This window comes from Spinacia oleracea, chromosome 1 (genome assembly GCF_020520425.1).
Source record: "Spinacia oleracea cultivar Varoflay chromosome 1, BTI_SOV_V1, whole genome shotgun sequence".
NCBI classification, from domain to species: Eukaryota; Viridiplantae; Streptophyta; class Magnoliopsida; order Caryophyllales; family Amaranthaceae; genus Spinacia; species Spinacia oleracea.
This window is the reverse complement of record NC_079487.1, coordinates 92044779-92162553: the sequence shown is the minus strand read 5'-3', so window position 1 is coordinate 92162553 and position 117775 is coordinate 92044779. Positions and strand designations below refer to the sequence as shown.

Sequence of the window (117775 nt, the reverse complement as noted above, 5' to 3'; positions counted from 1 at the left end):
AAGCACAGGCACTCGAAGACTTCTTGGCCGAATGTTCATATCAAGAGGTGCTAGATGACACCAAGAGAACATGGGAGGTCTACACTGACGGATCTTCCACAGTGAACGGCTCGGGAGCCGGAGTAGTATTGATTCCCCCAGTGGGAAAAAGCATAGAGTACGCCCTAAAGTTCGGTTTCAAAGCAACCAACAATGAGGCTGAATACGAGGCAGCAATCGCAGGGGTAGAGCTATGCTTATCTCTTGAAGCCGAACATGTTTGTCTCAAGACTGATTCTCAGCTCGTGGCCAACCAGATCCGAGGGGAGTACGAGGCCAAATGGCCAAGCATGACAGCTTACCTAGCAAAAATCAAATCCTTAACGTCAAAGTTGAGATCCTTCGAAGTCATACTCATTCCCCGAGGTCAAAACGCACAAGCAGATGCGCTGTCCAAACTTGCAAGCTCAACGCTCTCCGACCTAAACAGGTCAGTCCATGTGGAAGTACACCAAGAAAGGAGCATCGACATGCCACCCCCTACAGTTTGCAATGTACGTCTCGAGCCGAGTTGGATGGACGCAGTCATTGCATACAAAGAGAGGGGAGAACTTCCCGAAGACAAGCTGCAAGCAAGGAAGTTGAAAAGGTTCAACCGGTGGTTCATCATTGACGCCAACGGAGAGCTCATGAGAAGGTCATTCTCAGCCCCACTGCTGAAATGTGTAGGCCCAACCGATGCTAATTATATCCTAAGGGAAATCCACCTCGGCATATGTGGAAATCATATTGGAGGCAGGGCACTGGCGCACAAGGCACTCAGGGCCGGATTTTGGTGGCCCACCATGGTTTCCGAAGCAAAGGCGCTGACAAGAAAATGCGAGAAGTGCCAAAAGTTCACGCCTGCAATCCACCAGCCAGCTCAAACCTTGCAAGCAACACTATACCCCTTACCGTTTGCACAATGGGGTTTGGATATCATTGGTCCATTCCCTTCGGCTGTGAATCAGAAGAAGTGGCTGATTGTGGGGGTGGACTACTTCAGTAAGTGGATTGAGGCCGAAGCAGTCTCCTCCATCACGGAGCAGCAGGTCCGCAAATTCATTTGGCAAAATATCATCACAAGGTTCGGAATACCGAGGCTACTGGTCTTCGACCATAGGAAGCAATTTGACAACACACCACTGCAAAGATGGTGCAAACAGTTCGGTATCCACCTCGCCTACTCAGCAGTGTGCCATCCTCAGAGCAACGGCCAAGCCGAAGCCGCAAACAAGCTCATCCTCAATGCACTCAAGAAGAGAGTCGAGGACGAAAAAAGCAAGTGGCTAGAAGAGCTCCCAGGAACACTTTGGTCCCTTCGGACCACCGATAAGGAAGCCACAGGACAAACACCCTTCCACCTGGTCTACGGTTCCGAGGTTGTCATCCCTGTAGAGATCGGAACAGAAATCTTAAGGGTCCAGGCATACAACAGGTATGATGGAGTCCATGGTCAAAGCAACGACCAACTTCTGTCCGAATCATTGGATCTACTAGATGAAGCTCGGGACGAGGCCAGAACTCTGAACGCAACGTATCAGCAAAGAGTCAGCAAGCACTACAACCGAAGAGTCAATGCCAGGCCTCTAAAGGTCGGCGACCTAGTGCTCAGAAACGCCGCTGCAGTTCAGAAGGGAAGGATCCATGGGAAACTCTCGGCAACATGGGAAGGACCATACATCATCCACTCTGAAAAGAGGACTGGCACCTTTATGCTTAAACAGTTAGATGGAACAATCTAGAAGAACCATTGGAATGCCGATGTTCTCAAGAAATATTTTGTATGATCTAACTTCCTTCCTTTTGTAATCCAAGTAAGTCGTTTAATGAAAAGAGGAAAGCCACTGGCACCATGTGTTTCATTAAACATATCCTTGTGTCTTCTTATTCTATCACCATGCATGCAACTTCGGATCTGATCAATCACTACTACAAATCACGTTGTTTCTCGACTCTATCACCTCGACGCTGCGTTGGACCGCTGGGCGTGAAAATTAGGCTCCGTAGTTTCTCGACAGCGGAATTAGTCGAGCTTATTTCTCAACAACTAAAAGCGTCGATAATATAGCAACGTGCCATGCACGTGATTTAAATTTCAACATCCTGCGATTTCAAACTTTAGCCAAATTATTTGGAAACCGCCCTTCCCACGTACAAAAGAAATACCCAAAAAAAACCCTAAAAAAAACCCAATTCAATCAGTTCTCGGAGGCAGTCTTCTCAATTACCAAGCTTCAAATTCGATCTTCGTTCCATCTCAGATTTCGTTTCATCTCACCACTCTAGGATTTTCGTTCCATCTCATCAAGAGATCAAGAAATTGTGTGCGGAAAAGACAAGCTTAATTTCTGAGTTATTTTCATCAGATATGTGGTATTTACCTTTTTTTCATCGGATTTTTTATATATATGGTGTCCTAGTTTAATTGATATGTATTTTTTATATTTTGATTGGAAATTGGTAAAAAAATTAACAGAAAGAGGTTATAATTTGATGAGAATTGGGGTTAAGTTGGGTTTGAATATGAATTTTGAGGATGAATAAGGTCAAAGAGGTATTAATTACTTCGGATTATCAGAATTTTATGCTATAGGTACATCGAATTTTATGTATAATTTCTTTACTCCTAAACTATATTGTCCTCTTTTGCGATATGAATAATGTGGTGTGTTCGAGTTATAATAGGGTTTGAGAATCGAAACCTATAATGTTCCCTCTTAATTTGCATACTTATGTGAAGGTTTTATCTCAACCAGGGGGCTGGAAGTGTCTGGGATTTTCTTCAATATTTAAGAACTTGTCTTTGGTCCTTTGCTTTCAAGAATAACTATTTTTCATACTGGACTGGACTTTGTAAAATGAAGAGTATATAACTGAACAGATTATTGCAAGGTTAGGGGATGATCGGTCTGAAGGCAGGAGTTGCAGGGGCTGATGGGTTAGATATGGGTTGTAAGGCCAGGTTCAATTTTGGATTGTAGAGTTAGGGTCAGGGTTGGGGTTGGGGTGCTGGTCTGGTCTGAAGTCTTGGTCACGTATGATGGGTCCGAAGGCAGGGGTTACAGGGGCTGAAATATCTTCAGTGTATGTAGCTTTGTTGATTATTAACTTTCTTTATTTTGCTTCCAAGTAATTTGCAATTGTTAGGTGTTTTGAGGTTGTTTTTTTTGTGTGCTAGGCTGTTGATAGTCTTTTCAAGTTTGCTATTGGTGCCCTTTTCAGCAGCAGAGTTTGACTGCAGGCCTCACTCAGGTAGGCCTCACTCAGGTAGGCAACTGGTTGCATCTTTCTTTACTAATTATTTGGTCACACATAGTCCTTCACAGTTCCATATGTACAAGCTCTGGCAATCTTTGTGTAATCTTCGATAGAGTCTTATATTTGTGTGGTAATTTTGTTTTGTTTCGTTATTATAGAATTGCAGCCTTGGGCCTTCTGCTAGCTGCTAGTCTGCTACTGAATGATCAAATAGTAAGAAATTCTTCTCATCACTTATTCATTGTGCAAAAATGGAAATTTTAGCAGAATTGGTGCTTTATACGTGCTTGTAAACGTATTTTTGAATATTTTGAAAGTCCCCACCCTCCTCTCACTTTGAAATTTGAAGTTTTGTTTTTAGCAGTTACCTTTGTATTTGGAGTTTGGATGTCTGAATGCCTTTAGACTCCTACTTTGTTATCTACTGACTACCTTTTTTCGTTCATTTTTGTGATGACCTCCCCTTTCTTCCCCTTCTTTTATTCGGTAGAAGAGGATGATGGTTGGAAAATTGTTGTTGTTGGCCCAGTAACTTGTTAACATTGTGCTATTCATCAATGTTGGGGAGAAAGGGAACTTTAGGGAGTAGCATTACTTTTTATTAGTGGCTTTTAGAATAAGATAGCTAGTTAGCTCTATAAATAAATAGTTAGCTCTATAAATAAAGCAGATGAGTTGTTGTTTGGGAAAGTGCCATTGCTCTCGAAGGGTTGGCTAGTCCAAATAAGCTAAAAGAGTTTGCAGAACATGGGAATTGGGAAATATCATGTTTCATGTATGACGAAAGAAATGTAGAATCTTTGGTAAATTACAGGACCAGCTAGCATCGAATGACCCCAAATCATATAAGATCCAGCAGAATCCCGGCTTGGTGAACAAACAGCAACAAACATCTACAAGATAATAAACCGAAATCAATCATCCTCGGTCACTACCACCGATTAGATACAGAGAAGAAAAATAGCTAGGCAGGGTTGAAGATAGAGTAATGCTACCTGGTTATCAATAGCTCTGAAAAGGTAAAAGTCATAGAACAAACCAAAATGCATAGAGTTTAGGAGCTAGACATAGATCAAAATGTTGAACTTCTCAAACTTTAGATAAGAAATATAATGCAGATGATTAACTTCCAACACTAATAGATACTGATGGCGATTAGCTGAGTGTTCTTAATGTGCAAACATACATTGATCTACAAGTACTTCCCTTGCTTTGTTTCCAGTTCCCAGAGTGCTATTCCAGTGCTCATATTGAATGCACCAGGATATATAATTAGGTCATCCCCTGGCGTTGCAATAATATATATTTTTAGAAACATATTCACTTACTACAAAAGACGTGGATTCTCGACGATATTGCCTCGACGCCGTGGATTATTGTCAGCTTGGAAAATGATCCGCGTTATTTCTCGACGGGTTTCAACGTCTATTTAATTCCTCGACTGATTACAGCGTCGAGATATCACGGGTCCAGCACGTGATTCAATTTTTGGAGGAAAATAGGAAAAACCGCTTCAGGTAAACCCTAGCGCTCATTTCAGTTTTCAACTTTTCACTTCACCACCGCCTTCAGGCTCCATCTCCTTCATTTACCTGTACTGCTAAGAAATTCTGCCATTTCTCAATGGAGATGCAAGTTTCATCACCTGCTAATTTGTTTTCCCTTGTTGTTTGTGTCACTCTTACTCTATCTCGCTACCCCTCTCTCCTCTCCAATGTTATAACACATGTAACTTCTCTCAGATTGCAGACCTTGTTCGACCATCTGGGTGGATTTTGTATCTTCTATTTTGCAATTTTATGTCTTGTGGAAGGTAAGGTAATATTAATTCATCCGTCAAAAATCTTTTGTTTGAAATTCGTTCGTTTGAAATTCGTTCGTTCATATTTTGGGTTTAAATTTGAACAATTAGGGATAGAGATTCTTATTGTATGCAAAGTACATGATACTTAGAAGATAGAGATTCTTATTGTAGAATATCTTATATTAGTATCTCAATCCTCTAGTTTACACAAACTATTTAAATAAAAAGTATTCGCAAATTTCTGGTTTTTGCAGATTTGAGTATGAAAATTATTTATTGTCTGATGTATGAGGTTCATTGCATTGAGTTTTTCTTTTGTATTTCATAGTTTAGAGCATCAATTGTTATATCTCTGAGTAATACCGTAATATAAGTGTTGTATACAAATTCTTTATTCTGGTGTTTTTTTTTCTAATTTATTTAATAATTTTGGACACTTTCGTCACATATTGTTGAGATGACACTATGACAGAGGATACTGAATATAAGTGGAGTGTAGTAGCAGTATTTACATGGTGATAATACTTCTTTTGTAGAGGATACTGCTTTGTGTTGAGGATACTTTCAGTCAGATGACAATAGAATATTCATTCAATATATCGTGTTTATTCTAAGAATCAGTTTACCTCGTTTCTCACTCAGACTTTATAGTTTGAAGCATCTAGTGCCGTGTAATCACATGTTATATAATAGTCTAACTTGTGTTACTCTTCTTGAGCTACATATTATGTATTAAAGCTCTGCCATTCTACCTTGTTCTATTTTTTTTATCTGACGGGAAATTTATCAATCTTTGGACTTTAAATTCATTACCTAACTGCTGTTTACAATAGATTAATAGCTTAGAAAACAATCTTTTCTATCATTTTGAGTCTAAAAAGAAGTAAACAAGATTTTCTATCAATTTGAGTCTAAAAGGAAGTAAACAAGCTTGTTAATTCATTCAGTTTTAAAGTTCATGTTTCTTTTTCCTGCCACCTACTTTCCTGTCTTTCAGTTAGATCCCATGTTCCAAATTCTTTGAGTTTTGTACTAGACTTGTTTCCAATTCACTAATCTTAGTTGCCGATGACTACATGAGCTTAAGAGAGCTTAGTTAGTTAAACTCTTTCCTGTTGGTATACTGTAAACTTAAGATAGCTCTGTTAGTTAAATGTCATGATTCATGGATAAGCTGCTGAAAAATATTGAGATATGTATCTATTTGTTTGATAGTATTCTTTTATTATTTCTTGATATATGAACTATGAAACTACTATCACAAATTTCTCTTGGCTCACATGCATGTCTTACTTTCTGTTTACTTTTTGTGCATATGCAGGTTATCGGTGTCAAGTCAAACATCTCCCAAGTTGGTTTTGACATTGACTCAATCCGTGAGATGATAAATGGACTGGTAAAGCGATCCTTCTTTAGTTGATAAACCTGGTCACCAAAATCTATCTTGACATTAGAAACTGCTGTTAAATAAGCTGTCTCTGTAGATTCTTTTTGGGTAATAGTGGGAAGTAGAGGTTAACGTTCTTTAGTTTCAAAAGCTTCATTGCGCAAAATTTAATGGTTTTATTTGTGTAGAATGGGCTTTGTGTGCCATCGTCTATTGTCAAGTTCAAATAAGTAGGGAAACTGAAGGGTTACGGTCTGGAGTTTAAATGGGACTGAATATGCTAAATTAGTAAATTGGATGCGACATGATGAAGTAATAACTCCTAATTAGCTATAATTTAGAGGTATAAAGCATGTGAAGATATAGGCTAACCTTTGTGGTTATGTAAATGTCATAGGTAGATTCCATTTATGGGTAATAAATAAAATATAGCTTTATGTCCGTGAGGAGTTTGTATCAGAATAAAGAGAAAAGGTTAGTGATATTATCTGTTTGATTAAAGCTTGTGATAAATTATGGCTCATTAAATTATTAGGTAAATATGTCTTAAATTTTCTAATTGTACTTCTAAAATCCTACCTTCAAAAAATTTCGTTTGAAATATGAAGTGGTGTACTGTACAAACAAGAATTATTGTAATTGTCAAGTTCAGTTGTATGAGTGCCTAATAATGTTGTCTGCAGGGGTTCCCTAATAGTCTCCCCAGTTTACCTCTTTTAGGAAGGATTCTCTTTTTGGAGTACACTTCCTGATACTGTATGAACTGTCAAACCTTACATTTTTTCCAAATAATTTATTGTCGTTCTATATTTGCTTAATATTTTTAATCAATTCTCCAGGAATTTAGCGAGTTTGTTTTGTCTGATAATTTTATCCTTTACTTTATAACTCTATTTAAGACGCTTAAACATTCATAGTTTTTCTCGAACAAGACTAAGGCCGCAGCAACTGATGTGCTTGGGGTAAGTGGTTGAGTTGGGTTCTGATCTTTAGATTAACTTGTATATGCATCTTCTAATGATATGCTAGTGTAGTTATCATCAGTTCTTGTTCGTGTACTAACTGTGTTAAGGCTGCTAGAACATTCTTTACGGGACTTCTAATGATCTGCTAGAACATTATATTCTTTACCGTGGACTTCTCTTAATTTATTTTTACACTGTAGGAGAAACTATTACTTACCGTTTTTCTTCTTTATTTAAGGTGGCCATTTGAAGATTATGGTGGTGGAAGAAAAGAATCAAGGGATGCATGCATAGCTCCTTCAACTATGAAGCTCATATTCTTGAAGTTATAGGCTTTGAGTGACCTTCCTTTGTTTTGAAGATGACATTTTAGAATAATAAGTTGGAATTATCTAACAGACGTGATGTTTTGGTATTAAATTTTTGTTTTGGAGATACTAGCTAATAAATAGTTTCGATAATGTGTAAATTTAATTCGATGATATATTTAAAGTGAGTACGTATTATTATATAAATTAATATAATTAGCATCGCTTTCGTTATCATCATCTTGTCATTTCAAGGTGAAGGTGTTTGTGCTATACAGCTATAGTGGTGTTTGATTTTAGGTTTCAGGTTGATTTCGCTTGGTGCCAACAAAAAGAGAAAAGAAAGCCTACATTCTCGACGCTTATGAGTGTCAAAATTATTTCCCGCAAAATTTTACTGATAAACCGCAAAAATAATCCTTACGCTAAATGGCGTCTAGAATAATTATAGCTACTACATACAGCGTCGCCAAAACGCGCCAAAAACAATGTAAGACACCAAAAGTCGTCGAGATTGTCGACGCTTAACAGCGTCGAGAATTTCTCTATGCCCAAATTCTTGACGGTCTGTTTGAGCGTCGAGAAAAATATTTTCGACGCCCTTTGGCGTCGAAAAATAGCCAGAAAAGCGTCGAGAAACAACGCGTTTTGTAGTAGTGAATCCGAAGCTAAAATCAACCCGAAGTAGCCATTCCTTGGGTTCCAAAGGCCCAAGAAATAACTAACTCAAAAAACGACCCGCAAGGTACCGTCCAGAACCTTCGGATTCGCGGTACCCAGGGATACTCCGTTCGCAACAAAGTCTCTCGAATACAGTTATAGCAAGTACAGCTCAAATCCACGGATTCCCGAAGCTAATAACTAAGAGAAGACTTGCGATTTCTTGCCCAGGTTTCCGAACCACAAGAACTCAGAAGAACGGAAGTAGACACTAAAAGAGCTCAAAAGTAGACTCAACAGATCCACGGATCTGTTGAGCTCAAAAGAAGACTCTATACTTGTCTACAAACATCAAAAGAGCTCAAAAGTAGACTCAACAGATCCTCGGATCTGATGAGCTCAAAAGGAGACTCTAATGCCTACAAACATCAAAAGAGCTCAAAAGTAGACTCAACAGATCCACGGATCTGATGAGCTCAAAAGCAGACTCTAGACATGACTACAAACGACATACGAAGCTCAAAAGCAGACTCAGATTCATTGATCTGATAAGCTCAAAAGTAGACTAAGCATACCCAACATTGGGAAATGGCTCGGAAGCAAACCAAGTCCTTCAACAAATCTACAGATTTGAAAGAATAAGGGAGATTCGCGGACGAAAACAGAATCCAAAGACCCCAAAACAAAAGTTAAATACCTCGGAAATGCAAGAAAAGATGGAACGAAACAGCGAAGTCATTTTATTTCAACATTTGGGGAGCAAACACGATTACACCAACTAAAACTCGGATCAAACCGAGGAATCCACAAAAATTGAAAGACAAATGACTTAAAAAGCTAAATCGGCAGCCATCAACAGACAAAACGTCGGCCTACCGAAGTACTAAGAAAGCAAAAAATGAAATTATTGAAGTACAACGCAGTGCTGAGGCAAAAGGGGGGAAAATCAAGCGCAAGTTCAGGGGTCCTCAACTGAAACCAACCGACTCTGAGGAAGACGACTGCCCAAGTCCCTAGGGGACGTCACCATCACGTCCCTGAGGAGCGGCTTGCGAAGAAGTACCAACAGTGGTGTCCTCTTCCGAGGCGACCTTCCGAGCCTGCTGTCCCTTAGCAGCTCCTTCGCGCTCCCTGGCCGCATCATCCCTATCATCCTGGCACTCCTCCTGGTTGTCTTCAGCCTCGAGCCATTTAGGCACATGCTCAGCCCACCTAAAGTCAGGCATGTTCTTGGAAAACATCCTGCGGGCGCCGAGGATACCCTCCCAGTACATATCCTGGCACTGCTCGAGGCTATACATCCGAGCCTTCTGCTGCTCGAGGTCACGAACCTGTTCCTTTAGACGCTTAATGTCATCCTCAAGAACAGGAATCCGGTCAACCTCGGCCTGAAGCTTCATATTGCTCTCCCGAAGGTCGACAATCGTGGTGTCTTTACCTTGGAGCTTGACCTCCAGGTCAACCTTCTCACCAGTGTGCCTCTTCTTCTCCGCCTCGTACTTTTCGGCATCCTCCCCCGCGTGAAAAGCAAGAATGCCAACCTCCTTCCCAATCCGAACCAAGGCATCCCCCCCTTCCTTGGTAAACTCAGCCACCTCCTCCCTTGCCTTCGCAAGCTCGGAAACGACCAAGCTGAAATTTCTATCAATGTTGGGGATGTCCCGAGCATAGATTGCCTCAAACTTTTGGAGCCTCCTCTCATCATGAGACTGGCACGCAACAGACAGAGAGCTCCAATAGGCAACCTAAATAAAAAAATGAGAGGCGAGCTTAGCTAACGAAAGAAGAAAGGAAAGCCACGACCAAAACAAAACATGTACCCATTACCTCGTTCAGATGGTACTGAGCCATCTTGGTAGGATGGTTCACCACCTCCCCAGGAACGCGGAACTGAGGGATCCCAAGAAGCAAATTCTCATGGGCAGCTTCAGGACCGACCAAAGAGCCCACATGGGACAAAGGATCCTCACCCAGCACGGCGGGACGAGCATAGCGAGCCATGGTCTCCCGAACCTCCAACGGAATCCTCTTCAAAGGAACGTTCGCGCAAGGGTCACCATGGATCAACCCTTCCAGCATGGAGGTAGAAGTTGAGCCCAGGGTCTCACGAACCCTCTTAACTCCACGACCCTCAGAAGCTCCACCTTCAGCGAGCTGGAAAGGCGAAGGTTGCTCAGCACCTTCAGCAGCCGAGGTCAAGTTCTCAGCAGCCTCCGTATCAGAGATCTCCACCACTACCTTCGGTGGAGTCTCGGGATCCCCCTCCATGTCGCCAATGGCGAACTCATTCGTTGCGGGGTCCTCGACGGCGAACGTAGGAATATCTGCCTCAGCTTTCTCCACCTCATGGGTGATATCCTCAACGAACACTTCCGTTGGAGTCAAAGGCTTCAACGGAGAAGGAACATCGGCCTCCTGAGCCAAAGGTTGGTCGACAAGCTCGTTTGATACCAGCACCGCGACACTCTTCAACTTCTGGCCAGGTTTCGGGATAAAGCGGCGCAAGTGCGGTGGAGGCCCCATTTCCTTCTGCTGACGAGCAAGGTAGAGTTTTCCTGCTTCAGCAAGGCTCGGATCCTCAGCAACAACCTGCTGAATCCTCTCCTCAGTCAGAAAAGGCCGACGACCCAAGAACTCAAGAACCTCGGGTGAAGGGGTTACCTCGGTCGAAGACGAAGACTTCTTCTTCTTCTTCTTTGGAGACCTCTCCTTAGCAACCGACTTTCCCTTCCGAGAAAGTTCGTCCTCCGAAAACTTCCGTTTCTGCAACCTCCGCGATTCCTGTAAGACGCAGGAAAATAAGAATACAAGTAGAAACCTCCAGAAAACACGAGAAAATAAAGGACACTGACCTCGGGAGTAGCGAAAGAGGGAGGAGATGAAGCAGACGAGGTAACCGGTACAACAACCGTCACTTCAGGACCCTATACAAAAGCAAAGTAAGATGAGCCCCACATCAGAAAACGCTAAGCACTTCGCATCCGAACAAGCAGAACAAGGGGGTTACCGGATCAGAATTAGTTACCAGTTCAGGCAGAACACTCTGTCTGGGAACCGCTTCTCCGGGATTATCAGCAGACCAAGGATCAGCTCGGATATCGCCGATATGAGCCAAAGCGTGGGCGGAGAATCGATGATTCTCTAGCCTCGGCTGCCGAGGGTTGGAAGACTTAAAGTCGTAAGGAGGACAGCTTTCGAGAATCCTACTACCCTCCAATTTATATCCCAACACCTCAGGGTCAATAGCAGCCTCACCGAACGCTGCACAAGGAAAAGTAAATGGATTAGATACAAACAAAGCTAGAGGCGAGCACCTCAGCCGAAGTGCGATCTCAGCACAAGAAATCTCACCCCTATCATGAATCCTACTGAGACCGGCAGCAGCGAGGAGAGCCTCTTGAGTGATATAGTGGAAATTAGGAAGCCAGTACAAAGGCTCCCTAATCGATTTCGCTCGGAACCACTCAAGCAGAGCATCATGGTCCGAATTGCTCGGATCAACAGGGCCAACCCTAGACATCTCCGGATCCACCCTCACGAACCACTTCGGCGGTGCATAGTAGTGTGGATGCTTCGGATCGACAGGCACCCGCACTAGGAGCCACTGCTTCTTCCAATTATGGACCGAAGAAACATAAGGAAACGCAGTCAAATACTGCGATTTGCCCTTCCGAAGACGTTTGTTGGTGATGGTCCACCAACCATGTTGGGCATTCTGGTTCCTCCCGAGCTCGTGCATCTCCTTGAAAACTTCTAGCGACGGGGGGTAACCGAGGAAATCACACGTCCAACGGTAGGAGATTATGTGACGCATAGACTTCGGCGTCAGTTGGGCCAAAGAAATATTGTACTCCTCCAACACGCGAGAAACGAACGGATCCAAGGGAAACCGAAGCCCATAGTCAAAATGGTGAAGGTATGCAGCAATAAAGCTAGGAGGAGGCCTCGTCACCCGAGCATGCCTCTGAAGCGGAAGCTCACACCAATAACCCAAGGCATACTGAATGCCATAAAGATCCTCGGCGAGACGATGGTAACGACCACGGCGAGCTTCAACTAACCACTCCCCCTCGACGGCCGTGCCGTCAGGACCAGCGATCTCGCTCGGATCATTGGAGAGAGCCGCAAGTCTACCTTCAGGGTCCGCTTCCTCCCACCGCCTCGGGAAGAAAGGGCGAATAGGAAAGCGGCCAGTAACACCGGTTCCGGGACTTGGCCCGGCATAAGCTCCACTCCCCGAACGCTCTGCCTCGGGGGAAGTTTTCGTTGGTCTGTCTTCGGAACCACTAGACGAAGACACCACACCAGATTTCTTTTTCCATCTCCCCCCAGCCATGGCAAAACTCCAAAGAAAATAGAGTGCCGAAGTGCTAAGAACTGAAAGACAAAAGAAGAAAACGAGAAACAAATTACCTTGCTCGAAGCGGAAATCGCCGGCGAATCAAAGGGAGCCAAGATCCGAGGCTAATTCTCTACGAATTCACGAAGATCTGAAGAAAACTCACAAAGAAATCGGCGGAATTCTGGGAAAAGTTCGAGAATTTTGGAGAATAAAGTTTTGAATGATCGTTTGGGTCGGGTATTTATAAGCCTTGGCTCGAGAAACCGCCCAACTCCCACTTCATCCTAAGCCGTTCGATCAACGCCACTCGCACAACATCCATGTGACACCTGCCCCACTGATGCATGGTTCCAACGCCCTTTTTGAAAAAAAGAGGGAAAACTTTCCAACTTCTGACACATGAAAGCCCGCCCATTTATTCCTAAATGGACCGGGTCTGGGGGGCATGTTGTTTGGGCTCCCAATTGACCATCAATTGGGCCACTAAGTCCAAAGCCCAAGGGCTCAATATAGCAACATCAAACCCACAAGCACTACAGTCCAAAAGGCTATTCAGCCACCAATCAAGGCCCAAGGCCCACTTGCAATAAATGACCTAAGGGCAATCATTGCACGAACACTATAAATAAGTCGTCATGGCTCACATACCAAGGTACGTCCATTTTCACGCCTTAAGACTACTCTTCTGGGGAATTTCTCTCTAGAATCTGAGCATTGTTCTTACTTAGGCATCGGAGGGGCTTTCCTCGGAAACACCCCCGAGGCTAGTAACTTGTTTACTGTGCAGGTTGATTTGGACACAATACATTCGAGCTAGCAAGATCTTCAACACATACAAAAGGGCCTTCATTCGAAGCCCATTGTTTCATCCACTTCAATACCGGAACATTAATTGATGTCTTCAACCAGAGGAATTCCAAGTTTGAAATGTTGCTAATCCTCCCATGCTCTATTAGAGGTTACTCTAGAAAAATCTAGATGAGTAATGAAAAATCAAGTGATGATGTATCTAGAAGTATCTTATGTATGTGATGTGGAATTATGTAATAGGGTAGAAAAATCTAGAAACTAGGATATAGCAAATATAAATATGTTGTATGCATAAGTTGAGAGGTGAGCTAATCAAGAGAGCTCCCACAAAATATGAGAGGTAGAAACAAGGTTCTACCAAAAAGATAAGTGAGAGATATGGGCTCTCACAAATTTTGTTGTACAATTCTTATTAATGTAATAAATGTTAAAAATACAATTTTGTTATATAATTGAGGTCTATCAAAACTTCCGCGTGCGTCCTCAAATTTCTATCATGCTCTAGTGATGTATACGGATATTGAGGCAGCAAAAGGTATGTTGCATTGTGTTACAGACTTACAGTGATCAAATTCATAAAGCTTCTTGGCATAAAAATCAGATATCCGGATCTTTTCCATTCACACCCCATATATATGATGGATGTCTTTGATCATTTATCGAGACTCTTAGTCTTGACTGCCTAATGCAACCAATTTGTGAGATGACCACCGCACTAATTTCCATGGCGGATGATGGGATATTGCTGCATTGTATTATACGTAGTAGTTATCAAATGTTTCTGGGCAGATAAATCAGATGTAATTTTAACTCCATTAACGTACAGTGTACAGGGTAGCCCAATGGCAATAGGGGCGGGTCACTTATTAAAGGATCTTGGGGCTTTTATTTTTTAATGGACAGGGTTGTTATTGGGCTTAATGATATAGAGTCATTATAGGACTTTAATGGCAGCCCTATAGCAGTAGAGTGTAGCGTGATAACCACTGTAGTCCTTTATTTCTTTTTCTACTCTGCTTTTGCTGCCATGAAAATTCGAAGTCTTGAACTTCCATGAACGTAATTCGTTGCAAATTACACCCTTTTTTTTTTTATTCAATTCCGATATTTGAATTTTAATTTCTATTTAAATAAGTTTAATTGGGTAAAATACATGCATCAATCTTTGTACTTTGTATAAACCCTTACTTCCATGTCTCATACTTTTCTTTTCTTGTAAGTCTTTTTTTACTGGACAACAAATTCTACACTTAATAAAAAAATCAAACTTTTGTAGTTTCCTCATATATCATTTAAGTTTTTCCTTACCAGAGGAGAGTGAAAAACGTAAATCTGTTTTTTTTTTGCAATTATCAATTATATAAACTTCGTTATTACGAGCACGGATCTAGTAGTACATTATGTTTACAAAGCCCAATAATGACCCTTATATTCCTAGCCCATGACCCTAACCCGCCCCTAACCCGCATGACCCTAACCCTGACCCTGACCACAAATGACTTTAAGTGGCCCACAATTGACCCGGCCCGTTATTGACCCTTACCGATCCGCCCATACCCGCCCAATAACCAGGCCTAACGTACACCCACTTAAGGAAGCGCGCAGAATTCACACAATCACAGCATTACCAAATAACAAGGTTTGGGGTAACAACAAATTTGCGCATTGACAGTATTATCATACCACTCCATGCATCAAGATTCACTACTAAAGCTTGGAGTTAAACTTAAAAGACTTGTCAAAAATCAATCCCACAAACAGCAACTACATTTCAGTTGGAGTATTTTTAAGTGAGAGACCAATGTGCTTAAACCATGCTCAAATCCAAGAAACAAGGCTCTAAGCCCATAAATATTTGGGCTCTAAGCCCAAGTATTTTAAACACCAATCCCACAAACGCCAACTACATTTCAGTTTGGAGTATTTTTAAGCTAACTAAGTGAAACTAAGGCTCTAAGTGACAACCGACTACATTTCAGTTGGATAATTCGTCCAACAGTTTGTGTGCATCTCTAATCCATCTGTTTGACTCGAACATCCAACGGCTTACAATAAACCATGTTTGATCAATACAATGGATACAATAAAATTAGTGAACTCTGAAATTGAGCAACACCCAGATAGTGAAATCGGAGGGATTGATGTTAAATTTTTGTCATGATTTACAAGAGGTTAAGAAAGAAGACCCCTTTGAATGAAGAATCTTTTGCGTAAAGATAACTTCTTCCTTTGTTTGCTAGATTTTTCTTATTGAAAGAGATAGGCATCTAATTAAGCAATGCTATTGCTGACCCTACTTGCTGAAATTTCCATTACCAACTCTCTAATATCAATGGATTTAATTGGGCCACACTGCTCATCTTGAATTTTAAGTTCCAATTTGCTTGGAAAGTAAGACTTTGTCTAACTACCTACTGAAAAGGGAGCTGATACAGTTACACTGGGTGTAACTGGGGCCCAGGTACACTGCAAGCTTGTTGGTCCAAGTAGGCAAAGAGGAATTCAGTTTTAGGGGGAAAAGCAATTGGTTTTAGGGGGAAAATTTTTCACTGATTGCGCCATTTAGGGATGCTAAGCGGGAAATAATGCGCCCTTTGCTTCCCCTAATTTTATCCCGCCCATATATCAAAGTAATTAAAAAAAAAAAAAAACCATAATATACCAATTTCAAAAACCCAACGGTAAGATTTTAATACCCTAAATCACTCTTAAAAAAAATTAGGCAAAGCTGGACTCATGTTATCTAGCTTGCCACAAATAAAAACACAAAGGAGAGTTTTTAGCAGAACTGTAGAACTGCTACATGGTGATTCAGCTTCGAAATTCAGCTTCGAGATCCCGCATCGAAGATAATGTAAGTTTTTAGTTCAAGTGATTTTGTCAAATCTAGCTCATAAATTCCTGAAAAAAACAATGGTATATGAATGTGTTTTTAATGGTAATTAAATTTGTTTGAATTGATGATAAGTTGTAGTTGCTTGATATTGATGAATCATACTTTGTTGTTGGTGAGAACGTAGATCTGAACGACGGAGATAACTAGGCGTTTTTCTTTGATAATTTCAACAAATTCTATATTTACGTAGTATTAAGAACGTTATAAGTTGTATGCTACCCCATATGGTTAAACAATAAATTGTTAGTTTATTATAAATTTCCTTGTATATATTATGTTTGTATGTTTTATATATAAATACCGTGCCAGATAATTCGGTGTATGGCAGCATTGTATAAAACCCTAAACGTTTTTCGTATTTTGTACAACAGTGATATACGTGGGAGTTCTGTATGGCTTGGGTAGACCTAAACGAAAGTGTCCCTGATCTGAATGAAAATGTTCCTGAAAGCTCACAATATAGATTAATAACTGATGGACAAGAAGTTATCGTTAACCCTCCTAGTGTAGGGATGTGTTTTACAACGGGCCATGAGTTTTTCGAATTTTGTCAGTTGTATGCCTTCAAAGAAGGATTTGAGATGTTTATCAAAAGTAATAAGCTGAAAAAAGAGTACAAAGAAAAGGGAGTATCTAAGTCTGGTGTGGGACAGTATGAGGCAAAGCCTCATATGATGGAACTTATTAGATTAAAATGCAAGAAGGGAGGGGTGAAAAAAGGTGTTGGGTCTAATGTGACCGGTTGTAAGATGAATATTTACGGTGTAAGTAGAGATGGGCTATTTACTATATTGACTTGTGACTTGCAACACAATCATCCTTTAAATCCTGACTGTAGTAGACTGATGGTTAATTATAGATGTATAGACGGTACTACATTTAAGAGGGCGATGATCAATGACATGGGTGGTGTTAGCATAAGTAAGAACTTTGGTACGCATCTAATTGAAAAGGGAGGTTATGAAAATATTACATTTAATAATAGAGACTTGAGGAACGCAATCAACGTCGAACGTCGTTCATCAAGATTTAGTGCTGCGGATGCCGCAGGACTCGATGCTTACTTTAAGGCACAACGTGATTTGCATCCCGAGTTTTATAGCTCAATACAAGTAGATGATGATGGTGTTTTTACGAATGCATTTTGGTCGGATGCACGTAGTAGGGGTACATGCAAATATTTTGGGGATGTTATTACTTTTGATACTACTTTCGCATGCAACCGGTACGTGTTTTAATTAAGTTTTTATTGATTAAAATTCTTTGTAATTGTACTTTGGTCCATTTGTTTGAAAAAGTAATATCCAATACATTTATATTTTTTTAGGTATCGGATTCCATTTGCTCCATTCATTGGTGTAAACCATCATGGCAAATCAATTATATTTGCTGCGGCCTTAATTTCCCATGAAAATACTCCCTCATTTGTTTGGGTATTTGAAGAATTCCTGAAGTGTATGGGGAAGGCACCACTAGGCATCTTAACCGACCAAGACAAAGCAATTTGTAGAGCAATTGAGCTAGTCTTCCCGGGCGTCCGTCACAGACTATGTTTGTGGCACATGCTCCAGAATGCTAGTAAGAACCTAGGTAGTCTCAGTGATTGGAAGAAAATAGACACCCTGATCAGAACTGCAATACATGATCTGATTGATCCAGATGAGTTCGATGAAGCTTGGTGTCATGTGATGGATGAGTACGGTTTAAGGGGTCCTGGGTGGATGAAGGACGCGTATGATAACAGGCGTCAGTGGGCTCCGGCATATAATAGAGGAAAGTTTTGGGCAGGTATGTCTTCTACACAAAGGAGTGAGGGTATGAATAGATTTTTTAAAACTCACGTGAACTTAGATTGTGGTTTAGTTTTGTTCATTCATAATTATGAATATTGTATGAGGATAAAAGCTGAGGAAGAGAAACAGGATAATTTTGATAACATTGATAAGCCTGCTAAGATTGATGTTGATAAGAGTGTTTTAGTTGAGTATGTATTGGTTAAGACGTACACTAGTGAGAAGTTTGCTGAGGTTGTTAAAGAGCGTAGAGGATTGACACACACAAATGTCACGAAAACCTCATGTCATGGATCAGTGGTGTTGTATAGAGCTGATGAAAAACTAACCTCACCGTTTTGGCGGAAAAGGTTTAAAAGTTATGATGTTAGGGTGGATAAGGAAAATGGTGATTTACATTGCTCTTGTAACTTGTTTGAATTTACGGGAATACTTTGTAGACATATAATGCGTGCAATGGATGTAGAGGATTTTCAATTTGTTCCAGAAAAGTACATACTACAACGGTGGATGAAGTGTGTTAGGTCGTACGAGAGCATTCGAGTATCTTACTTCGACCCTCTTGAATCTATCAGATTGGGCAAAGCCAAAGAGCTTTCACAACGGCATAATTACTTGTCTGAATTAGCTATGCGTAATGATGATGCACTTCGGTTGTACAAGGAGGCTATGGATGTTGTGCGGCTAAAAATGGAGGATGTAGTCGGAATACGAAAGACTGGGGAAAAAGGGGACGACCTTATATGTTGGTGGGACCCAGATGCGAGAAATGTATTTGGTCGTCGAAGGCTACGTCCACGAGAATTTGGTGAGAGAGCCAGATTAAGGGATGTAGAACCGGTCGTGGACGAGAACAGGATCAAAACACCGGTTGACAAACGGCATACTGGTAGGGCAAAGACAAAAAGGAATGCTCCTTTTGGTGGAAAGGCCGGTGGGAATTCTAAGAACAAAAAAGTGGTTACTGAAGAGGAAGTTATTGCTAATGAGGTAAAATTTATATTTTATTTGTTTGGTGATTCGTATCGTATATGCAAGTCCTCATTAGGAAATATAACTTTACTTTTCTACTTAAATGTTGTTTGTGCAATGTAGGAACTTATTTGCAACGCATTTGGAAATCTTCCAAGTTACCGTGCTAGGCAACAACACGCGAATCACGTTGGGGGTACATATGCGGAGAACGTCCCACAAAGTTCTAATGTACATCCTTCTCAAAGTTCTCAAGCACACCCGTCCCAATTACATTTGTCTCAGGATTATTCACAGTCATTTGAATTTGATATTAACGATTGGCGCACCAGATTGTAAATGTTTTGTGTAAATGTAATTTAATTTGATTTCTTCAAAGATATATTTTCGTTTAAACGGTATTTTAAGAATTGAATTTTTTAATCCAATCCTCCCTTTTTGCTATGTACTTTACGTTATGTCCATATATGTAATTGATGTAACCTCAATTACTTTGTCAGTGTAAAAAAAAAATACAAAATGAGTTGTATTAGGCGTCGAACCCACAACCAACGGGTAGACAATATGGGAAATGAGGAGGAAAGAGTAACCATTGTGACAGTGAGGCTAAGCCAGTGCTATTTGTGGGCAACAATACTATTTATTGTATACTTTATATTACTTAATAATGTACATACAACGAATCTATTACACTGGGAAACAATTATTAAAACAACGACTTCATTATACTAGTCTTACCAAATGTAAACATGATGTGTTTGGTCATTGTAGTCAAAATATGCATTCCCATGTCATGCTAAACTCAGCCCCTTATTTTTTGTAATATATGAATATTATTTATTGGAAACAACATGATCCATCAATGACATGTTAGAACTAGGTGAATATAAGGGTGTGTTCAATCCCTCCATTTCAAAGTAAAAGTAATTATAAGAGATTACTACATCACAAAGAATGGCTACTAGTGTAAACAAAATCACAACGAGATGCAGTGAAATCGATTCGATGTTGAGTGGGGGAATAACAATCGGTGAAGTGACTGAGGTGTGTGGCGAAAATGCATCAGGTAAGACTCAATTTTGCCTTCAAATTAGTCTCTCTTGTCAATTGCCGCCTTCAAGGGGTGGTATTTGTTCCTCGGCTATATATATCCATTCACTTGGTCCCTTTCCCATACGTCGTTTAAGTAGATTAGTTCCATATGTTTTAGGGGACCTTGAAACATTAAATGGAAATCCTTTGGATTACATAACTACAAAGCAAGTTGACACTCCTCATGAAATACCGGATGTGCTAGAATGGACTGTAAAACTTATTAAAATGTCTCAAAATTCATCAATGCCAATCCGCGTTGTTGTTATTGATTCAATAGGTAGTATGTTCACTGGTCATTTTGAAAACAATGTTGTTGGCTCAACCGAAAGAAAGGATCTTATACAAGCTATTGGTTATGGGTTACGTACAATTGCCGCATCCAATCATGTTGCCGTTGTTGTGGCTAACAATGTGATTGACGTATTTCCATCTGATCACGATACAACGCAAAATTTCATTATATCGTCCGGGAGAAAGGTCCGTCCGGCTTTGGGCGCCTCATGGACACGCAATGTACGCACTCGTCTAATGTTGTCCAAAAGATTTAATTCGTTTACCCAACAAATTGACAGATTTATAAACATTGCATTTTCACCATCATTAGAGGTAGATGCATGTATGTTCAACATCACTGAAGAGGGGATTGTCGGTGTTTGTAGTTAAAAGATACTAAGAAATTGTGCCAATAAGACCAATGAACATTAGAAAATGTTTAACATGTTTAAAAGACGCAGTTATGCTGCGAGTAATACGCTACTAAATTTTTTGTTAATGAAATCCTACCATACAACCAAATCAATAACCATCATTGTCCGTCAGTCAATTTCCTTATTAGCTCGTCCACTTTGATTTCATTGTGTGGGTTTGTAACTAGCCGTCCGAGCATGTAATTCCGGACGTCCCTCACCTCCTCTACGTAGCCCTAGTCATAATTAATGAACACACGGTTAGTGTAGTGATTAATAAAAAAAATTAAAACAACTTATTTCCACATGTAAATTAAATAGTCTTACCTCCAACCACTCTGCCACGTTCTCAACGGATGACAAGAGGTAGATCATACACAGTACACCCCCGTCCTGGCGACATTTCTCTTTTGGTCCATTTGACCATAGATCAAAAGAGGCAGTATTTAAGGTCAATTCATCATTTTTTAATCCCAAGTGCGATTGAAAACCCAAAAACATACGTTCCTGTTACAATTGGGTTATATCGAATTAATACGAGATTAAGGCGGAAGTATGTTTCCCGAAAATAGCAGTACGTACCAGTTTGTATACGAATTTATCCGTAGCATTTAAACCCATAACCTTTTGCCTTGGTGCAAAAATAGTCATTTTCAACATATTTGAGTTAAGATCCTCCTTATGCGCAACACGGTCCACTTTAACAACCACCCACCGTCCTCGGCGTTTAATCGGGACATAAAGCTGATTGCACAACATAGAGTTAATAGCCGTAAACCACCATTTCTGTGCGAAAATAAGACTACTTACCTTTTGTATTGCACCCAAATCAATCTGGTAGTAGTTGATGTCCTCAAGTAGTTGCTTTGATTTCATTAACAAAGCTTCTGTGTAGTTCTCACTTGATTCTTCAAGGTCTAACAATTCACCCTACGTTTTAAACATCCATAGCATTACTTCGTATATAAGGTTAATGGGTGTCTACTACTATGTATTTGCATAATAAGCTTACCATGAGATCTGGCATAAGCACGTAAGACCTTATGCCAACTCCGGAGGTCGTATCAGCATTCAAACACGCGCACCATGCAGACATCACCTAACCAATAAGACAATGTTAGTATGAGAAAACTAATCCAGAGACCTATTAACTAATTACAAAATGCAACCCCCATACATTATCATGTACTTCGCCTTTGGACTTAAAGGACGTTTGAAGCATGATCCGATCAATCGTGATATCACCAGCTTTAAACACCATTTGGTTTGGAAACTTGTTCACGGTCAAAATCATAGTTGAAATCTTTAACGTTCTTGGTTCAATGACAGTTTTATGCTGTAAAGCATCTGGCATGGAAAGTCCATCATCGCTGCCAGTTGTGTAATCATCAACAACTCCAACACTGTCAATGTCATCACCCGTGTTGTTTTGAGGTTCCTCAACACCATCATCCTCATTCAGGTTTCTGTTTTCAGGCCCCGTAGCGTATTCCTCGTCCTGATGAGGACCATCAAGGTCATCAATGTTTTTATTGGCAGCTCTATAACTTCGTCCACGCCTTGTATCATAAGCATTTTGTTGTACGGAGCCTTCAAGTGTGGCCTGTGTAGTTTAGTGATAATTATCACGGTGAAGTAGGTTGTAACAAAAACCAGTTACAACAAACAATAATATAATAAAGACTCGTACCTTCCTCTTCCTCTTGCCCCGGCATCTATAATCCACGTTCCTTGATCGACTATCCGCTTTGGTTGACGCTTTAGAGGGTAACATTGGTGTACCAGTCCTCTTACTAAGAAGTGTTCGTTCAGCAAGGGCATCCCATGGGGTCCGCTCTAACGGCTTGCCAATGGGGTATGGTTTCCCATACTCAACATTCAGTACAACCTAAATAGGCGTATAAATGATCACTACTGAATAACATATATTGTTCAATACAACAAAAAAGTTAGATATTGGTTTTTACCTCTGCATGGCCATATTCGCCATCCGGTCCCAAATCTTGTGCAATAGCGTTTGTGACATCATCTTGTAGCCATGCCCCTAATCTAGGTGTATCAGTTTTCCAAGCCAACGGAGTAACACCATACTTTAACCTGTCCAGGTAAGCAATCTGCCAAAAGATGGAGTAGTTATCATTCGCGGGGAGGAATAACTAATTACAAAAAAAAAAAAAAAACACGGACGATGCGCACAACGTCTATCCTCACTAACCATTAAAATAATCGAAGATGGTCTTCCCTTCTCCTTCTCATGACCTGCAATCCAGTCGTAAAGAAACCCACACCAATTCCAGTCTCGGGGTGTTGTAAAGTATGTTGATTTCAGTAGTGCCAATAATTTGATGGATATGAAGTTGTATTTGGTCATGCAAAACAAGCAACCAAATGACAGTAGTATGAAATCGCGAAGAAAAACCATCTCATCCTGAACCTCCCATAAACACTTGTTATACAACCAGACATAGTCTATTCCTCCATCCTTTTCCCTGACGTACTCCTTAAACAATTTTCCAAGTTCCTTATCGGTCTTATTTAAAAAGGGGATTCTATAAACCCCTACAGGAATTCCAGTGATCCAAGAAACCATTCTCTCATCAATCACTATCTCATAATCATCGCGTATGCGAAGCACTCGTCTTTTCCAATCCCACCTACTCTCTAACCAGGTAATGAAATATCTATCTACCTTACTTATTTTTAGGTTCAAAATAGACCCAAAACCAGCAGCTATGACCCAATCCTTCCTTATAGGACACAACTCGGTTAGGATGTCACAAACAAGGCCAGGGTACGTCCGTAGGGCAGTGTGCTGAAATATTTCAAAAATTACAACACAATGTCAATCAAAATAGTTTAAATGAGTTAGGATAATGTCAATCAAAAATTTACACAAAGTACAGATAATGTTGTACGACCAATACCTTAGTTCGTGGCCCCTGTTCCTTTGGTGGTCTACCTGGTCCGCCCTTTACCCATTTACCACCCGTTTTTTTTTTTTGAACTGTTGCTGTTTTAACCGTTCGTGGACGACCATGCTTGTTTTGAACCTTACCCTCTTCAACCGGCAGATCATTGTTTACTCCAGAAGCAGCATTACCCGCATTGGGTAATATTGGATCGCTTTCAATTGTATTATTAGTTTGTTGACCCTCGATATCCTACAACAAAAAGTTTGGTTAAAGATAATCATCTTTGTACCCACAAACAATGGCAACGAATATATGAAAAGTTGCCTACCCCTCTGTTCGTGCCCGTGGGAGCCTCATAAGGTATGTCACATTGGTTGTCAGGATTGGAATAGTTAATGTCGTTCCATATGTTGTCCTACAAAACATAAAATGTGTTGTCAAGCGGTGTTGTGATTATTTCTTAATAAGTGATTTAAATATTTCGTATGGATAAATCAAACCAAATCAATATAGGGATGCAGTCATTACCTGTGAGAAATCTTCGAAAGTTAAATTATCATCAAAATTGAAATTTAATGGTTGACTATTGTTCACCGCAAATGCGGGGTTTTCAAATTCACCGCGAACATCAGTGACACTATTAATTGTGTTTGACTCCTATAACAGAAAAAAACAAGAGTTTTTTTTTTTGGTAAAGAAGGTATAACTATACAACGAAAAACAAAAGTTAACCAATAAATAATTTTTAGTCACCAGTTCAACACAATCTTACCCCCAACAAGGGCTGCATACAAATTGGTTCATTGCTAGTGAAATCATCACCGGACTTGTTAATTCCACTACTTTTCTGGGTGTTCTTATCAATGAAATTAGAATCCTACAAATTAAAATCAATCCACATAGTGAATAAAAAAATTCAAAAAAGATAAACATGTAATTCATACTCAAGGCTCACTGGTTTTACAAACAATACCTCAGTTTCATTGCCCACGAACTGTCCAATTGGATCGACAGTTTCTTGTTCGAGCTAACAAAGGTTTTTATAGGAACACTAATTAGAGAAGCGCTACTAACAATAATTAGTTACGATAAATCTAAAATTACAAGTTAAGTGATACTGTACCTCTGAGAGTTGAGAAGGTTGGGTGGATTGGGACTTGTGCGGCTGGCCGGAGTTAGAGTCATCGTCGTCGGAGTCATCCCTGTAGCACGCCGCTAGTTTAAGAATGCAATCGTAGTGCGTATGCGCCGGATCTGCCTCCCTGGGGGTTTTATTACACACAATTCAAACATTAACAACGGAGCAACACAAACAAATCAATAAATTCCGGGTTTTTAATGTGGAATAGCTACATGCAACACTCAAACATAGCTTCAACACTTCACTTTTTGGCGAATTTAATACTTCGGTTACACAATTATGTAATGGTTGAAACAAATTAAGAACTTACATTTCAATTGGCTCAAAGAAACTCTTGACGAATTTTCCTATGTTTCCGGCGAACGAATATCGGATGTTCACCTTGTTGGGGTGGGTTTTGGAGTGTGAACAGAGATGAGAAGATTGAGTGCTTCTTTTTTTTTTTGGCAGATTTTCAAAACGGAGACACTTTTTGCAATGAATGGCACGCGTTTGATTCTTCCTATACACAAAAGAAAAGCAAAATGTAGTTTTGTTGACATTAATTACACTATTATCTTTCCCTTTTTTTATTTAACTTTAATTCAAATTTATTTAATTTTTGTCGGTCTTAATGTTTTTTATTGTATTATAAATACACATAGCTAAGGACACCGTTAACTTTAAATTGTATGTATACGTTTAATTTCACTTGCCAAGACATATTTTAGGTGAGTATTAGGCCCGATTAGAAATTATGTGTAAATTTCTAACTAAAAGTCCATTATCGTTCACTAAGGGTTAAATAGGTAAAACAATAAACACTTCACTCACTTAAATCGAATCACTAGACGGTTTGTTTCAATACGGGGTGATTAGGTTTAGTTGGCCATTTGGTCCGATCAAAGTAGAACCAATTGTATCGACGGATTAGGAACAAACAAGAGTTACAAGTGTTAATCTGGTCTTGAATACTCGAATCAAATCTCATTAAATGGTGTCGTTCCACACAGGGTGATTAGGTTTAGGTGAACATTCGTTCCGATCAAAGGTCAACCAATTGAACAAAACAATAAACACTTCACTCACTTAAATCGAATCACTAGACGGTTTGTTTCAATACGGGGTGATTAGGTTTAGTTGGCCATTTGGTCCGATCAAAGTAGAACCAATCGTATCGACGGATTAGGAACAAACAAGAGTTACAAGTGTTAATCTGGTCTTGAATACTCGAATCAAATCTCATTAAATGGTGTCGTTCCACACAGGGTGATTAGGTTTAGGTGAACATTCGTTCCGATCAAAGGTCAACCACTTGAACAAAACAATTAACACTTCACTCACTTAAATCGAATCACTAGACGGTTTGTTTCAATACGGGGTGATTAGGTTTAGTTGGCCATTTGGTCCGATCAAAGTAGAACCAATTGTATCGACGGATTAGGAACAAACAAGAGTTACAAGTGTTAATCTGGTCTTGAATACTCGAATCAAATCTCATTAAATGGTGTCGTTCCACACAGGGTGATTAGGTTTAGGTGAACATTCGTTCCGATCAAAGGTCAACCACTTGAACAAAACAATAAACACTTCACTCACTTAAATCGAATCACTAGACGGTTTGTTTCAATACGGGGTGATTAGGTTTAGTTGGCCATTTGGTCCGATCAAAGTAGAACCAATTGTATCGACGGATTAGGAACAAACAAGAGTTACAAGTGTTAATCTGGTCTTGAATACTCGAATCAAATCTCATTCTGATCTTGGTTACCAAGGTTGTCTAGGTTAATTTGACTCTTGAACCCAATCAAATCATGTTAAAGTGACGAAGACTTTAGACATTCATTTCACTTTAGTTAAATACAAAATAAAGATCTGATGTTATACAAATTAAATCTTTAACCCATTATAGTCATACATAATATTATACAACTTAAACCTTTAACCCATTAAACTTCACTTATGCAAAGTATCGAAGCTAGTGCTATATAGCACATTTTACAATGCAACCACTTTTCAGCTTTTGGGACTACCAATGCAAATGTCTGGCGGGAAAACTACGCTATTCAATATATAACGAAACTACTTTACATACAACCATGTTTGTCTACGATTATCTACGTAATTAACAACAAAACTATTAATTTGGTCTGAAAAATTCATAACGACGTGATAAACAACACACTAAATTACGCCTAATTAGTTCTACTTTTCCCGCCAGAAAACACATGTGCTCCAAATCCATATATGGTGCATTGGTGCATATATATACATAAGACATACAAAATGAAATAGCAATTCAACAACTACAAACAAACCACGAATACAATTTGTTGAACATTTAAGTACATCAAGAACTATTGTGGGAATGGCACCGGTGAATCGAAGAGGTAAGCTAACTCATGGCGTCACAAGTTCGTCAAGAATGAAGGAAATATCAAAAATTCGAGTATGTGGAAAAGGTAAGCTAACTCCTACTAAAACGGCGTTTTAATATTATTAGCGAGTTACACTTAAAATAGCCTAATATAACATGGATTTCGGACATGTTTGTTGTAGATGTACCATCTACACCCCGTTGGTGTAAGTACTTGGCGGTGGAACTTCAACAGGAGCAATTCAAAATTGATTGGAGGAGATTTATGCGGTTCATTATCAAGCGTTTAGGACCTTCTGAAACTTCCAAGATAGTAAGCGATCTACGATGCGCTCCTAATGTAAGTGAAGTATTTATGGAAGAACGTGACTATTACTTAGTTGAGAATTGGTCTTTTGAAAAAATTAAACCAAACCAGAAGGGAGATCGACTAATTGCGGTAGCAAAAGCGGATGATCGACTACTAAAGCGAGAACCTTTAGAAGAGGACGAATTTTTGCTCAAGGAAGGGAAACAGAAAAAGATAGTGTTCGTTGATTTAACACAAGAAGACTAGGGAATTTTGTTGTAGAAGTGGTTACATGCAACGTTTATCGTATGCACTTTCTTAAATATTACGTTGTACGGCTTGAAAAAGTTTTTATATTAAAATCAATGACGTCTTTGTTTATTTCGTATTGAAATATAATTTTTTTTTATATTCGTCGTATTGCTTTTGCTTTTGCTTTTGCATATACTATTTCGACATTTACGGGAATTGTGGGGAATACTTTGTAAATATCACCAGCAACCACACTTAGTTTACCGGAAACCAAAATCTCCTTTCTTCAAATTAATCTACACAACCAGATCTGAGTTCAAATTTTTTGGCAGATAATGAATAATCAAAGAGGACTGTCGCTATTAAGGTATGTTAATCGATTACCTTTATCTGGGTTTGTTTTTGTTTTTTAATTTGTTGAATATTTTGTAATTGAATCGTTTTATCGCAGAGAACCAATAACACAGACCGCCAAAATATGGCTTGTAGTTTGGCGTGAGGGGAAAATTGTTTTCCATCCACGCCGCCAATATAGAAAAGGGTCGTCAAAATTGTATATGATAGCAACGACCATATTAAACTTCAACTATCTGCATAATATAATTAGATCTATGGGATACTATGACTACAAGATCTGGTATGTCGCCGACATTAAAAAATTTCACAGCGAAGGGAGGTTACTTTCAAATTCAGAAGACTTTCAGGCAATGGTGGATTTGGGTCTGAAGAAAAGATTGGTTAACATCATTATCCAACACACTAACTATGCGGCAACTCATCCAACTGGGAAAAAAAAGAAAAATGTTACAAATCTAAGTCCAATTAAAAAGGTATGTTTATGCCGATTAAGGTATTTAGATTTTTAAAGTTTGTCTTATTATAGTAACTTAAATTCATTTTTGTTGTATAGCCGAATATCAATGCACAACAGCATACGGAGGCTAATGAAGGGGAACATAACGACTATGGTCAATGTTCGACAACGGTTAGTGACATTTTATGAGTTACATATGTAATATTATTTAAATATGATCGACGTTTTTAGAAATAGGGATTGTATAATTAGAAATGTATGGATTTTTTTTTAATTAAAATGTTTATAGTTTTAAATAAATCACTAAATTCATGTACTGTATTGTTTTTTTTTTTGGTCAGATTCCTGGAATGGGTTGTGGTATAAGTCAATTTGCACAAATGCTTGCAAAATTAACAGAACCACAAAAAAAATGGGTGGTGGAAATGGGTTTCGAGGAACTATTGTATATAAGGGTCAATCATATTGACGCAACATTTGGTTATTGGATCATGTCTAGGTTTGACCCGGACAACTTAGAGCTGAAGATACGGGACAATTACTACGTTAAAATAGACGAGGAAACAATTAGTTGGGTTTTAGGTTTAAATTCGGGGAAGCACCTTTTGCTACCAAATAATTCTTCAAAACTTGTAGATATTCACACAAAGAGGCAGTATAAACAAAACACATCTTATGGTGCGGTTACAGAATCTGAGGTTTATTCAAAAATAATCGACTGTCATATAGACAAGAATAGTTTCAAAAAACATTTCTTACTATATGCTTTAGGAACTCTCCTTTGTCCTACACAAAAATGTGGTTGGATAAGCCCGATACATATCACCGTCTTAGACAAAGCTTCAGAGGCAACAAAGTATAATTGGGCAGCATATGTGTTGGATTGGCTTGTCAAATACGGGGAAAAATTCAAAAATTCAATTCAGGGCTATGGTGGATGCACACTTCTACTGCTTGTAAGTTATAACAACATTAATAACAAACACTCGTTTGTTTATGAAAACCATAGGTATACATGTACCTAACAACAATTATTTCCCTTAAAAATAACAGATCATATATATCGATAGGCTAGCATCGTCCAGAGCTGATCTGAACATGGCACCCGACGCCTGCCGCGTACGAGTATGGGACCAACAGGACATTGACAGGACATTAAAAGCAGATCAAGGACCAAATGGTGATTACGGATTTGGACCCGTCATTGAAGAATTTGTGTATGGGAATATTTAATAATTGTCGTCGACTTTGTTTGCAAACAATTTTCAAGTATGTGTCCAAATAACTTTCCTATAGTTTTATTAATTTGTTGTATTCATTTTAGTTATCCTATCTCCCACGATTAGATTTTTTAATTTTTTATTATTTAACTAGGTTAGGTTTTCGTTGTATTGTTATTAGATTATTATTTTTTTATTCAAGTTACATTGCAACGGTAACAATCTGGACTTCTATATAATGACCGTTTCTGTGGGATATCTACTTACATTACGTGCCAAAAAAAAAAAAAAACAAAAATTAACATTTAGTAAGAATATATATGGCTATTGAGCAAGGAACACCCAATTCGGCAAATTCTTCGCGAGGCAGTTCTTGTAAGGCACAGCAAGTTCAATGTTACCATGGTTACAAGGCCAAGCTACAAACATGCAAACACACAAAAAACAAGGGCCAACAATTTTACTCTTGCCCGGTATGGAAGGTAATATAATCGATTCATTAGGTAGATTTAAATCACTTTTTCCCAACATTTTGGTTTTCAGAATGATGATCGGTTTTTTTACAGGATGATACTTGTGGTTTTTTCTTTTGGGAAAGTGAGGTAAACGGTAACATTCTAGATGAGCTACAAGATGAGAATTGTAATCTCAAGCAAGAAACTGTGCGCTTGAAATTCCAAGTTGAAAAGATATTTCTAGAAAATAAAATGCTGTTGGAAAAAGTTGCATATTTGGAGGCAAGGAATGAGGATATCATGCTACGCTTTTATGAATCAAAATCAAATGAAAAACTAAGTTTTAGAATGTGCGTTATTTTGACATTCTTTGTATTATTTTTTTCTCTAAATACTTGGAGAGTGTAACAGTAGATAATAAAGTAGGGGTTTCTTTGGACGCAATATATTTCTTTATTATTTTTTTGGTTACAGGTTTTTATTCTAGTTTTATTGTTAATTACCGAATAATGGAATGTATTGATTTAAATTATAAATTCGGTTCAAAAAAATAAAATAATAAAATACACATCATTTTTATAAGACATACAAATGTATAACATAATAGGGGAGGTATCATCATACATTATATAAAAACGTACAACACAATGATGGGGAGTCAAAATTGATCTACAACGTAAAATTAATTACTCAGTAACGTTTAGAACTACAAGGAGTGCTTAACTAGAAATTTGCATGACAATTGCCAATGGCTTTGCCTCACTGTCACAATGGTTACTAGCATTATCAATAGCTCTTTCATTCATCCACGCTGAGGTACAGGGTTCGAGCCTTGAGAACCTCTATTTTTCAATTTTTTTTTGGGCACCTTTTAAAACTGAATATTTACATTACGAAGGGTTTTACACTGCTCGAGTTGCCCTAATACACGAGCCATGCAGTGATAATTTAAGCCTCACAGCAAATGTAACTTAGTCCTATTAATCTTCTCAGCTAACAAAATATAAATAGGATACTGTGCTACCTTTTAATTTGGATATGTTTTTATGTTTTACAATATTTTTAAATAATATTTAATTTATTCATATGATCATTTAAATTCGATATTGGTAATTTAAGGCGTGTTTGTTAAACGCTCGTTTATTAAGGCACGTTTGGTAATACCTCGGCTAGGCTCGAGCTTGAACTTAAACAAGCTACTCGTGACCTAAGCTAAAACAACGGAAAAATGAAAGCTCATTTAAGCTCCGCTCGAGCTCGAGATCGGAAATTTCTCATCAAGCCTAATCCTAGGTCGAACACCGAAATACTCGGTTGAGCTCGGCTCGTTGACATAACATGCAAAAAGATCTGATAACAATATTAGATAGATATATTATAAATTATATACTTATTTAAATCAATAAATTTTTCATTACCACTCTTTAAAATATGAGTTTTTTACGATAATTTACATTGTTATATCTATCTAATATTGTTAATGTCGTTATAAAACTAACATGCGAAATAAAACAATATTTATACCAACTTATCTGATTTTTTCTTTTACTAGTAAATAAACCAAATGAATTTTACACAATTGTGAAAAAATTTACCAAAATTGTTTACGAATTTTTTCAGAAAATACATAAAAATGAACCCACTTTTATTGCATTATTGCGCTGGCTTCCTCTAATTTATTACATGCACCACGCGTCTCACTTATATCAATAAAGCTGATTTACTTTTTCGTTTTTCAACGAAAGTAAATTTGTTCAAAATCATATACAACAAAACTGTAAATAGCAACAATTAATTGTTCACAGCTGGGGAATGCTCTAACATCTCAATACAACTTAACTCATTTGGCAGTGTGAAAATAAAATCCGAAAGTTCAAAAGTTTCTCGTATTACAATAACAATTCAAGCCTCACATTATAGTTTACATTGCCCTAAAACACTTACTTGGAAACACATTATAAATAGGATCTTCAAGTTCACTTGAAAAATCCTACTTCACCTTTCTTCCACCCAACACTCTCCAAAACCCTCAAGTTTCCACCAAAAACCACTCAACAATGGAGGAGATCAAGGTAATTAAACATTTTCTTTTTTTTAGTTACTCAAATGGGAGGTTGTAAGATCATGATTTCGATTTTTTTTAGTAATAGTCATTTTTTGGTAATTTTGGCAAGTTTTTTTCGTAACAAATTTACCACTAAACTTAGGGTTATTTTTGTTAATTTTACTTCAATTCTATTTAGGGTCAATTAGGCTTAATGAGTGTTAATTTTAGTTAAATTATATTGTTAATTTTGACTTGAAAATAATATTTTGTACAAAATTTAAGGTGAAAATATTAGTTACTTTCTATTCTTATTTTTGGTTTTGGTACATAATTTAGGTGAGAAGTTTTAATTATGTTTGTTAGTGTTATTATTCCGAAATTTTGAAAATTATGTTTTGGTCTTTATTTTGATTTTAATTTAGGTTGCGTAATGTTAGTTTTAGTTAAACAACAATTCCTAACTAAAATGTTCAATGTTGTAGGCGCATGATGTGTTTTATAACGAACTCATTTTAGCTCTTCATATTTTCCCGATTTTTTCGGCCCGTCAAGGGAAAATAATTCGAGCTGTTTGCAAGGAATGGAAACGTATTTGGGACGACGACGATTACGGGGAGTCGTTGCGTAGGTTGTTCGCTGAGGAATAGGTTTTCGGCAATAGACTAATATGTAACATTTTGTTTATCGTTACTTATTAGTGTCTAATTTAAGTAGTAAAAACGGTACTTAATACTGTTTCGGAGGGGTTTAGGACTTTGGTATGACACTTTTGAATTTGTGTACGGTACTATGATGTAACATTTGTGTACGCAATTAGTATATAACAACGTACGACTGTGGACTAAAGGATATATATTATAAGTTGTTATTTTGATGTACTATTTGTTTAACAAGAAATTTTAATTATTGAATATTCTTATAACTTGCAATTATAGTTTATTAATGAAATGATTGATTTAAATTATAACTTCGGTTCAAAAAAATAAAATAATAAAATACAAAATAAATTTGGGCATCATTTTTATAAGACATACAAATGTATAACATAATAGGGGAGGTATCATCATACATTATATAAAAACGTACAACACAATGATGGGGAGTCAATATTGATATACAACGTAAAATTAATTACTCATTAACGTTTAGAACTACAAGGAGTGCTTAACTAGAAATTTGCATGACAATTGCCAATGGCTTTGCCTCACTGTCACAATGGTTACTAGCATTATCAATAACTCTTTCATTCATCCACGCTGCGGTACGGGGTTCGAGCCTTGACAACCACTATTTTTCAATTTTTTTTTTGGGCGCTTTTTAAAACAGATATTTACTTTGGAAACTCCGCAGTCATCTTCTCCGATTGATTCTTATCAAATCTGAAATGCAGAATTTTTTTTTCACAAATTAAACATTAATCAATTCGACAATATTGATTTCGTGCCCATAACAGCTCTTAATTCGAACAAAATAATCCAAAAACACGACGGAAATTGCAATCTACAACACAGCTCTTAATTCGAACAAAATAATCCAAAAACACGACGGAAATTGCAATCTACAGCGATATTAACATGGTGACCTTAATTAAAATGGTGTATCGCCTTTCATCACCTACCATTGACAGAGATGAGATGAAATGGAAAAAAAAAAAATCCTTCTAACTTTGGTATCATCGACAGAAAATAAAGGGAAAAAAAAACCTCAGCCATTTGAATTTCAAATTCAAAGTGAAGCTGAAATTTCAAATTGAAATTGGGGGATGATGTGGCGATGCTGAGGTGGATTGAACCAATATATGGCCAGGGTACACAGGGACCACTTACCCTCTGTGTATCCATAGCCTTTGCGTACTGAAAAACAGTTGAAAACTGATTTAGGAAAAAGAATTACCACCCCCAATCCTATTCTTTAAGACCGGAAAAATAAAATTCTCATATATTCATAGGACAACTAAACAAGCACTCAATTTTATGAATAATCAAATATGAATCTCGGGCAACATCTTTGCACTTGCAAATGAAGATATATATCTTTCACGTGTACTCTTATCTTAAACATAAATAAAGTGACACAAATAAAGAATAACTATTTCAAGAACCTACTTATGGTACATTTGACGTAAAATCTGGCTTACCAGTATTCTTATGGTACATTTACCTAATTAAGTTTAAAAAATTACAAAGTTAACTAAAAGCAATTTGGTAAAACAATTAAAAGTAACTTACCGGTATAAGGCGCCAAAGTGGCAACAATGAAATTTGATTTCACACGTTTAATATGTGTTGCTCGTATCAACTTGGGTCGGGGGTCCAGATGTCCAGTGCATAATGCAAACGACTTGTCTTCATTTTCTCTCTCCTCATTATTTATAATCGGAGCTTCCTATATCATCGGAAGCTAAGATTCTTCACTAAATCCTCTCTCACAATTTCTAATCTTTATGAAATTTGAAGTTTTCTGATTTAGGTGAGTTCAATTCAGCTTTTCTTTTTTTTTTCCAGCAAATGAAGTATTTAAGTAGTTTGGCGATTTGTTTAATCAATTTTTTTCGTCTTATTTAATTTCTTGATTTGTTTGTTTGGATTCTGTGGATTATTATTTTTATTCGATCAAACGGATTATCTGAATTTTGTTTATTACTCTGATTATTTTATTATGTGTTCAATTTTCTTTCAAATTAGTGCAAATTGTATTAGAATAATGTCAAATTGTGCTAAGTTTAGGGAGTGGAGTTACAGTTTTCAATTGGAGTGAGAGAAATCATTGATTTGAAGGAACTTTGGCATTTGGTTGTCGGTACCTAGGGTTTTGGAAGATTAAAAGAAGGATACTTGTGAGTTTTTGGTGGATTTAGCATAATTCTAGGGTTTCTGATATACAGATTCACTACTGAAATTAAATTTATAGTGTTAGATGTTTGTAGGGAGGTTTATATTTGGGAATTGGGAGTCATCCTCTCGTTCTTACATGCTTTTCGGGAATGGGATCAATATCGGCAGCATGACATGTAAGCATCAGTGATTTTGAGTTGGGAAATGAGGAATTTCTGAAACTTATTGGATAAACATATTCAAGATAGAAGTTGTCCGTCTTAAAGTCTTAGTAGTGATTGCTTCTGTGAGCAGTGATATGTATACTTTGATTTGGGGTTGGGTAACTAGAGAATATGACATCTGAGATGTCCTTTTTTTCTTTTGCTGCAGTATTTTTTGTCAAATGTTAGTATAGGCGTTCAATAGTTGGGTACTGAAAGGTTTGGAATTGTACAGAAAACTATGAATCGGCCAAGTCCAACTTTATACCATTCCACATCAAAGTACGATGTTCGAACTGAGATCATAGTTTTATCGTGAAGTAAGAGAGGGATGTGGGAAAGTAGAATCTATTTCTCATTGATTAATTGTAGGATATCACTTCAGTACTAGTGTTGGGGGGAGAATTTAGTACCGCCGCTATAAGAAGTTTAGTGCAATGCTATTGATGGTCATAGACTTATAGTAAAACTTGTTTGATTTTCTTCTCGTATGTTTCTTTACAAGATTACTATTAGATATGCATATTGGTTATTTCCTTCTCCCTTCCAAGTGTTCCCTTGAGATAAATTTGTGTGACAACCTTTTTTCTCATTGAATTTGCGTTATGGTTCTGTTGTGCAGAAAACGTTTTTCCTTTTCACATGGAAGTTCTTCTGTACCATTCAGCACCTTCTCACCTACAGTTACAGCTGGTGGAGAAAAAAACGTGTTTACAAGGATTACATCCTTTGGTAGGGGAAAAGACACAAGGTGTGTGTACCCCAAGGAAGCATTATTTAGTGAAAAACCTCTATCACCATGAAGCTTCTGGTTCACTCAACACCAGTAAAAGTCGTCACATTGTGCCCAAAGCCTTCAATGAAAGTTACAGCGGGACTGTGGTTGGTGGGGAACAAAGTTTGAAAGATATATCAGATACTGCAGATTCAGTGTCAAAGGTTTTGATCCCAGGGTTGCCAGATGAAGCATTAGGTGAAACTAGTGCTTCTATAAGTAGTTGTTATTGGGAATGGAAGCCAAAGTTTAACGTGCATTATGAAAAAGCTGGATGTGGGAATGTTAATTCCCCACCACTTCTCTTCCTTCCTGGATTTGGTGTTGGCAGCTTTCACTATGAGAAGCAGCTGAAGGAATTAGGGCGTGATTTTAGAGTGTGGGCGCTAGATTTTCTTGGCCAAGGAAAGTCATTGCCCTTTGAAGATCCTGCTCCTTTGTTGAAGAAAGTTAACCTCTCTCAACAAGAGGATAAGACATGGGGCTTTGGAGAGAAAGCTGAACCATGGGCCGAAGAACTTGTTTATTCTGTTGATCTATGGAGGGATCAAGTACAATATTTCATTGAGCAGGTAACCTTTTTAATGCTCTAAGACTGCTTGATAAAGCCTTTTCTTACTGTGATTTATTGATGATACTATACCCAATTGGCTCTTTAGATGATGAATATCTCAGATGTTGGTGCATACCATTGCTCTGAGGGCTTGGGTAACATAACTATAGGCTGTTATTTCTAGACCACAAAAACTTGATACTAGTACAATTATTTTCTGAGGTTTTCAAAAGAAAAATCCCCTTTCTCTATTTGGCTTGGAGCAAAAGCAGCTATTTGCTGTACCAATGTTCTATGGAACTGACGTATGCTCCAGCCTAAAACATGCCGTTTCTGCTGCTTGTCACCTTTGTGTGGATACCATATATAATCCGAAACTAACCTATTCAATTTGTTACTGACATTTGTGGCACTTCCTCCCTGATTCTTGCATACCATCTCATTATTAGCATGTTTTAATAGACCCTGCTGATTTGCAGGTCATTGGTGAACCAGTTTATGTTGTTGGGAATTCACTTGGAGGATATGTTGCAACCTATTTTGCAGCATGTAACCCTGAGTTGGTGAAGGGTGTTACCCTACTCAATGCAACACCTTTTTGGGGTTTTCTTCCAAATCCCACAAAATCTCCTTTACTATCTAGGATGTTTCCTCCGGCTGGAACTTTTCCTCTACCTGCTAATGTAACTAAGATTATGGACATAGTGTAAGTTTCATATCCCATCACACTTGGTTTTTATGCAACCCCGTCTTTTTTCATTGCATGTTATGTTTAATTGCTTGACTGCAAGCCTTAAAAGAGGTCATCTTTTGTTATTGTAGTTGGCAGAAAATGAGTGATCCGGAAACCATAGCGGAGTTGCTCAGGCAAGTTTACGCGGACCATTCAACAGATGTTGATAAAGTCTTTTCTCAGATAGTTGAGACAACAGAACATCCTGCTGCTGCAGCAGCATTTGCCTCAATAATGTGTGCACCCACCGGTCAGCTATCTTTTAACGAGTCTCTATCAAGGTGATTACAACAATATTATCCTGCTTTTTATATACTTCGTGTCCATTTTGATTTCCTGGCTCCAAACCTCGGGACCTCAAATTTGTTCAATGTGCAGATGTAAAGAAAGCAATGTTCCTGTTTGTCTCGTGTATGGGAAAGAGGATCCATGGGTAAAGCCCATGTGGGGCCAACAGGTGAAGAAGCAACTTCCGAAAGCTTCATACTATGAAATTAGCCCTGCAGGTCATTGTCCTCATGATGAAGTTCCTGAGGTATGCTTAATTGCTCATTAATACTGGAAACTCGTATGCTTTAATTCATTTTTCAGTTTTTGTAAAATTTAGAAAATGTATTCATTATATCTGTAGGTGGTAAACTATTTACTGCGTGGTTGGATCAAAAGTCAAGAATCGGAGGGTTCTGTCACATTGCCTCTGCTGGATGATCCAGAGGAGGTCCAATATGATCTAACCAAGGACGTGGAATTTGTCAGAGACGGATCTAAAAAGTTAGTAAGAGTACGCTTCCTTGGTTCAGAGTTTTCACTCTGGAAGCAAATACAATCTCAGATCAAAGGCCGATTAAGGAATATAAGAATGAAAACTCAATGACGAAGCCATGCATGTAATATGCAGTGTTGTAGTCTTGTAGATATGTAAATCCACCTTATTCTTGTAATTGTGTATTATTGATAATTAGTGATTGTTGCCTGTAAAAATCGTGTAGTTGCATGTGCAGATTAAATCTGCTTAGTTCAAGGGATCAGGGAAATCATATATTTGTAATCCTCCCATTAATAGTTGAGTGATTTGTTAGGATCTGATGCTTTCCAATTGCAGGGGAGTCGTAAGAATCACATGCGCGAAACCTACATGTTTTGAGATTAGAAATCCCAGTCCGAACTCTGAAAGCACAACTAAACTCGAAACAACTTAGGGTATCCTACCTTGTTATTTCTGTTTACTCAACGTCATTAGAGTTTTCTTTTACCAAAGTGCACAACTAACACTTGTTTGGGCATATCATCATTATTCATTAGAGTTTTATTTAACATAGTGAGTTCCCAATTAATTATTAATGTTGTACCATTACAGCCTTACAGGGGAGTCGCATGAATCACGTGCAGCCAAATTCACCAACATGATTGAGGCATTTCCCTCCACTAAATAGGTCTATAATAACAGCAAAGTCTCTGAGAAAAGTCGCAATCCGAATCTTAATGGTAGGGTAAAATGGATCCCAATTTTGATATGGGCTTGTAATTCTTTAGTTTATTCAGGCAAGAAAGAAGGGAAAAAAAAAGGTAAACACTATACAGCAAAGCAACATAAGTCATAACCGGAAAAATTTGGAAATGTCAGAGTCTGACAGTCAGACAGACAAAAAAAAAAAAAAAAAACCCTAATCTTCTTTTGATTGTAAAATTTATGCGTTTATCAGAAAATATCTATCTCATTTGGTATTGCCGTATTGGTATGTAAGATTTTTTTTTTTCCCTTTGGAATTAATAGATTTTGGATTCGTGGCATGGTGGAGTAAGGACAATAATGTAAATTGAATTCAATCTCTATAATATCTTTTATTTATAGAATTGTTAGATATTTTTGTGGATTGGCAGCCGTAAAATTGGTTAATCTTTGTAGATTATGTGTTAGCTTAGAGTTATTAAGACAATTCATGATGTGATTAAAATTTCACCAGTGGTCTTTGGTAGTACCTCCCTAAGTATTTAACCAACTAAACTACGGAGTATTTATTATCCACTCTAGGTGGTCTGGTGGGTTAGTAAGTACTCGTAGTAACTTAAATGTGATACTCCGTAATTAGTGAAGAAAATTCTTACTTTTTCTCTACAATGTTAATGTGATGCTAATCACTTTTAAGAATGGTGTTTAAACAATTAAACAAATAGGTATCCTTGGGATTAGTGCTTACTGCTATTATCATTAAAAAAACCAATCCTATTCTTAGGCTTACTAGCTAGGCTCAGCTTTCCCCCCACACATTTTAACTTTATACACATACAAAGAACTAAATAATACACGTACTTATCACGTAATCCAAAAGTTGATAGTTATGGTCAAAAGATCGATCCTCCAGTGCATTCAAGCTTTGAAAATTCATATCAGTAAAGGATATTATGAGATTGGAACTCCTCTTATATCGACCTGACTCAAGTTAGCAGATTAGACACTTTAATAATGGTTATTTTCATGAAATGTCTATGGTGAGATTAAATTTCAACCCATAAAGTTGGAAAGTGCTTCTCGATCTTTTCGTCATGGCTAGTTTTAGTTTGATAGTGCCACCACCACGTCTCTTTTATTAGATGATTTTACATCACACTGTATTAGTCGGGAGATTAAAAAATAGAAAGTTTAAACTAAAGAAGTATAGTGGTGCACTAGTGCTACGTAGTAGTTAGAATTCAGCATTCGCATGAAAATCAGATTCAAATATGAAAAGCATACAACACGTTAGTCAAATATTAGCAATATCAATTAAAGAAATAATCCATTAATTTGTCAAGGATTTGAATAACATTTTAAACCAATTAAGCTTGTTTAATTCTTTTCGGAGAAGAGTTCAACAAGCAAAAAGCAAAAGGCTAAACCACTCCCTATAGGCTAAAGGTGAAATTGAGATCTTTTTGACATTTTCTTGTTGATTTTTAACCCTAACTAAAATACTAAATTGTTTATTCCATCAATCATGCAAATGTTGCCCCTTCTAATTGTAGCATTTTCTTTTTATGATTGGGTTTATTACATCGAGAAAGAATATCAAGCTTAGCTTTTATTTTATTTTTATTGAACACTAAAATAAATTGCTTTTTTTAGATCCTTTTTTCACTTTTCCTTGCTCTTTTTCATTATTTCGGGTCATGGGAAACTCTCTTTTGTCACATCAACTTCTTTCAATTGATGAATTAGTTGATGAACCAATAATGTACTGAACTAGTGATTAAACATGTATAGGTTTAATTTGTATACAATGGATCACATGTTCGAATTGTTTAAATTGTCCTTGTGACTACCGAAAAAAAACAATCAGTTGATGTAGCTACGCAAACTGAAAACGAAATACAAATTTCATACTGATTTAGATCGAGTATTGTGGATAAACTGTAAATGTGGTAGTGGAAGGTCAAAACTTGTACTCGTAGTCTCACGTAGTCGAAATTCAATAGTACACCCGTTGCATATTAGACCTGATAGAGAGTATAAACTAAACCGATCATATTTAAAAGTAGATCCATCATAAGGGGAAAAGCAAAACATTGACCCATAATATGAGTGCATCTCACACAATGACACAACATAACTTGAAAGCTCTAACACAAATCCACAAGGAGAAGCACGTGAGTAATAGGAGATAAGTTAGCTGTAAAGCCTTGATTAGAGGGGGTTCTATGCTACTACTATAATCTCTTCACATAACGCTCCTTGCTACAGACATAATTATAACTAAAGTAATTTACTTCCTGTTCCATAATTACAACCAAGTGAAGAGTTTAGACAAAGGGAACAAAAACATACAATATTCTACCCAAAAACAATAAAGATTGTGAAGTAACTGAAGTGATTTTGACGCACTTATTGTGAGAGTTAAGGAAACTCAACTGTGTACTACTTACGTAGAGATGTGCTTACAAATGAGGTCTTAGCCTAGTAGTTAATCAACTCTCAAGTTCGAATCCTTTTCCCATTACTGCCATTGTGGCACATTTGCACCAGAAAAGAAAATTAAAAAAATAAGATAAGGGTATGCCAAAATCAGTTTCCATCAACTTTCAAAATCATTGAGATGTTTCCAAGTTGATTTCTACAAATAAAGGAGAAAATTATACAAACTGAGTACATGCTACAAAACAGTGATTACAACAGTCACAGCCTACATCAGTCATCATCTAGCCGATGTTCAATTCAAAGGAACAAAGTGTAATAGACTATACAACAGCTCAACAATGGATACTCATATGGGACATTTTCCACATTGTATCCCAAAAACTAAATATTGAGCTAAATCTATCAACATCTTTAATGAACAGGCAAACAATAATCAATTAACAGAATACACAACAACAAACAAGTAATCTACAAAGACAAACATACAATACAAGAATACAAGCTTACACTCTCGAGTTTCAGTCCAAGCAATTAAGCCTTGAGAGTGGATGAATGACATCCGAGTTAGATGTACTTCATCCTCTGATTCTGTCTCTATAATTTGGCAGATAAACAGGACCAGTTTATGATCTTTTAGGGTCCCATATACTCCTCCGCAACTGAGAAAGACTTCCACCATCGTTGTAACGAACAAGAGAAGAAGTCCGAACCTTTTCACTATATCTTTCACTTCCAAATCTTAAACTTGAACTATGTTTATTATGTTTAGGTGTCTTCTGTTTATGCTCAATCGTTTCATCTCCTCCATATTCAGAATCCAAATCAGGTTCAGCCATTAAATCCATCAAATTGTTCCTAAACCCCAAATCTGAATAAACCCTCCTAGGATTCTTCATTGGCTTTGCAAATCTACCATCCACATCAACCAAATTCCCACATTCCAAACCTCTAAACCTTGAACTCAAATTTCCATTAGTCAATCCAATAGGCTGACCTACATTCTCAACCATTAAGCAAGGGTTAACCAACCCGTTCCATGAATGCAGAGGTACCAACTTACTCAGCCTATCAAGAGCATCAACAACCTCCTTCATAGATGGTCTTCTCTCCTTATTAGACCTCACACATTTCGCCGCAATTACAGCCAATTGCTTCCTAACCATCTCATCTTTTGGTGGAAGGATCTTAGGATCATAAATAGCTAAAAGCTTCCCTTTTCTAACCAAAGGAATAGCCCAATCAACTACTGAAGGTGGTGAATGTCCAATATCAATAGCTTTTCTACCACTTATGATCTCCAACAACAAAATACCAAAACTAAACACATCTGTTTTAGTACTCAGATTATCTGGAGTCACATAACATGGATCCAAATACCCAATTGTCCCGGCTGGGGGCGTGGACCGGAGTCGAAAATCATCTACATTACAGCTCAAGGCAAGCCCAAAATCCCCCAACCTAGCATTATAATTTCTATCAAGTAATACATTTGCAGACTTAATATCTCTATGAATAACAGCTGGGAATTGTGAATGAAGAATTTCAACAGCTTTAGCAGTTTGTAATGCTAATTTAATCCTACGACCCCAATTCGGTGGCTTTGAATTCTTGTGCAAATAATCATATAAAGTTCCATTACACATAAATTCAACAACAAGCAACCTATCATTTCTGGAGACTTCATCAGAGTTATTATTCTTATTATTAATTGAAGAAGTAAAACCCACTAAATTGACAAACCTTGGATTTTGAAGATTTGATAAAATGCTGATTTCATTCTCAAATTCATCATTATTATTACAAGATGATGAAGATGATGATTGATGTTGTTTTCTAGAAGGTTTCTTGACAGCTAGAAGACGACCAGAAGGAAGAAGAGCTTTGTAAACAAGGCCATGGCTTCCTCTACCCAGAAGTTTCTGGTCAGAGAAATTGTTTGTAGCTGCCTCGAGATCAGTATAGCTAAAATGTTGGATTTTTTTTATGGGTTTGTTGTCATGGGAATTTTTATCTGGGTTTTGTTGTTTTTGTCTGTTGGAAGATGGGTTTTTCTGGGAATTTGTAACTTCAATGGATGATTCAGCTTTGCAAGAGAGATAACCCATCAAGAACCAATCTTTCTAGAGAGAGAAAGAGAGGTGGAGAGAGAAAATATGGATTGAAGAACTGGGTTTTATTCAAGGATTCATGGGGATTTATTTTATTATTTTATAATTTATGTGACAGTGAAAAAAATGTATATATTTTTTTAAATCTACTTTCTCTCTGGTTTGGGTGCAGAGAGAAAGGGAGGTGACTTTAATTTGCTCAGCTGGTGCCTTTAGGAAGGGGAGGGTGAAGAAGGTGGGGTGCCCTATTTAGTATTTACCAAATTTAATTTAAACTTTCAAAAATTTGCTGGTGGTTGGAGGAGTAATTAAGCACATATCCTCTATTTGATTTTAAAATAGAGAGGGGTGTTCCTGTTACGATTATTTGGTGTTTCCGGGTACTAGATATATCTAACTTGTGGTGGATTTTGTATGTAGTTTGTAGATTAGTACTCCCTCCATTCTTTCTGTTTCTATAAATGTCGTTCCTATTTGATCTTCATGTTTCTATTTTTGAATATTACTTTTTACTATAAATTTCTCCACCATCCCTTATTTAATTCATTCACATTTTCCCATTCACCCACCCAACCCCATTTTTTTGATTTTTTTATTACTTTAATAAAAATATCTTCTCTCTCTTTCCTTTCTTTATTACTTTTCTTCATTTATTTATTATTTTCTCTTACAACCAATCATTACAAAATTTCATTTTCTTATTTTCCACCCCAAACACCAAATAGAAAGATCATTTAGGAATGGGGGAGTAGTATCCAAGAAAACAATCAAACCCTTGTTAAAAAAATAAAAATAATAACAATAATAATAATAATTGCTTGACTTGTGAATTAGGCAATTGTTTACCATGTCATAGTTTAAATTCGGAGTATGATAAAAATTGACAGATAAGTCCCATATAATGGAATCGAACTATTCCACTAAGTTGTATCAAAACAAAACCCATAAAAGAAATACGGAGTGATGTATAAAGAAAAAAACAAAATTTGTTATCATTGACCCAAAGTTGATATTGACGAATTTTCCATAAAATTAAATTGTACTTTGTAAGTAGAGTTGAATATAACCTGATCCCGAATTGAGATAAACCAAATCAAATGACATAATACAAAAACATGACTTGAATAGCAATAAGTACATCTAAACGACTCATTTTTCATCTAAAACTAAAGTATAAAGTACAAAATGAACCATTAGCTGGTGTAATAAGTATTGAAATACGGTATTTGGTGAATTTCTTGAAAATTTATAGACAATTTATGAAAAAGCCGCTAATTTAATAAAGATGGATCTTTTATTTTATCTTTTAGTTAAAATTTTCATAAAATTTTCGTACACCATTTGACACTCACATGAGTTCCTCCGAATCGGGAATATTCTTCCCATATATTTTTGGACAAACACTAGTTGTATTTACGCGGTAGAAAAACAGGTTGGACTTGACAAGAAAATTAAGGACAAGAATGTTTACTTGAAATAACAACTTTGAGTTTGGTGTTTATAGTAATAGTCAGACATGCGTAAAAATAAACAAGTCGTCAAAAGAATATGAGCAGTTTCACACTTGGATCTTTCTACCAAATAAAGCATAAGTTGCCATTATCTTCCCATTCAATTTCTAAATATACAACCACCTTTCACATTTCATATTCCTGTTTTCAGAAATCGGGACCATTGATCCTTTGCAGCTAATTTTCTCTTCATTAACTTGCATTTTGTTTTCAATTCCGTTTGCATGGACCCGGTCCACCATAAGGTTACCATGGACCAGGGTAATTAGGTAATTTGCGGCGCATATACCGTTAGGAAATCACGTGATCCAAAAAAACAGAACGCGCGACCCAACTAAACCCTAAAATCACTATTCTCCAGCAGCTTCTCTCTCCTCCAGCAGCTTCTCTCTCCTCCAACAGCTTCTCTCTCTTCGAGCTTCAACAATGGACGACGATTTAATCGATTTGAATATCGATTTAAATCGCGCAATAGAAGAAAAATTGTATAATTATGACGGTAATATTCGAATCCTAATAACTAACTACGAAGAATTATAGTAACTTTCATACTCATTGAGTAATTATTATTATTTTAGAAAATTTAGAGAATCATAGAGAAGTATATGACGTTGAAGATGAAGATGAAGGCACATCTCAGCAAGTTATGGTTGCAAATCAATGTATTGAAGAAGGTATGATATAGTATCTCTTAATATATATATAGTAACTGTTATGTTGATATAGTTAACATATTATAATTGCAGTAGTGTAACTAACATATAAAGAGGAATTATATTTAACGTAGAGTAACTATAACATACAAAGAGAAACTATGTTTAATGTAGAGTAACTATCTCATATAGACAGGACTTAAGAGTAACTATAAACTATAGAGACTAACTGTATAACATGAAAAGTAACTATAACATATAAAGAGTAACTATATGAACTGTAAAGTAACTATAACAATTAATAGATCTTAAATAACAATGTTAAATATAGAGTAACTATAACATATAAAAAGTAACTATATAAAATGAAGAGTAACTATCACATATAAAGAGGAACTATATACTGTAGAGTAACTATCACATATAAAAAGGAGTTATATTAACTGTGAGTAACTATAATATATAAACAGTAACTGTATAAAATGAAGAGTAACTATCACATATAATGATAACTATATTTAAAATAAAGTAACTATAATTTATGAAAGGTAACTATATTAATTATAAAGTAACTTCACATAACGAAGTAATCTATATAAGAAATAAACTACATTTAACTTATAGTAACTATAAGATATAAAGAATAACTATAGTAACTGTAGAGTAACTATAACAAATAATAGATCCTAAGTAAGTACGAAGTATGTTAACTATAGAGTAACTATAACATATAAAGAGTAACTTTATGAACTGTAGAGTAATTATAACAATCAATAGATCTTAAGTAACAATGTTAAATATAGAGTAACTATAACATATAAAAAGTAACTATATAAAATGAAGAGTAACTATCACATATAAAGAGGAACTATATACTGTAGAGGAACTATATACTGTAGAGTAACTATCACATATAAAAAGGAGTTATATTAACAGTGAGTAACTATAATATATAAACAGTAACTGTATAAAATGAAGAGTAACTATCACATATAATGATAACTATATTTAAAATAAAGTAACTATAATTTAAGAAAGGTAACTATATTAATTATAAAGTAACTTCACATAACGAAATAATCTATATAAGAAATAAACTACATTTAACTTATAGTAACTATAACATGTAAAGAATAACTATAGTAACTGTAGAGTAACTATAACAAATAATAGATCCTAAGTAAGTATGTTAAATATATAGAGTAACTATAACATATAGAGAGTAACTATATGAACTGTAGAGTAACTATAACAATCAATAGGTCTTAAGTAACCATGTTAAATATATAATAAGTATAACATATAAAGAATAACTATATAAAAATGAAGAGTAACTATCACATTTAATGATAACTATATTTGTATTTGTACAGGTTCAATAATACATTCAATTGATACAAACCACAGCATCTTTGAAAATCCAAATAATGAGCAGGGAGAAAACATTGATAAAGAATTAGATGGCAGTTTAATTGGAGAAGCAAGGAAAACAACCGATGAGATTTATGATCTATATTGCAAACATGCTGCTATTATTGGTTTTAGTGTACGAAAAGGGAAGAATAGATATAAAGAAGGAACTACAATTGTTAATGGAAAATACTTCTACTGTTCTGCTGCTGGAATAAGAGACCCTCCTAAAAACAAAGAACTCAAAAATGAAGATGATCAATCAGATGCAAAGAAGAAAGAAAGGAGAAAGAGGGTTATGATAACAAGAACAAAATGTGAAGCTCAAATATTTGCAAAGAAGAATGAAAATGGAGATTTTGAAATAGAAAAGCATGTAGTGGTACATAATCACCCATTGACAAGAAAAATAAGTAATTATCTCCACCGATCGGAACGACAAATGACAGAACCTAAAAAAGAAGCTATTGAGGCAATGTCAGAATGTGGTCTAAGACCAATGGAGTCATATAGGTATATGTCAACAGAAACTGGCGGAGACGACTGTGTTGGTCATACGATGATTGATCATCTAAACTACTTCTACAAGTTAAAAATGAAGCAAATTGATGGCAAGGATTCACAAACACTAGTGAACAAACTGTATGACATACAATCAATAGATCCCGAGTTCTTTTTCAGAGTAAGACTCAATGCTGAAGGAAAAGTTGAGTGCCTATTTTGGAGGGATTCTATGATGAGAGAAGATTACAAAATATATGGAGATGTTCTAGTTTTTGATACTACATTTAAAACCAATAAGTACAATCTCATATGTGCTCCATTTGTTGGTATAAATAACCATTGGAAAAACACAATGTTTGCTTGTGCTTTCATTGGGGATGAAACCACAGAATCTTTTGTTTGGGTGTTTGAAACTTTTCTGAAGGCTATGGGAGGAAAGCACCCTATATCAATTTTCACTGATCAAGATGCAGCTATTGCTGCTGGAATAGAACAGGTACCTCTTCATATATTATAGTTACTATGTTGACAATATAGTAACTCTTTGTAAAAAAAAGTTACTATTTTGACAATATAGTAACTCTTTATAAAATATAGTTACTATTTTTACAATATAGTAATTCTTTATAAAATATAGTTACTATTTTGACAATATAGTAACTCTTTATAAAATATTGTTACTATATTGTTAACATAGTAACTCTTTATAAATTATAGTTACTATTTTGACAATATAGTAACTTTTAATACAATATAGTTACTATTCTGAAATTATAGTAACACTTTATAAAGTATAGTTACTATTTTGACAATATAGTAACTCTTTATAAAATATAGTTACTCTGTTGCCAATATAGAAACTCTTAATACAATATAGTTACTATTTTGACAATATAGTAATTCTTTATAAAATATAGTAACTCTTCATAAAATATAGTTACTATTTTGTGGAACTATATATATTCATTATTGTTTTTCAGGTTTTTCCTTCTTCAAGACACAGGTTATGCTTGTGGCACTTGAGTAAAAATGCAAACAGTAGGTTTGGTTTATTGAAGTCTGATAAAAATTTCAAAAACGCATTCTACAAGTGTTTAAGTGGGTGTATAACACCAAATGATTTTGAAGAAACTTGGAAATCTATGATCAACACTTTTAAGCTGGAAAAAGATGACTGGTTCAACAGATTGTATGGTCTTAAAGAAAAATGGTGTACAGCTTTAAGTAAAGATTTTTTTCTGCCGGTATACTTTCTTCACAAAGGAGTGAAAGTACAAACCATGATGTTGGATTTAAAGCAAATAAAAGTACAACATTAACAGAGTTCTATAGTATTTTTCAAGCTACAATAAATCGATGGAGAAAAACCGAAGAAAAAGACGACTTTGACTGTACAAGGGGAATACCTACTTCAGAGCTAAGTATGAGTGCTATATTAAAACAGGCAGCAAATGTATACACGATAACACTTTTCCGTGATTTTGAAGAAGAGTTCAAGCTTTCTGTGGCAAGTAGTACAATGTTCAAGGGAAGTGTTGGAAGAACAGTGTTTTTTGAAGTGTGGATAGAAGGAATAACAGGTAAAAAAACTATAAATCTTTATTTAATATTTGGAGTAGATGTTCTTTTGAATAATATTATATTATATGTAAATAATCTAACAGGATCAAGGCAAGAAGTTCAATACAAAATGGAAGATTCAACCATCACTTGCACATGCAAAACTTTGAAGAATCTGGATGGTTGTGCTTCCATTGTTTGAGAATATTGCATTTACATTCAATCAATACAATTCCAGATCGTTACATAACAACAAGATGGACTAGATATGCAAAGAAACAGATATGGGAAAGGGTTGATACAATAAAAAGGGAGAAAGGTGAAATCAACAATTTTACTGGTTGGAGATTACATATGATCAGAAGGTAATTTTTCAATATACATTAGTTCATTTTCATATATAGTTACAATTACAGTAGATATTTGACTTCATGCTTAAACTTTATACCACAGATACTATAACTTAATTTTGAAAGAGCATAAGATAGCAAAGGCCAAAAAATTTATCGAGGAGAAGTTTAAAACGGATAATAAAGCAGTTGATGAAATCATAAAAAAGGAAGAAGAAAGGAAGGCAAAAGAAGAAGCTGCAAAGATAGCAGAACAAGAAAAGGCAAAAGCTGAAGCACAACGACAAACACAAGACGAAGAATCAACTAATTCTGAAATAACAATTGTGCTTGATCCTGATCGTGCTAATACTAAAGGAAAGAGTAAGAAGAGAATAAAGGGTCAATATGACAATTACAAGCAGCCATCAAAGAAAGGAAAAAAGAAACACAAAGAATTTGGATTCAAGACACCAAATATTCAATTATTTACACCTAAAGAACAACTATTTTAGTGATGTTCTTGTTTTATATTATAGTTTTAACAATATAGTTACTCTTAGTACAATATAGTTACTATTCTGAAAATATAGTAACTCTTTATAAAATATAGTTGCAATTTTGACAATATAGTAACTCCTAATACAATATAGTTACTATTCTGAAAATATAGTAACTCTTTATAATTACTATTCTGAAAATATAGTAACTCTTAATACAATATAGTTTACTATTTTGACAATATAGTAACTCTTAATACAATATAGTTACTATTCTGAAAATATAGTAACTCTTAATACAATATAGTTTACTATTTTGACAATATAGTAACTCTTAATACAATATAGTTACTATTTTGACAATATAGTATCTCTTTATAAAATAGTTACTATATTGACAATATAGTAACTCTTAATACAATAGTTACTATTCTGAAAATTATCTCTTTATAAAATATAGTTACTATATTGACAATATATAACTCTTAATACAATAGTTACTATTCTGAAAATTATCTCTTTATAGTTACTATTTTGACAATATAGTAACTCTTAATACAATACAGTTACTATATCATACAATATAGTAACTATATATTCATCAAATAATAAATTACCATAAAAAAGAGAGTAACTATATCTTAATAAAGATAACTATATCTGTAAGATAGTAACTATTTAGATTTATACACCAAATTATTCACTATTTATATATACTAACTCTTCACATTTAGTGGTCACCCTTCTTTACATATAGTAACTGTTTATAAAATATAGTTACTATTTTGACAATATAGTAACTTTCGTTATGCAATCATATAACTTACAAATTTATAAGAGTAACTATATTTTTAAAAAGGTAACTATTTCATTGAAATAGAAACTATATTCGTACTTAGTAATTGAACAATATGACACAAATACTGTAAAAGTCATAATTACTCTCATATATCAAACAATTAAAAATCACTGAGAGTAACTATATCAAAACTAGAATTAATTGTATTTTCTAAACAGTAATTTGACTATACACTAACACAAAAAATTAAATTATTTTTTCACCAACAATCATTATTAACCACGTGAAGCACCTCGTCCACGTGCCTTACCGCGTTTGCCTCCTCTAGCGCGTCTCCCGCCTTTGCCACGTCCTTTCTCTTCGACAATGACATCTGTCTCAACTTCATCTTCTGTTTCAACATATTTGGATTTCCTTCACTAGTGGAAAAAATACCTGTTGAGGGGGGCATTTTGGGCTTATTGAGGCGAACAAGGCCCGCTTCGACAGACGTGGCTTCAACAGCTCACATAGCTGTTGAGGCGGGCTTTGTTCGCCTCAACAGGGGGTCTGTTTTGGGGGGCTTTCAAAAGCCCGCCTCAACAGCCCAAAACCAAAGAGAAAAATAAGGACCTGTTGTGGGGGGCTTTACAAAAGCCCGCCTCAACAGACACCTCTGTTGAGGCTCACTTCTTAAATGCCCCCCTCAACAGACCTGTATTTTTGCGCCAATACCTGTACATTGGCGCCATAAATTCATATGTTGTCGAGGCGTACATTAAAAGCCCCCTTCAACAACATTATTTTTTTTCCCAAATTCTTTTAAAATATAAAATAGATGGCAATAACCAAATCTATATATATACACCATTGAGTATTGAAACCTGTACACGCACCAATCAACACCAGAATAGCAAAGGTATGAATCTGCTTATTTTTTATTAATAAATCATTAAATTAACTTAATTTATATTAACCCAATAGAGAAAAGCGTATAGTACGTACGTTTACAATTTTTAAACACCTAGCTAGCTATTCTAACAAATTAAATCTAATATTAACAAATAAAGACAAAAGGCTAGAGAGCTAGTCTAACAAATTTCTCTAATCCGGCCACTTAGATCCCTTTAGATCATGCATTACAAACCTTAATTAAGGCCGTGTTGACTTTCTAATTCCAATCGACTCGATCCCTGCAAGATGGAAGGAAAATATATGAGCTATAGAGTACCAAAGTTCACACTCACGATATTATCTTTACATTCCATTGAAGCATAAAAAGATATAGTTGCAGACTATAGAGATAATTAAGTTGTTAAAAATATGACCTATAACGACTCAATGAGCCTTAAATGTGCATAAATAGATTCGAATGAGTTTTAGAAAGTTAAAAATATGTATATTAGTCATGTAATAAGAATCAAATGAGTCCTTAGGTTCTTTAGTTCAAAGTTGGGAGCGAAAATGTTATTTTAGCTCTAAATATGACCTATAACGACCCAATGAGCCTTAAATGTGCATACGTAGATTGGAATGAGTTTTAGAAAGTGAAAACTATGCATATTAATCATGTAATAAGAATCAAATGAGTCCTTAGGTTTTTTAGTTCAAAATTGGGAGCGGAAATGTCATTTTAGCTCTAAACATGACCTATAACGACCTAATGAGCCTTAAATGTGCATAAATAGATTCGAATGAGTTTTAGAAAGTTAAAACTATGTATATTAGTCATGTAATAAGAATCAAATGAGTCCTTAGGTTCTTTAGTTCAAAGTTGGGAGCGAAAATGTTATTTTAGCTCTAAATATGACCTATAACGCCCCAATGAGCCTTAAATGTGCATACGTAGATTGGAATAAGTTTTAGAAAGTTAAAATTATGCATATTAATTAGGTAATAAGAATCAAATTAGTCCTTAGGTTCTTTAGTTCAAAGTTGGGAGCGGAAATGTCATTTTAGCTCTAAACATGACCTATAACGACCTAATGAGCCTTAAATGTGCATAAATAGATTCGAATGAGTTTTAGAAAGTTAAAACTATGTATATCAGTCATGTAATAAGAATCAAATGAGTCCTTAGGTTCTTTAGTTCAAAGTTGGGAGCGGAAATGTCATTTTAGCTCTAAATATGACCTATAACGACCCAATGAGCCTTAAATGTGCATACGTAGATTGGAATGAGTTTTAGAAAGTTAAAACTATGCATATTAATTATGCAATAAGAATCAAATGAGTCCTTAGGTTCTTTAGTTCAAAGTTGGGAGCGGGAATGTCATTTTAGCTCTAAACATGACCTATAACGACCTAATGAGCCTTAAATGTGCATAAATAGATTTGAATGAGTTTTAGAAAGTTAAAACTATGTATATTAGTCATGTAATAAGAATCAAATGAGTCCTTAGGTTCTTTAGTTCAAAGTTGGGAGCGGAAATGTCATTTTAGCTCTAAATATGACCTATAACGACCCAATGAGCCTTAAATGTGCATACGTAGATTGGAATGAGTTTTAGAAAGTTAAAACTATGCATATTAATCATGTAATAAGAATCAAATGAGTCCTTAGGTTCTTTAGTTCAAAGTTGGGAGCATAAATGTCATTTTTGCTCTAAACATGACCTATAACGACCTAATGAGCCTTAAATGTGCATAAATAGATTCGAATGAGTTTTAGAAAGTTAAAACTATGTATATTAGTCATGTAATAAGAATCAAATGAGTCATTAGGTTCTTTAGTTCAAAGTTGGGAGCGGAAATGTCATTTTAGCTCTAAATATGACCTATAACGACCCAATGAGCCTTAAATGTGCATACGTATATTGGAATGAGTTTTAGAAAGTTAAAACTATGCATATTAATCATGCAATAAGAATCAAATGAGTCCTTAGGTTCTTTAGTTCAAAGTTGGGAGCGGGAATGTCATTTTAGCTCTAAACATGACCTATAACGACCTAATGAGCCTTTAATGTGCATAAATAGATTCGAATGAGTTTTAGAAAGTTAAAAATATTTATATTAATCATGTAATAAGAATCAAATGAGTCCTTAGGTTCTTTAGTTCAAAGTTGGGAGCGGAAATGTTATTTTAGCTCTAAATATGACCTATAACGACTCAATGAGCCTTAAAATGTGCATACGTAGATTGGAATGAGTTTTAGAAAGTTAAAAATATGCATATTAATCATGTAATAAGAGTCAAATGAGTTGCTAATATGAAAATTAAAAGGCAGAATTTCCTAGAACCTTCAAGGCTACTGCACATGTCCCTTTGTACTCAATCACTCCATGAGATCGGTTCGAGCTTAAATGTGAGCAAAGAAAACAAGAAAAATCACTAGATTCATCATGTCAAAGAGGAAAATTGGCTGATTGGACTCCAATCCTAACTTATCTTTCATCATTTTTCTAGACTTGATGAGTTCAAATCTATATATGTCAGTGAAGACCTTAACCTATGAGAATATGATTACATGGAGCTATGATTTGCTTCCAAAGTAGTGGCATACCACCGACATTTTCCCAATTTAAAACAAATCAGCTGAGATATACATCAGATTTCAGGCTAAACAATATCTGTGGGCTTGGTATAAAACAGGTCTGACAGAAATTTAGGGTATAAAAGGTGTTGACTGGACATCATTAACCTTAAATCCATGGTAACAAGCATCAAGGACATGATCCAGCCTGCCGGTCAACAACTCAATAAGGCCTTCAGTTTACTACACCGTCGTCATTCCATTTGTTTACAGACATAACATTATAAAAGAACATTAATTCAGAAAGCCATGAGATGACAGCCAGGAATACAAGACATGTGATGGAAATTGGAAAGCAGTATATGTATATACAAGCAAAAAAATGCATCAACCTATTTTCTGAAATTAAACAATTAGTAGAATACCTCTGTAATTCCACATTGAGCATGGCTGTGATCCTGAAATAAACCATACTGATCATGACTTCATAACTCAGCTTTAGATGCTGCAGGACTTGGATATATAGCTGCAAAATAAAACCATCTGTCTTAAAGATCCTACACTTTGGTTGCTTTGTGCTTTTAATTCAAATAGCTCCCAAGCCAAATGCAAAACTCATATATAAAAAGGTGGGAACTGGAAATCAGGACTTGTGTCTGAAAATGTTAAAAAAAATTCAACAAGCAAGCATCTTAGGAAAAATAGAACGAGGGCAGCTGTTGTTGAAACTAGCCTTAACGGAGTTCACACAACAAACTGTGATATAATTACTCTATGTCAATCATAACAATGCAAAACTAGAGCTGAGTACAGAAAACATGAGACAAAGACATCTGGGCAACTGCAAGGTACATAGCAAGACAAAAGGAAAAAAAACAAGCTGAACACAAGACCATCAGGTAGAAAAAAGATTGAACAACTGATGAGATGTGACTAACAGCAATAGAAAAATGACGAATAAGGAAGTTAAAAGTAGTTGGTTGGGAATGTCGAGTCAATTGAAGTTTGAGCACCTGAATTTCCAACTGTAGGGTCAAGTCCAAGGGCAGCAGGGACTTCCATGGCTGCTCTGAAGTTCTGAACACTAAGTGCAGTGTTAAATATGGCAATCTGACAATTACCGGAAAATGGTTAAGAAATGAAAAACTGAGGAATAAGAGACAGTGTTAAACATAGCAATCTGACAATTACCGGAAAAATGGTTAAGAAATGGGAAACTGAGGTACGAGAAACTCAGGAAGTAATAAAAATAAGATAGCAGACCAAAGAAAATATGCCAATACCGGCCTCCGTTCTGTTTCATATGTGCTGAGAAGTGTGGTTGGAGCAATACCGTTGACAACTGCAGCCAGCTTCCAAGCAAGATTTTGAGCATCCTGAATCCCAGTATTCATGCCTACACATAGCATGAAAAAGTAGTACATTACTACAAGGCACAGTTGCGATACATAAATGTGCCTCACATCTCAACTCAAGAAACTAGTAAATTAGTAGATTTGCTCATACCAAATCCACCGGCTGGAGGAAAACGATGAGCGGCATCACCAGCTAGAAAAACTTGGTTTTCAAAGGACAAAAACTTCTCAGCAACTTCAGCATGCATTACCCAAGGCTTAATATCGAGTATAGCTATATCTTCAAGCTCATGACCAACCAATTTAAAAATCAAATCCTCACACATCTGGTGGGGGAAAACATCCAAAACATCCAAACCATAAATATCAAACCCTAATTTGTAAATTCATCCAATATTAGAAGATTAGCCTAAATTCTCTGCATAATCAACTCATTATGCTCAACTAATTGAAGAGAAACTGAATTTTAAGACCAAGCAAAACAAGAATCAATTATAAACTAACCTTGATATATTGCGTCACTGTGTGAAACAGAGTCAACCGAGATAGGCAAGACGACGGTCGGCGGCGACTGTTATGGAAGAGGAGGCGAGGAAGGTGGTGGTGGTGGTGGAGCCGCGCGGTGAAGAGGAGGTGAGGAGCGCGCGGTGAGGAGCGGTGGAAGGTTCTTGCTTCGAATACAGATTTGGGGATTGTGTGTTATCTGTTTGGCGGTGTGTTTCAGTTGATTTAAAATTTTGTGAATATCTATTGAAGCGAACAACGGGAAGCCCGCCCCTTTAGAATACTACCTATTGAGGCGGGCAACTTAAAGCCCCCTTCAACAGGTTCTGTAGAAGCGAACATAACAAAAGCCCGCCCCAACCACATGCTTAAACTTTTGACCCGCGTTGACTAAGGGGTTATTGAGGCTCACTTATATATGCCCCCCTCAACAAGGGGGCTACAACAGGGGTTTTTTCCACTAGTGCTTGCTGAACTATTTTTTGCAACAATTTCAATTTTTGAAGGGTCATTCATGTATTTCTGCGTCAACTCTTCCCTTTGTTTAATCAAGGCATCCAAAACATCTTGTTTCCTGTTTCCCCTAAATGCAACCATTTGTTTCAGAAATTCATCCCTGTAAACATTCAAATTTGACAACACAATGGTGCTACACAAACAAGCTCTGAGAAACTTCCTGAAATCTTCCTGCAAATATTTGAACAGAAACTATTTGAATAAAAACAGTAACTATAATAAAAAAAAACAATAACTATGATGAGAAAATAAAAATAACATTAATTAATTTAAACACAGAAACTTACATCTGCCAAGGGATCAAAGTCAAAAATCCCAACACCATCTTGGATAGTTTCAACACCATGAAAGACCATCATAAACATCATCAAATAGACACAATAGTCTTTGTCATAAGCTCCTCGCTTCCAATTACCACCAACTGGGATAAATCTGAAGCTTCTAATATCTTCATGATGAATGTTCACTAGAGGAAAAATCGCCATGTGCTTCCCTTCAAGTGCGGCTCATTTAGTAAATTGGCAGCACTTGAGAGCACACACAAAAAAAAAAAACGTTTTCACAAGTGCGGACTATTTTAAAAAATTGACAGCACTTGAGTTCAAGTGCGGACTTTAAACTCAAGTGCGGTCGAGCCGCACAAAATATTTCTAAAAATATTTCACAAAAAGCTTTTCATTTCCCGCTTCTCCTCCTTCCCCTTCTCTGGTTCCCGCTTCTCTCTCCTTCCCCTCTCTGGTTCTTTGCTCATTCCCCTTCTCTGGTTTCTAAAAAGCCGTTGATGTTCCCCCTACCGCCGACGATGTTCCCCTACCGCCGACGCTTCCTCTTCCAGCCGTGGGTTAAAAACCCTAATTTGTAATTGTAACCTGCTTGTTGATGTTGATTGAGGTTGTTTTGAGCAGTTGAGCTTCATGATTCAACCTCTAGTGAGCGTCGCTTCTCTTGCCACTCGTATCAATTCCGAGGTTTGTTTACTTAATTTTTGTTTTACATATTCTTTCTATGTATTTGAAGTTTTATTTTTCTAGGGTTTCTTTGTATTTCAGACTCTAAATTTTTATAATTGATTTTTGGTTGATATTGGGGTGACAAATTCGATTGGGGGAGGAGAAGAGAAATCAGAAGAGTTTGCATTTTTTTCCCATCAACCTTCAACATCGAACTCGTAAGGAGGTTTGTTAATCTAATTTCTTAAATTTACTTCTAAACTAGTATTTGATTTTGTGTTTGATCTAGTGTCTTCTGTATTGTAGCTTTCTTTTTTCTTGTTTTGGTGGGTAAAAATTTAAAAATTTTTGGGTGCATAATGTAATGAAATAGTTTTAATATCATTCTAATTACAGGGAAGTCAGTCTAATTACAGTGAAGGTGATTCATGCCAGCTGGTTTTTTAGGAGTTTCTTATGTATGGAGGCTGTTAGGGTCTTTGTGAGGGGTTTGTGTGAGTGCAGGGGGGCTATTTTGTGTGTCTTAGGGTGGGTTATAATTGGCAAGTATGCAAGGGCTCTGATCTTTAGGTAGGGTATCTCAGTACATATACAAGCTAGATTAAATTACGTACTATAAGTTTCATCCTTACACCTCATGGATCTCAATTACATAAGTATCACTTACCCTATATGTAAGCTTAATTACTATAATCATAAATTTGAAATTCTGATTCTTTTATGTTCTCCGATCACTGATCACAGGCCATTTAATTCCAGATACTCTTGTTATAGTTGAGTTAAAACTTTCTTGTGCTAGCTCTTAAGTAAGTATTACACATTATTGGTCTACTTTCCAAGTTAATAGGCATAGATATGTTGTTATATCAATGCTTCAATTCTTAGAGGAATGGAAAGGGAAACGGAGGTGAGAAATAGAGGAAGGTTCATATTAATAATTTTTTGAGTGGTTTATGAAGATCATGGATGCTTTTGTGGCTCCTCTCATTTCTGTCTACATTACAGCTTTGCATATGCAATTTTGGTACACGGCAAGTTTGCCTTTTATATTTCTCATGATTCACTTTCAAAATTTCAAACACAAATACATTGATGTCAAGAAAGAAAACTAGTTGCCAATACCATAAGTATCACTTACCCTATTTGTAAGCTTAATTACTATAATCATAAATTTGAAATTCTGATTCCTTTATGTTATCCAATCACTAGTGTCAACATATTCATAAGGAATGTTACCCATCACTTATGAAGCTACTCGTTAAGAGTTTTTGCGGAAGTAGCCTTCAAGGCTACCTATGCACGTTTCCATTTGGGATACAATGTGGATGATGTCTGATGGTGTTTGTTGTCTTATTACTTCTGTTTTGTGGTTTAAACTTGGTTTCGCATATGGCTTGGCAAGATCGCATTGGAGATTTATATCTCACAGTTTCACATATGGCTAAGGTTAGTAATGTCATAATTTATACTGATATTATGTTACAGTATGTATTTGGAGGCTTGCTTGAGATCAAAATTTATGCAACGCACTTCAAACTTATTTCTCAACCTTTTTGACCTTGAAAGAAGTTCCCCCCTTTTATCCAATCCTAACCCATTCTTTCAAGTCTCGGAGTACATTCTACAACTCTGCTTAAATGGAATCTAATGTTCGTTTTCGTTTTCAGATGTAGTATGCCCGATGGACCATCCAAGTTGTTGTTGTCATTTATCCCAGGTTACCCGTTTCTGAACTTCATGCTTATCACCAGTATATATGTGACTGTAGGTATATTATTTTTCACCTTTTTTTAATTATTTGTCTTGATTTTTGTCTTTTCGGCTCTTTTGATTGTAGATTCCAACTGTGTGCATGTTTCATATAGGCTATTTGAATTAACAAACACTTTAAAAGTGGCATTTGTTCTAAGAAAAGGAAACAAAAGGTTGACAAACAACATGGTAGGAGCTTTGGCTATCTCCTGTATGGGTGCTTGTCTGTATGTCTCTTCTTTCAATTTCAATGAATTCAGTACTAATTGGTGTTAATCTAGGGTTGTTGCAGTCTGTTCTGCTAGGTTTTCTAATTTTGGTTTTCGTCTTAGTTCTTGCTAAATTATGTTCTGCTTTCGTAGTCTATTGTGGTCTGATCTACACCTGGTCTCTTGTTGTTGCCTGACTTGGTGATTGCCTGCTGCTGTGTTGTTGTCCTAGTCATGTCTCTAATTTTACATCTTACGATCTACCTTTTTCATTTAGTTATTTTCATATTTAGTATTTTAATTTTTCATTTACTTATTTATGTGATTATGCATCTTAAATTAATATCACGAGAAAAAGTTTTAAAGCCATTTTTAAAACCTGAAATCAGTTTCTGATCATGTACATATTCCGTGTTTTTTGTGTGGCATTTTGATCTGCACCTGTTATGCGTTTCTGTACTAATGCGCTGCATTTTTACATGATCATATTCTGCTTTTCTAATCTACATTGATGCTTGCTGATCTACATTGATGCTTAATGATTTGCTTGTTCTGTTATCTCTGATCTGTAAGTTGACTTAGGTTGACTCTCTAGTGAACCTAAGTCAACTTTGTTACAACTTAACAATAAACAAATGGGTTAGCTCAAAACATACTTTGGTGAAAGCAATCAATCGCCTATATTGATCCAATAAACCTTAAATGTGGGTAACTAGACATAACTAGGTGACATTTCGTTGAAAGTTGGGAGCTAAATGATCCATTTTAGTCAAAATATGACATGTGATGATCAAACGAGCCTTAAATGTGCATAACTTGTCCAACATAGGTGAGAATGAATCTTAGAAATACAAAAATAAGTATATTAAACATGTAAATGGTTTAAAATGCTTATATAGCTTCATTAGTTGAAAGTTGGGAGCGAAATAAGCCATATTAGTCAATATATGACCTATAACGATCAAACATTCCTTAAATATTCATAACTTGACCAAAGTGGGTGAGATTGAGTCTTAGAAACATTAAAATAATTATATATGCCATTTTAGTCAAAATATGAACTATATTGAACTAACGGACCTTAAATGTGCAAAATTTGACAAAAGTGGGTGATAATGAGTCTTTGAAACATAAATCTAAGTTTATTAAACATGTAAAAAGGATTTAAAATACTCATTTAGGTTCATTAGTTGAAAGTTAGGAGCGAAATAAGCCCTTTTAGTCAAAATGTGATCTATGATGATCAAACGAGCCTTAAATGTGTATAACTTGACCAAAGTAGGTGAGAGTGAGTATTTGAAACATGAAACTAAGTCTAATTAACATGTAAACGGTTTAAATACTTATTTAAGTTTATTAGTTGAAAGTTGGGAGCGAAATTAGCAATTTTAGTTGGAATGTGACCTATAACGATCAAACAAGCCTTGTATGTGCATAACTTATACAAAGTAAGTGATAATGAGTCTTATAAAAATAAAACTAAGTTTATTAAACATGTAAAGAGTTTTAAATAATTATTGGTTAAAAGTTGGAATCGAAGTAGACATTTTGGCCAAAATGTGGCCTATAATGATCAAACGAGCCTTAAATATGCATAGTTTTACCAAATTAGGTTAGAATGGGTATTTGAGACATAAAACTAAGTATGTTAAACATGTAAAATAATGATCAAACGAGCCTTAAATATGCATAGTTTTACCAAATTAGGTTAGAATGGGTATTTGAGACATAAAACTAAGTATGTTAAACATGTAAAGGGTTTATTATACATATATAGGTTCATTAGTTGAAAGTTAGGACTGAAACAAGTCATTTTTATTATTATACGGTTCTTTATTTCATTGTTAGGAGAAAATTAAGTCTTGTTTTATTATGCGATACACTATTTATAATATAACTAAAGTATATATTTTTTTGATGGTTGATTATGTTAAGGTATTCAACAATCTGAGGGAGCAACCTTTCATCACCGTGGGGATAAATGAAGTTTGAGACAAGTTGACAAAATTCTTTACTAGTGATTATATTTGATATTTTCTTGTAATGAATCTTAGATTATGGATTCTAGTTTTTTATATGATTGTAATGTAATCGACTTTTAGATTTACAATTATATACTATTTTATTTAATTATCTAAATAATTAGATACTTTTTATGTGATGTATGGAGGTTAATCAGTGGCGTGGTCCAATTGTATAATATATTTAGCAGGGAAATCGGTTATATAACAAATCTAGATCAAGTGCGGCTCATTTATAGGCCAAGTGCGGCTCATTTATAAGCCAAGTGCGGCTCATTTTTATGCTTGTGCTGCCCATTTCTATGTCAAGTGCCGGCTCAATTTCAAATTTGGCAGCACCAAATATGTCAAGTGCGGGCTCATTTTCAAAATTGCCAGCACTAAGTTTGTCATGTGCGGGCTCATATTCTAAAATTGGCAGCACCAAATTAGTCAAGTGCGGGCTCATTTTCCAAATTGGCAGCACTTGAAACATCAAGTGCTGCCAATATTTTGGCAGCACTTGAGGAACATCAAGTGCGGGCACGCCATGTGCTGCACATGTAAAAGCCCGCACTAAACCCCTTAAAATGAGCCCGCACTTGAGCTTTTTTCCTCTAGTGGTTATCCATCTCTTTCAATAGTTTTTCCAATGGAGAACACTGTACAAAACAAAGTATTTGTATTCAATAAGGACATGATTAACTATTAAAATCATATAGTAACCATTAAAATCATATAGTAACTATTAACAACATATAGTAACCTTTGGAATCATAGAGTAAATATTGTACACATAATTATTTCTAAAAGAGTATAGTAACTATTGCACATCATATAGTAACCTTTCATATAATATAGTAACTATAGTACACATAGGGTATACTATAAAATCAGACACTAACTATTTATACTGTTTTAAAGTTAAAATTACTTTCTAAAAAAGATAGTAACTATTTTAAAAACATAGTTACTGTTTAAAAAACATAGTAGCCTTTTAAAAAATATAGTTCCTCTAAAAAACTCAGACTAGTATAAGGGTAACTATAAAATTTATAAAGTAACTACAATAAATATAAGATAACTATATAGAAACTTACCAAGACAGAAAAAGATTTCTTCCTTCTTTCAATCTCTTTGGGTTCAAGAAGCATATTATCAATGAAATAGACACTTTTGTCTTTCATACTAACCACAAACAGATAGTAATGCTTCGGATCTTCAATCAGAACAGGAGCAAAAATCTATATAAAAAAGAAAAACAACAGATTACAACTACAAAAAGTAGACAAAAAAAAGAAAATAATATAGTTATATAAAGAAAATATAAATCATACCATATTACAATCTTTCAAAGATTGAACTGCATTAACATCTTTCACACCATAAGAAAGACAAACAGACAATTCAGACAGAACTTTTGCATCGTCTGGTTTCTCAATCAATGCAGCAACATATTTCTGCAAATGAATATTAGAAGAAAAATTAAACAAAGACCAAAAAAATTAAAATTATTAACATTCTATATTATTAAAAATATAACTTACACAATATGTGCCACCTAAAAACAGCTTTTGAGGACAACCAGCAGAATTCCTTTCATTTTCATTCAATAAGAAAGCCCAAGATTCAATATGAATCAAAAGAATATCAAAGGTAGAAGGAAGTGTCCACATGTCCTCTCTTGCTACCGCAATAAACGGATTGTATTCAAGAACTTTATCACTGAAAAACATAAAAAAGAAACAATAACTAGGTCAGAAATATTATAAAGATTACTATAATAAATAAAAATTAACAATAGAATATAAAAGGATACTATAGTAAATAAAAGGGTACTACAGTATATAGAAGGTAACTATAAAGTATAGAGAAACTATAGTATACAAAACATAACTATAGTATATGAAGTTACTATAAAATACAGAGGTAACTATAGTATTCAAATGGTAACTATACAATATAAAAGGTAACTAATATATATAAAAGATAACTATAAAGTATAAAAGGTAACTACAAAATATAAAAAGGAAACTATAAAGTATAGAAAGAAACTATAGTATATAATAGGTAACTATATCAGATATAAAGATACTATATCAAATTATAAAGTTACTATAACAAATATAGAGATACTATATCAAATATAAAGTTACTATAACACATATACAGAAAAACAATAAATTATGAAATGAAAAAACTTCAACTTACTCAGTCAAAATACCCTCTCCATCAGACAAAGCAGCAAAATCCACAACTTCTTGAACAAATATATGCTGGAAGATGTCTTATTAAATCTTCAAATGCAATCATAAACGGAGACATGAACAACACGTTCTCCTCTATGCCATAGACACTCACATCCACATTGGATACAGCATTGTTGTTAATGATGCATTTTTGGAATGCAGCCCACACGCGCTCACATTCATCCATTTTCATCATCATCATCCTTTGTAGTTCTTTTAATTTTGGCATTCAAATCATCAAGAACTTCATATATTTGAGAGGTAGCTTGAGCTGGATTACCAACTGCTTCAGTAGATGTTGTTGGATCAACAACGGCAACAGTAGACAAAACTGCAGGCTCAGTTGGAACAACAGCAGAAGGTTGAGGGGCAACGGTAACAACAGGATTGTTACTATCATCAAAAAGAGCATCCCAACCATTTGGTAGATTCTTCACCATTTGATGAAAATCCACCAACTCATCAACCATATTTTGATAAGTGGAATTCTCCAAAATATCATCACCATGACTCTGTGCTGCCATCGAAGCCTGTATTTTGAACAGCTCGTCAGCATGGATGGCCGAAACGACATCCAAATCTCTCCTCATCAACAACCACTGACCATGAAACTTCTGTAAAACAAAATACATAAATTTAAATATGGAACATATTAGGAAAATTTAATTAAAAGTACAACAAATATTATAAGAAAAGGTATCTATAGTATATAAATATAACTATATAAAAGGTTACTATAGTATATGAAAGGTAACTATAGTATATAAAAGATAACTACAGTGAATAAAAGATAACTATAGTAAATAAAAGGTAACTATAGTATATAAAAGGTGACTATAGTAAATATTAAGTAACTATAGTATATAAAAGATAACTATAGTATTTATTGTATATAATACAATTACTAAAACAAAGTAATGATAACTTAGTGTATCAAAGATAACTATAGAACATAAATGATAACTATAGTATATAAAAGATAACTATAATATATCTACAATTACTAAAACAAAGATAATGATAACTATACTGTATAAAAGATAAGTATAGGATATAAAAAATAACTATAGTTTATAATGACAAATATATCAACCATAAAGTAAACTTACATCAGTGGCTTTGGAGAGAATTTCTTCATCACTAGGATGAGAATCAGGGAGCTCAAACTGAAGAATCCTAGGACGCCGACGGCCAACAGAGGGTTGTTCAGCACTTCTCCCACTGCTGTCAGGTTCACCTTCTTTGGAAATAGATTCTATTTGTCTCAAATCTATTTGACCATCAACAAAAACAAATTTTTTGGAAATTGGATACTTCTCCTTCTCCAAAATTCCAGAACCATATAATGCACTCATATTTGCATTTTCAGCATGAATCCGATCAGTTACCATCTTCGATGTCCAATGCTGAATAAGAGGTAATTGATCAGGAATACTACTGGAATTCCTAAACTTAATCCACTGAAAATAAACAAGTTGCAAAAACACAACACAGCCTCCAAATGTCTTTTGATCTTTGCCTTTCAATAGACAATTTTTAAATTTCACAGTTTCCTCACATAATACGTCAAGAACGTATTTACACCAATTGTATTGGGGAATCATTTTAGGATCTTCCAAAGCCTTAGCCAATCGTAAATCTACAGTCCTATTGGCTGTAGGAGTCAAAAATGTAGAAAAAGCAACAAAAACAAACAATTGTTTAAACAGATCACCACCGTCTGTCAACAATTTGATATTTTCCTCAAGCAACCTCACAGGAATTTGAGCATTGACTTCTTCAAATCCAAACTCTTTTCTCCACTTGACCTTCAAATCCAAATCAGGATTAGTAGAATTGCGCCCGCGTTTAACCCCTTCAACCTCCAGCTCAGAAAGGGGGAGCATAAACAAATCGTACACATCATAATCAATGATTTCAAACTGCTTGGAATCACTGATAGTGAACAAAGAACTCACTCCATCAAAGCATTTGATGCACCAGTACATCATTTGAGTGTTCTTTCGACTTAATTGAAGGCATAACAATCCTCCAAAGCCTATCTCTTGAACAGCTGCCTTTTGTTCAGGAGAGAAGTCTTTAATTAATTTACACAATGATCCTCCTAAACATTGTGTATCAAAATTAAACCTGAAAATAATGAATAATGAAAGTAAGTCAGGTATTTCAAACATATAGTAACTATTTAGAACACATAGTAACTGTTTAAAACATACAGTAACTATTAAAAACACATAGTAACTATGTAGAAGATATAGTAACTGTTACCAATATATAGTAACCTTTCAAATAATATAGTAACTATAGTACACATAGAAACTATTTAAACATATAGTAACTGTTTAAAACATATAGTAACTATTTAAAACATATAGTAACTGTTTAGAACATATAGTATCCTTTGGAATCATATAGTAACTATTGTAAACATAGTACACATAGAACCTATTTAGAACATATTTAAAAACATATAGTAACTATTTAAAACATATAGTAACCTTTGGAATCATATAGTAACTATTTAAAACATGTAGTAACCTTTGGAATCATATAGTAACTGTTTACAACATATAGTAACCTTTGGAATCATATAGTAACTGTTTACAACATATATAGTAACTATTTTAAAAAATATAGTAACTATTTAGAAAATAGTAACTATTTTGAACATATAGTAACTATTTAGAACAATTAACTAAATTAAACTAACACTTACACGATAGGCAGGCCATCAGCGCCAACTTCTTTCAAAACTTGTGAATGAAGTTGATGAGATTCAGGCTGTGGAACGTCAACTAGAGAAGAATTTTGTAAAACTAGTTGATTAGGTTGTTCTTCTTCAACTGGTTCTTTTTCAGGTACAAGCTCAATTGCTTTTGTTTTCGGATTGCCAGCCTTTTTGTTCTTCTTTATAGACACAGATTCCTTAGCAATTGAAACAAAACAATTATAAAACAAAATATTACTATATAGTAACCAATAAAATCATATAGTAACCTTTCAAATAATATAATAAATACATAAACATAGAGTATCCATTTAAATCAGATAGTAACTATTTATTAGACATAGTAACTGTTTAATTTTATAATAACATTTAAGAAAGATAGTAACTATTTATAACACATAGTTACTGTTTTAAAGTTATATTTACTTTCTAAAAACGATAGTAACTATTTATAACACATAGTTCCTATTTTAAAGTTTATTTACTTTCTAAAAACACAGTAACTATTTATAACACATATTTACTGTTTTAAAGTTATATTTACTTTCTAAAAAAGATAGTAACTAATTATAACACATAGTTACTATTTTAAAGTTAATTTACTTTCTAAAAAGACAGTAACTATTTTAAAAACATAGTTACTGTTTTAGAAATATAGTAACCTTTTAAAAATATAATTACTCTGAAAAACTACTAGCACTACGAACAAACCAGTCACTAATAAAAACACTTAAAAACTTCGTAACATAAAATAAAAGGTAACTATATATTTGAAACAGTAACTTCAAACAAAAACCACAAACATTTCAATAATTCAAAATCAAACAAAAAATAAGTTCGAATTACTAGAAATTTCTTCAGAAACAGCAAATAAAAGGTAACTATATCTTTGAAACAGTAACTGCATGAAACACTAAACCTAATTTCAGCAAAAACCACAAACATTTCAATAATTCAAAATCAAACAAAAAATAAGTTCGAATTAACAGGAATTTCTTCAGAAACAACAAATAAAAGGTAACTATATCTTTGAAACAGTAACTGCATGAAACACTATACCTAATTTCAGCAAAAACCACAAACATTTCAATAATTCAAAATCAAACAAAAAATAAGTTCGAATTACCAGAAATTTCTTCAGAAACAGCATTTGGCCTTCTTCCTCGCCTTCGAGGAGCTTCAACAGCCATTTCAGCGACGGAATTGTCGATTTCAAGTTTCTTCGCTGCCGGTTTCTTCGCTGCCGGATTCTTCGGTGCCGCTTTCTTCACCATTTTTTAGAAAAAAGAAGATCGGAAGAGTAATTTGATGCAAATGGATGAAAATAATCACTGAAATTAAATTTGAAATGGAGAGAGAAATTCAGAGAGAAGTTCGAAAGCAGTTTAGAGAGAGAAGTTGAGTGAGAAGTTCAAAAGCCGGGAAAAAGGAAATTAAAAAAAAAAAATCATATATATAATTAAGAAATCAAGTGGCAGTTACATTTCAGCAACACGCAACTTCTCACACACGAAACCACAAAGACAATAATACCCTGGTCCATAGCATGGACCCGGTTTAGCATAGTGTAAATATTTTGTTTTTCGGTTACTGTGTCGGACATCTTTCCTTTCCTAATCCGGTCAGTCATTCGTCTTCACAGAAGAAAATCTCGTTAAGTTTATCAACTTCCTATCAGAATAGAACCTAAGTCGGAATAGAACAGAACGAATGGTAGAGTGGGAAGAGAAGATCCACCGTTGTTATTCATGTATCAAATCTCGCTCACCGAATGGAAACGGGTATTCCAACACCTAGTTTGGCAATGTTGCAGGGTCCCCTACACTCTTCTTCTTCAACGTACTGACAGTGATAACAGCAGAAAAGAATATGCTTCTGATTTGAGATTTGCTGTAGTGACCACAAGAACTGATAATCAAATTCTTAGGAAAATGGTGGTCCAAACTCCAAATCTTTAGTTAGGACTTAGGAGTCACTTACAAGCTTTTCTAACATAACCATTTCATCTGTGTGCTGGAAACAGAGGATTCCTTCCCAATTCATCAAAAGAAACAATAGGATCATGTTTCTTTCTTATCAGACGTAAAAATTCACGCTTAACTGAAATAAGGACATACACATCTAGAGAAAGCGCATATGAAAAATAAAAATAAAAATAAAAATAAAAGATATGCTTACCTGAGAAATCATTCCAGAATCAGATCATATAAGCATTTCAGAACCAAAAAATCTGGTCTTGCTAACAGGAAGCTCTTCTGTACAACAACAGGATAACTGATTTGCAGCCTGATAATACATACTGTCCTATACAGCTGAAAAACACAGGAATATATCATACATGAGTGGGAACCCAAAGTTGAACTACTCTAACACAATTCACATCCTCTTTTGAAGGAAACAGAATCGGATATTACATCAGAAACCTGAGATGAGCCAAAACAAGAAAAGAAAAGAAAGCAAAATTTGATGATATATATCACTCCTTTTATTTTCAATAACACTGTCTTTGCCCGTTTTCTTCTTCTAACGAGACTACTACTCCCTATGTTATTTGCATATCTGTGTAACTAGATGAACTATCATAAAAAAGAAGATAGAAATTGAATAGGACTTTCTACTGTTGTCCTGGATATTCCTGAACCTACAGTAATATAAATACAACAAGAGTAGCTTTCCACAAGCTTGTAAAAGCAATCTTCTCAATGGAGCCAAAAAAAATCCTGAAACATTTACCAGTAACTCCTGAAAAAGTTCACCATCTGTGAATCTGACTAACAGGTTGAACAATTGGAAGAGGCACTTGCATATCCAGCATCAAATTTCAAGTAACAATTTGGAAGAAAAGTGACGAGTGAGAATGATCAAACACCAAGATTAGATATCAGCAAAACCATCATTCCTGACCAGATAAGGTTATGATCTGACAGCCTGCTCTACTACCAGGCCCCAAACCCTAGTATGATTCTGATCCGCAGCAAGAGTGTGTAACATTAAAATTCTTTTGGCGTGCTGATCAGTAACTCCAATAACATCTCAACCGTCAAATTTTTTCGCAACTAGTTAATTATGCACCTTTTACTGAAGTAGAAGGAAACTTGAAAGAGCTTCACCTCCAGATTTGCAATAACAATCTATCAACTTTCTACCATACAGACATCTATTTGGATCCAATGGTCATCCAACGAGCTACCTCTAGAAAGTAGAATACGAGCCTCTAATCCACCTGTATCCAAAATTCATATTAATGAAATCAGTAAGAAAAATTAACAATACTGCAGGGAAGCAATGAACTATATTTTAAAAGAAAGAAACGAAGAATGAGAAGGAATATCCTAAAAATATCAAATGATGCCAAGTTTCCAGAAATTATGAAGGAATGTAGATCCAACTAAACATTCTAGGGAGGTGCCTTCATAATTATTACCATTTCCGAAAATCAGATTTCAACTTCCCAAAGAAAATGTAATACACAATTTGTGTCGAAGGAAATTCAAAAAGAAAAATATTACTCACAATATACCCTACCAGGAAACATGAAAAATCGTTTTGGTCAGACTAAAATTTAGTGACATTGTTTTAAATTCAAATATTATAAAAGAAGGTATAAACTAGAAGTAATGACAGTTGCTAGAATCCAGAAGACGAGTACTATGCTTGGATGTGGCGTTATACCGTTAAAAAGAAAATAAGTCCAGCCACTTCAAAGAAAGTTTGTTGTACAAGACCAGACTGTTACCATTATGAACACCCAGTGAATGAACACAAGCCTCAAAGAAAAGGACATCTCTCTGCATTTCACTAGCGATTATGCCCAGATTGCCCACTGCCCAATGAGGAATTTTGATCGTATACGGTACTTAGGTTCCTTCTCCTATCTTTTTTTTAGAGCATTACATATACAGAGTAATATACAGTGACATGTAGCTAATAAGTTGGGGACAGTCAACAATGTCACTGTCACCAATCTCAATTCACACCAATTGTCTGTTGGTTTAGTGGTGATTGAGACTGAACTTGGTAGGGAGGACCCGTGTTCGATCCCCCGCAACAACAATTGGGAGGGGACTGGAACCTATCCACCCAGAACTCGCCCCGAATCCGGATTAACCCTAAGGTTGAACCGGATGCTAAGACCAAAAAAAACCAATCTCAATTCACCTAGTAGAGCTTGGTGACTGAACATTGCATATAAAGGTTATCTAATAAAGTTCATAGCGCAGAACTTTGATTATTCTTGGAAGTAGGAATAGAAAGTTAGACTTGAGGGGTAAGGAGTGGGAATGGGAAAGGCCTTACAATGAGAAGGATATGAATGAGAATTCCAAATACCTTCTTAGGCACAATGAACTGACACCCCTTCTAGTAGCTTTTTGTTTTTGATAGTAGAAAGTTTTAGTAGCTCAAGTAGCATAATAACAGCAATAAGCTTGTGAATTGGTGCATTTATACCTTTTTCCCGAATTTTTGTTATTTTACTACAAGACTATGCTAATACCTTAATTCAACATCTGATGTATTGCTTACTTGCTTTTTGGCTTGCGGAGAGATACTTTCAAGTTCAATGCAGCATCTATTTCTATTTTTAATTTTGATAAACATATACTTCATATAATATCTATTCTTAACTGTGAATGAAGGCTCAATTTAAAAGAAACTGCATATGGTCCCCATTATGTTTGAGCCGCCCCTGATTAGAAGTAGCTAATTCAAATACGGAGTAGCACTTAAACAGAATAGACAACGGAACAGATGTTAGAGGCACAAGAATACAATACAAAATCTAAAAGACAATCAAATTAGTTACCTGTGCTTTCGTGGTGTTTGACCATGTAAGCTTTCTTCAAATGAACGCGTGGGTACATTCAGTTGGAACATATCCCCGCCGTAACATTTGGTCTGCCCACAGTTCAGCTTCAGCTATTCTACCATGCTTGTATAGGCCATGAACAATTATGTCATAAGTCCATCGATTTGGTTGATACCCTTTTTGACACAATCGCTTAAACAGTTGGCAAGCTTCATCCATCTTATTGATGCTTAATTTTCTCAACATCATGTTGTATGAGAAAAGGTCGAGAGGAAAGCATTTCTGAATTACTTCTTCCAAGTCCTCAGCCTTGGAATCCAATGAAACACGGGAAGAAAACACTTCAACTAACTGACCAAGCATTTTACTACTAGGTGTCTCATTAGATACATCTCTTGAGCGAAGCCATGCCTTGTGTAAATCTCCAGAAGAACGCATTGCGTGCAACAAAAGTACATTGCCAAGGAAAGATGAAATCTTACGTCCAACCTTCTCTAGGTCATTAATTAATTCAATAGCATGATCATATTTATTTTTAGAGCAATACAGCTTGATGAGCTCCTCGTAACTATTCAGGCTAGGGGTCAATCCATTGTCTCTTGCTTGTTTCAATATGGCTGATGCATAGTCTTCCTTCCCGGATATGCAAAGGCCAACCACCATGGTATTGTACATCTTCCTACCCGCCATCCTTCTTCTGCTGAACTCATCAAATAAGCTTAGTGCATCAGCTATCTTTCCACTTTTCAGGTAACACTTGAGCAGAAGAATATCTGAGTTCAAATTAGGGACAATTCCAGCTCTCTCCATCATTTCATAAACTGCTCTAGCAAGCTCAGGCTTCTTGGCATGCCCTGCCCCGTATATAAAGTAACTGAAAGTACGCTGGTCAGATCCAAAGCGAGATAACTGCATCTCCAACAAATGCAGAAAGTGCTTCTCAGGATTCTCCATTTCACATACACAATGAACAACAGACTTAAACAGTCTGTCCGATGGTGCATGACCTTTATCTTGCATTTCAATGATAAGTCTGGAAGCAAAATCTCCCCTGCTTGCCTGATTGAAGCCAGATATCAAGTATGAATATGTAGTTTCACTTGGTGTTTTATTTAATCTATTTAACTCTCCATGGATCACGTAACCATCTTCAACCCTTTTAGCCCGACAAAGGGCTCTAATGAATTTCTCATACGCGGAGTCAACAGGAATGAATTTACGCTCCATGGCAAATATAACTAGGTCTTTCATTTTATCAAGTTTACCCTCCCTACATAAAGCGTCAGCAAGAACAGAGAAGGTCCTCTTACCAGGGAAGTAACCCCGTTTCATTGTGTTCTTCAGCATCTGATATGCTTCATCGGTGCTTTGATCACCACATAGAGTATTTATAACATAATTATATACCAAACTATGTGGAGTAAATTCAAATTCAGCCTTCATATCATACAAATTGAGTACAACATCCATCATTCCAGCCTTGCAGAAAAAGCACAAGACAGCATTCATGGTCACCTTATCAGGCACAATTTTGTTCTCTTTCATATCCAACAACAAATCAAAAACCTCTTTGAGGCGATTTTCCTTAAGAAGCCTACAAATCAAAATATTATACCTGAACACTTCAGGAATATACCCTTCCTCGGAATTTTTGGTGCGAAAAAATTCCATAGCATCATCTAATTTCCCAGCTTGTACAAGATTCTTAATCCAAATACCATATACCTCATCCAAAGGAAAAGCTTCCATCTCCCCAAACTCCTGGATTAACATACCAGCGTGTGAAAACCTTTTGTCCTTACAAAGAGCTTCCACAAGCACAGAACAAATACGCCCTGGCAATGTCTTCTTGTCATTCAACAAGTCGCGCAAATACTTCTCCGCCTCTTCCAGCTGACCCTGCTTACACAAATTCTTCATTACAATACTATGAGTGACTGCATTCTGGAGCCCTCTCATCCTAATTTGCTCCAACACGACTTTCACCACGTCGAAACACCCTTCCTCCACCAACGAATTCAAAAGAATATGATAAGCAACCCCATCCAAATCAAGCCCATGAAAGCGCATTCTACCGAACACCTGGAGTGCAACATCAAGTTTCCCTGCTAAAGCATACCCCATCACAAGCATATCATTAAACCTAACCCTATGCATACTTCTCTGCTTAGTTAAACTATCTAACAAATCTACTATTGTAGAAGTAAGCTTAGCACGACCCAAAATCTTAAAAAGCGCAACACAAGTAGAACGAGTATGATTAAAATAGGGTTGCCTACCAGCCCAATCAAAGAATTTCAAACAACTTAAAATATCATCATTTTTATAATTAAGTACCTCCAAAACAAACGATTCTGTCAATGTAATACCCAATTGACCAATACCCGAATCCTCCTTCTTTGTGAAAACGAGATCTTCATCACCTCCAGCGTTCAAAATCGTGAAAATCTTATCAAAAACTGGTTTTTTTGAGGTTCTGAACCAATCACGAAAAGAAGAAGCAATCTCTTTAGATTCTGAAGCTGGGTTTGCGAATTGGTATCGAGTTATAGGTGGGGTTGAAAGGTGATGCGCAGAAGATGAAGAGGAGTAGGAGTTTGAAAAGAGAAGAAGAGAGAGAAAAGACCTGGTTTTGGTAATGTATCTGAGCTTTGGTGTCGGCATAATTTGGTAACTAAAGCTTGGATTTGAAGGGGCACATGTATAAATGGGGTTTAAGGATTGCGAATTTGCTGCAAATGAATCAAATGGGTATTTGGGATTAACAATTGACTGGTAATCCCATTGAAAAACAGGAGAATTGGGTCGTACTAATCAAATTGAGGAGAGAGAAAATGAGAGAGATGGAGGCTCTGCTTCTTCTCTAGTGGGCTGCTGGAAGAAGCAGGCGTTCTTTTTTCTTGAGAGAAAAGTAGGAAGACGAGGAAGAGGAAGAGGAAGAGGGAAAGCGGGGAAGACAGGATTCACAGATGCTTTCGTGTGTATACGGCCGGGTTTCATTTTGGTAATCACATACGGAGTAGTAATTCACAAATGACCGTAACCAAGTGTGTCTTGGCCTAGTGGAAAGGATTTCACCTTCCAATCAAAAGATTGGGGGTTCAATTCCCACTAGGGGCACTTTGAGGGAGGGTTCCCCTTATCACTCCCCCCACTCTCAAAGTGTCTAACCTGCTAACCCATCACAAATGACGGTCAAATTGAAATTTGGGAATAAAAGTCAAAACGTCTCTATTATTTCGAAATTGAGGTATTACAAATTATACTTCATTTTCCCATTTCCCACTATATATACATTACTTTTGACCATGTTTTTTTTTTATTAATTTATTAAAAGTAAATGTACGTTATGAATAAAAATATCATTGAATTAATTTCATTATATATTTTCATAATAATAAATTTTAAGATTTTTTTTAAAATTTTAATTAGAGATAACTATGGTCAAAATTGTATCTTGACAAATGTGATAATCAAAAAGTTGCAATATTTTTTGAAACATATGAAGTAAAAGAGAGATGGGACTATGGGAGTGTTTCAAACATGTGATCATGTACAAGACTCTCAATTTTAACAATTAGATTATGATTCATGGTCAAAGTTACATGTTTTATGATAGAGGTGTTAATTAAATAAGGTAATTAGATCACCATTTTGCTAGGTCCATCACTGAAGCTAATGAGCATTAGGAAATTTTTTGAGAGAAACGTGTATCGGACTTAAAATAAACTCGACTTAACTTAATTTTACTAGTCTATGCCTCTATGGACATGTTTGGCAATTGATTGTTGGATGTTGGTTGTCTGTTGTTTTACTTGGCTGGTTTGACTGGTTGTTTAAGTTAATTGTTTGTGTTGAATGCTTGACTGTTTATTATTTACATGTATCTTTGTTAAAATCAGTTGTTAGTTGCAACTATGTAAATTGACATTTTGGAAATTTATGGCTTTTATTCATTTTTTTATAAATGATATGTAGTACTCTTCCCTTCGTTCCATAATATTTTTCACTTTTTCATTATGTGCGGTTTCTAATGTACTAATTTGACCATTAATAATTTTAATTTCACATTAGTAAAAATTATAAAAATTGGATATTTTGAAATTTCATATTGAAAGAAATCCAATTAGATCCCACAAGTTAATAATTTTTTCTATTAATTATACTACTTTGACTATATGGATACTAATTACGGTAATATAAATAATAAATATGAAGAACATTATGGAACGAAGAAAGTATTAACTAATACATAAATTATTAATTAGAGTTCTACTGTAACCCTTTATATATTAGTTTATACGGAGTACTAACTAAAAACAATAATCTATACTATTATTAAATCTCCAAGGCAAGGAATGTCATTTCGCCACATGGTTTCGAACATGTGACCTCTCATTTGTTAGTCACATATTTTAACCACTACGCCACAATTCATTTTGTTGGTTTTTGTACGTGCACAATTATATTAAGTCAATATAATGAGAAAAATGATCTGAATCATTTATTAATAGTCTCGATCACATCACTAATTTGTTTTATTTTTTTTGGTTAAGATAAGAAAGAGTACCCCTAAAGGAATACCAAAGAAAATCTGGTGTCCATCACTAATTAGTCATTACTTTTACGAGTTAGTAATTATGACATGTTAAAATTCATTAAAGCATAAGCAAGATATATTATAATGTAACAAATTAAATTAGACTCAAAACGAATTATATAATAATCTAATTAATTCATTTTACTACTATCTGGGGCATCGTCCGGGGTACTAACTAGTTATTATATACAAACCATATATTAACGTTATGGGATTCCCTCTTATAATTAAGGTGAGAATCGAACCTCTAATACAAGGGTGAAAGGAGGGCCTTCACCACTAGGCCAACCCTGGATTCTCCTTATCAGATGTTGTTAATTTATTAATAATTATTATTGGTGATAATGACTATTTTAAAAGTTTATAGTATTAGTTATTATCATTTAAGTAATAACTAGTTAGTGTCCCGGGTGATGCCCTGAATAGTAGAAATATTGATCAATTAGTGATGCGAGACTATTAAAAAATGATTGAGACCATTTTTCTAATTATATTGAGTTAATATAATTTTGAACGTATAAGGAATATCTAAATGAGTTGTGGCACAGTGGTTAAAATATGTGTGTACCAAATGAGAGGTCATAGGTTCAAAACCTATAACTAACATTTTTTCATGATCAAGAAAATTACATGAGATGACATGTCAAAGTTGACGTGAAGCGACATGTGGCGAGATGGCATTTCTTGCCTTGGAGTTTTAATAATAGTATAGATTAATCATTAATATTTATTAATTACTCGAATTTAATTACGAAGTATTACTTACTCCCTCCGTTCCAATTTATTCGTCGTGATAGACTTTTCACGGAGTTTTATACGATAAGTTATTGTAAGCTTGTCTATTATAGAAAAGTTAGGTATGGTGGGAGATAGTGAAATTTTTTTTAATTTAATATGAGAGGATGTGGGGTCGTAACTTTTGGTAAATGCCATAAAAGTAAGTATGAGAATTAAATTGGGACGGCAAAAAGAGATAATTGCGAAAATTAAATAGGGACTAGACCATGAGGGAGTATATTGTAATTATAACTAATCAATAATTATTAAGTAATTAATTATTAATTATTATTTTTATTTATTAATAATTTACTATTTTATTGTTTAATTAATTAATTGATTATTTAGTAAAAATTATTAATTATATATTACGAGTATTTAAGAATTTATTATATCATAATTATTCCCTCAAAAATAAATTATATTATAATTATAATTATTAGTTAATTATGCCCTGTTCTGTTCACCTTATTTCCACTTATTTCAGGAAAAATAAGTTCAGATAAGTTCAGTTAAGTTCAGATAAGTTCAGTTCAGGAAAAATAAGGGTTGACCAAGTACAATTTATAACTAAAATAAGTTTTGATAAGTTCTAATAAGTTCAGATAAGTTTAGATAAGTTCAGTTAAGTTCAGATAAGTTCAGATAAGATAAATTCAGGAAAAATAAGTGAAAATCAGGTGAAAAGAACGCAGCCTTAGTGAAAAACAAGGATAGAAAATTAATTTAAACAATGAAAAGCCAAAAGTCAACCCCCAAAAGTTAGTAACAATGGCTTTTCCTTTTTGGCGGAAAATTTGGCTTTTTAGCCAACCAAACAGACAGTTAACAAGAATAGTTTTTTTGATCGTTGGACTACAGTAAAATGCCAAAAACCAATGAAAAAGCTAGCTAATTAAAAGTCATTTGTCAAACACCCCCTAGCTATATATGTCGTAATGGCTCACACTTGCGAAAAGTTCTGATAATGTATTTAGGTCATGTTTAGGTCACCTTATTTCAAAACCTTGTTACTTATTTCATACTATCAGATAAAAGAAATAAGTTCAGAAAAAAAACATCAAATCAGATCAGATAAAAAAATTTATGTTTAGATCAGATCACTTAACATCAGACAAGACCTTATTATTATTATTATTATTATTATTATTATTATTGTTGTTGTTGTTGTTGTTGTTGTTGGGGTTGTTGAAATTGTGATCTACTTCGTATTGTTTAAGATATAATTAAAAAACATTAACAAAATATTCAAATTTACATAACCAGTTCATCTAGTTAGAATCGATCTTTTCAGATAATGCACAAATTTGAACCGGTCTATCCAAATCATGTACAAATTGGAACTGGTCTATCCAGATCATAAACAATATGTCCAGATGAGTACTAATTTGTTTAGATCATGTTCAATTTCAAATCATGGGTATATTGATATTTAGTACATTAAAAATGCATCACTTTTGTATTAACTAACTTATGAAAATTTTATTGTAATGATGTAATCTACCACCCTAAAGTATATTTTTGTTTGAGATCATTACCATTTTACATTTTTCTTATTTTAAAATTAAGATATACCTTTCATTTCTTAACATACAAGAACAAACCTTAACTAATGTCCTCATGTAATTTTAGTAACATACGGAGTATATTTTATAATTGCTGTAATATTGTCCGAAAAGAAAACCAATCACAGACCCGCTGTTATTTAGAAAAAGAGACGATCTTTTCAATTGTCTAAGAAGAATACATGTTATTTAGGGGCAAAAACAGAGAATTACATACTAACTACACAAAGCGTGATTGTAATCTTTCTTTTTATACCTATAATCCTTATCAAATACTTTTTTTTTTTGATAAAATCCTTATCAAATACTTCTGAATACATTCCCCAAATTCTTAACTTTGTGAACAAGCTTAAATGCATTTAGTTCGTAAAAACACTAAGTTTGACACTTGAATTCAGTAAAAAGAAAAAAAAAACACAGTAAATATGGTATGTGCTTCAAGAACACCAAAACATGTGGTATACAAGCATTACAAATGCTTAAGATAAGAACACTCGTGCAGCAATATCCATCCTAAAAAGGTAGATGTGAATGCTAAAGTATACACGTATGGAATTGAAAGACAATATACATTTGGTCACAGCTACAGCAATTCCCAAACAGTGCAAATTCAACAAACATGAAGTTGTATAATAAGACATTGGATTACAAGCCTATGCAATATCTGAAAAATGAAATTCAAGAATTACACTGTACTCCGTACAACATTAACAGTTTTCCGCCAACAGTATCAGTCCCGGAAGAATCTCGTCTCGAGCTACCTCGTCTCCCAATCAACCAGCAAAAAATTGGCAGAGAGATGGAGACAGGAAAATAAAATATAAAAAATACTTGTTAAAAAGAATGAGAAGGGACACACAAAAATCAGGTTTTTTTTTTTAAAGTAATACTCCCTCCGTCCCGGAATACTTGACCTGTTTTCCTTATCGGGCCGTCCCTTAATACTTGACCTGTTTCTAAAAATGGAAATATTCTAACAATATTATATTATTTCTCACTCCACCCCTATTAACCCACCTACCCCCTACTCCATACAAAAAATAATTAAAAATTCAACCCCTACTCTCCCCAACCCCACCTCTTAACCCACCTCCCACTAACTACATTAAAATAATACCCCACTATCAACTACTACCTATTAAATTAAATAAGTCAATTCAAGTTCCTTAAACTCTGTGCCGGTCAAACCGGGTCGAGTATTCCGGGACGGAGGGAGTATAATGAGAACAATATATATACTCCGAAAAATCTAGTGATCAAGAAGGACTTAATCGCCAGTCAACTTCTAAATGATCACAGTCAAATGAATGCTTTAGTTTCTCCATAGCTGCGTGTCTGTGCTGCAACAAAAATAGCCGGCCTTTATCCTCTAACCCCTCCTCGGCTTCAGATTTCTTTTTACGCGGTGATTTTCTTGAGATAATTTTCCATTTTGATTCAAACTCACAAGCTACAAGGAGATTAAAGACAGCTCAGAATCAGCATGTCCAAGACCAGAAGCATTTTAGAGACAAAGGGCACTATAGAGCAGCAAGCCAGCAAAACACATAGACACATAGTGTTTTCCATCTGAGGTTATAAAGCTTCAAACTCTCATAATAAAGTAAATAAACATGTGAAAGAAAGGTTGAAGCATATCTTGCTCTTTCAAAAATTTTGCACCAACAGACAGCAGTGTATTTATCACATTCAAAAACAAGTACGGAGTATAAATGTACCGGCTTGTCAGAAAAGGTAGTTATTTTCATAATGGTAACAATTTTGCAGCACCAACAACAATCTTCATCACAAACTAGTTGTACTACCATTTAGCAAATACATAATTTAGCATGTAAATTTTCTGAGCGGAGCAGATAGAGGGAATTAGTGCTTGCATGAAAGTAGTTACCTTCACTCTGAGTTCTGAAACCTTGCACAAGGCAAGCACAAATCCAAGGTCTTCCAGCTCGGGATGCTTTAGCCCCTCCTTTAAGCTCACCGTTGTGTTGTTTCAGACTACATAGAAACACAAGCTCTCAGTAGATGTTTTAAAGATCCAAAGAGACAAATATAACTCATGGTCAACATCCTCTCCGACGAAGAATAGGAACCAGTAGGCCTATCCAAAAGAATTTAACAAAATATACACACTTTCAAGAGTTCAAATTTGCTAAAAGGATAACAACGAGATCCATGAGAAATATGCAAGTGGCTACTTGAATTCCTATTAGAATTTGAAGGGACGAAACAGAAACTATAGATCCTGCGCAGCTCTGCTCCCTTTTCCCGTGGTAAAGCAGGAACATAACATAGATTAAAACAAACAAAAAACCATGGCATTAGACTAACACTTTGTATGGTAGAAAGAATTGGAAGGAAAAGAAGAGAAAGGAAAGGAAAAGAAAAATATGGTTTTGTTTGGCTTCAAAACTCATATGGGATTTGATAGAAAAAGAAGGGAAATGGAAGGAAAACATCATTTATAAATCTTCACTTTCCTTTCCTCCCAAAAGTGGAGGAGTTTGGAAGAAAAGAGAAAACAAAAAGTTGTCAAATCATTTCCCTTTCTTTTCCTCTCACTTCCTTCCATCAAACCAAACAATGGAAACATAAATAGTTTCTCCTCCCTTCTTTTAATTTCTCTTCCCTTCCTTTACTAATGTGTTGGAGTACCAAACAAAGGCTAACAATTTGTTAAAATTGGGCCACGCTACCAACTTACCATCCACATTTCCAACAAAGTGAGCACATGAGCATATCAATTCACTCAAAGTACCCCAGCTTAATACAAACTATATGAGCACATCAAAAAAATTTAAGCCAAAATCCCACTGAAGTAGAAATCTACCACTAAAATTGTTCGAAAATGGCAGTATCGAACTCCGGACACTTGCCCTTGTCCGATATTAGCGCCTAGTGGCATATACATGATATGAAAAGATCAAACATTCAACATATTAAGTTATCCCAGACTAGTTCAACATCCTTCCTATGTTCCAAATGCTAACAACAAACTAAGAAAATCAAAATTATTGAGCAAAAGTAATTCCTTCAACTTTTAAATTTCGACATCGGATACTAGCAGGCATACAGCATACTAGGATTATGATTTCAAAACATACATCTCCAAAGTAATAATCCACATGCCAATCTTTTGCAACTTTTAAATTCATCATCACAAACTTCTCAATGTGCAAAAATCTCATCTTTTGATAGTTCCAAGTACAAATTTCACAAATCACTAAATCTATCTAACATCATTCCTCAACAAAATTACAACCTGACGAAAAGAACTTACATTTCATCAGATGATAAAAAATAAAAATAAAAGTGAGAATTGATCCATATATAATAGGGTTACGTTAGCTCGACAAAATCAACATAAAAATCAAGATATTTTGCGAAAATACACCATAAATACACAATTCATGAAATTAAAAGTGAGAAAGAGGGATACCGGCGGGAGAAATCGGTGGTAACGCCGACGTACGTCTTGAAAGGGTGATTTGTAGAAGCGATAAGATAAACAGACCAACAAGAGTCCTTTGTTGATGATTCAATTGGGGTTCCCGGCAACTTTTCAAGCTCTGAATTAAGGTTAGGGTTTGGATTAGAATGTGGTTTTATAGATCGAAATGTACGGGACAATTTGATTTGCCTCACCATAATTTTTCCCTCTTCTTGAATATCGTCAGAATTGCTTGATTTTGCAGATATTAATTGGATAATTGTTGTTGTTGTTGGGTGTTTGAATTTGAATGTGGAGGACAGAGATTGAGTGAGTTTGAAGGATCGACTCCATGAAAATGGAGATGGACTATACGTTGCCAGGAGCTCCAGCAGGGACAGAGAGAAGAATATGGATTTCGAATTTTGTAACATTTGAAAGTTGATTAAAGATGACAACCAAGCTAGGTGTCAAATCGGGTTATCGTTTCAGTTCGGGTTTATCGGTTCATTTTTTTCTATCGGTTCGGTTCGGGTCGGGTTGAAAAATTAACGGTTCGATTCGGGTTCGGGTTATGTGGTATAAGTTTATATTGGGTCGGGTTCATATCGGGTCAGATTATAATCAGGTCGGGTTCATGTCGGGTCGGGTTGTATTCGGATTCAGTTCGGTTTGTTAACGGGTTTAGCTGGATTGTAATCGGGTCGGGTTCATATTGGGTCGGGTTCATGTTTAGTCAGATCAATTCGGATACAAATTACAAACAATGTCGGGTTATTACTAAAATCACAATTTTCAATACGTTTATATTATACTCCAATATCTACATTATTAAAGTAAAGTGAAAGGTAAAAGATGCCATATAATTTGATTACGTGATTTATAACTAATATTATTTTCTTTTTTGACGAACAACTAATGTAGTAATGTTCACTATCCAATTAATTTCATAAACTTAATTAAGAAAAGTCAGTCAATGTCTTTTATTATATACTATAATATTTACCAATCATATTACTCAAATGGAATCAAAATCATCTATACCCTCCCCCACCATGCCAGAGTATTACGAAACGTCTATTGATGTACTAATAACGTAGTAATTAATAATCGATAAAGATGAATTAATACGTAATGAATTTATAAATACAAGTTTGTCATATATTCATATTGGTTTAAACAGCAACGAGACTAACATGTTCAACAACGAAACGAGACAAACAAGTTCAATTACTAATGAATTAAGTCGATTCCATTAAAACAACATAGCTTTTTGATTAGTTCTTAGGTTATAAGCTTATAAGGTATTGAATTAGATCAATTTGGTTTAATGATCGATTAGACGATTAATCAGGTGAATAACCCTAATGCTTTTTTTAATGGAGCACCTGTAAAGTCAAACCTAGAAACACTCATGTTAGTATCATATTTGATATTGCAGGTTGTAAACGGTTTGAATTAAACGGGTTGTAAACTGGTTACGGGTTGTAAACGGTTAGGGTTCTAAACTGTTCGGGTTGAAACAGTTCGGGTTGTGAACCGTCCGGGTTCTAAACAGTCCGGGTTTAAACTGTGCGAGTAATTCGGGACAAAGGGAGTAGTTCGTGGAGGTCTGTCCTCCAAAAGTACATCCAAAACAAACTGGGGAGGGAGCTCAAAATAAACTAAGGGTGCGTTCTGTTCAACTTATTTGACCTGAACTTATCTGAACTTATTGGGACTTTTAATAGTAGTAGTATTAATAATAATAATAATAATAATAATAATAATAATAATAATAATAATAATAATAATAACATTGCTGGGCCTGGCGCTTAGGCTGGGCCTTGCGTCTCGCAAGATCGTTCGTCGAGCATTCACACGTCGCACTTTCGATTCGTTTTCCGATTCCGGAATTTATTTCTGATTCGAACAAATATTTACGTTTCCATTAATAATTCCGATTCCGACAATATTTCCGATTCCGGTAATATTTCCGTTTCCGGTAATATTTTCGATTCCGACAATATTTCTATTTCCGATAATATTTTCAGATACGAACCATATTTCCGTTTCCGGCAACATCTACGACTTGGATAATATTTATATTTCCGTCATGATCCATATTTCTGTTTCCGGCAATATCATCATTTATGGAGCATTCTATATTTTGGATTTTGACGATTTCAGCTCCCACTGGAACCGAGATCCGTCGTTTCCGAATGTTCATAAATAGAGTATTTAATGAATAATATATTCACTTAAATACTTGATCCGTTCACGTACTATTTGTGTGACCCTATGGGTTCAGTCAAGAGTAAGTTGTAGATTAATATTATTAATTCCACTTGAACTGAAGCGGCCTCTAGCTAGGCATTCAGCTCACTTGATTTCACTGAATTTATTAACTTATTTAATTAATACTGAACCGCATTTATTAGACTTAGCATTGAATGCATACTTGGACAAAGGGCATTATTTCCTTCAAGATGGCTCCAATAGGGCCAACACCTGAGCCCGCAACCAAAGGAAAATAATGGAACGGCTCTGCCTATTGCAAATACCACAGAGGCAACGACCATGATACCGAAACTTGTTGGCATCTCAGGAACACCATACAGGATATGATATAAGACAATGTCATCCCTTCACCCAACGTTCACAAACCCAACAACGATAAAAGTCCCCTGAGAACTTTCTGCATAACACTCGACTTCCCCGAGTACACAACTTTTGACCCCTTGAACTACATAACACCTCAAGGGAAAACGCTGGCTTCATCACCAACAATACACCAGTATGACAACATATGCGGCATTTTGGACGACGATGCCAAAGATGTCTACCTGTTTCAAGCTGAAGCCACGGGCCAGAACTACTTCAACGAAGACTGTGAAGGAAATAATGCCCTTGGTCCAAGTATGCATTCTATGTTAAGTCTAATAAATGCGGTTCAGTATTAATTAACAAGTTAATAATTCAGTGAGATCAAGTGAGCTGAATGCCTAGCTAGAGGCCGCTTCAGTTCAAGTGGAATTAATGATATTAATCCACAGCTTACTCTTGACTGAACCCGTAGGGTCACACAAATAGTACGTAAACGGATCAAGTATTTAATAGCATTAAATACTCCATCTATGAATATTCGGAACCGACGGATCTTGGTTTCAGTGGGAGCTAAGATCGTCACAGGCAAGGAATGAATACTCCGGAAACGATGATATTGCCGGAAACGGAAATATGGATCGTATCGGAAATATAAATATTATCCAAGTCGTAGATGTTGCCGGAAACGGAAACATGGTACGTGTCGGAAAATATTATCGGAAATGGAAATATTGCCAGAATCGGAAATATTGCCGGAAACGGAAATATTGTCAGAATCGGAAATATTACCGGAATCGGAAAATAATTCCGGAAACGGAAATATTAAATATTTGTTCGAAACGGAAATTAATTCCGGAATCGGAAATATTAAATATTGTTCGTATCGGAAATGAATTCCGGAATCGGAAAATTTAATCGGAAGCGCATCGTACGAATAAGCATCGGACGAGGCCTGCCGGACGAGGCCCAGCACGAAGCCAGGCCATCGCCCAGCAAGCCAAGCGCGCCGCACAAACAGCCACGCCAGGCCCAGCGCAAGGCCAGGCCCAGCAGGCTGCGCGTAGCGCGCAGCGCGCACAGCGCGCAGCGCGCACAGCGCGCACAGCACGCGCAGCGCACAGCGCGCACAGCACGCGCGGGCGCTGAGTGGGCTGCTGCTCGCGCGCACGCATGGGGCCCATCGTGGCTGCCGTGCGTGTGTGTGCAAGTGTTTGTATTCGTGCACGTTTCCTAAAACATGCAGAGTTCGGTTAATGATTAAATTCCTAATTCTATTTGATAAATTAATTAAATTAGAGTTCTTGTAGGATTCTAGGTTTAATTAATTTGTATCTGAATAGGATTTCGATTCCCTTTCCATACCGCTATAAATATGAGGCTAGGGCTCACAATTTATAACACAAGTTTCAAAGTATTCAAAGTGAGTTTTTGAGAGAAAAATTCAGTCACACATTTGCCTATAAAGTGCCGAAAATAATAGTACCTTAAGGGCGATTCTAGTTGGTCAATCTTAAGGCGGATCCGGACGTGCCGTGGACTATCTACGGAGGGACGACACTTGGAGTCCTAAAGACTTGTTCTTGTTCGGTTCGGGCGCAGCTAGGGAAGGCACGCAACAAAGAGTATGCATCTAATCTATGCTAAATGATTATGTGTAAATAATATGTTTTCCTGGGTTTATGGTTTTTTCCGCATGATTTATGAATTGTCATATGTATCATAACCTTACAGTGGTATCACGAGCCCCTTATTATTTTCATAATCTAAATTGCATGAACATGGTTAAATATTACAAATTTGCAAGAATTAAAAGGGGTGATTAATTTTCGTAATTGTTAATTAATTGCAAATTGCGTTTATTTAATTATACGTACGCAGTTTTTCGGCAGTTTCTTCGTTACTCATCCGAATTGAGTGATTTTTGTGTCAATTCCGCATGTAAAAGGCATTCTAAAATTTTGACAAAAATATTATTTTTCTGCCGAACCCAGAATTCTCAAATTCGAAGCCTAACTATGACTTTTCGAAGGTTTTAGTTTTTCGAATGCAAAATTTCGTAAATTTAAGATGTTAAATTAAATATTTGCGATTCTTGTTGATAAATCTTGAATTTTTGATTGACCTACTGCATATGTTTAACAAGTTTGAATGCCTAGTCTTGTTAATTATGCAATCTAATTATTAATTATGATTAATTTGTTGAAAATTAGAATAATTTAGAATTAATTTGATTTTCATAATTAATTGTAATTTAATTAGAAACCTATGATTAAAAACCACCATAAAAATTGTAAATTTACGATAAATTTTAAATTTTTATGACCTAGACTTGAATCCATAACAATCGAAAATCAATTGGATAATAAATTTTCGATTTTTTCGCCCTAAAATTATGAAATTAATATTATTTATTAATTTGTCATTAATTTTAAATATAAATTTTAAATTTTTATGCGATTCGTTCATATAACTTGCACGCACGAAGCAATGGACGCTTCGTGTTACCCTTAAGGGGTGTTGTATAATGCGGGCATGCGACGACGAGCAAGGGAGCTCGTCGCCCGTGCGGCACGAATGCAATGAGCAAGGGCGTAGTGCACGAGCACAAGGCAGCAGCCCTGCCTTGTGTCGTGTGCCACAACCAATGGACGAATGGGCATGGGCGTAGGGCGAGCCAAGGCAGTCGCGTGTGGGCAGCAAGCGAACTGCGCCACAACGCGCGCTGCCTCGCACAAGAGCGCGCAGCCTCGCGCGCAGCGAGCGCAAGCTCGCGTGCCACGAGCGCTGCGCCTAGCATTGCTCGCGCGCACAGCGAGCGATGTCGCGCGCCCAGCGAGCGATGTCGCGCGCCCAGCGAGCGATGGCTCGCGCGCCCAGCGAGCGATGTCGCGCGCCCAGCGAGCGATGTCGCGCGCGCACTGCGTGCGATAGCCCGCGTGCGATGAGCGCTGGCGCGCGAAGCGAGCACCAATGCGTGCGGAGGCTTGCGATAGGGATGCAGCAGCTATGCGACGAGCGCATGGGCTGCGCGCGCATGGCCAGCGATGGCTGTGTGCGTGCGGCCCATGGGCGTGCTACGCGTAGGGTGTTTGCGTTACGATTAGATCGTTTTGAATGTTTAATTTGAAAATTTCAGTTCACGTAATTTTAATTAATTTTAAAATTAATAATTTAAATTATTTTCTTGGATTTTAATTTTGAATATTATAATTATAATAAATGTTATTTATTCTAATTATTTTACTAAAATTAAAATCATGAATTAATTTAAATGCGACTGAAATTAAATTAAACTTTTTGGATTCAATTATAAATTTATATGAGCTTTAAATTTTAATTAAATTTGTATGTTTCCGGTTAGACTAGAAATACATTTTTATGTTTAAAATTGGTAAAGCATATGAATTTATTGGTTTAAGTGGGAGCGCTTTTTAGTCATAAACTCTTGATTAGGTCTACAAATCCTTAAGGTTAAAACAACTTGATTAGAATTAATAAGGACTGAATAATTGGTAGATTATTGGTGCCCTTGATTAATTGCTGCAAATGTTTACGTGATGCATAATGTGTTTTACTAACCAGCTATGTGGGCCATTCATGATAATGAATGGGTGAATGGTATATATTGTATATGTACTGTTTTGCAGGTTATGAAGTGACTAGTATGGCCCAAATAGGATAGAAAATATGGTCTGCGTACCATTAATTTGAATGTAATTGGTCTAAAGTACCAAAGTTATTTTTCAATTCAAATATGGTCTGCGAACCATCAAATAGTTGTAATTAGTTATAGCTTATCCTATTTGAAGAAAATGGTGCCTCCCACGGAGATTTTCAAGACGGACTTTGAAGTCAAAGCTTCAAGATGAAGTCGGGCCATACTGGATCACAAATATCTTATGCATGTTTTAAGTTATTTATTGTTTTAAATATGTCTTAAAATGCATGAGATCAAAAGCTTGATTATGTTGCATGATTAAGGATTTTAGTTCACTTAAAATCTAACCAACATAGTAAGAGCCTTAAGTTCCAAACTTAAAAATTGAGTTAAAAGGTGCCATGCCAAAATATACACTTGCTTGGATATCCTTTACATCAATCTAGTAATAGTTTTCGCTCAGCGAGGTGTTACTTATTGGTCCTAAAGGGGCAAGGTACACAAATAATTGTGAGTACATGTTAGTTTTGGTGAAACTCAACGATATAAGTAAGGAGTCCTTTTATGTCGTGGCAAATTCGATAGGTTTACCTAATAAGTTCTTAGACGTACCTATCAACCAAGAATAGTTTCTAGACTATTAGCAAAAGGCTTTTGCTTACCTAAGATGTTCTAGGATTAAGTCGACAAACTGTGCTTAGTTCTTCAATGATTTTAGGATCTTGGAATCATTTTATTCACACCTGCCGGAACAAATAATTTGAATAAAATGCTTAATAAACATTGAATTATGCATGTATGCCAGAATTTAAAGTTTATTAAGAGAAACTGTGAATGGTTATTTATTTGTTTATTCTTTTCAATTGTAGTTTTAATATGGCAAACAACAATCAAAACATCATCATGGGTTCTGAGCTTATGGTCAAGCTGAACCTGACAAATTTTCTTGAATGGGAAGCTAAGCTAGTTGAAATAGTCAAACTCAATGGGCTTGAGTATGTACTGTCACATCCCATGCCAAGATACTATGCCAGAGACATGACCCCTGAGAGATTTTACGCCTGGGATGCGGATCTCAAAAAGGTTATGAGTCTCATGCTGAACAATATCCCTGATGATTGGGCTAGAAGGTTTGTAGCCTATGAACCTTTTACGCTCATCAAAAATCTGAGGGATATCTGTCGTGGAAGTACGGAGGACAGGGACCTGAACGTCCATGAGTTGATTGAATCAATGTCTGGTCTAAAGGTTAGTTCTCCCAACAGGTGTTATAGGATGGAGGTCCAAGAAACACATGTTCAGCTCCTTCGCACTAAACAAAGGGTAGGCGTCCCACTGAGGTTCCATGTGGATCTTATGTGTTCATATTTTGATCGCCTAAGTCTACTAGGAACACCAATAAGCGAAAGGATGGCAGTCTCTGTCTTGCTCAATTCACTACACAGTGGGTTTGGTCGCTTCAAGCAACTATACCTAAGTGAACCAAGAGAAGAAACAGTTGCAGAATTTATTCACCTTGTCAGAAAGGCTGAAATAGTACTGGACTGTGAAGCCAAAGATTTACTCAAGGCTAGAAAGAGACCATTCAAGAAAGGTGGAAAGTCCAAGGGCAATGCTAAATCAAAGCAGGACAAGTCCACATCAAGCTGTCTTTATTGTGATGGAATAGGCCATTACAAAAGAGAACGTCCAAAGCTAAAGGAAGATCAGAAGAACGGAACAGTCGTTCCATCTTCAGGTATTTTCGTTATAGACTGTATACTTGCTAATTCAACTTCTTGGGTATTAGATACAGGTTGTGGCTCACACTTATGTTCCAATCCACAGGGACTAAGAAGAAGTAGAAAGTTAAGCAAGGGTGAAGTCGACCTACGAGTGGGAAATGGAGCACGGATTGCTGCATTAGCTGTAGGAACTTACTATTTGTCGTTGCCCTCCGGGCTAGTTTTGGAACTGGAAGAATGTTTCCATGTTCCAAGTCTTACTAAAAACATCATTTCAGTTTCTTGCTTAGATGCTAAGGGATTTTCCTTTATAATAAAAGACAATAGTTGTTCGTTTTATTTTAAAGAGATGTTTTATGGATCTGCTAGATTAGTCAATGGACTTTATTTATTAGATCACGACAAACAAGTATATAACATAAATACCAAAAAGGCCAAAAAGGATGATTCAGATCTCACCTATCTGTGGCATTGTCGATTAGGCCATATAAACTTGAAACGCTTAGAAAGACTTCAAAGAGAAGGAATTCTAGAACCATTTGACTTAGAGGATTATGGTAAATGCGAATCATGTTTACTTGGCAAAATGACAAAGCAACCTTTCTCTAAAGTTGGAGAAAGAGCAAATGAACTATTGGGTTTAATCCATACAGATGTATGTGGACCAATGAGTACAAATGCTAGAGGTGGTTTCAGCTACTTTATCACTTTCACTGATGACTTCAGTAGGTATGGTTATGTCTACCTAATGAAGCATAAGTCTGAATCCTTTGACAAATTCAAGGAATTTCAGAGTGAAGTAGAGAATCAATTAGGCAAGAAGATTAAGGCACTGCGGTCTGATAGAGGCGGTGAATATCTGAGCTATGAATTTGATGACCATCTGAAAGAATGTGGAATTCTATCAGAATTGACTCCTCCTGGAACACCACAATGGAATGGTGTGTCAGAACGGAGGAACAGAACCTTGCTAGACATGGTCAGGTCAATGATGGGTCAGGCCGAACTTCCATTAGAATTTTGGGGACATGCACTAAATACAGCTGCACTCACTATAAATAGAGCTCCGTCTAAAGCTGTCGAAAAGACTCCATACGAATTATGGTTTGGAAAGCCTCCAAATGTGTCTTTTCTTAAGATTTGGGGATGTGAAGTATACGTCAAACGATTAATTTCAGACAAACTTCATCCAAAATCTGACAAATGTATCCTTGTGGGCTATCCAAAGGAAACAAAGGGGTATTACTTCTACAATACATCTGAGAACAAAGTGTTTGTTGCTCGAGATGGTGTCTTTTTGGAGAAGAATCACATTTCCAAAATGACAAGTGGGAGAAAAGTAGACCTCGAAGAAATTCGAGTCGAACAACAAACTCTAGAGAATGCTCAAGATGACATTCAGGATGAAACTCAGAGATCTTTAGAAGAATCTGGTGAGAATCATGGTCAATCTAGAAATGTTACCCCGCGTAGATCGCAAAGATATAGATCTCAACCGGAAAGGTACTTAGGTATTTTGACGAACGAGAGCTATGACGTTCTATTACTTGAAAGTGATGAACCTGCGACTTACAAGCAAGCTATGACGAGCCCTAGCTCCAAGCAATGGCAAGAAGCCATGCAATCTGAATTAGACTCCATGTCTGAAAACCAAGTATGGGATTTGGTCGATTTGCCAGATGGCTACCAAGCCATTGGAAGCAAATGGGTTTTCAAACTGAAAAAGGACAAGGATGGGAAACTTGAAGTTTTCAAAGCTAGATTGGTTGCAAAAGGTTACAGGCAAGTCCACGGTGTGGATTACGATGAAACCTTTTCACCAGTTGCAATGCTAAAGTCTATTCGAATAATGTTAGCAATCGCTGCATATTACGATTACGAAATATGGCAGATGGATGTCAAAACTGCTTTCTTAAACGGCGTTTTAACAGAAACTGTGTTTATGACACAGCCTGAAGGTTTTGAGGATCCAAAGAATGCTAAAAAGGTATGCAAGCTAAAGAAGTCAATCTACGGATTGAAGCAGGCATCCAGGAGCTGGAATATACGTTTTGATGAAGCAGTCAGTGACTTTGGTTTCATCAAGAACGCGGACGAATCTTGTGTATACAAGAAGGTCAGTGGGAGCAAAATTGCTTTCCTAGTATTATATGTCGACGACATATTGCTTATCGGAAATGACATTCCTATGTTGAACTCTGTCAAGATTTGGCTTGGGAAATGTTTTTCGATGAAGGATCTAGGAGAAGCACAGTACATATTGGGCATCAAGATTTACAGAGATAGATCTAAAAAGATGATTGGACTTAGTCAAAGCACTTATATCAATAAGGTGCTTGATAGGTTCAAGATGGCGGACTCCAAGCGAGGCTACCTACCCATGTCTCATGGAATGACTCTAAGCAAGACTCAGTGCCCAAAAACACTTGATGAGCGTAGACGAATGAATGGGATTCCATATGCATCACTGATTGGTTCAATAATGTATGCTATGATATGTACACGCCCGGATGTTGCGTACGCACTCAGTGCTACGAGCAGATACCAGTCAGACCCAGGAGAGGCACATTGGACTGCTGCCAAGAATATTCTGAAGTACCTGAAAAGGCGCAAAGATGACTTCCTGGTCTATGGTGGAGATGATGAATTAATTGTTAAAGGCTATACGGACGCAAGTTTCCAAACCGACAAAGATGATTTCAGATCACAGTCTGGGTTTGTCTTCTGCCTCAACGGAGGAGCAGTAAGCTGGAAAAGTGCTAAGCAAAGCACCATTGCGGATTCTACAACTGAAGCGGAGTACATTGCTGCACATGAAGCAGCAAAGGAAGCTATATGGCTAAGGAAGTTCATAGGAGAACTTGGTGTAGTCCCCTCCATTAAAGGACCAATAGCCCTGTATTGTGATAATAACGGAGCTATTGCACAGGCAAAAGAGCCTAGACACCACCAGAGAGTCAAGCATGTACTTCGTAGATTTCACCTTCTACGAGAGTTCGTTGAAAGAAAAGAAGTCGAGATAAGCAAAATTGGAACTGATGACAACATATCAGATCCATTAACTAAACCTCTGCCGCAGGCGAAGCACAACTCGCACACTGCAGCTATGGGAATCAAGCATATTGGAGAATGGCTTTGATGTCTCTGTTTAATGTTTTAAAGTTTTAGAGTTTAAATCTTTGTAAAACATTATTGGTTAATCATTCACAATAAATGAAAAGAATTCATTTTTCCATTTAATTTGTGGTTTATTAAATGATGAGTCCCTTCAATTTGACGATATATTCAAGATAGACTGTCAGGACCAGTCCTGTGACTAAGAAATGTCTATCAAGTGAACTTGAATGTCAAAGGTTGAAAATGGTCCCTAATCGGAGTTTTCTATAAAATTGGACGCATAGAAAACGTTAGACGATTAGAATGCAAGATGACTAGTAGTTCTGTTTCTTGAACTATGTGGACATGGCAATGTCATAATCATTTGCATAGATACTTACTTTGGGAAGACTAGTATCGGACGAGACATATGAAACTTTACTGTAAGAGATGAAAGTCGGTCATAAGTAAATTTCATTAAATTATTAGACACTAAATCCTCAATACCTGAGTAATTTGAGATTACTTGTTTGAGAACTGGTTGCTTTGACGTTGACCAACCGTCGCACCGTAAAAGGAGGCTATAAAGGCAACGCTCAGGTAATCACCTATCAAACGAAGTCTAATCTCAAGATCGCAAGATTGGGATTGTCCTCCCATAAATCGGGATGAGATGCTTAAAAGTTGTACAAGGCCACTCGGAGAGCTAGAAACTGTGAAATGCATGGCCGTGCTCGGATGAATCATAGGCTATGATTATCTGTTTATTTGATCAGTTGAACTCTGAAACCGAGGAACACCTCTGGACATAATAAGGATGACAACTCTTACCTTATGTTCAAGAGCAAGCATCGAGCGACAAAGGAATTAGGAAATGCACACTTGTCCCTAAGGACAAGTGGGAGACTGAAGGAAATAATGCCCTTGGTCCAAGTATGCATTCTATGTTAAGTCTAATAAATGTGGTTCAGTATTAATTAACAAGTTAATAATTCAGTGAGATCAAGTGATCTGAATGCCTAGCTAGAGGCCGCTTCAGTTCAAGTGGAATTAATGATATTAATCCACAGCTTACTCTTGACTGAACCCGTAGGGTCACACAAATAGTACGTAAACGGATCAAGTATTTAATAGCATTAAATACTCCATCTATGAATATTCGGAACCGACGGATCTTGGTTTCAGTGGGAGCTAAGATCGTCACAGGCAAGGAATGAATACTCCGGAAACGATGATATTGCCGGAAACGGAAATATGGATCGTATCGGAAATATAAATATTATCCAAGTCGTAGATGTTGCCGGAAACGGAAACATGGTACGTGTCGGAAAATATTATCGGAAATGGAAATATTGCCAGAATCGGAAATATTGCCGGAAACGGAAATATTGTCAGAATCGGAAATATTACCGGAATCGGAAAATAATTCCGGAAACGGAAATATTAAATATTTGTTCGAAACGGAAATTAATTCCGGAATCGGAAATATTAAATATTGTTCGTATCGGAAATGAATTCCGGAATCGGAAAATTTAATCGGAAGCGCATCGTACGAATAAGCATCGGACGAGGCCTGCCGGACGAGGCCCAGCACGAAGCCAGGCCATCGCCCAGCAAGCCAAGCGCGCCGCACAAACAGCCACGCCAGGCCCAGCGCAAGGCCAGGCCCAGCAGGCTGCGCGCAGCGCGCAGCGCGCACAGCGCGCAGCGCGCACAGCGCGCACAGCACGCGCAGCGCACAGCGCGCACAGCACGCGCGGGCGCTGAGTGGGCTGCTGCTCGCGCGCACGCATGGGGCCCATCGTGGCTGCCGTGCGTGTGTGTGCAAGTGTTTGTATTCGTGCACGTTTCCTAAAACATGCAGAGTTCGGTTAATGATTAAATTCCTAATTCTATTTGATAAATTAATTAAATTAGAGTTCTTGTAGGATTCTAGGTTTAATTAATTTGTATCTGAATAGGATTTCGATTCCCTTTCCATACCGCTATAAATATGAGGCTAGGGCTCACAATTTATAACACAAGTTTCAAAGTATTCAAAGTGAGTTTTTGAGAGAAAAATTCAGTCACACATTTGCCTATAAAGTGCCGAAAATAATAGTACCTTAAGGGCGATTCTAGTTGGTCAATCTTAAGGCGGATCCGGACGTGCTGTGGACTATCTACGGAGGGACGACACTTGGAGTCCTAAAGACTTGTTCTTGTTCGGTTCGGGCGCAGCTAGGGAAGGCACGCAACAAAGAGTATGCATCTAATCTATGCTAAATGATTATGTGTAAATAATATGTTTTCCTGGGTTTATGGTTTTTCCGCATGATTTATGAATTGTCATATGTATCATAACCTAACAGACTGGAACGCTGTGCCATTCACTTACCCTCCTCCGGCAGACACCGAAGTCAATAATTTAACTCGGTCCGGAAGGATATATCAACCAGATATCAACCTGTCACCTACTGGAGATATCCCAGTTCGACAAAATCCCGATAACACTTGGCCTCATACCATAGCCGAAGTCATAGAAGACCCTTTCCTAAGGAAACTGAAGAAAACTAAGGCAGAAATAACTATATGAGATCTAATGTGCACCTCAAAAGTGCACCGTGACAAGGTAATCAGGTCCCTCGATCACGTTTCGGTCCCCACCGACATCACCCCTGATTTGCTAGTAAACCAAGTTACTGGAGACATAGAAGACCGGGCAATAGTATTTATTGAAAAGGACTTACCCAAAGAAGGAAGCGCACATAATAAGGCGCTTTACTTGGTGGTCGGATGCAAAGGACAAAACATCCCTCTCGGGCTAGTAAACAATGGCTCAGCTGTAAATGTCTGTCCGCTCCGCACAGTACGATTTCTAGGCCTAAAAGATGCTGACTTCTAGCCATCTAACCAAGGGATAAGGGCCTATGACAATTCCAAACGAACGGTGCATGGAAAAGTCAAACTTAACATCCAAACCGGCCCCGTAGCAAAAACTATGAAGTTCCAAATAGTGGACATTAAACCCACATTCAATATCCTGCTTGGGCGCCCATGGCTCCATGACTTAGGAGGTATAGCATCAACTCTACACCAGATCGTTAAACTAAACCACAACGGAGTAACGATAGCTATCCACGCTCCACCACTCGATGTCACTTGTTCCATGACTGAAATCACAAGCAAAGGAGAAGACCTGTACGGTTTCCAAATGGAAGAAACTGTCCTGGACATCGAAGCATACAATCCAACATTCTTGGATCCTCGAGCATCACAAATCATACCAAAAATGATGCTATCCCAGGGATACTTTCCAGGGATGCCGCTAGGCATTAGGGGAAGAGACATGACTTATCTCCCCTTACCTATGTTCTCCCCACCACTTGGCCTAGGTTACAAGCCACAAAAGGGAGAGACCGACTTACGCAGAAACCAAATGCGCATAGAAAGGATACGATCCGAAAATTGGGGTGGCCAAGAAAAGTCCACCCTGCAACCATACCAGCTGACTTTGAACGGTATGTTTGTGCTGGAAGGAGAAGACTACCAATGTTACTATTTTCCGGAACCGTTCGTTAGTAATGGCACTCAGGAGCCCGATTTTGAAATTTTCTGCGACTGTGACCTCTCGGCCGAGGCATCATACCTCGCCCTAGACGGATCCAAAAATGAGCTGTCCATAGAAGAGCAGGCTTTACAATCACTGTTCGATTAATTGAAGCCATTCGAGGAGAAATCCGATCTGATAACCTTGGCACTGCAAGATAAGAGCTTCGACCCAATCCAGTTAATCACTCCATCACCCTTCACTGCTGCAGGGACTAAGGAAAGTTGGTGCCAGACCATTGATCCAAGCCAGTTAATTTCTATTTGTTTCTTTTAATTTTATTTTCAATAAAGCAATATCCTTTAAAGTCTACACCATTCATCCAAGAACGAAACTAAGAAACTTTGCGAACAAAATAAACAAGGGTCCACCTCAGGCCCAATACACGGAAGCTCATTTAGTTAATCCGTAAGTGACCTAAGACGAACAAATATAAAACCAACATTCACTTGGTACGAATAGACTACCGGCTAAAAATGATGATAAAGTCAAACGATGAAGATACAATCACTTGACTGGCGCCTATACATGAATACCCACATCCTACCCATGTGAGCAACTCTCACAAAACCGTCTTAAGTCACAAATACAGAATAAAATAGCGAATCCCTAAAAGTGTTGCACACAAACGAACCCAGAAAGCTTCGCAAAGCACACCTAATCGTTCAAAAAATGCTTTAGTGCACGACTAAAATTTGCAAATTATTTACACAGAAAATAATACGAGTCATGCACGCAAAAACTCCCAACGCGCCGAAAATTTTCCAACGCTTCACCCACGAGCGCTGGAATATTCTGGCACTGACATAACGGCGCTGGAATTTGACTTAAATGTTCTGAAATTTTTCTGCACTTTGACAGAAAAAAATTCTGAACACTTGAGGGGTACATGCCGCATAACTCCGTACATTTTTTCGTACAATTCTTTTTCTCGGAATTTTCAACGCGAAATAAAAGCCTCACTCGAGTTTATTTCGCTTGATTTCTGACCAGAACTATGCGAGACCTGATTCTAAACTAAATTTACTTAGGGCGGATTCGTAGGGAATCGTAAAAAGGGATTCGGTCCAATTAATTTGCAAAAATATATAAGTCTATGGATAAGCTAAAATAAAACATACTTTATTGAACTTCAAAAAATAGCACGCTCGCATCCTGAGCTCTAACTAAACAAACGGAGGAAATGAAAACTGGAAAAAAAACGTACATCACACTAAAGAAAAAAACAAAAACAAAAGGGCACATACACCCTAAATCATCCTTGAGTATCACTCTAACTCGTCAGAATCTCCAAATAAATCTTTGTGGAAGTTAGATTGCGTTTGAGTAGTGCCGGGTTCCTTGGTTGCACCCACATCAACATCCATATCTGGCCCGTGAGACCCCACCTCCATGGACGCCAGGGCCTCACTTACTTTGTCAGCACTTACATCAATTACATTAGTAACCGGTACAACTATAGGAACGGGCGCACTAGTGTTAGGAACTTTGGCTGCCATACCAGCAGAAATAGAAGTTTTCTTAGCCCACGCCCGCTTCCTCCCCTTTTTACGACGACAACCTTTGCCTAGGGCCGTCCCCATGTCTTTCCTAGGCGCAGTAGTATCAGGCCCAATAGATCTGTTCATAGGCCTATTATCAGCATAAGGATGGTCAACCCTTCGCCTTCTATCTTTCTGCCTCTTATGGGTTCTAGCGCTGGCATCCCTGGACCTCGGCACTGCCTCTCGTTCATACTTAGGCCTGTTTCATGAACGCGCCAGCTGGGCAGGTTCAGCGCTACGAGCTTTAGTCCTCTCTGCAACATCATCCGAACTCATCCAAATCTTATAACTTTTCGATAACGCATTACTCCCCTCCGCGGTGACATCCCAACGGGGTAGGCTGTCATAATACTCTGCCCACCCTAGGATAAGTTTCCGCGAGAAGGTGGTCATACTTGGTGGATTGGTATCTGAAAAAGGTATAGTCTGCCGCAAGCCGTACCGCCTCATGACCCGGTACGAAAATAGATAGGTAGAACGCGCTAGCCCTACCAACCGCGTAAAAAGAAGGCTTTCTCCTCCGCCTAGCATAGACTGCAAGTCCCACCACGGGATCACCCACCTGACGGAACAAAGGCCGTGAGCAAGATACGAATTCCATTCAGCTTCATTGTCTCGATCCTTGGTGTAGGTATTTTCTACTGCCAAGGGCCCGAGGGCAGTAAGTCCTAAAGTCGTCAGGAGGCTCCAGTATTCGCAGTCGCTCCATAAGCCAGACCTGAAACGAAAACAACAGGAATCAGTCTCATGAACGCTCGCACATCTTTGTACCAAAAAAATGAGCAAATAACACGGAAGGAAAGCGCTGGAAAATTTCTAGCGCTTGCATGTAAAGCGCCATAAATTTCTAGCGCTGCGCATGCAAGCGTTGGAATAAACCAGCGCTCGCCCCTGTCGAACCAGATTTGTTAAAAAATTGCAGTATACCAATATTTGTGCCACGATTTTTATAACATATCGTCTAAAAAGCATATAAAGGCAATAAACTGATTACCTGCAATAATAGAGGGCTACCCTCGAAAATTCCGCACTTCGCATCCTTTTTTAGAGTATCCGCACAAAGAATAGTCTCGGCAACGACCATGGGCATGATGGAGTACCGACTCTATATCAAACTGAAAATAGGCGTTAGTCTCAAGTCGCAAAACATGCTGTCATTGTTATAAAATAAATAACAGTTCAACAAACAGAAGCAAAGAGCCCTAATACTACGCTTTTGTTCAGTTATGTTGACAAACGGGATTTTGAATCGTCTAATGAGCATGGAAAGTTCAACAGTATCCCCGACTAACATCTCATTAACTGCATTTTCAGCTAAACCCAGGAACTTCCCCATCATTTTCCCCCTCATCAGCAGTACTGAGAGTCATGGAAAGAGCTGTAACTGGATAACCTAAGATTGCAGCGAACTCTTCAGGCAAGGGGACAATCTCACTATTACAAAAAATAAACACGTGATGCTCAGGATCCCAGAAACTCAGGGCTGCGCGAATGAAATTGAAATCTATTTTAATTTGCTGTAATCCTAGAAATACATCTAGGGAATATTCTTTCTACAATATTTTATCAGTCGGAGTAAGTGAACGAAGCCAGCTGCTAACAACAATTTTCAAAGAAACGGGGGTGACGGGAGTCGACATGATGACGAAAACAAGGGGAAAGACGACAAAACTCAGGAAATACTAAGAAAAAGCGATAAGGCATGCAAGGGTGAAGGATTAACGGACGTCACAAACCTGTATTTATAGTTACGCTGAGCAGAATTCGAGTTAGTCTGAAACAGAAATACAAATTAGTATTTATGCAGAACAGGGAAGCCAACGCTGGAAAAATTCCAGTGCTCGAATTAGAGCGCTAGAAAATTCCAGCGCTCAGAAGCTGGGCACTATAATTTTCTGGCGCTTCCAAGACAAATTCCCGCAGACTCTCCTGGCCATCCGGATCTCGATTTTCAATCCGTTTATTGATTTGATCTAAAACTCTGTTACGATTCAACTATTTCAGGGCAATTAAGACTCAACTACGTTGCTAGAACTTGTAATTGTACTCAAACTCAGTTTCTGAATAAAGTATCGCTTCAACTACGACTCTAAAAAGCGTTGTTGGCCCTAAAAACTTGAAATGTGTCATTTTCGTTTATGTGTTTTTTCTGTTTAGGTGAGTCGGCATACCTCTAAGCGAGGCAATACCTCCGACTATGGCAAAAAGCTGAAAAATGACCTATTTTTCGCAAAAATGAATTCAATGCACGAGCAAAATCAAAATGTCAAAGTACGTAAAATGCCAAATTCTGTACGAAATCATTGCAGGAATATCAAATACGAAAAATACTACATGACCCAGCAAATACATGTATATGGTGTACTAAGGGGGCTCAGTAAACTACGGAGGAAAAGGCTCATCCTCATCATCTTGCCCACCGCCGCTAGTACCCGCGTCCCTGCTCGTACCAGCACCCTGTGAACCAGGCAGCTCATCAATTAAGGTCTCGAGCTGAGAGGAGTCCCAACTCTGCGTCTGCGGCGCAGGCACCCACCCGGTGTTAAAAGGCTGCTGGAATGGCTGAGGCTGCCAACCAGCCTGGAACGGTTGAAATGAAGGAACCTGCCAACCCATCTGAGGCTGGGGCACCCCGAACGGGCAAGTATAATTCCTCCTAGGCCCAGCCGGTGGCTGCACAGCCTCCGACCCAAACCGGCATCCGAAAAGCGGGGCCTAGCATGCGACCCCGAGGCCCCACGATCACCCTCAAAGGAGTGTCGGTCCCTCCGAGCAGTCCGCACCGTCTCCTGTACACGGGCCTGCGGCACTCCAGTCTGCCAAGCACATATAACAAGTCAGCATACATACAATCAACTGACAAACTAGAATAAAATGGCCAGGCACACTACCTTAGTCGAACCCGGGTTGCTATAGGAAAGAGCCGCCCGAGCCTGGGACAATCCATGCTTAAATCGGTTGACCACCCTGACTGCCTGGTTGACCATCCTAACATGTACCTGAAAAAGAAATGCGTCAGCAATCATGCATGAAATAAGCACATAAATAAGAATGATTGCCAAATAAAAGTACCATATCGCAAGGGGCATCCGCAGAAACTAACGGATGAAGTCCCTGAAAGAAATAATGCCCTTGGTCCAAGTATGCATTCAATGTTAAGTCTAATAAATGCGGTTCAGTATTAATTAACAAGTTAATAATTCAGTGAGATCAAGTGAGCTGAATGCCTAGCTAGAGGCCGCTTCAGTTCAAGTGGAATTAATGATATTAATCCACAACTTACTCTTGACTGAACCCGTAGGGTCACACAAATAGTACGTAAACGGATCAAGTATTTAATGGCATTAAATACTCCATCTATGGATATTCGGAATCGACGGATCTTGGTTTCAGTGGGAGCTGAGATCGTCACAGGCAAGAAATGAATACTCCGGAAACGATGATATTGCCGGAAACGGAAATATGGATCGTATCGGAAATATTAATATTATCCAAGTCGTAGATGTTGCCGGAAACGGAAACATGGTACGTATCGGAAAATATTATCGGAAATGGAAATATTGCCGGAATCGGAAATATTGCCGGAAACGGAAATATTGTCTGAATCGGAAATATTATCGGAATCGGAAAATAATTCCGGAAACGGAAATATTAAATATTTGTTCGAAACGGAAATTAATTCCGGAATCGGAAATGTTAAATATTGTTCGTATCGGAAATGAATTCCGGAATCGGAAAATTAATCGGAAGCGCGTCGTACGAATTAGCATCGGACGAGCTTGCTAGACGAAGGCCCAGCACGAAGCCAGGCCCACGTCCAGCAAGGGAAACGCGCGCCACAACACGCCAGCCCAAGGCTGCGCCAGGCCCACCGCAAGGCAGGCCCAGCGCGCGCCCAAGGCTGCGGCAGTCGTGGGCTGCGATGCTCGGGCTGTGCGCGCGCGCGCATGGCGCCCCTCGTGGGCTGCTGTGCGTGCGTGGGTGTTTGTGTTCACATACGAAACCTAAAACGTACAGGATTCGTTTAATGATTAAATTCCTAATTCTATTTGATAAATTAATTAAATAAGAGTTTTATTGTGATTCTAATTTAATTATTTCGTATCCTAATTCGATTCCAATTCTCTTTCCATACCCCTATAAATATGTGGCCTGGCTTCACAATTTATAACAAGTTTTTCAAGTATTCAAAAGTGAGTTTTTGAGAGAAAAATTCAGACACATTCCTTGCTCAAAAGTGCCGAAATCTTTAGTACCTTAAGGGCGATTCTAGTTGGTCAATCTTAAGGCGGATCCGGACGTACTGTGGACTATCTACGGAGGGACGACACTTGGAGTCCTAAAGACTTGTTCTTGTTCGGTTCGGGCGCAGCTAGGGAAGGCACGCAACAAAGAGTATGCATCTAAACTATGCTAAATGATTATGTGTAAATAATATGTTTTCCTGGCTAAATGGTTTTTCCGCATGATTTATGAATTGTCATATGTATCATAACCTAACAGTGGTATCACGAGCCTCTTATTATTTTCATAATCTAAATTGCATGAACATGGTTAAATATTACAAATTTGCAAGAATTAAAAGGGGTGATTAATTTTCGTAATTGTTAATTAATTGCAAATTGCGTTTATTTAATTATATGTACGCAGTTTTTTCGGCAGTTTCTTCGTTACTCATCCAAATCGAGTGATTTTTGTGTCAATTCCGCATGTAAAAGGCATTCTAAAATTTTGACAAAAATATATTTTTCTGCCGAACCCAGAATTCTCAAATTCGAAGCCTAACTATGACTTTTCGAAAGTTTTAGTTTTTCGAATGCAAAATTTCGTAAATTTAAGATGTTAAATTAAATATTTGCGATTCTTGTTGATAAATCTTAAATTTTTGATTGACCTACTGTATATGTTTAACAAGTTTGAATGCCTAGCCTTGTTAATTATGCAATCTAATTTATAATTATGATTAATTTGTTGAAAATTTGAATAATTTAGAATTAATTTGATTTTCATAATTAATTATAATTTAATTAGATACCTATGATTAAAAACCACCATAAAAATTGTAAATTTATGATAAATTTTAAATTTTTATGACCTAGGCTTGAATCCATGATAATCGGAAATCAATTGAATAATAAATTTTCGATTTTTCGCCCTAAAATTATGAAATTAATATTATTTATTAATTTGTCATTAATTTTAAATATAAATTTTTTAAATTTTATGCGATTCGTTCATAAAACTTGCACGCACAAAGCAATGGACGCTACGTGTTACCCTTAAGGGGTGTTGTATAGTGCGGGCATGCGACGACGAGCAAGGGAGCTCGTCGCCCGTGCGGCACGAATGCAATGAGCAAGGGCATGGTGCACGAGCACAAGGCAGCAGCCCTGCCTTGTGTCGTGGGCTACGAGCACTGGACGAATGGGCATGGGCGAAGGCAAGGCACGGCAGTCGCGTGTGGGCAGCAAGCGAGCTGCGCCACAACGCGCACTGCCTCGCGCAAGCGCGCGCAGCCTCGCGCGCAGCGAGCGCAAGCTCGCGTGCCACGAGTGCTGCGCACAGCGAGCGATGGATCGCGCACAGCGAGCGATAGCTCGCGTGCATCGAGCGCTGGCGCGCGCGCAGCGAGCACCAACTCGTGCGATGGCTTGCGAAGGGTAGAAGCAGCAGCTATGCGACGCAGCGCATGGGCTGCGCGCACATGGCCAACGATGGATGTGTGCGTGTGGCCCATGGGCGTGAGATGCGTAGGGTGTTTGCGTTGCGATTAGATCGTTTTGAATGTTTAATTTGAAATTTTCATTTTACGTAATTTTAATTAATTTTAAAATTAATAATTTAAATTATTTTCTTGGATTTTAATTTTGAATATTGTAATTATAATAAATTTTATTTATTCTAATTATTTTACTAAAATTAAAATCATGAATTAATTTAAATACGACTGAAATTAAATTAAACTTTTTGGATTCGATTATAAATTTATATGAGCTTTAAATTTTAATTAAATTTGTATGTTTCCGGTTAGACTAGAAATACATTTTTATGTTTAAAATTAGTAAAGCATATGAATTTATTGGTTTGAGTGGGAGCCCTTTTTAGTCATAAACTCTTGATTAGGTCTACAAATCCTTAAGGTTAAAACAACTTGATTAGAATTAATAAGGACTGAATAATTGGTAGATTATTGGTGCCCTTGATTAATTGCTGCAAATGTTTACGTGATGCGTAATGTGTTTTACTAACCAGCTATGTGGGCCATTCATGATAATGAATGGGTGAATGGTATATATTGTATATGTACTGTTTTGCAGGTTATGAAGTGACTTGTATGGCCCAAATAGGATAGAAAATATGGTCTGCGTACCATTAATTTGAATGTAATTGGTCTAAAGTACCAAAGTTGTTTTTCAATTCAAATATGGTCTGCGTACCATCAAATAGTTGTAATTAGTTTTAATTATAGCTTATCCTATTTGAAGAAAATGGTGCCTCCCACGGAGATTTTCGAGACGGACTTTGAAGTTAAAGCTTCAAGATGAAGTCGGGCCATACTAGATCACATTTATCTTATGCATGTTTTAAGTTATTTATTGCTTTTAAATATGTCTTAAAATGCATGAGATCAAAAGCTTGATTATGTTGCATGATTAAGGATTTTAGTTCACTTAAAATCTAACCAACATAGTAAGAGCCTTAAGTTCCAAACTTAAAAATTGAGTTATAAGGTGCCATGCCAAAATATACACTTGCTTGGATATCCTTTACATCAATCTAGTAATAGTTTTCGCTCAGCGAGGTGTTACTTATTGGTCCTAAAGGGGCAAGGTACACAAATAATTGTGAGTACATGTTAGTTTTGGTGAAACTCAACGATATAAGTAAGGAGTCCTTTTATGTCGTGGCAAAATCGATAGGTTTACCTAATAAGTTCTTAGACGTACCTATCAACCAAGAATAGTTTCTAGACTATTAGCAAAAGGTTTTTGCTTACCTAAGATGTTTTAGGATTAAGTCGACAAACTGTGCTTAATTCTTCAATGATTTTAGGATCTTGGAATCATTTTATTCACACCTGCCGGAACACATAACTTGAATAAAATGCTTAATAAACATTGAATTATGCATGTATGCTAGAATTTAAGTTTATTAAGAGAAACTGTGAATGGTTATTTATTTGTTTATTCTTTTCAATTGTAGTTTTTAATATGGCAAACAACAATTCATTCAACATTCGATCAATTCTCGAAAAGGAGAAATTGAACGGGAAAAACTTCCTTGACTGGCAAAGGAACTTGCAAATAGTTCTTATGCAGGAAGAAAAGGAGTATGTCCTAGAAGAGGCGATGCCCGAAGCCGCAGGCGACGGGGTCACTCAGGCAGCCCTCAATCGTTGGATTGATGCCAACAAGGATGTGAAATGTCTAATGCTCGCCACCATGAGTGCGGATCTATAGAAAACGTTTATCAACTCAGATGCTTTCACAATCATCAGTGAGTTGAAGAACATGTTCCAAGATCTGGCTCGAGTCGAAAGATTCGAGACTCATAGGCAAATTCTTGAGACCAAGCTTAAGAAAGGCGAGCCCGTAAGTCCACATGTTCTCAAAATGATTGGACTCATTGAGAATATGAGTCGGCTGGATCAGCAATTTTCTCAGGAAATGGCTATAGACACCATCCTCCATTCTCTTCATAGCGGGTATGATCAGTTCAAACTGAACTACGGTATGAATAGTATGGACAAAACGCTCACTGAGCTTCACGGTATGCTGAAGACCGCTGAAAAGACGCTCAAAAGTGATAAGCAGGATGTGCTTATGGTGCGTGGGGGGAAGTTCAAGAAATCTGGAAAGAAGAGGAATGCTAAGAAAGGTGGCAACAAGGCCAGCCCAACTAAGCAAACTGGCGCCAAATCTGTAAAGAGGAAGGTCAGTCAACCCACTTCTGAATTCGAATGCTTCTACTGCAAGAAGAAGGGGCATTGGAAGAGAGATTGCTTGAAGCTAAAGGAAGATCAGAAGAACGGAATAGTCGTTCCATCTTCAGGTATTTTCGTTATAGACTGTATACTTGCTAATTCAACTTCTTGGGTATTAGATACAGGTTGTGGCTCACACTTATGTTCCAATCCACAGGGACTAAGAAGAAGTAGAAAGTTAAGCAAGGGTGAAGTCAACCTACGAGTGGGAAATGGAGCACGGATTGCTGCATTAGCTGTAGGAACTTACTATTTGTCGTTGCCCTCCGGGCTAGTTTTGGAACTGGAAGAATGTTTCCATGTTCCAAGTCTTACTAAAAACATCATTTCAGTTTCTTGCTTAGATGCTAAGGGATTTTCCTTTTTAATAAAAGACAATAGTTGTTCGTTTTATTTTAAAGAGATGTTTTATGGATCTGCTAGATTAGTCAATGGACTTTATTTATTAGATCACGACAAACAAGTATATAACATAAATACCAAAAAGGCCAAAAAGGATGATTCAGATCTCACCTATCTGTGGCATTGTCGATTAGGCCCATATAAACTTGAAACGCTTAGAAAGACTTCAAAAGGAAGGAATTCTAGAACCATTTGACTTAGAGGATTATGGTAAATGCGAATCATGTTTACTTGGCAAAATGACAAAGCAACCTTTCTCTAAAGTTGGAGAAAGAGCAAATGAACTATTGGGTTTAATCCATACAGATGTATGTGGACCAATGAGTACAAATGCTAGAGGTGGTTTCAGCTACTTTATCACTTTCACTGATGACTTCAGTAGATATGGTTATGTCTACCTAATGAAGCATAAGTCTGAATCCTTTGACAAATTCAAGGAATTTCAGAGTGAAGTAGAGAATCAATTAGGCAAGAAGATTAAGGCACTGCGGTCTGATAGAGGCGGTAAATATCTGAGCTATGAATTTGATGACCATCTGAAAGAATGTGGAATTCTATCAGAATTGACTCCTCCAGGAACACCACAATGGAACGGTGTGTCAGAACGGAGGAACAGAACCTTGCTAGACATGGTCAGGTCAATGATGGGTCAGGCCAAACTTCCATTAGAATTTTGGGGACATGCACTAAATACAGCTACACTCACTATAAATAGAGCTCCGTCTAAAGCTGTCGAAAAGACTCCATACGAATTATGGTTTGGAAAGCCTCCAAATGTGTCTTTTCTTAAGATTTGGGGATGTGAAGTATACGTAAAACGATTAATTTCAGACAAACTTCATCCAAAATCTGACAAATGTATCCTTGTGGGCTATCCAAAGGAAACAAAGGGGTATTACTTCTACAATACATCTGAGAACAAGGTGTTTGTTGCTCGAGATGGTGTCTTTGTGGAGAAAGATCACATTTCCAAAGTGACAAGTGGGAGAAAAGTAGACCTCGAAGAAATTCGAGTCGAACAACAAACTCTAGAGAATGCTCAAGATGACATTCAGGATGAAACTCAGAGATCTTTAGAAGAATCTGGTGAGAATCATGGTCAATCTAGAAATGTTACCCCGCGTAGATCGCAAAGATATAGATCTCAACCGGAAAGGTACTTAGGTATTTTGACGAACGAGAGCTATGACGTTCTATTACTTGAAAGTGATGAACCTGCGACTTACAAACAAGCTATGACGAGCCCTAGCTCCAAGCAATGGCAAGAATCCATGCAATCTGAATTAGACTCCATGTCTGAAAACCAAGTATGGGATTTGGTCGATTTGCCAGATGGCTACCAAGCCATTGGAAGCAAATGGGTTTTCAAACTGAAAAGGACAAGGATGGGAAACTTGAAGTTTTCAAAGCTAGATTGGTTACAAAAGGTTACAGGCAAGTCCACGGTGTGGATTACGATGAAACCTTTTCACCAGTTGCAATGCTAAAGTCTATTCGGATAATGTTAGCAATCGCTGCATATTACGATTACGAAATATGGCAGATGGATGTCAAAACTGCTTTCTTAAACGGCGTTTTAACAGAAACTGTGTTTATGACACAGCCTGAAGGTTTTGAGGATCCAAAGAATGCTAAAAAGTTATGCAAGCTAAAAAAGTCAATCTACGGATTGAAGCAGGCATCCAGGAGCTGGAATATACGTTTTGATGAAGCAGTCAGTGACTTTGGTTTCATCAAGAACGCAGACGAATCTTGTGTATACAAGAAGGTCAGTGGGAGCAAAATTGCTTTCCTAGTATTATATGTCGACGACATATTACTTATCGGAAATGACATTCCTATGTTGAACTCTGTCAAGATTTGGCTTGGGAAATGTTTTTCGATGAAAGATCTAGGAGAAGCACAGTACATATTGGGCATCAAGATTTACAGAGATAGATCTAAAAGGATGATTGGACTTAGTCAAAGCACTTATATCAATAAGGTGCTTGATAGGTTCGAGATGGCGGACTCCAAGCGAGGCTACCTACCCATGTCTCATGGAATGACTCTAAGCAAGACTCAGTGCCCAAAAACACTTGATGAGCGTAGACGAATGAATGGGATTCCATATGCATCATTGATTGGTTCAATAATGTATGCTATGATATGTACACGCCCGGATGTTGCGTACGCACTCAGTGCTACGAGCAGATACCAGTCAGACCCAGGAGAGGCGCATTGGACTGCTGCCAAGAATATTCTGAAGTACCTGAAAAGGCACAAAGATGACTTCGTGGTCTATGGTGGAGATGATGAATTAATTGTTAGAGGCTATACGGACGCAAGTTTCCAAACCGACAAAGATGATTTCAGATCACAGTCTGGGTTTGTCTTCTGCCTCAACGGAGGAGCAGTAAGCTGGAAAAGTGCTAAGCAAAGCACCATTGCGGATTCTACAACTGAAGCGGAGTACATTGCTGCACATGAAGCAGCAAAGGAAGTTATATGGCTAAGGAAGTTCATAGGTGAACTTGGTGTAGTCCCCTCCATTAAAGGACCAATTGCCCTGTATTGTGATAATAACGGAGCTATTGCACAGGCAAAGGAGCCTAGACACCACCAGAGAGTCAAGCATGTACTTCGTAGATTTCACCTTCTACGAGAGTTCGTTGAAAGAAAAGAAGTCGAGATAAGCAAAATTGGAACTGATGACAACATATCAGATCCATTGACTAAACCTCTGCCGCAGGCGAAGCACAACTCGCACACTGCAGCTATGGGAATCAAGCATATTGGAGAATGGCTTTGATGTCTCTGTTTAATGTTTTAAAGTTTTAGAGTTTAAATCTTTGTAAAACATTATTGGTTAATCATTCACAATAAATGAAAAGAATTCATTTTTCCATTTAATTTGTGGTTTATTAAATGATGAGTCCCTTCAATTTGACGATATATTCAAGATAGACTGTCAGGACCAGTCCTGTGACTAAGAAATGTCTATCAAGTGAACTTGAATGTCAAAGGTTGAAAATGGTCCCTAATCGGAGTTTTCTATAAAATTGGACGCATAGAAAACGTTAGACGATTAGAATGCAAGATGACTAGTAGTTCTGTTTCTTGAACTATGTGGACATGGCAATGTCATAATCATTTGCATAGATACTTACTTTGGGAAGACTAGTATCGGACAAGACCTATGAAACTTTACTGTAAGAGATGAAAATATGTCATAAGTAAATTTCATTAAAATTATTAGACACTAAATCCTCAATACCTGAGTGATTTGAGATTACTTGTTTGAGAACTGGTTACTTTGACGTTGACCAACCGTCGCACCGTAAAAGGAGGCTATAAAGGCAACGCTCAGGTAATCACCTATCAAACGAAGTCTAATCTCAAGATCGCAAGATTGGGATTGTCCTCCCATAAATCGGGATGAGATGCTTAAAAGTTGTACAAGGCCACTCGGAGAGCTAGAAACTGTGAAATTCATGGCCGTGCTCGGATGAATCATAGGCTATGATTATCTGTTTATTTGATCAGTTGAACTCTGAAACCGAGGAACACCTCTGGACATAATAAGGATGACAACTCTTACCCCCCATCCTAAGGTTAATGAATTCATGGGCTTTCTGTTTTCTCATGAAGGCATGGTAAAAATTTCCCCTTAAGGCAATAACGAAAGAATCCCAATTGAATCCCTCAGCAGCGCTAAGTCTAGCCCCATTTTCTCTCCACCATAAATCAACTTCATCCTTCAAGTATAACACAGCTTGACCCACTCTCATGTTCACAAGACAGTTCACGGCCCCAAACAGTTTCACAAACTCTCTAACCCAATTTTCTGAGAAAGTAGGATCATCTTTCCCCTTAAAGTATGGTGGCTTAACTTTGTCTAGCCTTTCAAACATGTCCCCAGCAGAACCAAGACGTTCAGTTCTTTCTTGATTCACCCTTTCCGCTAAAAGGCGAATAACAACAGCTAACTCACTGTTGTTTGCCATTCTAGTGTGTGACCTGAAATTAATGACTCTACCTTAGGTTCAATACATAACTTATATGTAAGAAGGAATTTTTATTTGATCATAGAGATCGCATCAACAAACGCTTATTCTAGAAAGTACAACAATATTAGAGTAATCATCCTCACTCATCCATAAAGAATATCCACATACTGCACATAAGGCATAACATTTTGAATCATATCGGTCATAAGGGTCTAGATTGCCCCTCGTTTCCTTTATGCACTCAAATCACTTACTATTTTTTTGACAATTAAATTGATCCACAATTCACATTGAGTATGCAAACAATAAAAGAATTAATCCCTTGCGTGCTACTTAGAGCTTGGAGTATTATGGAATTCTCGAAATAGAAAAGAATACTTTAACTTTTATTGCTAACTCTATAAAGGTTTATTACATCCTTGAAAAGAATAACGAACAACTCAAACTTCTATTGCTTTAACTTCTTATGCTAGAATTAACTAGATACTAAGCACATATAATTCTATCCTATTTGCCCTTCTTATACTACCCATTTCTCATAATATAATCAGAATAAACTAAAGCACTCAAGTAATTTAAATAATAAAATAAAACAAAGAAAATAGTAAGAAAAGAAGAAAATAAAATAAAAATAAAAATAAAAGTTTAATAGTTTTTTTGTTACTTTTCAAATAATAATTAAAATGAGTTCGAAAAGGAAGATTAGTTCGAACAAAAGAATTTAGATTTCCTAAAAAAAATCGTACCCTTTTTCTTTTTTTCTTTTTGAAATTTCGAATATATTTAAATTAAATTCGAAAAAAAAAAACACTTAATTCAAACAAAAACTTTTCGAATCCTATAACATAAAATAAAATAAAAAATTTTGGACTTTTTTTTTGAAAATAAATTTGAACCCTTTGAATAAATAGAGAAAATATTTCGACCTCTTAATTTAATATTTGGATCTTAATTCAACGAAATTCATTTTAAGTAACAAATTAGTTAGTTAGGCGCCTAAAAAAAAACTTAAAAATCGACACGAAAAATCAATAAAACCTATAGCTCCCAGATACCACTTTGTAACACCCCGATAATTTTCACTTTTCTAAAATAACCTTTTAATATAAAACATAGAGAATCATCAAGGAATTATCAGCCGTGTGAAAAGGTATCGGCTTATTCAGAATTTTAAAGCGGCCGGAAAACATAATAACTAACTTTAAGTTTGTGAATAGTCAACTACGGAACTAACTCCAAAATCAACCATTGAAAAACAAAGTCAACATAACTTATTCAACGAGTTCAATGTCCACTTAAATAAACCAAAGTTAGCTTAGAATACTAAAACTAAACTACAAGCTCTCCAATCCCGAACCCAATGATGCATCATCTTCAAACCTGTAGATGGACAATACTTATTGATCCATAGAGACTGCTCACCAAAATGGGTCATCACAAGATCAATAAGGCATAGCCATGATCAACACACACAAACAAAGCACATAATCAGCAAAGTTGAGTACTACATACTAAATCAATAATAATCCTAACATGATTATATTAAACGAACAAACCTAACGTGATTCTATTAAACGAACAATCCTAACATGATTCTATTAAACGAACAATCCTAACATGATTCTATCAAATAACAAGCAATAATAAGTAACAATAAGAAACATCATAAAGACTCGCAAAGGTAGAGGTGATTTCAGTTACTTCATAAAGTTTACGGACGATTTCTATAGATATGGCTATATTTACTTAATGAAACACAAGTATGAATCGTTTGGAAATTCCGAGAATTAAATTCCGAGAATTTCAAAATGAAGTAGAGAATAAACTTGGCAAGAAAATCAAAGCTCTAAGATCGGATCGAGGAGGTGAATGTCTTAGCCATGAGTTTGATGGCCATTTTAAAGAATGTGACATTTTTTCTGAATTGACTGCTCCGGGGACACCTCAATGGAATGGCGTGTCGGAACGGAGAAACAAAACCTTACTTGATATGGTCAGGTCAATTATGGGTCAAGCCGAACTTCCTTTACAATTTTGGGGACATGTATTGCAAAAAGTTGTACTCACACTAAATCGTTCTCCGTCAAATGCTGTTGAAAAGACTCCATACAAATTATGAATGGGAAACTTTTAAAGTTGTCTTTTCTCAAGATTTGGGGTTGCAAAGCATATGTCAAAGCGATTAATTTCGGACAAGAGCACCAAAATATGACAAACGTTTCTTAATTGGGTATCCAAAAGAAAATAAGGGGTATTACTTCTACAATAAGTCAGAGAACAAAATATTCGTTGCTCGTGACAATGTCTTTTTGGAAATAAATCACATTTCCAAATTGACAAGTGGGAGAATAATAGACCTCGAAGAGATTCGAGATGAACAACTAATCAAGAACTCTTTGGAATTAGTTCAAGATGAAGAACCTCCAAGGCCATTAGCAGAGCCAGTCGGAGTAGTCCCTCAAGACATTGTTTCCCCTCGTAGATCACATAGAACTAAGGTTCAGCCGGATAGATGGACTGGTGTCCTCTTGACTGAAAACTTAGAAGTTCTCATATTGAATAGTGATGAACCTATGTCCTACAAGCAAGCTATGACGAGCCCAAGCTCCGCGAAATGGTTAGAGGCCATGAAATCTGAAATAGACTCCATGTCTGAAAATCAAGTCTGGGATTTGGTTGATTTATCAGATGGGTTTATACCTATCGGAAGAAAATGGGTCTTCAAATTGAATAAAGACAGAGATGGAAATGTATATGTATACAAAGCTAGATTGGTAGCAAAAAGGTTAGAGACAAGTTCACGAGGTTGACTATGATGAAACCTTTTCTCCAGTTGCGATGCAAAAGTTTGTTCGGATAATCCTTGCAATTGTTGCATCTCATGACTATGAAATATGGAAAATGGATGTAAAAATGCCTTCTTGAATTGTATTCTTGAAGAGATTGTGTTCATGACACACCCAGAGGGTTTTGTTGATCCAAATAATCTAGGAAAGGTATGCAAGCTTAAGAAAACCATTTATGGATTGAAGCACGCATCTAGGAGTTGGAACATACGATTTGATGAAGCAGTCAGTGCATTTGGCTTCATCAACAATCTAGAGGAATCTTGTGTATAAAAGAAAGTCATTGGGAGTAAAATTTCCATTTCTAGTCTTGTATGTGGATGACATACTACTTATTGCAAATGACATTCCTATGTTGGAGTCTGTAAAGACTTGGCTTTGAAAGTGTTTCTCAATGAAGGACTTAGTAGAGGCACAATATATCTTAGGCATCAAGATCTATAGGGATAGATCTAAAAGGATGATTGGACTAAGCCAAAGTACTTACATTGATAAAGTGCTAGATGGAAGCCATCTACCCATGTCACATGGCATATATCTATGCAAGACTCAGTGTCCCAAAACATCAGATAAGCGTAGAAAGATGAGTATGATTCCATATGCTTCGGCTATTGGATTTATCATGTATGCTATGATTTGTACAAGGCCGGATGTTTCCTTTGCACTCAGTGCAACAAGCAGATGCCAATCAGACCCAGGAGAGGCGCATTGGACTTCTTCCAAGAATATCCTAAAGTACCTGAAAAGAACAAAGGATCGATTCATGGTCTATGGTGGAACTGATGAGTTGATTGTTAAAGGCTATACGGGCGCAAGCTTTCAAACCGCCAGAGATGATTTCAGATCATACTCTAGTTTTGTGTTCTACCTCAATGGCGGAGCAGTAAGTTGGAAAAATGCTAAGCAAAGCACTATTGTGGATTCTACAACTAAAGCTCGAGTACATTGTTGCCTCAGAAGCAGCAAAGGAAGCTATTTGGATTCGAAAGTTCATTGAAGAACTTTGGGTTTTCCCCTCCATGAAAGGACCAATGGCTTTGTATTGCGACAATAGTGTAGTCATTTCCCAGGAAAAGGAGCCTAGGAGCCACTAGAAGTCCAAGCACGTACTGCGATGATTTCACATACTTCGAGAAATCGTTGAAGGGAAAGACATCGATATTTGCAAGGTTGGAATTAACGATAACGTCGCGGATCCATGGACTAAACTGTTGCCACAAGTGAAGGACAATACACATGTAGCAACCATGGGAATCAAGCATATTAGAGAATGGCTTTGATTTCTTAAGTTTTGTTTTAGAACATTTGTTAGATCTATGTTTGAAACAATAGGTTTAACCATTTCATATTTATGAAATTCTATTTTTATATTCATTTAATTATGGTTTAATATTAAATGATAAAGGCCAAGTGATTTAAAGCATTCAAATGGGATATCAAGATTGGATTCTTTGATAAAGAAACACCATGAGTGAACTTTAATATTGAAGTCACAAAGGATCCCTAATCCAGGTTATTGAAAGGTTGGACGAACAATTACTAATGAAGATTATATTACACGTAGATTTATAGTTCTATTTCTTGAACTAGATGGGACATGGATGTCAGAAATATTTTGCGTATATACTTATTGGATTTCGTATCGGATTGACCATGAGAACACTTTGAGAGATTAAAGTCATGTCATAAGTCGTTCTCATTAATGGTGATTAGAACCATTCCTCAAAACATGAGTAATTATGATTACTTGTTTGAAGATTAGTTCGCTATGATGCTCGCTAAACGTCGTACCGTAAAACTAGACTATAAAAGCAGTATGCAGGCTTACTATGAATCAAAGTAAGTCTTTCACAGATTACAAGATTTGATTGTGCTCCTATCTTTGATAGGATATAGTGTTGATGTGTAACAAGGCCTCTCGGATAGTTAGATACTGTGAAAATGCATGGCCGTGCTCAAAAAGGTTAAGGCTTAATCTTCTATAAAAGTTTAACAGTTGTACGCGGTAATTTCGAGAAACACTTCTAGACCTAATAAGGATGGCTTGGATCTTACCTTATGTTCAGCAAGTAACACTAAGAGACAAAGGAATGCGAATGCACACTTGTCTAAAGGACAAGTGGGAGACTGAAGGAAATGTGTCCTTCACCCAAGGTGCATAATACCAAGGTTCAGATTAATTATGAATAATTAATTCAGTAAGATCAAGTAAACGAAACAGCTAGCTGGAGCAACGTTTCCGATCAGTGAGTTCTAATCCTTATTAGGCTCACAACTTATTCTTGACTGAACCTACAAGGACACACCAATGACATAAAACAGATCGCCAAATTAAATGAATCGAAAATTCATTAAATGGCTATTCAGGAAATTAGTTCGGAAAACAGAAATATACGATAAGACGTTGGATCATAATTGTATATTGTATTGCGTATATTCGTAATCTAGGCAAAACAAATAATCGTATCGTACGATGTTGGATCGTCAAAGTAATATACGATAATTAAATGGGCATATGGCATTAGATGCAAACACGAGAAGGCAACTCTTCCGGCCCAACAAGCCAAGCGCGCAAGGCCTGTAAGGCACAGCAGCGCGCCAGCGCACAAGCATGGACAAGGCCACTGCTACCAACAAACCCATGGCTTGCTGCTAGCATACGCGTATGGGCCAAGTGCAGCAACAGCATCAGCGACATAGCATAGCGTGGCCCAGCGCCTACGCGTGTGTTCTGGGCTGCTCGTGCAAGCTGGCCAGCCAAGCCTTTGGTCGGGTGGATTGCACACTTGTGCCTAGGTTTATTAACTTAAACCTGTTATTTTCCAATGCATCATTGAGTCATACATTCAACCCTATACACAAAAGAAGAACACTGATTCTCTTTGTGCCTCCAAGTTGAATATATCCCAAAAAGCCTACTACCTTGAAAGAAGATCTAAGTTATCGGAATCAAGGCGGATATGCACGCGTCAGTGGACGATTGTAGAGGAACTACAAGTGAAGTTCTTGTTCGTGCTTGTAGACTAAGTGGGAGTACACGTATCAAACGTATGTATGCTTAAACTATACTTTTACATGGATCCTGGTTAGGGATGTCGGTGGGGCGGGTTTTGTGGGAGACCCGGCCCGCATCCGCCCCAAGTAGGCGGGGAAGGAGGTAGGTTTGGCGGGTGATGGGGCGGGGATGGAGGTAGGTTTGGCAGGTGATGGGCGGGGATGGGTATAAAAATCGTACTTGTCATGGGTGATGGGGCGGGTGTGAATTTTGTGTTGAACCCGCTCCATCCCCACCCGCCCCATCCCCACTCGCCCCGCTTCATACCCGCCATGGGTGATGGGGTGAGTGTGGATTTATTTGCATGTCTAGGTGATAATATGAATTTAGGTGAGAACTTTATGTTTTTTGTTTGGATTTTTTTGGTATGACGGGTATTTTTGCGATTATATATGTTACTTTAATCGTAAGGAATTTTTTTTCTAAAGTTAACTTTCATTACTCCGTATATATGGAAAATATTTTCTAAATAAGAAAAAAAAAGGCGGGTATTGGCGCGGGTATGGAGCGAGGATAAGAAGGGGATGGATACCAGTTGGGTGGTGGGGTGGGGATGGATTTTAATCTATACCCGTTGGGGCGGGGATGGGGATGAATTTTGTACCCGTCTTGGGTGATGGGGCAGGGATGGGGATGAAAATTTTAGGGGGGATGGGGATGGAAGGACCTACATCCGCATCTTCCCTGCCCCATTGACATCCCTAATCCTGGTCTTGGGATTTTTTCCACTTTGTTAATTTGATTAATTGTAAATCCAAACAAAACTAATTTCCTTAACCTCCAAGCAAAAAACACGGAATAGTACAAATCATCTTGGACCTCCAAACGTGTCACAAGGAAGATTGCAGCGGTCCTAACGCAGACCCAGACCCTCATTGTCGCCTGGCGTAGGGCCAATATTGGAGCATGGAGCAACCCCCCCTTGGCGCCAAGCGCTGATCTAGCTTACCCCAATAGTTTCTCCTATAAATACCCCTCATTTTCACGCACAAAGGGGGCAGAAACATACAATTTCAAGCAGCGAAACTTTGCCTATTTTGAAACACAAAATCTCTTCAATATTCAATCTTCATATCCCTTCAATATTCAATCTTCAAAATTCAATCATACAAACACTTCAAAAACAAGTTCAATGTTCAAATCTCCTAAGAAATTTGGGATTCCACGCTTGGAAATTAATCAACACCTAAGTCTAGGTAAATTTCCAAGGACTCTTCCAAATCCGAATCTTAAACCTTTATTTGCATTTACATTCTTCAAATTTGCAAAGCTTCCAAGGAAGTTCATATGAGTTCATAACTCATATGAACTAGGAACATGTTTTAAAATAGTAATATTTGAAGGGAATTCATTCTTGAAATTCCTTTCAAATGATCTTCCATACTCTTATTTCAAGTTCAAGTTTTAATCTTTACAAGTTATTTGAAAAAAAATATGATTAGTAAATGAGATTTTACTCTTGAAAATACTCTTTACAACAATCATTATACAATTTTGCAAAACCCTAATTTTGCGAATGTTCAAGGATGTTTGAAGAAGTGTGAACCCTTCTTCAAACTAGAAC

General features: G+C 36.7%; 11 protein-coding genes across 27 annotated transcripts; 6 read left to right on the top strand and 5 right to left on the bottom strand.

The window, feature by feature from the left end:
• Window positions 1-16843: 16843 nt before the first annotated feature.
• On the top strand, window positions 16844-19555 carry LOC130465514 (protein FAR1-RELATED SEQUENCE 5-like). Its single transcript, XM_056834304.1, has 3 exons — window positions 16844-17676; window positions 17779-19234; window positions 19340-19555. The coding sequence occupies exons 1-3, from the start codon at window positions 16844-16846 to the stop codon at window positions 19553-19555; spliced, it is 2505 nt and encodes an 834-aa protein (XP_056690282.1).
• Window positions 19556-20170: 615 nt separating this feature from the next.
• Window positions 20171-20974, top strand: LOC130465513 (DNA repair protein XRCC3 homolog). The gene is made up of 2 exons (XM_056834303.1): window positions 20171-20282; window positions 20427-20974. Exons 1-2 carry the CDS (start codon window positions 20171-20173, stop codon window positions 20972-20974), a joined length of 660 nt encoding a protein of 219 aa, XP_056690281.1.
• Window positions 20975-34784: 13810 nt separating this feature from the next.
• On the top strand, window positions 34785-38677 carry LOC110805551 (pheophytinase, chloroplastic). Its single transcript, XM_022011165.2, has 6 exons — window positions 34785-34952; window positions 36143-36867; window positions 37328-37554; window positions 37671-37862; window positions 37960-38116; window positions 38213-38677. The coding sequence occupies exons 2-6, from the start codon at window positions 36163-36165 to the stop codon at window positions 38453-38455; spliced, it is 1524 nt and encodes a 507-aa protein (XP_021866857.1). The 5' UTR covers window positions 34785-34952; window positions 36143-36162; the 3' UTR covers window positions 38456-38677.
• A 2969-nt stretch (window positions 38678-41646) lies between these two features.
• On the bottom strand, window positions 41647-43790 carry LOC110805557 (serine/threonine-protein kinase-like protein At3g51990). Its single transcript, XM_022011174.2, has one exon. It carries the CDS (start codon window positions 43576-43578, stop codon window positions 42097-42099), a length of 1482 nt encoding a protein of 493 aa, XP_021866866.1. The 5' UTR covers window positions 43579-43790; the 3' UTR covers window positions 41647-42096.
• Window positions 43791-45378: 1588 nt separating this feature from the next.
• LOC110805547 (uncharacterized) lies at window positions 45379-47535 on the top strand. The gene is made up of 4 exons (XM_056834302.1): window positions 45379-45591; window positions 45671-45766; window positions 47119-47423; window positions 47524-47535. Exons 1-4 carry the CDS (start codon window positions 45519-45521, stop codon window positions 47533-47535), a joined length of 486 nt encoding a protein of 161 aa, XP_056690280.1. The 5' UTR covers window positions 45379-45518.
• Window positions 47536-48062: 527 nt separating this feature from the next.
• Window positions 48063-49578, top strand: LOC130466022 (protein FAR1-RELATED SEQUENCE 5-like). Its single transcript, XM_056834771.1, has 2 exons — window positions 48063-48155; window positions 48640-49578. Exons 1-2 carry the CDS (start codon window positions 48087-48089, stop codon window positions 48976-48978), a joined length of 408 nt encoding a protein of 135 aa, XP_056690749.1. The 5' UTR covers window positions 48063-48086; the 3' UTR covers window positions 48979-49578.
• Window positions 49579-51932: 2354 nt separating this feature from the next.
• On the bottom strand, window positions 51933-57165 carry LOC130467666 (uncharacterized). 2 transcript variants are annotated; one of them, XM_056836252.1, is made up of 7 exons: window positions 56962-57090; window positions 56159-56845; window positions 55806-55980; window positions 55583-55695; window positions 55313-55409; window positions 54725-54825; window positions 51933-52019 (listed from the first exon to the last, which is right to left on the bottom strand). In XM_056836252.1, the coding sequence occupies exons 3-6, from the start codon at window positions 55978-55980 to the stop codon at window positions 54785-54787; spliced, it is 426 nt and encodes a 141-aa protein (XP_056692230.1). In that variant the 5' UTR covers window positions 56159-56845; window positions 56962-57090; the 3' UTR covers window positions 51933-52019; window positions 54725-54784. The 2 variants fall into 2 exon arrangements, with proteins under 2 accessions (XP_056692230.1, XP_056692225.1); XM_056836247.1 differs by lacking the exons at window positions 51933-52019; window positions 54725-54825; window positions 55313-55409; window positions 55583-55695; window positions 55806-55980 and having other exon boundaries at window positions 56031-56845; window positions 56962-57165.
• A 167-nt stretch (window positions 57166-57332) lies between these two features.
• LOC110780040 (protein REDUCED WALL ACETYLATION 1-like) lies at window positions 57333-61746 on the top strand. 16 transcript variants are annotated; one of them, XM_056836257.1, is made up of 5 exons: window positions 57333-57642; window positions 57791-57850; window positions 59027-59070; window positions 59292-59388; window positions 61521-61746. In XM_056836257.1, exons 1-5 carry the CDS (start codon window positions 57589-57591, stop codon window positions 61575-61577), a joined length of 312 nt encoding a protein of 103 aa, XP_056692235.1. In that variant the 5' UTR covers window positions 57333-57588; the 3' UTR covers window positions 61578-61746. The 16 variants fall into 16 exon arrangements, 2 of the variants coding, with proteins under 2 accessions (XP_056692235.1, XP_056692239.1); XR_008927394.1 differs by lacking the exon at window positions 59027-59070 and adding an exon at window positions 59490-59603 and having other exon boundaries at window positions 57340-57642; window positions 59292-59392; XR_008927388.1 differs by adding an exon at window positions 59490-59603 and having other exon boundaries at window positions 57342-57850; window positions 59292-59392.
• Window positions 61747-63804: 2058 nt separating this feature from the next.
• On the bottom strand, window positions 63805-69436 carry LOC130467664 (uncharacterized). The gene is made up of 7 exons (XM_056836244.1): window positions 69296-69436; window positions 68741-68874; window positions 68543-68592; window positions 67689-68452; window positions 66551-66759; window positions 64944-65964; window positions 63805-64448 (listed from the first exon to the last, which is right to left on the bottom strand). Exons 4-7 carry the CDS (start codon window positions 67710-67712, stop codon window positions 64014-64016), a joined length of 1689 nt encoding a protein of 562 aa, XP_056692222.1. The 5' UTR covers window positions 67713-68452; window positions 68543-68592; window positions 68741-68874; window positions 69296-69436; the 3' UTR covers window positions 63805-64013.
• LOC110805549 (pentatricopeptide repeat-containing protein At1g71210, mitochondrial) lies at window positions 69006-74366 on the bottom strand. The gene is made up of 2 exons (XM_022011163.2): window positions 71367-74366; window positions 69006-69785 (listed from the first exon to the last, which is right to left on the bottom strand). The coding sequence occupies exon 1, from the start codon at window positions 74031-74033 to the stop codon at window positions 71403-71405; it is 2631 nt and encodes an 876-aa protein (XP_021866855.2). The 5' UTR covers window positions 74034-74366; the 3' UTR covers window positions 69006-69785; window positions 71367-71402.
• Window positions 74367-78808: 4442 nt separating this feature from the next.
• LOC110805553 (uncharacterized) lies at window positions 78809-82179 on the bottom strand. Its single transcript, XM_022011167.2, has 3 exons — window positions 81748-82179; window positions 80200-80306; window positions 78809-79761 (listed from the first exon to the last, which is right to left on the bottom strand). The coding sequence occupies exons 1-3, from the start codon at window positions 82170-82172 to the stop codon at window positions 79568-79570; spliced, it is 726 nt and encodes a 241-aa protein (XP_021866859.2). The 5' UTR covers window positions 82173-82179; the 3' UTR covers window positions 78809-79567.
• Between the last annotated feature and the right edge of the window lie 35596 nt (window positions 82180-117775).

What these genes read in the sequence shown, in the direction of transcription:
- LOC130465514 (XM_056834304.1), top strand. Translation starts at nt 16,844, where the DNA reads ATGGCTTGGGTAGACCTAAACGAAAGTGTCCCTGATCTGAATGAAAAT. An exon ending in ACTACTTTCGCATGCAACCG is followed by an intron (nt 17,677 to 17,778) that starts GTACGTGTTTTA and finishes ATATTTTTTTAG; the next exon opens with GTATCGGATTCCATTTGCTC. An exon ending in AGGAAGTTATTGCTAATGAG is followed by an intron (nt 19,235 to 19,339) that starts GTAAAATTTATA and finishes TGTGCAATGTAG; the next exon opens with GAACTTATTTGCAACGCATT.
- LOC110805553 (XM_022011167.2), bottom strand. Translation starts at nt 82,172, where the DNA reads ATGTTACAAAATTCGAAATCCATATTCTTCTCTCTGTCCCTGCTGGAG. An exon ending in ACCACCGATTTCTCCCGCCG is followed by an intron (nt 80,307 to 81,747) that starts GTATCCCTCTTT and finishes GTTTCTATGTAG; the next exon opens with TCTGAAACAACACAACGGTG. An exon ending in TTTCAGAACTCAGAGTGAAG is followed by an intron (nt 79,762 to 80,199) that starts GTAACTACTTTC and finishes ATCTCCTTGTAG; the next exon opens with CTTGTGAGTTTGAATCAAAA.
- LOC110805549 (XM_022011163.2), bottom strand. Translation starts at nt 74,033, where the DNA reads ATGCCGACACCAAAGCTCAGATACATTACCAAAACCAGGTCTTTTCTC.
- LOC130466022 (XM_056834771.1), top strand. Translation starts at nt 48,087, where the DNA reads ATGGGAGGAAAGCACCCTATATCAATTTTCACTGATCAAGATGCAGCT. An exon ending in TTGCTGCTGGAATAGAACAG is followed by an intron (nt 48,156 to 48,639) that starts GTACCTCTTCAT and finishes ATTGTTTTTCAG; the next exon opens with GTTTTTCCTTCTTCAAGACA.
- LOC110805547 (XM_056834302.1), top strand. Translation starts at nt 45,519, where the DNA reads ATGGACGACGATTTAATCGATTTGAATATCGATTTAAATCGCGCAATA. An exon ending in AAAATTGTATAATTATGACG is followed by an intron (nt 45,592 to 45,670) that starts GTAATATTCGAA and finishes TTATTATTTTAG; the next exon opens with AAAATTTAGAGAATCATAGA. An exon ending in AAATCAATGTATTGAAGAAG is followed by an intron (nt 45,767 to 47,118) that starts GTATGATATAGT and finishes GTATTTGTACAG; the next exon opens with GTTCAATAATACATTCAATT.
- LOC130467666 (XM_056836247.1), bottom strand. Translation starts at nt 57,159, where the DNA reads ATGGCGATTTTTCCTCTAGTGAACATTCATCATGAAGATATTAGAAGC. An exon ending in ACTTTGATCCCTTGGCAGAT is followed by an intron (nt 56,846 to 56,961) that starts GTAAGTTTCTGT and finishes AAATATTTGCAG; the next exon opens with GAAGATTTCAGGAAGTTTCT.
- LOC130465513 (XM_056834303.1), top strand. Translation starts at nt 20,171, where the DNA reads ATGGCTACTAGTGTAAACAAAATCACAACGAGATGCAGTGAAATCGAT. An exon ending in GTGTGGCGAAAATGCATCAG is followed by an intron (nt 20,283 to 20,426) that starts GTAAGACTCAAT and finishes CATATGTTTTAG; the next exon opens with GGGACCTTGAAACATTAAAT.
- LOC110805557 (XM_022011174.2), bottom strand. Translation starts at nt 43,578, where the DNA reads ATGGGTTATCTCTCTTGCAAAGCTGAATCATCCATTGAAGTTACAAAT.
- LOC130467664 (XM_056836244.1), bottom strand. Translation starts at nt 67,712, where the DNA reads ATGCTGTTTCTGAAGAAATTTCTG. An exon ending in TGTTTCTGAAGAAATTTCTG is followed by an intron (nt 66,760 to 67,688) that starts GTAATTCGAACT and finishes TCAATTGCTAAG; the next exon opens with GAATCTGTGTCTATAAAGAA. An exon ending in TTCTCTCCAAAGCCACTGAT is followed by an intron (nt 64,449 to 64,943) that starts GTAAGTTTACTT and finishes TTTGTTTTACAG; the next exon opens with AAGTTTCATGGTCAGTGGTT.
- LOC110780040 (XM_056836257.1), top strand. Translation starts at nt 57,589, where the DNA reads ATGATTCAACCTCTAGTGAGCGTCGCTTCTCTTGCCACTCGTATCAAT. An exon ending in CCACTCGTATCAATTCCGAG is followed by an intron (nt 57,643 to 57,790) that starts GTTTGTTTACTT and finishes GGGGAGGAGAAG; the next exon opens with AGAAATCAGAAGAGTTTGCA. An exon ending in AACATCGAACTCGTAAGGAG is followed by an intron (nt 57,851 to 59,026) that starts GTTTGTTAATCT and finishes TGGCTTGGCAAG; the next exon opens with ATCGCATTGGAGATTTATAT.
- LOC110805551 (XM_022011165.2), top strand. Translation starts at nt 36,163, where the DNA reads ATGGAAGTTCTTCTGTACCATTCAGCACCTTCTCACCTACAGTTACAG. An exon ending in TTTAACGAGTCTCTATCAAG is followed by an intron (nt 37,863 to 37,959) that starts GTGATTACAACA and finishes TTCAATGTGCAG; the next exon opens with ATGTAAAGAAAGCAATGTTC. An exon ending in CTCATGATGAAGTTCCTGAG is followed by an intron (nt 38,117 to 38,212) that starts GTATGCTTAATT and finishes TTATATCTGTAG; the next exon opens with GTGGTAAACTATTTACTGCG.